The 144,179-nt window shown below is 38.3% G+C and overlaps 1 protein-coding gene and 1 long non-coding RNA gene across 2 annotated transcripts; one reads left to right on the forward strand and one right to left on the reverse strand.

Moving 5' to 3' along the window:
- Positions 1–5,647: 5,647 nt before the first annotated feature.
- Positions 5,648–117,597, reverse strand: LOC121483476. The gene is made up of 3 exons (XR_005985737.1): positions 117,463–117,597; positions 69,158–69,273; positions 5,648–5,854 (listed from the first exon to the last, which is right to left on the reverse strand). It is a non-coding gene; the product is annotated as an uncharacterized LOC121483476 (long non-coding RNA).
- Positions 37,167–37,559, forward strand: LOC121483475 (40S ribosomal protein S15a-like). The gene has a single exon (XM_041742064.1). It carries the CDS (start codon positions 37,167–37,169, stop codon positions 37,557–37,559), a length of 393 nt encoding a protein of 130 aa, XP_041597998.1.
- Positions 117,598–144,179: the final 26,582 nt, after the last annotated feature.

Consider the following 144,179-nt stretch of genomic DNA (forward strand, 5'->3'; position numbering starts at 1 on the left):
AAATGCCCTCTGCTTATTCTCATTTGTGTGGTTTCTGTTATTTCCACAAAGCAACAAGTCTTGACTTGGTCCCCCACATCAAGTAAGACACTTGTAATTTAATGCCTTTTACCCCAAGAGAAAAGAAATCTGTACACCCCAGCCCACTTCAAAACCAGATGCTTGGTTCAGCTTCACTTACAGAGAAATACTTATTACTGAGCACATCTATATAGTTTTAATTTTTCTCTTTTATCTCTTATTTATTCTGTATATGTGTCAGGAATAGAGCACTTCAATGCATAAACATGTGATACCATCATAAATAAAGGTTCCATTCTTTATCTATAATATCTTTTAACATCTGACAGTAACAGATAATAGGCAAAGTTCATGGTTGCCCTGTTTATATAAGAGAACACATGATAATCTCAGACTAATGAAGGTACAAAATGCTGACATTTTGTTAATAACTATTACATCAGTGATAATCACCATGAAATAACAGCTTATAGTATGTGTTCAATGAGCACTTTAATACGGGAGAGGAGGATTTTTGCTAATTGACCAAATGAGGAAAAAAGGTGAAATATAGAGCTGTGAATAAATAACCTACACAAGATAATTATTGTATAAAAGTCAATGTAAAACTTACTTGCAATCAGTTTTGGTCATAAAAGGCTGACAGTTTCAACACAAAGATTTATATAAAGACCTTAAAGATGGCTCAACTACAGGAAAGGAGCAAACAATACCCTGACATTGAAAGATATCAGTGGGAATATTAGTCATTATATGCTTTATATTTTACAGGGCATTTAGCAAATTCCCTGCGAAAATTAAAAGAAAATCTCTCAAAATATTCTAGCCACAGTCTTGTAGACTAATATTAGTTACACATGTAAGAAAAATTGTGTGTGTATATATATGCATGTGTATGTATAATGTATATGGAAGATTGTGTAAGGAGAGAGAGAACAACAGATAAAACTATTAAAAGAGATTCAGTACACATGGATGATTTTTCTTGCAAACTCCTTATTGGTATCTCCTACCACTAAAGAAACCAGCTGTTTAATTTGACAATCACTTTTCCCACCAGTTCACTGAAGCCTGAAAAAATTACAACGAGAAATGAATTCCTACGTCCTAAGGTTTTGTTCACTGTTCAAATGCAAGCCCCAGAAAATCTCACTGCGAAGGCAGGAAGAAAACCTTCGGCAAGTTACTTAACCCCTCTGAGCCTCAGTTTCCTAAACTATAAAACAGAAATTGTGCTACCTGCCTGGCAAGAAGTTGTGAATACTAAATGAGACATTGTATGTATTCATGTTGTGTGTGCGTGTGTGCATGTGTCTAAAACATACGTGCTGTAGACTCCCCAAATTCACATGTTGAAATCTATCCCCAATGTGCTGGTATTTGGAGGTGCCTTTGGGGGGTGATCAGATCGTATAAGTTATTGTTTGGTTATAGAACTAACCTTATAGAAGAGACCCCAGGGAGCTCCCTTGTTCCTTCTGTTGTGTGAAGACAAAGGGAAAAGACAGCCATTTATGAACAAGGAAGTGGGCCATCACCAAATATGTTGGTGCCTTGCTCTTGAACTTCCAGCTTCCACAACGGTGAGATATAAATTTCTGTTGTTTAGCAGCCTAAAAGGACTAAGAGGATATCCTTCCCAGACATCTTCAAATATGTAAATACTCTTGGTGCTTAGCACACAAGTTCTGATCTTGCCCCCACCTTCTCTGCTCTATTATTAACCCATTATTTTGTAGTTCATCAAATCCTTTTTTAAATACCTGTTTTGATGAGGGAGGAAGATTGAGAGAACACTGAAAGTCTTCAGGGATGAAGGAGGGCTATCAAGTGGTAGAAGAGTTACTGGATGAAAGGCTAGGCAATATAAAGGTTATGTGCTCATGACAAGTTTGCCTTGTAATGCAGGAAAAACTCAGGTGTTTTTGTTTTCTCTTCTTTCCATATGACTACTATCTAATTACATGGCTTGCTTTATATTTTCTGTAACAGAAATTTTAATGTATCCAATATAACTGTCATCTACACAATAAAGGTAGTTAGTTAGCTTATGATGTACCCTAATCAGGAATTCACACTCTAGAGGAGGTTATTCAGCACTACCAATATGGATATAAATATCCATACCCTGAGGGCATGCTAATCAGCATAAGGGATGTTAGAGATAATTTTTTCATTGGTGAAATAAATGATGTTCAAGATATGTAGGTGGTTAGGACATTGCTTAGGTCCCACTGTCCTAAATAAGTCCACATTACCACATTCCAAAAAAGTTGAAGAAAAATGGAAAGCAGAAAGCCAGCTTAACATAGAGGACAATTATCATCCTTCTGCTGGAGGTTTTTGACTTGACTTTAAGATTTTGAGGGGTAGGAAGTAAAGGCTTACACCCTGATCAAGTTACTAATCATTAGAAAGAATTTGTCAAAGAGAGGAAAAGGAGTTCTGGCTTGATTACTATAAACTAAAGAAGTAAGCACAATATATTAGTAAAATAAAATTAGAAGTTTGGGAAGTCTCCCTAGTCAGGAAGACTTGGAACATACTTAAAAGAGCCTAGAGTCCCCTTCAAGGATGAAGAAGCCCTGTCCTGCTCCCCATGAAATAAATAGTTATAGCCTGGTAAAGCAGAGGGATCCCAAGTAAAACAAGACATTTAGTGGCAAATGAAAGAAGTTATTATTGAAGCCAAAGATGAAGCTGGCCATGAACAGATGTGTTTATCAAGATGCACCCAGCCCCACTGGAACTAGAGATTCAGTATATGCTAACAACTGTTTATAATGAAGGAAATGGAACTCAAAGCACCTCTCACCCAGAGGACTGCTCGCTCTCTCTCTCTCTAAAAGATTGATTTGATTGATTGATTGATTATTTATTTATTTATTTATTTGTGAGAGAGAGAGAGAGTGCGCACACGCATGCATGCATGCATGATCAGGGGAGGAGAGGCAGAGAGAGGGAGAAGCAGACTTGCCAGTGCAGGGAACCCAATGTGGAAAGCGATCCCAGGACCCTGATATCATGACCTGAGATGAGGACCTGAGCCAGAGGCAAATGCTTAACCAACTGAGCCACCCAGGTGTCCCAACAGTTCTCTGACATATTAGAGAGCTTAGAAAGGACAGTAGATGCTCTACAATTAGTAGGTGAATGTTCATGTGAGAGTAGGTTTACTTTAGTCACTCAACTGTAGGAATTAGTAAGTTAGCTAGAAAAGAACGGGATAATTTTTGTGAAAACAATGGGTCCTGAAGGATAAAATTTATAGGTAGCCAGATCAGGTAGTTAGAGAAGTACCAAGAAAACAACCTTAGGTTCCAGGGGCAATTCATGACAAAACAGTCCTAAAGGGCACTGAGTCTTGGAGATAAGGTCCCTCAAGGCCAAATAAACCAAGCTGAGCTTGACCCTAAATATCTCAGGCTGAAAGAGCAGCAGCCCTCTATAACTACAGAGTTAATAAGGCATCCACAAAACTAGTATAAGGGTGAAGTAGGCCCTGATCATTCTGTAAGATTCAAAAGGTCAGTGGGAGGAATTAGTATGAACTAATAGCTCTAAAGTGAGGACTGCTATGAGAAAGACAGTGTTGTTTAAAAGTGTGGGTAATATAGACACACTGATAATGAAAGCTCAGATTAAAACTGGAAACAGGCAACCAAAGAAATTGAACTGGTAGTAGCCAGAACTTCAAAGGAATATTTGGAATAGATAGATTATCAGAATAAAATACCTTTCACTACCCTAAACAAATTCAGTATTTTATGATTATGGTCATAAAACTAAATGGCAATGTGTAAAACTGCCAATTTCAAAGTATATATTTAATGCAGCTGCTGTGGAAAACAGTATGGCATTTTCTTAACAAAATTAAACAGAATTATTATATGATCCAGAAATCCCACTTCTGGGTATTTCCTCCAAATAATTTAAAGCAGAGCCCAGAGAGATATTTGCACATCCATGCTCACAGAAGCATTATTCACAACAGCCAAATGGTAGAAGTAATCCAATTGACTATCAAAGAATGAATGGATAAACAAAATGTGGTCTATACACCCAATGGAATATTATTAAACCTTAGAAAGGAAGGAAATTTTGACATATGCTACATGTATGAACCTTGAGGATACACTAAGTGAAATTAGCCACTCACAAAAGGACAAATACCATGATTCCCCTTATGAGCTACATAGAGTCAAATTCATAGAAGCAATATGGGGAATGTAGTTGCCAGGGCTTGGGGGGTAGGGGAAAATGGGGGGTTGTTTAACAAGTACAGAGTTTCAGTTATATAAGATAGAATATTTCTGGAGATCTGTTGCACAACAATATGAATATACTTAACACTGTTGAACTGTTGCACTTATAAATGGTTAAGATGGTAAGATTTTTAAAAAATATTTACTTGAGAGAGAGAGAGTGCATGTGAGTGTGCAAGGGTGGGAGGCAGAGAGAGAGGAAGAGAATCCGCAAGCAGACTCCCTGCTGAACATGGTTCTCCTCCACCCCGAGCCCCAACTCAAGGGGCCCTAGGACCCTTAGATCATGACTGGAGTGGAAATCAAGAGTCACCACTTAAGCGACTGAGCCACCCAGGTGCCTCAAATGTTAAGTTTTATATTATGTATATTTTATTACAATTAAAATGAAACTCAAGGGATAATGACAAACTGAACATCTGTATACTTACCATACAAATCTAGAAATAAAATGTCACCAATGGAAAAAAAAGAAAACAGTAGTTAATAATCCACAAAAATGATTTAGAGGAGAAACAAGCCAAAACCTCCCCAAATATAAAACATTTGAAAAAGACGGAGGTGATCTGCAAAACCATATCTCCATTAAATTCTATAGGATAAGTGTTAAAGCCTTATATCAAACATTAAGGCAGTGGGTATACTGACCATCCTGTCCAAATCACTAATAAATTAAAGTCCTTGAAAAATATTTAGATGTAATTGACTCACCTATTGTTTATCAATATACCAAGTGAAAAAGAATGTAAGTTAACCTGCCACCAATTTTCAAGGAGTGCAATATACTTTTGTCTTCCTCAGTAGAATTGTATCAGCTTTAAAAAACAAGTACTTTGAGGCACCTAGGTGGCTCAGTTGGTTAACATCTGACTCTTGATTTCGGTTCATGATTTCAGGGTGGTGAGATCAAGCCCCGCACTGGGCTCCATGTTGGCCATGGAGCCTGCTTATGATTCTCTCTTCCTCTCTCACTGCTCCTCCCCATCCCTCCAAAAATTCAAGTATTTTGTCAGGGAGAGAAGGTAAAGGAAGGAGGAAACAACTGTGTACACTTATTTAAGATAGCTGTCAAGTATACTATTAGTGACAACCCAGGAGACAAGCATTACTTCAGACATATCAATCACCAGGCATCAGGAAGTCTGGAAGTGGTCCCTGCAGAGTCAAGAAAGGACCAGCTGTGTATCAGTCAGAATTAAGTGGCAGATAACAGAAATCTATCTAGCTATGAAAAAACAAAATGGTATTTACTACAGAAAATTAAGTGTTTATGGAACTGTGGGAGGGCCAAAAAAGCAGCCTCTAGACTGAGTCTTTAATGAATTCCCAGTATACCACCACAAAACTAACCTGTCAAGGAAACTGCTATCTCTGGTCAGTCAGGAAGGTGGTGAATCAAGAAGCTGACATAGGAGGCCAACGTATAAGCTGCAAGATCCAAGCACACACCACCTTTGCCATATCCAGGAATAAGCAAGCTGCTGAAGCAATCGTGGTCTTCAGTTGTGCCTTTACTGTGCACTGGAGGATAATGAAGGTCATTATGACCCATGCCACATCTGCTGGATCTGCATAAGCAAAATAGAAACATAATTGGCTGCACCCTCTCTCCCATTTAACAAAATTCCTGATTAAGATCTAATCTGAAAAACCTATATCTCATCAAAAACAAGAGGGTCTAGGAAGTATACTTTTTGACTTTCTAGTCCCTATGGGATAAGGAGGAGGTTAGGATCAATGTTGAACAAACCCATCTGTGGTATCATCCAAAAGTCAGCAAGACTTCGGTGAAAGAAATCCCAAGGGGCAAAGGCAACTTATAACCATACTTGTCACTTCCTTGAGTTTATTTGAAGCTAAGAACTTAATTCTTAATTCTTGTTTTGGGGACAGGTCCTCAAAACCTCAAAACCTTTTTTTTTTTTTTAAAGATTTTTTATTTATTTATTTATTTGTGATAGACAGAGAGAGAGAGGGAGAGAGAGAGGCAGAGACACAGGCAGAGGAAGAAGCAGGCTTCATGTCGGGAGCCTGATGTGGGACTCGATCCTGGGACTCCAGGATTGCGCCCTGGGCCAAAGGCAGGCGCCAAACCGCTGAGCCACCCAGGGATCCCCATCAAAACCTTTTTATTACCATAGAAAGGGTTTCCAGTTATGCCATGAGTCCAATCAAATCAGGGAGAGTTCAGACCATCCAATTAAAATAGCAAGAACAGGGGCCCCTGGGTGACTCAGTTGGTTAAGTGTCCGGCTGTGTCAGCCTACTGAAAAGGTGAAGGAGCAGTCTTAGAGTAGAGATGCTAAAGGTATATCGCCTTTAAAAATTTAAAGAGCACAGTTGGGACAACAGAATTTCCAGTATCTGATCCTTTCATAGATATGCTTAAAAGGTAGGCTCACAAGATATTTGCATCTGTGGCCATTGCCCTTTTAAGTGAGTGGAGCACATCAAAGAGAATTAGGATCACCTGTCCTGCAGGTAAACTCACTCAGATTTAAGAATAACTCTCAAAAAAAAAAAAAATAAGAATAACTCTCAAGGAAGAGTACCCTGAGGACTGGTGTGGTGTCTGGGCAACACTGGCCGGTTGACAACAGGACTTCTAAAAAGGCACCAATATACAGTTTGGGTTTACTACTATTTACTTGCATTTGGAGTTTGGAATTGCATTTGCTCCTTTATGACGATTAGTTGAACCAAAATTAAAGTTTTGGAGAAACCGCACAAAAAATATGAGCCTGAAAAAAAAAAAATATGAGCCTGTAAATCTTTTTATTCAGATCAGAAAATATGACAAAAATACTGTGGGAACATGCAAATAACATGGATGAACAAAAAAAAAAAAACATGGATGAACAAAAGAGTTTTCAAATTCCATTCTATTTGACTTCATCTGGAATAGGAGAAAGATAACATGATCTCTTTAAAAAGATAATTATAAAAGCAACTATCCCAGCACTAACAGAAAATGGGCAAAAAATATTAGTGCACCATGTTAGGGAATCAAATGAGAGACTACATGAAAGTGGGGAGCACTACAGCTCCAAAGAGATACTCAGAAACAACTTAATGCTGCTACAGTAATGATTCCCAGAGCAAGGTCAAGAGAGAGAGATCCCTATCAGAAGTAGCTAAAGAATAGAAAAAATTGGCTTAATCTCCACAAAGTCAAATGACAGTCATCATCTGCAACAATGCAAAATGAAGGTTCTTAGTAATATTAAAGATATCTTGTACTCAGCCAATATGACAGGATGTGACTTTTCTTCAGGATGCTGGGTTACTGAGAGTGGTCCTATGATGTTACAATTAACCCATTCATAGGGATGCAGACTACATACAGTATGATGTATCTCTCTTTAAAGTAGTTCTCAATTTTCACTGCACATTACAAGCCCCTGTAAAAAATTAACCCCCATTCTATACCCTTGCAACAATCAAATCAGAATCTTTGGATGTGGAGCTTGGACATCTTTGGTTTAAAAAGCTTCCTAAAGGGATCCCTGGGTGGCGCAACGGTTTGGCGCCTGCCTTTGGCCCAGGGTGCGATCCTGGAGACCCGGGATCGAATCCCACATCGGGCTCCTGGTGCATGGAGCCTGCTTCTCCCTCTGCCTGTGTCTCTGCCTCTCTCTCTCTGTGTGTGACTATCATAAATATAAATAAATAAATAAATAAATTAAAAAAAAAATAAAAATAAAAAAAATAAATAAATAAAATAAAAAGCTTCCTAAGTGATTCTAATGTGTGGTGGTGGCTGAGGTCCACTGCATGAATGCCTCACCTAAGTAAACTGATGGTTATATGATCTCATGTTCATCAATATTTAGTTTTGTATATTTTCAAAGCAATATTGTTTGCTAAGTCCCCAAAACAGCAGTCACAGGCATTAAAAACAGATTGTTAGGGGATCCCTGGGTGGCGCAGCGGTTTGGCGCCTGCCTTTGGCCCAGGGCGCGATCCTGGAGACCCGGAATCGAATCCCATATCGGGCTCCCGGTGCATGGAGCCTGCTTCTCCCTCAGCCTGTGTCTCTGCCTCTCTCTCTCTCTCTCTCTGTGTGACTATCATAAGTAAATAAATAAAAAAAAATTTAAAAAAAAACCAGATTGTTAGAGGATGCTTCCTTATTCTATAAATTATGCCATTTTTCAAAAATCCTGATTCATTTATATGAGCTAACTAAGTTAGGTATTGGGAAATAATATTTGATCCCTGTCTCAGGGGTTCCCACAAGATCACCTTCAGGATCAACGATTTGCAAGGCCTCACAGAATTCAAAAAAGCTGTCATACTCATGGCTACAGCTATGGTCCTTGAAAACAGGAGCCCAGATGATGATTAAATAAATCAAGTAATATTCAATAGTCTTATTAATTGGGGGTGAGTCTCAAATGTTCTAAGCCAGTGATTCCCAAGATATGTACATAATACAGATGGCCAAACATGTGGCCTTTCCAACATTTGAGAATACTTAATAAAAACATATATCAAAAAATTCACAAAACATATGTCAACATAAGAACTTCTAAAAGAATGTTCATATGATTATTTATAATAGCCAAAAAGTAGAGATATCCTAATGTCTATCACCTGGTGAATGAATAAACAAAATGCAGTATAGTATGTCCATACAATAAAGTATTATTCAGCAACAAAAAGTAATAACTCCTGATACAGGTTACATTATGGAAGAACCTTGAAAACATTATGTTAAGTAAAGAAAGAAGCCAATCACAAAAGTCCACGTGTTATATTGTTCCATTTGTACAAAATGACAAATCCATAGGGACAGAAAATAATTAGTGGTTGCCTAGGGCTGTGGGGAAGAAGAGGGTATGTGGGGCACAGAGTGACTACAAATGGGCACGAGGAATCTTTTAGAGTAATATAAATATTCTAAAACTGGCTTATGGTGACGGTTGTACAGGTCTGTAAAGTTACTGAAAGCCAATGAACTGTATACTTAGATAAATTTTATGGAGTGTAAATTATATCTCAATAAAGCTATTGAAGAATAAAATAAATAATGTGTTCATATATTGCTAATAAACATGAGTCACTGGAAGATTCCAGGGACTAGGGCACTAAATGTATCAGGTGGTGATATTTCATAACTGATACTAGCAAATTAACATAAGGGAAATAGGACCATCTCCCTTACCTTGATTTTATGGTATTTTACTAAAAAGTCTTCCTAGAAAATACAATTATCTGTACCAGTCCATACAAAACCTTGAGTAGACAAGGGCCAGAAAACTGAGGCTTTCCATCCTTAATACATTAAAAAAAAAAAAAGAGGATATGGGACACTTGAGTCCCCAAATTAAACAGTTTTGGTCTTATTCCAATTGTACAGGTCCATTTTATCCCCCATTTTAAGACATGATCACTGCAAAACACGATAATTTGAACCAGGCACATATAATGGAAAAGCTGATCAGTTCCTCTTGAGTTATGGTAAAGATTATGCCCATGAATGGAATAAAAAACAGAGGCCTGCCCATTTATTCATAAACTCGTATGTCAAATTATTTCTGTTTTCAGTACACCACCAATAAATAAGCTGGTAGTGACTAATACATAGTAACATTTAATTCTTGGCTGCAGACCTCTTTAGAAGAAGAATATCTCTCAATTTATATAATGCCATTTGTAGTAAGGATATTTTAAGAGAAGAGTGAGCTACCACCATTTTGTAGCACCCAACGTGGATATGGAAACCAGTCCCCAATGTAGCAAGAAGTATCAAACCTGAAGCCTAACTCTTTATTCACCTGGCAAGAAAAGTTACTAGGTTAGCTCATGGAAAACACCCTTTCTGGGAGGGGGAGACAAGAAGGTCACTTCCTAGTTAGTCAAACTACTTATTAATAAACATACATATATTGTGTCCATAGTTAAGGTACCCAGTTATACAACTTTACTATAAACAAGTATCCTTTCAAGACATGATACTTCTTCTTTACCCAACTCCAATTGATACAATGACCAAGTTGATCTTGACACTAATATCTTATGGATATTTATTGTGATTTTAATAACAAAAATAACAGAGCAATGATGTGTTCAAGCCCGAGTACAGGGATGCCTGGGTGGCTCAGCGGTTGAGCCTTTGGCTCAGGGCATGATCCTGGAGTACCGGGATCGAGTCCCACATCGGGCTTTCTGCATGGAGCCTGCTTCTCCCTCTGCCTATGTCTCTGCCCCTCTCTCTCTGTGTCTCTCATGAATAAATAAACTAAAATATTTTTTAAAAAGGCCCAGTACACATCCAAGTCTCCTGTGAAGTACTATATAATTAATCCAAAACTCCCTCTTTCTTTTTTTTTATAAATTTATTTTTTATTGGTGTTCAATTTGCCAACATATAGAATAACACCCAGGGCTCATCCCGTCAAGTGCCCACCTCAGTGCCTGTCACCCAGTCACCCCCACCCCCTGCCCACCTCCCCTTCCACCACCCCTAGTTCGTTTCCCAGAGTTAGAAGTCTTTCATGCTCTGTCTCCCTTTCTGATATTTCCCACTCATTTTTTCTCCTTAAGACTCCCTCTTTCATACACTGTCTATCCACGTATGCTGACTTTATTAAACAGACTCTGCCTGTCTAAATATGGTATATTTCAAGCTGGTATGTTAAATTAATCCTGTTTCCAGCACAATATAAAATTATAAACTGATGGGAACCTAAACTGACAAATTATTATTATCTGATTTAGGGCAGTTTTACTCAGAGTCCCATAAAGTTCTATAATAAGGATTTCACAGAAGGTGTAGTAAACACTAGGTATTAACTCTGAAATGAACATCAGTCATTGAAATTATTTCTAAGGTCAACATAACTCTCTGAATGGATGGACCCAGTCTCAGTGTTAACGGGTGGACATAGCAAAGGAGTATCAGGATTAGGCTATGGCTAACTGACCACTTAATAAATGATACAACTGAAGTATTCAAAACACAACCTAAGGTATGGAATGTTACAGAAATACCCTGGCAGAAACAGGGATATATGAGAGAAAATAACAGGAGTTATTAAGACATCTTCAGATATTAAAGAGAGCTAATACCAAAGACAACAGGCAAAAAAAGGAAGAAACAAAATAGAACTATTATTCCCAGAGAGCAATGATTTCCTGGCATAGTGGGACTATTTCTTGGGTGTTACAGACTGTAACAATTTTGAAATCAACCCAAGCCCTGTAATTACTAAGGCCTCCCTTACTTACCTAAGACAAAGCCACACACAGATACTGCAAGTTCCCTTCTTTGCCTCATAAGCAATTCATCAAACTGTTCTGTCCAATGATCAAGGGGAACAAAATACGTATTAACCAAACTTTGGTTAAGATTCTCTCCTTTCCCCAGGACCCTAAATGCTGGCCCACCCACAGTCTGAGCCAAATTACAACCTTAACAGCCCCTTCTGAGAACAGGCTCCCCTAAGTGTAAAACATTCTCTAATCTACGGTCTGATCATGCTATTCACATTCATCTGCTTCCTTATACCTGGTTCTTTCTAGATTTATTTATTCCTTCCTATAAGAGAAGAAAAGTCCTTCTCTGCCTGCCCACTTAGACATTTGCAGATCTCATGATCAAAACCTTCTCCTCTTCACCCTCTTGTAATAATCCTTTCAAATATAGTCTCCCCTTATTGAAGTCCAGATTTGTTTTTTATTTGAGAGCTGTTAAAAAAATCCCTGCCCCCAGAGCAAGAGGAATTGGTACCAATTGATCAGCTAGATTTCAGAACTGATATGAGCCAGTAAATGCTCAGTATTTACTGCCTCCCATCTTATCCCTTTTTGGGAAGACAGTGTCTATTGTGATTATCATGATCTGGTCTTGACACTGTGTGTTGGGTCTGTGGAGGGAAGGTTATTTACAGAGTTCACAGTTGTCTCAATTTGAGGAGATACAACCAAGGAACCTCATTTTCACTGGGATGAGATCTAGATAAAAAAGATTCCAGGCTCAAACCTAAGCCCAGATTGCATAAGATGCCTTGCAGGAAGTACATGAATCACAAGGAAAAAGATAGCAATCTGGTAGACTGTTACACTGTTGGTCTATCAACCACACCTCTCGGTACTCCTACCATTTTCTAGCCTTTTCCCACATTGACTCTGGAACTTAGTCATGCAACTTGCTTTGATTAGTTTCCTAGGGTTTCTGTAACAAAGTACCACAACTGGTTGGCCTAAAACTGAAATTTAGTCTCTCACAGAAACAAGGTATCAACAGGGCCATGCTCCCTCTGAAAGCTCTAGGGAAAAATCCTTTCATGCCTCTTTCTTTTTTTAAAGAATCTATTTATTTGAGAGAGAGAGAGAGTGAATGAGTGCATGAGCAGCAGTGGGAGTGGGGTGGGGAGGAGCAGAGGGAGAGGGAGACAGAGAATTTCAAGTAGGCTCCATGATGAGCATGGAGCCCTATGGAGGACTAGATCTCAAGATCCTGAGAACATGACCTGAGTGAAAATCAAGAGTTGGATGCTTAACTGACTGAGCCACCCACATGACCCTTTTTTTTGTCTCTTTTTAGCTTCTTGTAGCTCCCTGCAATCATTGGCATTCCTTGTCTTACAGCTGCACTAGTCCAATTTCTGTCTCTGTCTTCACAAGGCATGTTCCTCTGGGTATCTCTGTGTCTTTTTCTCTTTATAAGGACACCAGTATTTTGATTTAGGGGCCACCCTAATCAAGTATGAGCTCCTCTTAACTTGATTACATCTGCAAAGATCCTATCTCCAAAAAAGGCCATATTCACAGGTTCCAGATGGACATAAATTTTAGGAAAACACTGTTTAATCTTGCTATCAGGAGAGGCATTGGAAAAGCCTGGAAGATGAAATGCCTTATGGAGAGAGAAGCCACATGGAAGAAAAATGAAGGAACTCCAGCTAATTATCAACACCATGATTCCAGATATATGAAAGAAATCTTCTCAGACCTTCTAAGCTCAGCCCAGGCACCAGCTAAAAACAGTTGAAGGAGAGACCAAGAGACCCCAGTTGACACTATGTGGAACAGAAGAACTGCCCAATCAACCTATAGAATCATGAGAAATAATAAATAGCTCTTGATTTATACATTAATAGATAACTGAAATGATAGGTAGCTTAACTGAATTAGCATGCTAGGTATAGTAAAATGACCCAAAGGTATCAAAATTGATTGGAGGTCTAGAGCAGAGAGTTGGTTCCCAGCTGGCCGCCAGCAAGACTTCAGACTTCAAATGGGACTTCAGACTATAACTGCAAGGAATTAGATTCTGTGAACATGAGTGACCCTGACCCTGGAAGCCAATTCTTCTCTAGAGCTCCCATACAAGAGTCCACGTCATTCAACACTGTGACTTCAGCCTTATAAGCGGAGAACTCCGTTGAGGCCACTTGCACTTCGGGCTATAAAAATGTGAGCTAATAAACACATGTTTTAAACCACTCAGTGTGGTAATTTGTCACCCAGCAATACAAAACTAACATACCAAACAACCCGAACTGAGGGAGCAAAGTTTCCCTTTACAGAAGACAACCAGCTAATATTGTAATATCACCATATACAATCCCTAATGAGGTTATGGGCAAGAGTTTTCAACTATGAGGCAAGGGTTTTCAGCTGATACTAAGGGAATAGATATTAGCAAACTGGGCATTTGTATGGTGCCAGGTAACAGCACATGGAGTGCTTTCTAGCCATAACTAAAGAAGCAATGAAGAAATTAGGCTTTTATCATGTAGCTTAAATAATAGCAGCCAGTCAGGTATCATGTTTCCCTATATAACATAATATATAAATACACAGCATCACCTGTGTTCTCATGCTGGTAAGGATATTCAACTTGAGTTTAATTATAAATGATAGGACAATGATTTAAATCACAAGAAAACAGCAAAACAAATTTAAAATATGGGACATCAACAGAACAAATTACATGGAATTTTCAGCAAGTCAAAACATTCTCACAAAAACCATTGTTGAAATTCTCTTTTTTTTGAATGAGGCAAAGCTATGCAACTTGTGATTTGGAATAAGTATTAGTTCACACTGAACCTGTTACAAAGAGCATGTTTGTGAGAACTGAGATTGGATGTTATTTTTATCCTTGCTTTGCAAATACCTAGTTCTAAGAACCCCACTGCCTAATAACTTCAGAGCATTGTCTCAAGTCTAGACATTGATAGTCCTTTGACTCTCCATGTGATAGAGGATGGAGGTCACGGTGACCTCCAAAATCCTATATATGATCCTCATGCCCAACCACAGCAATTCAAAAAGATTTACCTAAAAAAACAAAAAAAAAACGAACAAAACAACAACAAAAAAAACCTTTACCTAGCAGTCCTCATGGGAAAAAGCTGCCTTCCCCATGCCAGACTTGCTGTACAGTCTGGAGGGAGTCACTGTCAAGGATTCAGGCCTTCTGGCAGATCATTCTTTTATGCATATCTGCATTCCCAGCCTAAATGCCTTTGAGGGCCTCCTTATCAATGGCCCCTAGTCGAAGCCTCTCTCAGACACCTTTGCTGAGACCACATTTTTCTTCAGTCTCAGTACTCAGTACTTTTCCTCTGCCAGACTTTTCCTTCTGCCTCTTCTAAGCCTTTAAAAAAAAGATTTATTTGATAGAGCACGCGTGCAGGTGTGCACATGAGGGGGGGGCAGGGGCTGGGGTGGGGCCCCCCACCGCGCTGAGCAGGGAGCCGGATGATGTGGAGCTCAATCCCAGGACCCTGAGATCATGACCTGAGCTCAGGCAGATGCCTGAGCCACCCAGGCGCCCCTCTCCTAAGTCCTGAGTTGATTGAATGGCAGGAGCTTTTTGTTCAGTGCTCCCCCAGTAGTGAGATGATTCCTCCTGTCTGTGCTAATACACCTGATCTTCATTCAGTGCTGTTTCATGGAGAAAACTGAAACACTGGAGAAGCTGGCATGTTACGGATTGAATTGTGTTCCCCAAAACCCCATATATTTAACTCTTATCCCTCGGGACCTGAGAATAGGACCTTATTTGGAGATAGGGTCTTTAAACAGGTAATCGAGTTAAAATGAGGTCAGTAGGGTGGTGATGTCTTTGTAAATAGTGGAAATTTGGACACAGACACAGAGAAAGAATGCCATGTAAAGATGAATGCAGAGATTAGATTGATGGGTGTACAAGCCAAATAATACCAAAGTTTCCCGTGAAACCACAAGAAGAAGAGGCATGAAACAAATCCTCACGGCCCTCAGAAGGAACCAACCGTGCTGACAGCTTGCTCTTGGACTTCTGGCCTCTGGACCTGGGAGACAATAAATTTCTGTTGTCTAGTATGTGGTACTTCATTACAGCAGCCCTAGAAAACGAACACATGGCACTGTCCCTCTGGCCTCTTGCTTACACTATCACAGTAAGTGAATAAAGGCTAATTGTTACTTTCATTCTAGCTTGTTGTTTTAATCGACCCCCTCGATACCTGGCAACTAAGCTTTCTCTAGCCGAGCTACTGATTCTGTATTTCCTGCCTGACTATAAAGATGGCTACTCTTGCCATGTGAGCACCACTGCATCCACCACTCAGTGATATCCACTAGGCAAGGAGAAAGCAGAGTGCCTAAAGGCAGAAATGGGCTTCCTCTGAGCTACATACACAGGTTATATGGCTGTCTCTGGGCCTGCTTGTTTGTAGATGTTTGTATACTTGTCAGAATTTTGTCAAAGATTTCCTTGTAAAATATCACTTGCTAAGGAGGGGAGTATGGTATAAGGAGAAATGTATAACCCTCATCCTCCCAAACTACTAGAGGCTACCTAAATATTTACTAAAAGAACCTGCAAACTGGGGCACCTGAGTGGCTCAGTTGGTTGAGCATCTGACTCTTGGTTTCTGCTCAGGTCATGATCTCAGGGTCATGAGACTGAGCCCCATGTCAGGCTCAGCACTCAGTGCAAAGTCTGCTTGAGATTCTCTATCCCTCTCCCCCTCCACCCCAACCCCTCTCTCAAATAAATAAATAAATATTTTTTAAAAATTACCTGTGAACTGCTGAATAGTCAAATTGGCCTAGGTCATACAAACTTGCATTCAAACATTTTTATTTGAATGATTTACTTATCCTCAAATATCTTACATTCAAAATTAATGACTTTCAGTTGTAATTGGCATAATCTATTCTTCAGAGTTCTATCTCTGAAACTTCTTCCCACCTTCTGTGTGATCCCCCAGAGGGTCACACTTCCACCTCTGATAAGGACCATATATGTAAGGTTCCCACAACAGTTTTAAAAAGACATCACCTATGAGATCTATCTCTTTTCTGGGATTTACTTTAAAAAAGAAACACCAACAATGTGTTACTAACACTGCCACAGTGGGAATCAAGAAACCTGGATTTTAGTTCTTACTCTGCTCCAGGACTACAGTGTGACCTTATGCAAACTAATTAAACATTCCTTACCTTTAAAGTAAATTACACTTAGTTTTCAGCTTTATTGAGGTATATTTGACAAAAATTATACAAAAAGTGTACAATGTGATGATTTGATATACATTGAAATCACACCTAATTATTATTAGTGGTTTTCCTTTTCAAACTGTTTTTATTATGTAGAAACCTACTTACAATGCTGGCGAGTAAACAGAGGTAGTATGATGCTTTGATTTTGTAGATAAGGACACTGAGTTACAGGTTAGGTAACCAGCCCCAAACCATACAAGTGTGTTAGATATAAAGTTCAATCACAGGCCTGAGTATGTTAAAACATGCTCTTGGGTTTCATCCAGCTCTCTAATTCTAGGATTCAAAAAATGAAGGCTTAGTAAACCAAAAAAAAAAAAAAAAGATGGCACTATACTGCCAAAACTTGGATCTCTCCTGGAAATAGAATAAGAGATGTGTAGTGATAAGTCATGTGTAATAGTACCAAGAGTAGAATATTTACACAGCATATTATTTTATTGGACATAGTAATATTTTGTATTTTTACTCACGATATATGAAAAGTGAGAAAAAATTCTAAAAAGCAAATAGAAATAGGCTCTCTCTCTTTTAGTTTCCCCTTTTAAAAGTGATTCCAGGGGCGCCTGGTTGGCTCAGTCAGTGGAGCATGTGACTCTTGGTCTGTAAATGTAAATTTGAGCCCCAGGTTAAGCGAGTATAGAGATTACTTAAAAATAGAGTCTTTTTTAAAAAAGTGACTCGGGCACCTGGGTGGCTCAGTGGTTGAGCATCTCCCTTTGGCTCAGGTCATGATCGCAGGGTTCTGGGATTGAGTCCCACATCGGGCTCCCCACAAGGAGCCTGCTTCTCCCTCAGCCTAGATCTCTGCCTGTGTGTGTGTGTGTGTGTGTGTGTGTGTGTCATGAATAAATTTTTTAAATTTTTTAAAAAGCCACTCTACACACAATCCTAATATAACAAACAGTATTATAATATCACCCTATAACAAAACAAATGCCAAAGCTCCCACTGACATGACACTAATATCAAGCAATTTTGAATATAACAAGCTCCTAGTACACAACAGGAGAGCTGACAATCTCTTGGAGCTATTTCCAACAAAACTTGACCAGTGGATAGATATATTCCCCAGCACGCCACAAATCAAAGCAATAAGGATGATAATTAAATTTCAGTCACCTAGGAGAACCTAAGATTAATGGTAAAACAACTCCTATTAAATCATGTAGCTATCTGCCGTGCAAGATAACCTGTGAATTTCAGAGTCATCTGTAGCCTATTCTAAATGGCAAATCAAATTATAATGCCCAATCCCTATCAATATCACCTGAAAGTTGCAGAGGGAATATACTGAATAAGAGTAAATTGTTTCTGTTCATTACTGTTGAGGAGTCCATATCCAGACCGAAATCCCACGTGTGATATTTCAGGTCTGACCACAGGCAATCACAAAGCTTTACCTGGCAGGCCACAAGGGAGAAACCTGCACTTCCTACCCCACACTGGGTACACAGCCAGTGCTGTTAAAAAGAAAATCACAGGTCTCAAATGGCATCACTTAGGTTAAAGGTCCAAGTAGTCAACCAAGCTTAATACCTAAACTAACTACAGTTTCAACTCCCCCAGAAACGTGACCTTTAACCAGTCAACATGGGAATTTCCTGGTCAGCACTAGGAAATTTACTGATAGCCCCCTTCTGTTCCCCTTAGGAGGGTGACCTTGCCCAAAACAATAGATTCTTTGCTAATCATTTCCTTTTTTCCACTCCCTCTACCTTTAAAAACCTCTCCTTTTCTGTAGCCCTTTGGACCTCCACTCCATTTGCTAGATGGGATGCTGGCTGATTCATGAGTCAATTAATAATGCAAATTAGATCTTTCTAATTAACTCCATTGAGTTTATGTTATTTAACAGTACTCTGCAACTTACTGGAGGGAGCTGCAGTCAAGGACTCAGGCCCTCCTTGCCCAGCCATGCTCATATACATATCTACATTCCCAGGTGCCTCCAGCGAGAAGTCCTTATTGATGGCCTTGAGTGAGGCACTTTGCCCTACTCTGACTTAGCTCTCCTCCATTCCTGCCCTCCCCCCTCTCCTTGCCGCCAGCACCCTACCTCTATCTTTTTAAAGATTTTATTTTTTTTAAAGATTTTATTTATTTATTCATGAGAGAGAGAGAGAGAGAGAGAGAGGCAGAGACACAGGCAGAGGGAGAAACAGGCTCCAATGCAGGAAGCCTGACGCGGGACTTGATCCCCGGTCTCCAGGGTCACACCCTGGGCTGAAGGCAGCGCTAAACTGCTGAGCCACCCGGGCTACCCTAAAGATTTTATTTTTAAGTAATTGCTACACTCAATTTGGGGCTTGAACCCACAGCCCCAAGATCAAGAGTTGCATGCTCCACCAACTGAGCCAGCCAGGTGCCCCAACAACCTGCATCTATTGAAAGGAAGGAACCTTTTGTTCAGGCTCCTAAGCAATGAGATAATCACCCCTGTTTGCACCTAATTCTTGTTCTGAGCCACTCTGCGGAGAAAAATTAAACACTTAGGAGCTGGCACCTTTTTCTTTTCTTTCCTGTTGTTTTCAGTTTGGCGTGTTATCCTGATTGACCAATGACAACCTCAACACTGGGCAGGCTGACAAATTGTTCTAGTAAGCAGGATGGTCAATTGAGCACAATGCTATTCCGAAAAAGAAAAATGCCTTAGGGTCCTATGGGGTACTCATAAGGAGTGCTAAGAATTGTTTGCAAGAGAGTAAAGCTCTGGGTCTTGGGAAGAGCTAGTGGCTTGTTTGCAGAAGCTTTTTGCTTCTGAGGAGTTCCTTCTCTTTAGTCCTTGATGGAGGAGTCAAATTAGCAATTCAACCAGTGGATAGTTCAAATTAGCAATTCAACAAAGGGACTCTAAACAAGCTAGGGAATTAGTTCCCTAGCTACTGCTCAAGATCCTCCTGCCATGGGACAAGAGACCATCAGATGCCCCAGAAGCTGAGTTGTGCCCAATAACTTCTGTTAACTTGAAGTAGGTCTCTGGTGACAATAATGCTGTGTGTCACAGTGAGAAAAAAATTATAGCTTCCTTAACAATCACTTCACCCAGCAGCCTAAAGAGCCCTTAGAGACTTACTTAGTTCACTTCCATGATAAAGAACATAACCTTAGGGGCATTTGGGTGGTCAGTGGTTGAGCACCTGCCTTTGGCTCAGGTCTTGGGTCCTGGGATAGAGGCCCAAGACCCGCATCGGGCTCCCCACAGGGAGCCTGCTTCTCTCTCTGCCTATGTCCTTGCCTCTCTCTCTCTTTGTCCCTCATGAATAAATACATAAAATCTCTGGGAAACATAACCTTACTAAAGTCAGTGAGAAAGAGTGGTGCCCTCTCTTTCAGACAGACCCTCCTCCAGAGTGCCTGGACTGCAGTCACCACCAAGACAGCAGAGCATAAGCATCAGGGACAGTGGTGCTACCTTCGTGTTGTCTGGCTGCCAGAGAAACCCACACTACGCTCACAGTGTTGTGCAACCATCGCCACCATCTATTTCCAAAACTTTTTCACTCCAATTCACTTTTATTAATGTGTATGTCTTTCCAGCTTTATTTAGACATAATTAATATGCAACACTGCATTAGTTTAAGATGTACAACATGATTTGATACACACACACATACACACACACACATATACACACTTACCATAAAGGGTTAGTAAACACCTACATCACCTCACAATTACTATAACTTTTTTGTGATAACATTAAAGATCTATTCTCTGAGAAACTTTCAAGTATATAATATTAACTATAGTTATCATGTGGTACATCAGAGCCTCAGAACTTATTCCTCTTATAACTGGAAGTTTGTATCTCTTGCCTACATCCATCCATTTCCCCTAACACCTCCACCCCCCAGTTCCTAGGAACCACCATTCTACTCTCCATTTAGTAGTTTGACCTTTTCGGATTTCACATATAAATGAGATCATACATTATCTGTCTTTCTCTGACTTATTTCACTTAGCATAATACCCTCAATGTTCATCCATGTTATAGCAAATAGCATGATTTTCTTCCTTCTCGTGGCTGAATACTATTCCACTGTATGTAGGGGTGTGTGTATACACCATATTTCTTTATCCACTGACAGACACTTAGGTTGTTTCTATGTCTTGGCTATTATGAATACTACTGCAATGAACATGGGGACACAGATATCTCTAGGAGATTCTTCTTTCATTTTCTTCAAGATATATACCCAAAAGTGGGATTGCTGGATAATATGGCAGTTATATTTTTAATTTTTGAGGAATTTCAACACTTTTCCATACTGGTTATACCAACTGACATTCCCACTAACAGTGCATAGGGATTCCCTTTTTTCCACATCCTTGCCAAAACATATTATCTTCTTCATTTTTTAAATTAATAAAAGCCATCTTAACAGTATGAGGTGATACCTCACTACAGCTTTGAATTACATTTTCCTGATGATTAATGATGTTGAGCATCTTTTTGTGTACATGTTGGCTATTTGTATGTCTTCTTTGGGGAAATGTCTATTCAGGTCCTCTGATCATTTTTTTAATTGGATTACTTGTTTTTTGCTATTGAGTTGTATGAGTTCTTTATATAATTTGGATATTTACCCATTATCAGATAGATAGATGTCTTTTCATTTTATTGACTGTTTCTTTTGCTGTGCAGAAGCTTTATGAATGTAGTCTCAGTTGTTTTTTTTTTTTTCAGTTGTTGATTTTGCTTTTATTCTTTGTGCTTTGGGTGTCATATCAAAAAAATCAAAAAAAAAAAAAAATCACTGCCATGACCAACATCAAAGAACTTTTCTCCTAATATTTCTTTTAGAAGTTTTATGGTTTCAGGTATTACATTTAAGTTTTTATCAACTTTAAGTTAATATAAGTAGTGTCAGGAGTCTCATTTCATTGTTTTGCATGTGATTATCCAGTCTTCCCAGAACCATCTATTGAAGAAACTGTCCTTTCTCCATTGAGTATTCTTGGCTCCTTGTAAAATATTAGTTAGCCATCTATTTGTGGGTTTATTTATGGGCACTGAATCCTGTTCCATTCAGCCATATGTCTATTTTTATGCCAGTACTGTACTGTTTTGATTACTAAAGCTTTGTACTATAGTTTGAAATCAGCAAATATAATGCTTCCAGGTTTGTTCTTTTTCAAGCTGGCTTTGTCTATTTGGGGTGTTTGTGGTTCCATAAAAATTTTATAATTTTTCTTTTCTATTTCAATGAAAAATGCCACTTGAAATTTTATAGGGAAGGGGAGGGGCAAGATGGCGGAAGAGCAGGGTCTCCAAAACATCTGTCCTCAACAAATTACCTAGAAAACCATCCAATCATCCTGAAAATCTACGAATTCGGCCTGAGATTTAAAGAGAGACCAGCTGGAACGCTACAGTGAGAAGAGTTTGCGCTTCTATCCAGGTAGGAAGACGAGGAAAAAGAAATAAAGACACAAAAGGCCTCCGAGGGGGAGGGGCCCCGCAAGGAGCCGGGCTGAGGCCGGGGCGAGTGTCCCCAGGACAGGAGAGCCCCGTCCCGGAGGAGCAGGAGCTGCACCGACCTTCCCGGGTGGAAAGGGGCCCGCAGGGAGCTGGAGCAGGACCCAGGAGGGCGGGGATGCCCTCGAGCTCCCTGGGACACTAACAGGCACCTGCGCCCGGGGAGAGTGCGCCGAGCTCCCTAAGGGCTGCAGCGCTCGGCGGGACCCGGAGCAGCTCGGAGGGCTCGGGCGGCGGCTCCGCGGAGGGGGCTGCGGGGCTCCGGGAGCAGCTCGGCGGCGGCGGCTCGGGCGGAGGAAGAAGCTCCGCGCGGAGGGGGCTGCGCGGCTCCGGGAACAGCTCGGAGGGGCTCGGGCGGCGGCTCCGCGGAGGGGGCAGCTCGGCGGCGGCGGCTCGGGCGGAGGAAGAAGCTCCGCGCGGAGGGGGCGGCGCGGCTCCGGGAACAGCTCGGGGAGGGCTCGGGCGGCGGCGCGAATCCAACAGCGCAGGCTCCGTAGCACAGGGCGCCGGGACACAGCCCAGGATCTGGCCTCCCCCGGGACAGGCAGAGGCCGGGAGGGCCCAGGAGAGCGAGGACGCTCCTGCCTGGAACTGAGCAGATCAGCGGCCCCGCCCGGGAGCCCCCAGGCCCTGCAGACGGAGAGCCCCGGAGCTACTGCGGGAGCTGACTCCAGGGCCCCAGAGCTGCCCCCGCCACTGTGGCTTCCTCCCGGGGCCTCACGGGGTCAACAACCCCCACCGAGACCTGCACCAGGCAGGGGCAGAGCAGCTCCCCCAAGTGCTAACACCTGAGAATCAGCACAGCAGGCCCCTCCCCCAGAAGACCAGCGAGACGGACCAGTTCCAAGGGAAGTCAAGGGACTTAAAGTATACAGAATCGGAAGATACTCCCCGTGTTTTGTTTTTGTTTTTGTTTTTGTTTTGTTTTGTTTTGTGTTTTTTCTCTCTCTTTCTTCTTGATTTCTGATTGCTTCCCCCACCCCACCCCTTTTTTTTCTTTTTTCTCCTTTCTTTCTTTTTCTTTTTCTTCTCTTTTTCCCCTTTTTTTCTTCTTTCTCTTTTTTCTTTTTCTCTTTTCTTTCCTTCTCTCTCTTTTTCTCCTTTTCCCAATACAACTTGTTTTTGGCCACTCTGCACTGAGCAAAATGACTGGAAGGAAAACCTCACCTCAAAAAAAAGAATCAGAAACAGCCCACTCTCCCACAGAGTTACAAAATATGGATTACAATTCAATGTCAGAAAGCCAATTCAGAAGCACTATTTTACAGCTACTGGTGGCTCTAGAAAAAACCATAAAGGACTCAAGAGACTTCATGACTGCAGAATTTAGATCCAATCAGGCAGAAATTAAAAATCAATTAAATGAGATGCAATCCAAGCTAGAAGTCCTAACGATGAGGGTTAACGAGGTGGAAGAACGAGTGAGTGACATAGAAGACAAGTTGATGGCAAAGAGGGAAACTGAGGAAAAAAGAGACAAGCAATTAAAAGATCATGAGGATAGATTAAGGGAAATAAATGACAGCCTGAGGAAGAAAAACCTACGTTTAATTGGGGTTCCTGAAGGCGCCGAAAGGGCCAGAGGGCCAGAATATGTATTTGAACAAATCCTAGCTGAAAACTTTCCTAACCTGGGAAGGGAAACAGGCATTCACATCCAGGAAATAGAGAGATCCCCCCCTAAAATCAACAAAAACCGTTCGACACCTCGACATTTAATAGTGAAGCTTGCAAATTCCAAAGATAAGGAGAAGATCCTTAAAGCAGCAAGAGAAAAAAAGTCCCTGACTTTTATGGGGAGGAATATTAGGGTAACAGCAGACCTCTCCACAGAGACCTGGCAGGCCAGAAAGGGCTGGCAGGATATATTCAGGGTCCTAAATGAGAAGAACATGCAACCAAGAATACTTTACCCAGCAAGGCTTTCATTCAAAATGGAAGGAGAGATAAAGAGCTTCCAAGACAGGCAGGAACTGAAAGAATATGTAACCTCCAAACCAGCTCTGCAAGAAATTTTAAGGGGGACTCTTAAAATTCCCCTTTAAGAAGAAGTTCAGTGGAACAATCCACAAAAACAAGGACTGAATAGATATGATGACGCTAAACTCATATCTATCAATAGTAACTCTGAACGTGAACGGGCTTATTGACCCCATCAAAAGGCGCAGGGTTTCAGACTGGATAAAAAAGCAGGACCCATCTATTTGCTGTCTACAAGAGACTCATTTTAGACAGAAGGACACCTACAACCTGAAAATAAAAGGTTGGAGAACCATTTACCATTCAAATGGTCCTCAAAAGAAAGCAGGGGTTGCCATCCTTATATCAGATAAATTAAAATTTACCCCAAAGACTATAGTGAGAGATGAAGAGGGACACTATCTCATACTCAAAGGATCTATCCAACAAGAGGACTTAACAATCCTCAATATATATATGCCCCGAATGTGGGAGCTGCCAAATATTTAAACCAATTAATAACCAAACTCAAGAAATACCTTGATAATAATACACTTATACTTGGTGACTTCAATCTAGCTCTTTCTACCCTGGATAGGTCTTCTAAGCACAACATCTCCAAAGAAACGAGAGCTTTAAATGATACACTGGACCAGATGGATTTCACAGATATCTACAGAACTTTACATCCAAACGCAACTGAATACACATTCTTCTCAAGTGCACATGGAACTTTCTCCAGAATAGACCACATACTGGGTCACAAATCGGGTCTGAACCGATACCAAAAGGTCGGGATAGTCCCCTGTATATTCTCAGACCATAATGCCTTGAAATTAGAACTTAATCACAACAAGAAGTATGGAAGGACCACAAACACGTGGAGGTTAAGGACCATCCTGCTAAAAGATGAAAAGGTCAACCAGGAAATTAAGGAAGAATTAAAAAGATTCATGGAAACTAATGAGAATGAAGATACAACCGTTCAAAATCTTTGGGATGCAGCAAAAGCAGTCCTGAGGGGGAAATACATCGCAATACAATCATCCATTCAAAAACTGGAAAGATCTCAAATTCAAAAGCTCACCTTACACATAAAGGAACTAGAGAAAAAGCAACAAATATACCCCACCCCCAGCAGAAGAAGACAGTTAATTAAATTCGAGCAGAACTCAATGATATCGAGACCAAAAGAACTGTGGAACAGATCAACAGAACCAGGAGTTGGTTCTTTGAAAGAATTAATAAGATAGATAAACCATTAGCCAACCTTATTAAAAAGAAGAGAGAGAAGACTCAAATTAATAAAATCATGAATGAGAAAGGAGAGATCACTACCAACACCAAGGAAATACAAACGATTTTAAAAACATATTATGAACAGCTGTACGCCAATAAATTAGGAAATCTAGAAGAAATGGATGCATTCCTGGAAAGCCACAAACTACCAAAACTGGAGCAGGAAGAAATAGAAAACCTGAACAGGCCAATAACCAGGGAGGAAATTGAAGCAGTCATCAAAAACCTCCCAAGACACAAGAGTCCAGGGCCAGATGGCTTCCCAGGGGAATTCTATCAAACGTTTAAAGAAGAAATCATACCTATTCTACTAAAGCTGTTTGGAAAGATAGAAAGAAATGGAGTACTTCCAAATTCGTTCTATGAGGCCAGCATCACCTTAAATCCGAAACCAGACAAAGACCCCACCAAAAAGGAGAATTACAGACCAATATCCCTGATGAACATGGATGCAAAAATTCTCAACAAGATACTAGCCAATAGGATCCAACAACACATTAAGAAAATTATTCACCATGACCAAGTAGGATTTATCCCCGGGACACAAGGCTGGTTCAACACTCGTAAAACCATCAATGTGATTCATCATATCAGCAAGAGAAAAACCAAGAACCATATGATACTCTCATTAGATGCAGAGAAAGCATTTGACAAAATACAGCATCCATTCCTGATCAAAACCCTTCAGAGTGTTGGGATAGAGGGAACTTTCCTCGACATCTTAAAAGCCATCTACGAAAAGCCCACAGCAAATATCATTCTCAATGGGGAAGCACTGGGAGCCTTTCCCCTAAGATCAGGAACAAGACAGGGATGTCCACTCTCACCACTGCTGTTCAACATAGTTCTGGAAGTCCTCGCCTCAGCAATCAGACAACAAAAAGACATTAAAGGCATTCAAATTGGCAAAGAAGAAGTCAAACTCTCCCTCTTCGCCGATGACATGATACTCTACATAGAAAACCCAAAAGCCTCCACCCCCAGATTGCTAGAACTCATACAGCAATTTGGTAGCGTGGCAGGATACAAAATCAATGCCCAGAAATCAATGGCATTTCTATACACTAACAATGAGACTGAAGAAAGAGAAATTAAGGAGTCAATCCCATTTACAATTGCACCCAAAAGCATAAGATACCTAGGAATAAACCTAACCAAAGAGGTAAAAGATCTATACCCTAAAAACTATAGAACACTTCTGAAAGAAATTGAGGAAGACACAAAGAGATGGAAAAATATTCCATGCTCATGGATTGGCAGAATTAATATTGTAAAAATGTCAATGTTACCCAGGGCAATTTATACGTTTAATGCAATCCCTATCAAAATACCATGGACTTTCTTCAGAGAGTTAGAACAAATTATTTTAAGATTTGTGTGGAATCAGAAAAGACCCCGAATAGCCAGGGGAATTTTTAAAAAGAAAACCATATCTGGGGGCATCACAATGCCAGATCTCAGGTTGTACTACAAAGCTGTGGTCATCAAGACAGTGTGGTACTGGCACAAAAACAGACACATAGATCAATGGAACAGAATAGAGAACCCAGAAGTGGACCCTGAAATGTACGGTCATCTAATATTCGATAAAGGAGGGAAGACTATCCACTGGAAGAAAGACGGTCTCTTCAATAAATGGTGCTGGGAAAATTGGACATCCACATGCAGAAGAATGAAACTGGACCACTCTCTTTCACCATAAACAAAGATAAACTCAAAATGGATGAGAGATCTAAATGTGAGACAAGAGTCCATCAAAATCCTAGAGGAGAACACAGGCAACACCCTTTTTGAACTCAGCCACAGTAACTTCTTGCAAGATACATCCACAAAGGCAAAAGAAACAAAAGCAAAAATGAACTATTGGGACTTCATCAAGATAAGAAGCTTTTGCACAGCAAAGGATACAGTCAACAAAACTAAAAGACAACCTACAGAACGGGAGAAGATATTTGCAAATGACATATCAGATAAAGGGCTAGTTTCCAAAATCTATAAAGAACTTATTAAACTCAACACCAAAGAAACAAACAATCCAATCATGAAATGGGCAAAAGACATGAAGAGAAATCTCACAGAGGAAGACATGGACATGGCCAACAAGCACATGAGAAAATGCTCTGCATCACTTGCCATCAGGGAAATACAAATCAAAACCACAATGAGATACCACCTCACACCAGTGAGAATGGGGAAAATTAACAAGGCAGGAAACCACAAATGTTGGAGAGGATGCGGAGAAAAGGGAACCCTCTTACACTGTTGGTGGGAATGTGAACTGGTGCAGCCACTCTGGAAAACTGTGTGGAGGTTCCTCAAAGAGTTAAAAATAGACCTGCCCTACGACCCAGCAATTGCACTGTTGGGGATTTACCCCAAAGATTCAGATGCAGTGAAACGTCGGGACACCTGCACCCCGATGTTTCTATCAGCAATGGCCACAATAGCCAAACTGTGGAAGGAGCCTCGGTGTCCATCGAAAGATGAATGGATAAAGAAGATGTGGTTTATGTATACAATGGAATATTACTCAGCAATTAGAAACGACAAATACCCACCATTTGCTTCAACGTGGATGGAACTGGAGGGTATTATGCTGAGTGAAATAAGTCAATCGGAGAAGGACAAACAGTGTATGTTCTCATTCATTTGGGGAATATGAATAATAGTGAAAGGGAATATAAAGGAAGGGAAAAGAAATGTTGGGAAATATCAGGAAGGGAGACAGAACATAAAGACTCCTAACTCGGGGAAACGAACTAGGGGTGGTGGAAGGGGAGGAGGGCGGGTGTTGGAGGGGAATGGGTGACGGGCACTGAGGTGGACACTTGATGGGATGAGCACTGGGTGTTTTTCTGTATGTTGGTAAATTGAACACCAATAAAAATTAATTAAAAAAAAAAGAAATTTTATAGGGATTGCACTGAATCTATATATGGCTAAAATTAAACCTTCCAATACATGAACATGGGATATCTTTCCATTTATTTATATCTCCTTCAATTACTTTCATCAAAGTCTTACAGTTTTCAGTGTACAGATCTTCCAACTCATTGGTTAAATTTAAATTACTATTTTAGGGACGCCTGGGTTGCTCAGCTGTTAAGCACCTGCCTTTGGCCCAGGGCATGGTCCTGGAGACCCAGGATTGAGTCCCACATCAGGTTCCCTGCATGGAGTCTGCCTCTCTCTCTCTCTGCTTGTGTTTCTGACTCTCTCTCTCTCTCTCTCTCTCTCTCTCTCTCTCTGTCTCTCATGAATAAATAAAATCTTTTAAAAAAATAAAAAATAGGGATCCCTGGGTGGCACAGCGGTTTGGCGCCTGCCTTTGGCCCAGGGCGCGATCCTGGAGACCCGGGATCGAATCCCACATCGGGCTCCCGGTGCATGAAGCCTGCTTCTCCCTCTGCCTATGTCTCTGCCTCTCTCTCTCTCTCTCTCTCTCTGTGACTATCATAAATAAATAAATTTAAAAAAATTAAAAAAAAAAATAAAAAATAGGGCAGCCCGGGTGACTCAGTGGTTTAGCACCACCTTCAGCCCAGGGCGTTATCCTGAAGACCCGGGATTGAGTCCCACATCAGGCTCCCTGTATGGAGCTTGCCTCTCCCTCTGCCTGTGTCTCTGCCTCTCTCTGTGTGTGTCTCTCATGAATAAATAAATAAAATCTTTAAAAAAATAAAAAATAAATTCTTATTTTATTGTTTTGATGTTAATGTAAATGGGATTGTTTCTTAAATCTATTTTCAGACATTTCACTGTTGCTATATTGAAACAACTGATTTCTGTATGCTCTGGGCAGTACTTCCAATACTATACTGAATAGGAGTGGTGAGTGAGCACACTTTCTTGATCTTGATCTTACAGGAAAAGCCTTCAACATTTCACCATTGAGTATGATGTTAGTTGTGGGTTTGTCATATATAACATGTTGAGGTATTTTCCTTCTTTACCCAATTTGTGGAGAGCTTTTACATAAAAGATTGTTGAATTTTGTCAAATGCTTTTTCCACATCTACTGAAATAATTATGTTGCTTTCATCTTTCTATATATTAATGTGATACATCACATTTATTGATGCCCATATATTGAACCAACCTTGAATACCCACACACTTGATCATGGTATATGATTCTTTTAATGTGTTGCTGAATTTGGTTTGTTAGTATTTTGTTGAAAGTTTCTGCATCTATAATCTTCAAGGATATTGGCCTCTGTTTTCTTTTCTTGTAGTATTTTCATCTGGCTTTGGTATCAAAGTAATACTGGATTTATAAAATGAGTTTGGGTATTTTCCTCACCTCAATTTTTTCAAAGTATTTGAGGGAAGGATCAGCATTAATTTTTGTTTAAATGTTTGATAGAATTTGTCAGTAAAACCATTTGGTTCTGGGCTTATATTTTTGGGGAAGTTTTTGACCACTGCTTCAATGTCCTTATTGGTCTGTTCACATTTTCCACATCTTTACAATTCAGTTTTGGTAGGTTGACTGTTTCTAGGAATTTATCTATTTATTCCAGGTTATCCAATTTGTTGCCCTATAATTGTTCTAGAAAGTAGTCTCTTATGATACTTTGTATTTCTATGTTATGAAATGTAATGCCTTCTCTTTCATTTCTGATTTTATTTATTTGAATATCTAAATATTTAAGGGCTCCTTGGAAAAGAACCTATCCTCCTATGCCCCCTGTACAAAAGCCTAACAGGAAAAGATAAATTAATTCAAGAACTCTTGGCCCTAAATAAAATAGTAAAACCTAGGTTCCCTTTCCCAAATCCTAATACTCCTCTCACTTCTATATTATCTGACACTACTTACTTCTCTGTTGCTGACTTGGGTTCTGTCTTCTTCAGTAGACCCCTCCACCTTGATTCCTAGCACCTACTTGCCTTCACCTGGGAAAATCAACAATACACTTGGATATTATGCCTCGGGAATTTACAGGAGACCCTACCTATTTTTTCCAGACTTTAAATGTAAATTTAAAATATTTGGCTTTCCCTTGTAATTCAATCCTCATTTAATATGTAGATGATTTATTTCTTTGCTCCATAACATCCTACAGATTACTGACAGATAACCAATACATAAGATTCAAAAGAGACAAATTTTCCAGAGACTAAATATAACAATGCTGTCTGCAGGTGCATTATCTAAGACATGACATCTGCCTTAAGGAAAAAAACTTTGTCCCCAGAACACATCAAGACTTTCCTTAGTTACTCTTTGCCTAAAGGAAAGACACAATTTCAGGGTTCTCCACAATTAGTGGCTATTGTAAGAGGTGCTTTACACCTCTGCTATAGTATGCACTATACTATATATAGTATGACTACAGAAACAGTGTCTGAATCCCTACCACCGGACTTATCCTCTGCAATACCATCTGATCCCTTAAAATCTCCTTTTCCTCTGCCCCCTACTTGGGGCTCCCAAATTATTCTTGCCATTCTTGCTATTCAAAGTGGCTACTTATTTCTTATATTCCACATATGAGTGAAACCATATGATAATTGTCTTTCTCCAATTGACTTATTTCACTTAGCAAAATACCCTCCAGTTCCATCCATGTCAATATAAATGGTAGGTATTCATACCTCCTGATGCCTGAGTAATATTCCGTGTGTGTGCACCGTGTGTGTGTGTATATATATATATATATATATATATACACACACATATATACATATATATGCATATACACACATATATGTGTGTATGTGTGTATATCACCAAGAAATAGGGCAAGGGACCATAAGGGAAAGTGGGGAAACTGGGAAAAAAGCAGAGAGGAAGACAAACTATGAGACTCTTAACTCCGAGAAACAAACTGAGGGATGCTGGAGGGGAGGTGAGTAGGAGGGATGGGGTAACTGGGTGATGGGCATTAAGGAGGGCATGTAATGTGATGAGCACTGGGTGTTCTATGCAACTGATGAATTACTGAAAGCTACATCTGAAACTAATGATGTACTATATGTTGGCAAATAGAATTTAAATTTTTAAAAAAAGTGTAGCTGGTTAGTGCCAAGGTGGATAGTAAGAAGACTGTCCTACAAAAATTTGTGATTGTGTGTTTTGGTAGGTCTGGTAGTTCCCTGAGGGACTGGTTTCTATGCTTGCCTTTGTATAAGGCACTTGGACTACAGTGGCTACCCATGGACATTTAAAATGTGAACATTCCAGGAATGTTACTCAGCCATTAAAAAAAAGAATGAGGGAAACCTGGGTGGTTCAGTGGTTTAGTGCCTCCCTTCAGCTCAGGTCGTGATCCTGGAGTCCGGGGATTGAGTCCCACATCGGGCTCCCTGCATGGAGCCTGCCTCTTCCTCTGCCTATGTCACTGCCTCTCTCTGTGTGTCTCTCATGAGTAAATAAATAAAATCTTTTAAAAAATAAAATAAATAAAAAATAAAAAAGAATGAGATCTTGTCATTGGGCAACAGCATGGATGAGCCTAGAAGGTATAATGCTAAGTGAAATATATCAATCAGAGAAAGACAGATACCATATGATTTTACTCAGATGTGGAATTAAAAAAAAACAATAAATGAACAAATAAAAAAGAGACCAAAAAACCAGACTCTTAACTATAGAGAGCAAACTGGTGGTTGCCAGAAGGGAAGTGGATGGGGGGATGGGTAAAATAGGTGAAGGGAATTATGAGAACACTTAACTTTTTTAAAAAAAGATTTATTTATTCATGAGAGACACAGAGAGAGGCAGAAACATGGGCAGAGGGAGAAGCACCCTCCATGCAGGGAGCCTGATGCGGGACCTGATTCCAGGACCCTGGAATCATGACCTGAGCCAAAGGCAGATGCTCAACCACTGAGCCAACCAGGAGCCCTGAGAACACTTATCTTAATGAGTACTGAGGAATATATAAAATTACTTAATCATTATACTATATACCTGAAACTAATATAACACTGTATGTTAGTTGTACTTCAATTATAAAAGGAATGTGAGGGATCCCTGGGTGGCTCAGCGGTTTAGAGCCTGCCTTTGGCCCAGGGCGTGATCCTGGAGTCCTGGGATCAAGTCTCACATCATGCTTTCTGCATGGAGCCTGCTTCTCCCTCTGCCTGTGTGTGTGTGCGTGTGTTTCTCATGAATAAATCAATAATCTTAAAAAAAAAAAGAATGTGAATGTTCTAAAAGCCACCGAAGCATGCATATACTTGAAAAATATTTAAAATGGTTAATCTTATACTTATTTTACCACAAAAATTATGCTGTTTTTCAGTGCTCTCTTAAAGCCATGTCGTGATGTGCTTTTTTTATTCAACAAGCTCTCTTAATTTTTAGTACACAATACGTTTTTAAAATTGTTTTAAAGACTTTATTTTTAAGTAGTCTCTACACTCAATGTGGGGGGGGGCTTGAACTTATAACCCCAAGATCAAGAGTTGCATGCTCTACTGACTGAGCCAGCCAGGTGCCCTCTCAACAAGTTTTTAAGAAGGATATATAGCAAAACAATATGGACAGATTACACATTTCATCTGAAAAATTTACTTTTCTTTAATTTCCCAACATATCTTTTCCTAACTGAACCATCCAAGTTAAATCAAATTCAGCAAGTAATTTCCAAATGCTGACTTCATCTACTATTGCATAGCTCTGATCCATGGTACCATATAAAACAGGTAGCATACATAACACATGTACACACTTCATAAGTAATGAAATAGTCAGAAATCAGGATCACTCAAGCTCTATTTGCATAAATAACCATGATAGGTCCATCTACTTGGCAGTCCTTCAAAGAAACCAAATAATATATGCAAATAATATAACACTAGATCCATGAGGAAAATTCCAGCAGGCAGGACTGACCTTTGAAAAATATATATGTGGGAATCAGACATTCAGGAAGCAATAAGAATCAGCAGGACTATAGTACTTTTGAGTACCACAAGAAATTTCTGATTTTAAATTGACATTGAGGGGATCCCTGGGTGGCTCAGCAGTTTAGCGCCTGCCTTTGGCCCAGGGTGCGATCCTGGAGTCCCGGGACTGAGTCCCACATCAGGCTCCCTGCATGGAGCCTGCTTCTCCCTCCTCCTGTGTCTCTGCCTCTCTCTCTCTCTGTGTGTATCATAAATAAGAAAATAAATAAATCTTAAAAACAAAAAAAATAATAAAAAGAATGAATAAAATCTTTAAAAAATAAATTGACATTGAACTTTCACATTGCTTTTTGTTGAGAATGTATCAATTACTCTTCAAATACTACCATCTTTCCATAGAATCATAAACTACAATAATGATTCAGAAGAAGAGGAACTAATTAATTTCCACCACTACATATAAACCTTCAGATGAGTCTTAAATGAAATCCAGAGTTTGTAAGAAAAGCAGGAGAAACAGAAGGGAATTTGGGGACTGCAAATGAACCAATTTCTTGGTGTCTAATCCTCAAACTACCTTTTAGGTTTGTTTCCTCCCTGGGCCCTACATTGAAACTATTTTTCCTACTAAACTGCATTTAGTAAGCCATAATTAATTCATGCCATCTGTATTATTACTATTTTCCAGGTTCACTGTTGATTCAGAAATTAATCAACAATCCATAATTATGAAGGTTTTATAATAATATTATGAAATCACATAAATCACTGTCATGTTTGTGATAAGCTATAAAGTCAAGCAAGCCTGCAGAAACTTATGTACTGCTCACTGATACCAATCGTTTGATGTGGCCATCAATCTGTGCTCAAGTCCAAGTTTAGTTACGCACCGGAAATATTTAAGTATCATGATTCTCACATAGGGCTCTGCTCTCCGTAACTGTTGCACCAACTACCTGCCCAGAAATTCCTATGCTGTCACCAAGAGACAATCAGATGTTCTTTCTCTGCATACTGGGTTTATGTAAACCAAACAAAAAGCAAAGATATTTGAAATTTTGGTTAGCTTGTTCAGCCTCATGATGGGAACATGTACAACCTTCATTAAAATTTTGAAATACTGGAAACAGATGCTTATTCTTTTATCTCTACACACATATAAATATAAGGATGTTAGGGGCGTCTGGGTGGCTCAGTCACTTAGGCATCTGTCTTCAGCACAGGTCATGATTCTGGGATCCTGGGATTGAGCCAAGAGTCTGGCTCCCTGCTCAGCAGGGAGTCTGCTTCTCCCTCTCCCTCTGCAGCCCCCCCTGCTTGTGTCAAATAAATAAAATAAAATATTTTTAAAAAATAAGGATGTTAAATAAGTAAGTTTTTTAGTTAAATGGAAAGCACCAGGATTATATGGCAGTATTGGTTTTTAAAGACAGGAAAGAAATTTTATTAGACTTAAATTTAAATAAGATACATTCAAAGTAATCACTCAGTTGACTGTGATCTTACTGCACTTAGTACATATTATTGTTATTATAGGAATGTCATTATATTCCAATGATCTTCTTATCTTTGTGATCCCAATACATATTGCAGCACCTGGTAGGTATAGGTAGTTAATGTATATCTGTTGAACAGAGGGCTTCATTTTGCCCAGCCTGAAGAATATCAGTCTTTTTTTTAAAGATTTTATTTATTTATTCATGAGACACACAGAGAGATGCAGACACAGGCAGAGGGAGAAGCAGGCTCCCGCCAGGAAGCCCAATGCAAGACTTGATCCCGGGATTCCAGGATCACGCCCTGAGCCAAAGGCAGATGCTCAACCGCTGAGCCACCCAGGCGTGTCCTCCCTACCCCCGAATATCAGTCTTTAAACCTTATTTTGTTCCACAAAAGAAGGGAGGTATATTGTTTCCCAAGGCAAAATGCGTATGTGAAAGACATGAGAATGTCAAGGGAGCAAAAGTAAACCTCAGTTCTACATCTAAATGCTTCAACAAACAATTACATGATAAGCTTATTCCTTCACCTTGGGCCCACCACTACTCAATAATGGCAGAAAGTCTGAAGTTTAAGCTAGTGATTAGAAATGAGGCTTTGAAATCACACAGACCTGGGTCCATAGTCTGGCAATGCTATCTACTATGTGTTTGGGGGCAAGTCACTTATTCTCATCAAACTTGATTTTTCTTGTCCATGAAATGACATGATAATATCAACTTCAAAGGGCATCTAAAGGCCAGACCTACCCTAGAACCATTAAAGTCTTAGTGAAGATATTTATGACCAAATAAAATGCAGGGCACTTTTCCCCCTTTCTTAAATGTAAGTATAGTTGACACACAATATTATATTAGTTTCAAATGTACAATAGTGATTCAACAATTCCTCCCTGTGTGTGTGGCACATATACAGTTAAAAAGAGGCAGAACAAGGGCAGCCCAGGTGGCTCAGCGGTTTAGCGCTGCCTTCAGCCCAGGGTGTGATCCTGGAGACCCAGAATCGAGTCCCACGTTGGGCTTCCTGCTTGGAGCCTGCTTCTCCTTCCTCTTGTGTCTCTGCCTCTCTCTCTTTCTCTGTGTGTCTCTCATGAATAAATAAATAAAATCTTTTAAAAAAGAGGCAGAACAAGTATTACTGTTTGTGTCTTTTGGATGAAAAAGGAGAAGGCAAAATATTGTGGTATAATAAAGCTTAGACCTCAGAGTCAGACCTGGGTTTAAATTCTGGCTCTTAGCAACCTAGAGCACCTAAACTGTCTGAACCTCAGTATTCCTAATATGTAAAATGGGTATGATAATGCCTACCCTCAAACAGCTGTTTGGGGGTATAAAATGATATGACAGGAGGAATTAACCACATGATCACACTTATTATTATCAAGCCTCAGCAAAGTAAAGGGACTTGTCTCAGTTTACATTCTTAATAGCAGGACCCAGTCTAGAATCTATGAGGCCTGACTCTACCATCAGATCTTTCAGAAATAGCTATTGCTGGGCTTTCATATTTTCAAAATGTGTCTCAGGACGCCTGGGTAGCTGCAGCTGAGCTCCTACCTTCGGCCTAGGGCGTGATCCTGGAGTCCTGGGATAGAGTCCCACATTGGGCTCCCTGTGGGGAGCCTGCTTTTCTCTCTGCTTGTGTCTCTGCCTCTCTCTCTGTGTGTGTCTCTCTTGAATGAATTTTAAAAACTTAATAAATAAATGGAAAATAAAAATGTCTCTCTGCTGGTTTCCTATGGCAACTAAACATTTATTAAATTTTCTTTTTTTTTTTTTTGTTCATTTCTTGACATTCTTAGAAATATGCCATGGTAACACAATACCAAACCAATCAGTATAACAGTGATACATTCAACCAATGTATGGCATTGTTCTCATGGCATCATTCTGAATTTTTTGTTATGGAGTTACTGCTACAATATCAAATATGATGTCAACAAAACAGAACTGCCCACATGAAAGATCTGCCCAAAAAGAAATTCTGTGTCACTAAAGGAACTATATTAACAGTGTCTCAGGTAGCACAATATCACAAACTAATGGTAGCACTGAGAATCTGAATATATTGATAAATGCCAAAGTGTTATTAACTGTCCAAATATTCTCTATAAAAGAGAAATAAAATATCAGAAAATCTAAGGAAATGGTTTTCACTACTATTTGAAGAGTAAATTGGTATATTACACACTTGAAAAGAGGAAGTACAGTGTGCAAAACAGTCTGCTTAAGAGTGAAATGAATGCTCTTTCCACCATCTTTCAAGGCCACCATAATGGTGTGCACAAATGTCCTGGCAGATGCTCTCAAGAGCATTAACAATGCTGAAAAGAGTGGCAAACGCCAAGTTCCTATTAGGCCATACTCCAAAGCTATCATCCGGTTTCTAACTGTGATGATGACGAATGGTTACATTGGTGAATTTGAAATCATTGAAGATCATAGAGCTGGGAAAATCATTGTGTACCTCAAAGGCAGGTCAAACGAGTGTGGAGTCATCAACCCCAGATTTGATGTACAACTCAAAGATTTAGATAAAGGGTGGAATAATCTGCTCCTGTCCCACCAGTTTGGTTTCATTGTACTGACAACTTCATCTGGCATTGTGGACCATGAAGAAGCAAGATTTAAAGACACAGGAGGGAAAATCCTGGGATTCTTTTTCTAGGGATGTGATAAAGGCATGCAAAAAATGCCTCAATGGAAAAAAAAAGAAACGAATGATGAATGGATGAATAATGTTACCTACCCTAAAAAGAAGTCATGGCTTTTACCAATGAGTTTAGGATTACTCCTTTTTAGATACATATTAAGCTTCACCAAATTTTAAAAAATTGAAGCTTAAAAAATTTATTTGTAAGATTTAATTAAATCATCCACAAATTTCATTAGATAAAATGTTTTAAATTTCCTAAAATGTTCTCAATAATCTTAGGAAATCAACAGTCATGGGGCACCTGGGTCAGTGGTTGAGCATCTGCCTTTGGCTCAGGTTGTGATTCTGGGGTCCTGGGATTGAGTCCTGCATTGGGCTCCCCGCCAGGAGCCTGCTTCTCCCTCTGCCTATGTCTGCCTCTCTCTGTGTGTCTCTCATGAATAAATAAATAAAATCTTTTAAAAAAAAGAAATCAACAGTTGTAATTACTATTTCCCCATCACAAATATCCCAAATTTATCTATGTGGCTGTCTAGCCAAAGTAAAAGTCTTCAGAAGAAAATTGAAAATTTGCTGAGATAACATAGAAATTTGGGAAAATACTATTCATAATCTTATGGCACCCAAGCCTTCTACTTTACTTACACTGATTTAGAATCAGCTAGAACAATTTTGCTTAAAAATCCTTCAGTTGGAGTAAACAGCAAAAATCCTGTACACAAATGATTCTACCATTCATACTAACTCCCATTAAACATTCTATTCACTTAAATGCCTTTCTCCTCTGGACTGAAATTCAACATCCCAGGGCAGAACCATTTGGTGGTGTCATGGGAGCACATTTTTCATTTGATAAACATTCCGCCAGGTGCTGATGACACATCAAAGAAGCAGATGCTCCCTCCTCTGTAAAGGGCATAGAGTCTAAATGAGAGAAGACCTACACAGAATTGTGCAAATGTTATGTACAGTGGGGTCCTAAATAGAAAGAAAGAATGGAAGAGGCACCTAACATGTGTTGGGGTCCCTGGGAAGTAGATTTAGAGATGGAAATTAGCATGCAACAAATTTGTTGGGAATGTTCTCAGAAGTTGCACCTAGAGAGGAGTAAATGAAGCAGGATTAGGAAAAGGAAGGAGTTGGTATATGATAATACAGTCACAGCAAAAGCCTCAGCTCATCTCATGGGGAGCACTGGGGATGGAATGGCCCTCGAAAGTTTTTTTTCAAATTGTGGTAAGTCTGAGTCTATGCATCCCTGAATCAGCTACTCATTGGATACAGGCTCCCTCTCCCCTCAGCCACTCAGAGAAAATAAATCCTGAACCCCTGGAGAGGAATTCAGCTGAGAACTGCCAGCCACTTATACTCTCAAGAGCTGAGGTGATGAGCATTTCAGTTTTGTAGGCTTCGGGGAGAAAGGGAATTGGGCAATACAACACGGTATCCATTACTACCCACCCTTTGTTTCACTCCGATCCATGTGCCTCATGTTACTTCTGAAGGCAGAACCTTCAGGAATTTCATGGGCTTTTCCTAAGGGAAGCATCTAAGAGAAAAGTTACCAGAATGAGCCACTGCCCTGTGCTGAAGCTGGTCTCCATCTAATTCTAATTCATTTTCCTCTTACACTCTCCATTCTAGATAAACCTTGCCCTCAACTATCAGCTCTCCAGGTTGGTGGATTACCTCGTGGAGTGACCCAGACCACCATCCTTGATCAGCCTGAGACCCCAGTTATAAGGCTCTTCTTGGGGCAATGGGTACTTCAACTGTTCATCTATTGTCAAAACTGGCAGGTAAGTAGCAAGAGAAATGGAAGTGAATCACCTAGGTGCCAAACATGTCCTCTCAGCCCCATTGTGTCCTGATGATCAGGATCAGTGATTCCTGCCATTTAGGAGCTCCTTTCTGTGCTTGCTTACCATTAATGTTTGATGAGAGCCTTGCTATGTGCCCTGGTGGAAGCATTTCCCTCTGGGAACCAAAACTCCTGAACCCACAGGATCCAGACCTCTGGGAACAGGAAGGATAAACTCTGAAAGTGGGTCACTAGGAGTGATGATGATGAGTAGGCCACTCCTACTTATACCCCTTGTTTCCTGGACTCATGCATTCTAACTGCTGAGAACATAGCAGAAGGTACTGGCTGCTGTGATCCAAATGTTTATGCTCCCCCAAAATTGATATGTTGAATTTCTAATGCCCAAAGATGATGGTATTAGGTGAGGCCTTTGGGAGATGCTTAGTTCATAGGCATGAAGCCTCCATGAATGGGATTAGTGCTCTTGTAAAAGAGACTGCAGAGATATCTGAAACCCATTCCATTGTGACACATCTAGAAGGCAATGGCTATGAACCAGGACAGAGCTCTCACCAGAATGTGACCATGCTGGTGCCTTGACCTTGGACTTTCTAACATCCAGAGCTATGAGAAATAAAATTCTGTTGTTTATAAGCTACCCAGTCTGTGTAACAGACCAAGACACTGGTGCTTAATTTAGAGTGCATTCTATATCCTTGAAGATGATGCCCTATCCCAGCAGAAGATCACCTCTGAGCCGATACCTCAGCTCTATTTCCTTACTTTCAGGCTGGCAGCATGTCAGTCAAGTGTTATGTGACAGGACTTGTAGATCTCATGATTATGTATTCACTACTGTACCTCCTTTACTGTAAAATAAGGCCCTTGGTCTGATGTTCCTACATCACAGAGTGAGGAACAAATATGAAGGTTCTGCCAATGAGCAGGTAAGTATGCCAATTACACATTCAGGGACTCGGAAAATAATCGTGCTGGGGGCAGGCAGGAGGATATTTCAGGAAGAAGGGAAAGTATGAAAAATGTATAATGTCCTGAAACACCTGGTGGTTTAAGGTAATTACAAGCATGGCAGAAGGGCTGGAGCACAAGATTTTTGAGGTAGGGGAAAAGTGAAATCAGAGGTAGGAAGGGGGCAGGCAGGTCATGTAGATCACTGAATGGAATGCTAAAGATTTCTGACATAATTTTAAACAACAAGATACTGTGCTGAAATTTATATTTTCTAGTATTTTAAACCACAAAATAATGTGCTAAAATTAACATTTTCTAAAACTTTACTCTGCAACAATGTGAATGTTAGATTGGATAGGGTAAGACTTGTCAGGAAGACTTATAAAAGATAGTATGTGGGGTGTGAGAAAAAAGAGCATATTCAAAAGTCACTATAGGGTTTTTGACCTGAGAAACTAGAAATTAACTGAGATGGAGAAAACTGCAGGAGGAGCTTGCTTGGGGGAGATCAGCAGTTCAGTTGGACATATTAGATATCTAAGTGAAGATGTCAAGGAGGCAGCTGGATATATTAATACGGAGTTCAGGTAAGAGCTCCAGGCTGGCAATATAAATTTGGGAAACACTAGCAAATAGATAAAATCTAAAATTAAGGTATTGAAAGAGATCTGCAGCAAAATGAGTACAAATAACAATAGAGGGTCCAAAACAGCCTGGCAATTTCCAAAAATTTAGAAGACAGAAGTTTGAGGAGGAATCAGGAGAATGAGAAGGAGCAACCAGTAAGGGATTAGGAAAACATGGCCCTGGAAGCCGAGTGAAGCAAATATTTCTGAGACGAAGGAGGAATCAGCTATGTCAAATGCTGCTAAGTCCAGTGAGCTGAGAAATGAAGAATAGCTATTGGACTTAGCAATGCAGAGGTCATTGGTGACCTTCATCTAGAGCATTGTTCCTGGAGAGGCAGAAGCAAAGGCCTGGATTTTAAGAAGAGGAATTTAAGACAAGTTATATAGGCAACTATCCTCAAGAGCACTGCTGGGGAAAGGAGAGAAAAAATGAGTGGGAAATACCAGAAAGGGAGACAGAACATGAGAGACTCCTAACTCTGGGAAACGAACAAGGGGTGGTAGAAAGGGGGGTGAGGGGGTGACTGGGTGACGGGCACTGAGGGGGGCACTTGATGGGATGAGCACTGGGTGTTATACCATATGTTGGCAAATTGAACTCCAATAAAAATAAATAAAATAAATAAATAAAACAGTAAAACAAAAAAAAAAAAAAAGAGCACTGCTGTGAAGCAGGGCAGAGTAATGTGGTAGCAAATGGCTAAGGGAGAAGAGTGATCAAGAGGTCAAGACAGTTAATATCCAGTTTGGGGGATTTTGTTTTGTTTAGTTAGACTTTTTTTGGTGGGGGAGAAGTAACAGCATAGTTGTCTTCTGAAGTGAAATATCTGGTATGAAAAGGCATGTTGTGGGAGGGAGTGCGCAGGATTCCGGGAATAACATCGTCATGTTAGAAAGCAAGGGAGTTCAGGGTCTGATCCAAGAAGTGGGTGGATTGGTCATTAGGCGGGAGCACAGTTCATGGCCAGTCACAGCAGGAGAGACTGATACAGGTAGGTGGGGAGATGCAGTACTGGACGTCTGACCGGGTCTCTTCTAATTGCTTCCACTTCCTCAGTGAAATAGGAAGCACAGTTGTTTGTTTCTTTAAGTGTTTGCTTGCCTATTTTCTGAACTTTTGAGCACACTGCCTTAATCCATTCATCCTGCCAGCCTCTAATTGCCTTTTTACTCTATCTGAAAATTCCCTGGTAACCAGAGGTCTCTGCAGTCAATAACATCTATGAGAGAGAAGACAAGAAGTGGCCAAATATTCCAATTGATATTGTGGAGCCGAGTTCAGTCTGTAATACAGAACCAAGACTCTTCAAGGGGAAATTACCTTCTTGAGTTGGACCTTAACATGGAGTCTATTTGACCCAGTTCTATGATATTTCTCCTTCTACTCTGCTCTGCTAGCTTCACTGTAGCATTCAAGGCTTTGGCCTTGGGCTGTAAGAGTCTTTCTAGTTCTCATGGTCCACATTAAACAAGATCCTACACTGCCAGCTTTCATCTTCAAGATAAGAGAAATAGTCTCTTAAAAAGGCAGTGGATATAAAAGCCTTAGAGAGGTGGTTTTCAAACTTGGCTGATCATTGGACTCATCTGAATCACTCATTAAAAAATACATACCTCAGGGTCTCTCTCTTAAGTATAGATTAAAGCAGGTCCCAGATATGATGTTACCTAAACTCACTCAACCTTGGTGGACTCATCAGGAACAGTGGAGACTGAAATACCTTTTTATTTCTAGTACAGTGCCTGGAATGCTCTACAAATGAAAAGTATGTTTAAAAAGTGGTACCTCCTCTCCCTTTTTATCCCATCCCCTAGCATACCTAGTCCTTTCCCTATTTTTTATTGTGTCAAAATATACATAACGTAAAATTTACCATATTAACCATTTTTAAGTGTACAGTTCAGTTGCATTAAATATATTTATACTGCTGTGCAACCCCTCCCTATTTTTTAAATGTTTCTTTTATTGGAATACTTTTAGATTCACAGAAAAATGCAAAGATAATACAGAGTTCCCACATATTCCTTATCCAGTTTCCCCTATTGTTATCATCTTACAATATGATGTAAAATTTGTCAAAACTAAGACACCAACACTGACTCTAGACTTAATTCACATTTCAATAGTTTTTTTTTTTCTTTTTCATTTAAAGTTCTTCTTCTATTCCTGGATCCAATCCATGACACACATCTATTTTTAAAAAATTATGTGTCAACTTTTTAGCGAGAGCTTTCTAAAATCATTACACTTTAAATACCCAAGATCGTGCTTTATTTTGCTATTAGCAAGTAGAATTTTTCTCCTTTTATCTATGAGGGTAGAAACAACCCATACCAGGGCATGTGGGTGGCTCAGTCAGTTAACCATCTGACTTCAGCTTGGATCATGATCTCCAGGTCCTGGGATAGAGGCCTGCATCAGGCTTCGCACTCAGCAGGGAGTCTGCTTCTCATCCTTTCCCTCTCCCTCTCCCTCTGCCCCTCCCCCTGCTCATGCACTCTCTCTGTCTCAAATAAATAAAATCTTTTTTTTCTTTTTTAAAGAAACAACCCATACCTTCTAGGCACCAAGAAAAAATATTTTTTCTTTATGGACTAGTAGTATATCCCCTAGATGCCACAGATGTTGATACAGCTTTAGAAGTGACTTCCATACCCTGACTTCAGCTTATAGAGAAGGAGTAAGGAACAGTATATATGAAGCTACACTATATAAAAGACACTAAGCATTATGAGTAAGGTGTATTCCCTCCTTGGCAGGGAGATATCAAAATCAGGCTCATAAAGTGATCATTCATTCATCCAACATTTACTGTGATCCTACTATATGTTCACATAATGGTAGACACTTGAAATACAAAGACAAGGAGGCAAAATCTGTGTTCTCAATTTGTTCAGTTTAATGGAAGAGACAGACATGTAAGGGATTAATTGTAATACACCATAACAAAGGCTGGCATTGAGGCAAATGTAGGTTACAATGACTGTGATGAGGCCAAGTAAGCCTTTTCCTTGAAAAGAAGTTGAGAGAAGTCTCATCAAGGATCGGGAGAGAAGAGTGTCTTACAAGTAGAGTGAACTTGAATAAAAGAACAGGGGAGATTGTGGCAAATCTGGTCCTTTTAGTAGTTTGATATGGCTCAAGTGTTGGTGTGCATACATGGGAATAGATGGTATATGACTGAAAAAGGATGAGACCGGTTATGTGGGAAAGACTGAACATAATATGAGATGTTCATGATTTTAGGCTTAATTCTGAATGGGATGTAGGTTCATTAAAGAAGCGATCAACTTCTTATTTCTACCAAATTATACTTTCATGGATGCAATACTAAACTAATGCCAAGAACTGCCTGTCTCCAGGCTTCTTGTTTTATGAGAAAAGCTAACCGCTATTTGTTTAAACTGCTGTAAGTAGTTTCTACTAATTGTAGCCTTATGAATTCTTTGCTTATAACCCACATCTTCCACTATTTCCTTACATTTCAGTCTCATTGAGGTTATGGCTTCATGACACCTGGGAGAACTATCCCATCCCCATACTTACTCCCAATGAAGCCAATGTTGCCTGATAAAGACAAAGTAGGCACACATAGAGAATATACTTGAGTGCTACAAGAAAGTACACAGCATTAACATCCTGGAAGAAGAAAAATAAATGAAAATAAGGGATGCAAAATAATCAACTGACATTTCCACAGTTGCCTTACTTTGTAAGCCATACTCAATGACTTTCTGGCAGGTCTGCCTCTGAAACAATACTTGCTTGCAGAAGTTAGAATCAGAGGTGCCAATGGCTCTCTGCATTGGGTAAACTGATCACAGTTTTCAGCCAATGAGTCCGATGTGACTGACTGAGATGAGAGGAAGTGCATGAGAGCTATGAGCAGGGGTCTAACCTTCTGTGTTATTTAGGTGGGACGGTGGGTCAGTGTGAACACTTTAAGCATATTCATTTAACAATTCAGTTCTATTAACTCTATAGCATAAGAGGGAGAGGAGTTAAACCACAAAAAACTCATCTCACTGTAATGAAGTGCTGTGTTTTCAATTATCTGAACTGCTATATTTCACCAAAATGTTTAAAAGTGGAATAACAAGCACGTCTTGTGTTTTTTACTGCTCAACTAAAATTTTTTTAAAAAGATAATCAAGGTTATATTCAATGCCACCATTTTAAATGAAATAGTATCAATAAATTTCAAATTATTGAGTGCATTTTCTTCATTCCATTAATTACACTCTTCAATGCAATTCTGGGCTATTAGAAAGGAAGTGTGCTTAGTAATACCAAAGAGACAAATAAAAATCTTTTTAGAGGATTATCAGTATAGGTGTTTAGACCACAAAAATTAATTAATTTTAGTGAATACTTGTTCCAAAACATAGTATTAATAATCAATTACTGAAGTGTTGAAAGAGCATACTTTTTATTTTTTTAAGATTTACTTGAGAAAGAAAGAGAGAGAGAGAAAAGAGGGTCATCAGAGGGAGAGAGAGATAGAATCCCAAGCATACTTCACCCTCAGCACAGAGCCCAACACGGGGCTCGATCCCAGGACCTTGAGCTTATGCATGACCTGAGCCAAAACCGAGAAGTGGACACTCAATCGACTGAGCCACCCAGGCACCCCAAGAGCATACTTTTAAAAGGTGGTTTATCTGCTTCTTTTGCTTATTACAATGACTTCTCTTGCTAACATGACAATAATAGTATCACATCTGAGTCTTACTTTTTCTAGCTGTTAAATGGTTAGAATTCTTGCTAGGTTAGGTGTTATGAGGACTAATGGGAAATTTCTCATAAAGTGGTTATAGCTCTGGGAATACTGATTTTCTCTATATAAATTGTTTTCCTGTCTTTAGGGAGCCATCTCACTGCAGTGGAAAGCCATGGGTTTTGAAAGTAAAAAGACTTTGGTACAAAATATTAACTCTCTTTGGACAAGTCATTAAATCTGAGACTGTTTTCTCACTTTCAAAATGGAGACAAATACTCATTCTGTTGGAATGATTTTTACATAAAATAAGCTTATTTTGAGATGATTTAAGTGTTAGGCATCATGTTGCAAAATAGGTGTGCGCAGAATTTGGTGATTTATATCTGCAAAAGGAAAAATCAGAAATCTATCAAAATGAGCAAGAGAGAAGCTGAGTAAGACATTACCAGGAAATACCGGACCAAGATCAGTTTAGGATCACAGCAGGCCAAGGAGCTTTAGAGTATAGAAGCAGCAAATAGTATGAACCCAATACAATCTACTATCTAGAAGCAGGGAGGTAAAATGAAGAGGTTCATACCGGAAATACCGGACCAAGATCAGCTTAGGATCACAGCAGGCCAAGGAGCTTTAGAGTATAGAAGCAGCAAATAGTATGAACCCAATACAATCTACTATCTAGAAGCAGGGAGGTAAAATGAAGAGGTTCATATGTGGTCTTAAAAACTATGTACCCCACATTAAGCATCATTATTCTACCTTTAGCAGCTTTGGTAACTTCTTTGTAATAGGGATTAAAAATTTACAAAGTGAGGCAGCCCTGGTGGCTCAGCGGTTTAGTGCTGCCTTCAGCCCAGGACCTGAGCCTGGAGACCCGGGATCGAGTCCCACGTCAGGCTCCCTGCATGGAGCCTGCTTCTCCCTCTACCTATGTCTCTGCCTCTATCTCAGGAATAAATAAATAAAATATTTTTTAAAAAAACTTATAAAGTGAAAAAAAATTTACAAAGTGGTCGGTAGTGGCTTTTTCCTATTACTGTTATTAAAAAAAAATACCCTCAGATTTCTTTAGTTTCAAAAATGCTCCCATATTGCAGATGTATATTTTTGTTTAATTAAAGTCATTTTGGGGGCACCTGGGTAGCTCAGTGGGTTAACTGTCCAACTCTTGATTTCAGCTCAGGTCGTGATCTCAGGGTTGTGAGTTCAAGCCTTCATTGGGTTCTGTGCTGGGCTGGGGGTGGAGCCTGCTTGAGCTTCTCTGTCTCCCAGGGTGCCTGGGTGGCTCAGTCAGTGAAGCATCTGACTCTTGATTTCCATTCAGGTCATGATCTCAGGATTGTGAGATCCAGCCCCATGTCCAGCTCTGTGCTCAGCACATTGTCTGCTTGTCTGTCTCTCTCTCTCTACTTTCTCTCTCAAATAAATAAAATCTTAAAAATATAAATAAAGTCATTTTCATTTTCCAATCCAAGGTGACTGAGGAGCCTGGAAGCGAGCATTTTAACTGTTAATAGTGACTATAGTAAAGAAATCACCATATATTTTCTAAAGAAAAAAAAACAACTTGAAAATACTGGAAAACTGATTTCTGGCTCTATACAACCTTATCTAGCCCATATGACTCTCCCAAAGGAAAATTATTCCCTAAGTCCTCCTAGTAGTAATGTTTGAGATCTCCAAAAATAAATCTTGAGAAAAACTGGGCTTTAAATTATGAGAATTTAAAAGGCTGTACTCAACATATTTTTTAAGATTTTTATTTATTCATGAGAGAGACAGAGAGAGAGATAGAGACATAGGCAGAAGGAGAAGCAGGCTTCCTGCAGGGAGCCTGATGTAGGACTTGATTCCAGGACCCCAGGATCACAACCTAAGCCAAAGGCAGGCGCTCAACCACTGAGCCACCCAGACGTCCCTCTTAATATATTTTCTAGTCTACCTTTCTTATCTTAATAACACAAAACTGGTTTATGAAAGATGCTCACTGCAGCATGATTTATAGTAGCCAAGATATGGAAATAACCTGTGTCCATCAAAAGATGAATGGATAAAGAAGATGTGGTGTGTGTACACACACATACACACACACACTGGAATACTACTCAGCCATTAAAAGGAATGAGATCTTACCATATGTGACAACACAGATAGACCTACAGGATATTATGCTAAGTGAAATAAGTCAGAAAGACAAAGAAAAATACCATATGATTGCACTTATGTGTGTATTCTAAAAAACAAAATGAACAAACAAAACAAAATAGAAGTACACTTATATAACAAACTGATGACTGCCAGCAGGAAGGAGGTTTGGCAGATGGATGAAATAGGTGAAGGGGATTAAGAGGTACAATTTTCCAGTAATAAACAATTCATGGGGATATAATGTACAGCATAGTCAATAATATTGTAATAACTTTGTATAGCAACAGATGGTAACTAGGCTTATTGTGGTGAGCACTTCATAATGTATCAAAATATCAAATCACTATGTTGTACATCTGAAACTAACATCTGAAACTAATATGATACTGAATGTCAATTATTCTTTAACTTTTTTAAAAAAGTGTTCACTCATTTCCATATCTGAGCATGGTACTATTTTAAATGTTTATTTTTTAATATTACTAATGTGATTTACAAATATAAATTAAGTAAATATTTAATGCTGCAATAAAGCTTAAAGCTAATGCAATAAATAAAATAGAATTAAATTCATCTTGAATCAAATCATCTTTCAAACACACAAATTCTGATTTATAAAGACTAGAAATGTGTTCCAATTAATCTCTCCTTACCCTTTATTTCACTCAACCTTCCCACCCTCAAATATTTGGTCATTACCAGAGCTCCTGGAATATCATTAAAAAATATTCGTAGGATATCTGAAAACCAGGTCTTCTTCATTCCCTTCTACATTAAGTACCATCTGACAAAACGTGAGAGACTCCTAATTCTGGGAAATGAAGAAGGGGTAGTGGAAGGGGAAGTGGGTGGGGGATGGGGTGACTGGATGACGGGCACTGAGGGCGGCACTTGATGGGATGAGCACTGGGTGTTAGACTATATGTTGGCAAACCGAACTCCAATAAAAATATACATATAAAAATAAAAATAAATATTGATAGGATATCTGAAAACTAGGTCTTCTTCATTCCCTTCTACATTAAGTACCATTTGTATTAAAAATATTCTCTAATACATATTTAATTCAGAAAATCATACACACACACACACACACACACACACACACACAAATCCTAGTAAGAACCTGAAGAATGTTAAGCACAAACAAATACTACAATAATATGTCAGGCTGGATACTCAAATTTAAGGCCCTAGTCATAGGTAAAGAATTTTAATACTGAGAGTAATGATACAGATATAATGCAACTTTTTAAGTATATGATTTCAGAGAATGTGTATGAGTGTATAAACTAGCCATTGCAAGAATAAGATCTTGTTTGGGTTTAGATTAGATGGACTTTCGAAGGTCCATGTGGTGAGTTTTAGTTCTTCAAAAGATTACGGCAATCTGTGCATAGGATAATTGCACTTCTCCACCCATTAGAAGTTAGATGTAGCCGGGGCACCTGAGTAGTGCAACTGGTTAAGCCTATGACTCTTGGTTTCGGCTCAGGTGCTGATCTGAGGGTAGTGAGACTGATCCCCACGTCAGGCCGGAGCTTAGCACAGAATCTGCTTAAGATTCTCTCTCTCTCTCCCTGCCCCTCCCTGTGTGCTCTCTCTCTCTTTCTCTCTCTCTCAAATAAATAAATAAATCTTAAAAAAATAAGTTAGGCATGGCCATGTTATATGCTTTGGCCTGTGCTGTGGAGCAAAAGTGACACACTTCACTGCTGGGCAAAATGGAAGTTTCAAGAGCTTTATTACTGTCACTTTTCCCCTTTGCTACAGCATTTGGCAACATTCCACATGGTGGCTCTTTCAACAGCCTAGGATCTAGAGGGAGGACAATGTAGGAGCAGAATCCTGAGCCAACTCATAGAAGGTTTGTAGTGTGAGTGAGGCATTTGCTGCTTTAAGTCTATGAGATCTGGGGGCAATTTGTTACTGCAACATACTCTAGCTCGTCCTGTTTCTCATTTCTTGAGATTCTATGATTCCACATTACTTGCAGCTTTGCAGAGTCTGAAATACTGTAAAAATGAAATCATTGCTCACAAGAATTGTCACTACTAGCTAGCTTGTAAAACTATGTCAATCAATGCCTATTAAGTGTACAATCTCTCAATCCTATCTTCTGAGTCCTTGAAAACATCTAAGTCAGTTATCAAAATACTTGTGCACCTTTCCTAACCTGACAGTATTCAGCAAAAGACTGGAAATACTTATAGTTCAACATTTCCTTTTTCAATTCCGTCTTTTGACTGAGATGATAGAAAACGTGTATTTCTTTCTTCCAACAGTGTCCAAGCTTTGAATTCAAAGGATTACGCAGTATCTGGATTAAACTGTCAGTTTGTACAAGCTCGAGTTGAGAAAAGGAAAAGAATCATTCAGTGTCTGAAAAAGTATAGTCTATTTAATGTAGAGTCATGGTGACCCTTGAAAATTGAAGGAGGTGGTGGTATGAAGGAAGGAAAAGATAAACCTACACCTCAAAAACCTACTAGCACCAAGAATGTATAAGGAATATTTGACAAAAATGTTATCAAAAATGGCAATATCCAGCATTCACCAAATCAACAGAATACACATGAGAAGAAAGTGAAATGCCTAAATAATCACTTCCAAACAATCTGGGGGTGCTAAATAATGGTAAGTAATATGCCATGGTACTTTAATTATGTATTTAATAAACACATAGAACCAGAAAGTTATAATAATATATCTACCAGAGGACAATATCAATATATTCACATTAAAAATGGCTAAAGCAGTCATTTCCCAAAATGTTCTGCAAAATACTTTTTTTAGGGTGTGTCACAAGAATGCATTACATAATGTATCCATCTCTTAAAAATCTACAGTGTATATTTAACATATCGGGGTTTCTGCAAAGACCTGCAATAAAGAGGCCTATTTAATTTAGTACAATCTAGCATTTCCCATACTTTCTTGTGAATGGAATACCATTTTAAGAGAAAGGGAGCATCCCTGTCATTTCTTTTTTTACTTGACTCTAACGTTTCCCTCTCTTCCTCCCTTACAATATTCAAAACACCCCAGTTGGCCTGTGTTAACAATTTTATATGTATGTATCACTCCATATTCTGGGGGCTCATATAACTCCACACATATAACAAACATATATAGGGGAGGTTTAGCCCCTTGATCACTTGTTTTATAACAGTGAGATAATTTCTTATATACCTTATTGCACTGGCCTTTTTCCAAACATGTACTCATAGATATCCCCTCCAAGTCAACTGGTATAAATCTAATTGGTTCTTTTTAAATAACTCCATATTTTATCATGTGAATGTATTCATGGTTGTTGAAGCCACTGCCATATTTCCCATACCAAACAGCACTATACCCTCTGCCAAGATGCTCTACATCCTCCCCAATTCTTCCTTTTCAACACCTGAGGTCTTTAGAATATTTGTAACTTCTTTTTTTTCTAGCTATTGCTACAGCAGTACCACCACTACAACTACAAAAAGACATTTGTCTTTCCTCATTTCCAGGTTAAAATAGTTTAGCAGTTAAATGGGTGGCAGGCATTAAGGAGTGCACTTGTGATGAGCAATGAGTGTTACATGTAAGTGATGAATCACTAAATTCTCCATCAGAAACCAATACTACACTATACATTAACCAACTTGAATTTAAAGAAAAATTTGGAAAAAAATAGTTCAACAGTTATTCAAATTTTCCTTGCATTATATCCTATTTCTAGAGCCCTTATTCTGCCCTATAAGGCACATAATCCAACTTTTCTAACTTATTCCCTTTGTTTTTCTAAAACCTTGCTCACCATGGTTTTTACTCTTCTTCTTTTCTATCTTGAGGTTTCTTTTTTGGTTCCTTTAGTGTTTGGTTATTACTAATTTTTTTCAAGTGTTTTACTCATATGAGGTTCACAGATGATATAATCTCTAAATTCTCACATATTTCCACATATCTTTGTGTTAGTAATATCTTTGACATATCACTGAGTATGATTCTTGGGTTATGGTGAAGCCTTCTTCTAACACTTATGGGGCTCAGAGCAAGAACAGAAATATACTTAAATATTTAAAAGCTATAAACCAAGCTAATACACCATTATACATGTTTTACTCTCCTACCTTGATAAGCATACCTTTATAATGGCCTGAAAGGATAAGTTCCCAAGAAATCTCTTGATTCCAGTTCTGTACCAGGAAGTGGTGGCACAGGGAAGGCCAGTTGCTGACTCCTAGAATACTGGCTCCAGGTGGGCATGACCCCTTTACTCACTGTACTCATTGGCCTATGAGGAGAGTCATACCCAGAGGAAGGTCATCATGTTCCTTTTAAAGATCAAGGTATGTGGCAAAAGGTCCTTTTGCTTTAATCTAAGGATGTTACTTGCTGTGGTACTTTCTGATCAGTAGTCTGTAGATGCATTTTAAGAGCTTTCTAGTTTGGGTATTGCAAATGAGAAATCCAATTCCAATTTGATTATTTTTTCCTTTCTAGGTAATTTATTCTTTCTGCATTAATGTTTCTAAGAGTTTCTCCTTATTCTTGCAGAGTTCAGCAAACTACAGCCCACACATCCTATTTTTGTAGTCTGTATCTATGAGTGGCTTTCAGTATTTTAAAGGTTATCAAAAATAAAGAATAGATGACTAACAACTTTTGTGGACTACCAAGCCTTTACAGAAAATGTAAATGTTTACTTTATATGCAACTGATGAATCACTGAACTCTACCTCTGAAACTAATTATGCCATATGTTAATTAGTTGAACTTAATTAAAAGAGAATATAAAATAAAACCACTACTTTGCACCCTCCAAAAAAGGAAAACAAAATGTTTACTGACCCTGGAGTAGAGGAATATTAGTAGAAAATGCTAAGGTATATTTTTCATCAATCCAATCTTAAACTTGGTGAACTGGCAACCAACAGATTGAGCTCATTCCCTAGCTCAAATACATTTCCTTGTATTATTTAATTCTCCACAACCAAACATTTTAACTACCATGCTATGGCATCCAGAAGCAAATTCTTTTTTTTTTTAAGATTTACTTATTTATTTGAGAGAGAGCATGAGAGAGAGAGAGAGAGTGGAGGGAGGCGCAGACTGAGAGGGAGAGAGAGAATCCTCAAGTAGACTATCCACTGTGTGCAAGCTCGATGCAGGGCTCAATCCCAGGACTCTGGGATCATGACCTGAGCCAAAAACCAAGAGTTGGATGTTCAACCTACTGGACCACCCAGGCACTCCTTTCATAGGCAAATTTTTATAGAAGATACCCATAATAAAGAAAACCACTGGACTTGAATGGGTGTTTAAGTATTCTGATGTTTTACTTCTTTGTGATTTTCTAGAGAGTTATCATCAGGATTATCACTTATTGTCACACAGGCTGTGCATTGCACAACTCCAGTAGGTGCCATCACATAGACCAAGCTGGGAATTATGCTCCTTGGAGTTGTGCAACATGGTAACCTAATCATAAAGACTCTCTCTATCGCAAAGAACACAATATTACAAATGGGTTCATCTAATCTAGTGGGCTTATAAATTTGGCTGCACACTGGAAACAAAGCATAGGTCAAATCTCTAGATATACTGACTTCATTGTTTTGGAGTGAGCCCCTGGCATGAGCATGTTTTTTAAAAGAGACAGCATGTGTACACATGAGAGGAAAAGGGCACAGGAAGAGGGAGAGAGAGAATCTTCAGCACACTGAGCATGGAGGCTGATGTGGGGCTCAATCTCATGACCCTGAAATCATGACCTGAGCCAAAATCAAGAACTGGATGCTTAACCTACTCAGCTACCCAGGAGCCCCATGAGAATTTTTTTTTAACTTCCTAGATGACTTTAATGTGCTGCCATGGTTGAGAACCACTAATGTTATATGTTAACATATTAGTGATTACATTCTGTATTAGTCTATTTTGGCTGCTATCACAGAAAACCATAGATTGGGTAGTTTATAAACAGTACAAATTTATTTCTCACAGATCTGAAGGCTGGAAAGTCAAGATCACAGTGCCTACAGATTCAGTATCTGATGAGAGTTCTTGCTGTGTCCTCAATTGCCAGAAGGGGCAAGGGAGCTATCTAGGGCCTCTTTTATAAAGGCACTAATCTCATTCATGAGGGTCCAATCCTCATGACCTAATCCTTTCTCAAAGGCCCCACCTTCAAATATCATCATAATGGGGATTAGGCTTCAGCATATGAATTCTGGGAGAACACATGGAGTCTATAGCACATTCTATGGCCTCTGTTGCTAATTAAAATGCTTATGAGGAAATGGGCCTTAAAAAAATCTGCCAAAATTTATTCTAAATGTAAACTCGGTGCTAATATTCCTAGGTTGACACATGCATCTAAGTCTTTTGAACCCCAGAACCCAAACTCTGACCCATTACACTATGGCTTCCATATGTACAGATGCATAAATAAACTAATGATACTTCATTCATTTTTCAGTTATTTAATCACACTAGATCTATCATTATTTCTCCAAATCCTAGAAACCCTAGATCTATTCCAATTATCAGACATGCTAGTTAGGTTTCCCTTATCAAAAAGTGGATATGAATTCTTTCTACTAGTCCAAATAATCCTTTAACAGAATGTTAGTGACTAAAACCCAAAGCTGAGGAAACCTTCAATGATAGAAGGGGCCAGGATGAAGTTGAACAGTACCTCAAGAAAGCCACACACTTCACATATGAGAAGACCACACAGCAGCAGAAGCTACCACACTGGACGAACTAGGATCCCCAGCCACAGAAAGTGAACAATAAATTACGTAAGAAGAGCTCTGTGTCCACTATCCCCCCATCCCTTTCCCCAACACCAAATGAATTGGTTTGGGAAAAGGAATGAGTTAAATGCATCTCAGAACCAGTTGACACTGAGCTCTCACACCACTCCCTACCACCTAGCCAGGGTCATGATTTCTGTCTGCACTTGCTGCAGAAGGTGGGAACAGCTTTTGGCCTTTAAACACTAAATTGAACAAAATTTGAAATATAAATGGCCGCTAATTAATAGAATCTATTAAAGACGCTAAGGGACAGAATTGGGGGACTGAGAGAGCATGGCTAAAAGCAGCGCTTGGAAAAAAAAAAAGCTGTTTCGTGTTTATATTTCTTAGAATCTTCACACCATTGGCAAAAAAGATAGTAATGGTTCTATCTTAAAACCTTTGTCATGGCAAATAAAATGTTTTGTCTTGAATTATCATTATTTGAGTACTTATCATTTATGAATTTGTAAGCCCTTGTCAATATCTATATTTGATCATATTTCTATTTTTTAAAGTGATTAACAGAGCTTTGTGATAATAGCTGTTCTCATATAAGGGTATGGTATACAGGTTTTGGATTCATGACTATCTAGGTTCAAACCCTATTTTTGCCATTTACTAGACATGCCCAACTTATATAACACAGCCAGCCCATATATATTATCAGTCTCATAGTTGTGTGAGGGTTAAATAAGACACTATGTGTAAAGTGCCTAGCATAATGCCAGGCACACAGTAGGTACTTAGACAATATTAGCTTCCTTTCATCTCTTCCCTTCCCTGTGCAATGAAAAACATTGATTCACCCAGCTAATTTATTAGTTCTGGCATTCACAGGTGGGTTACAGTAAAGTTAATGAAGCTTAAGCTTCAGGGCCTCTCACTTATATTGGCCCTATAAAATATTCTTTCTCACCCTTCATTTTGTATTTTGATGCCCAAATTGTATTAACTTCAGTCCCACAAAACCTGGATCTGCCTCTGATGGTACTTAAAGCTTTTTTCTTTGGTCAAGCCTTGATAACACAGGAACATCGAAAAAAGCTTCAGTAGGAACAAACCAAAAGAATATTCAAACTAAATAGACACTCAATGTCCATTAAATTAGTAATGTCTATTACTAATTGAACCCTAAGTACTCATATCATCTAAAATACTATAAATGCAATTTAAAAAATATAGAACTGACAGGTTGCAATTGAAGTCCAATCAGACAATGAACAAAATGTCAAAACTAAAAGAACCAGGGGTACCTGGGTAGCTCAGTGGTTGAGCGTCTGCCTTTGGCTCAGGTCATGATCCTGGGGTCCTGGAATCAAGTCCCACATCAGGTTCTCCACAGGGAGCCTGCTTCTTCCTCTGCCTCTATCTCTCTGCCTCTCTCTCTGTGTCTCTCATGAATAAATAAATAAAATATTTTTAAAAAGAACTAGAAGAACCTAAGTGATCACATAGGCCAAGATAATGAAATCTTTATGGCCTTCTTCAGAGAATGAAGGCGGCTTCTAGACATATTGGCTTCATGTTTCACTTACGCATGACTCAGGAAAATGTGACCTTAAAGAAGCTGCTTTCTCTTCACAAGGTTTCAGTTTTCCCATCAGTAAAATGATATTGTACTAAGTGATCTGTAAGGAACCTTTTGGTTCCAACATTCCATATATGAGTCTATTAATCAGTATCCTATGATCCTATGAATTTCTTCATTAGCATTGAAATTTTTCATAGTCTCATTACATGGCTTGAATCAATTTGGATACTCTCATTTATACCCCTGCCTCTTTGCTAACCACTAACACAAGTGTAAATGAGCAGTGAAATAGACAAAATAAAGGAAAGAGACAATGGACATTAGAGTCCACCAAGAAAAGAATGAAGTTAACTGTGGTTATTTTCCTAACAGCTTTTATTAATTTAAATGCTTAGTTTTCCCATTGCTTCTAGTTGAAACTAAACATCCTCTGTTACATGTTAGAATTCATTTTAACCCAGTTCCTTCCTCACTCATCATGACAATATCTGTCACTGTATATGAGCACCAGCTTCAAAGCACAAATTAGATTGTTGGCTTCTGTAAATGTTGAGTCAACTATACAGTGGTTTAACATACCAGAGTGTTCATTCTAATCATTTGGAAGACAAAGTAAATAGTAACCTGCTTCATTTTTTTAAAGATTTTATTTATTTACTTTGGAAAGAAAGAGAGCGTGAACAGGGGGAGAAGCAGAGGGAGAGAGAATCTGAAGCAGATTCTACATTGAGTGTGAAGTCCAATGTGGGGCTCAATCCCACAACCCTGAGGTCATGGCCTCAGCCAAACCCAAGAATCAGACACTCAATCACCTGAGCCACTCAGGTACCTCTGCTTCATTTCTCACTGAAATTAAAGACCCTAGGAAATATTTACTATCTTAAATAAATTAAAATAGTCTTTTAAAACACTATCTCTCTGGAAAGAAGGATGGGTACATGATAGGTTTATGACAAAAATCAAGCCTAGTAAAATGTTACAATCTAGGTGGTGGGTATATAGATATTGACTGTAAAATATTTTCAACTTTCCTATATATTTGAAGATTTCAATAATGAAAGGGCAGAACTTTTAAAAATCTGAATTAACAAATATAGCTAGTTCTTAATAGCATGTGCGTGCACACATGTGTGTGCATAGTCATAGAGCAACCTGTGTTCTTCAAACAAAATATAAAGCAATCAAACAATATGAACAATTTCTATATCAGTTTGAAATTAGTTCAAAAAATATAAACCATCTGCAAAGCACTAAAAATAGTACTTTTGAGAAGATAAAATGAACACATGTACATCAAATTTTGGAATATATTTCAATATGTAGCATCAAATTTACATCAAATGGTTAAATATCTGGAATCCAGTAATACCTTTTCATTAAAAAAGGAAAAATTCAGATAGCTTGAAAATCATGCAAAATGAAATCATCTAACAGTTACTGTGCACCTACTTTAAGCTAGACACTGTTCGAGATCAAGGCATCTAGTAATGTGGTCTTCTCATGGAGCTTAGTCGGTTCTAAGAGAATTTTAGAAAATATACAAATAGCTGAGATAACTTCAGCGATATATGCTAGGAGGATTGTTGTTGAAGTAATAGCATAATATGATACAGAGTAACAGGTAAGGGAGATGCAAAACCTCACAAAGTGCTGAGGCTAATTTGATAAGAGGGAAGGAGCAACCCTACTAATATCTTAAGAAAAATATTTTGCAGAACAGAATACAGGAAGTACAAAAATGTGAGATAGAAAGTAGTTTGGTATGGTGAACAAAAAGAAGGAAGGCCAGCGTGGCAAAGCAAGTAATAGGGAATATTTAAGAGAGACAGACAAAACCTAGATTATATGGGGTTTTACAGGCCATGATAAGGAGATTGGATTTTTATCCTAAGAGTTATGTCCTGATCTGCTTTATATTCTAAGATCACTTTGGCTATGAAAAGAAACAAGAGGACTAGTTAAGCTCAGGATATAAATGATGGTGGTTTGGACTAAAGTAACAACAGTAGAAATGAAGGGAAAGAGACAAGTTTGAATGATTGTATACATACACAGAGAGAGAGAGAGAGAGAGAGAGAGAGAGAGAGAGAGAGAGAAACCGAGAACCTATAAGACTTGCTATGGCTTGGGTATAAGGAATAAGGGAAAGAGAGGAACGAAGGATGACACCTAATACTTTGGTTTGAACAAGTGCATGAGTGGTGGCGCTAATCACTGAGATGGGTAAGAGGAGAAGAGGAGGACTTGTGGGGTGAAAGTGCAAGGGCAGAGATCCAAACTTCTCTTTTGGCCATGGTAAATTTAAGAAGGTTCTCCAAGTGAAGACGGCATGTAGGCAGCTGAAAATATAAGTCTGGAACTTAGGAAGTATTTAAGTTAAATATATGAACCAGCAAATCATAGCATTATACATAGAATGCAGTCATAAGACTGAAAAGTGAGTGCAGTGAAGGGGAGAAAAGGGTCAAGGATAAAGCCTAAGACCCTGCACACTGTAAAACTTAGAAAGAGGAAGAAGAGCACATAAAGGAGGCCAAGAAACAGTGGTCAGTGAGGATAATGTGATGTCATAGAAGGCAAGAGGAGATGAGTCTTACAGTGGGCTTGGCCACGTCTGTGGAATAACTGAGCATTAATCACTGCACGTGGCACCTTGGAAGTTACTGATGATCTGGACCAGAGTATTTTTAGTGGAGTGGAAGGGACACAAACCTAAACATGTGGAAGCTAAGAGATAATGGTGAATATGGAGGTGAATATAAACATGCAAAGTTTGATGTGACAGAAAGACAGAATTTAGAAGAGATGAAGAGTTTAATTTTAAAATGGGAGATGTGAGAGCATATTTATTTGCTGCTGTGAACAATCCAGCAGAGAATGAGAAACTGATACGGCAGGACAGAGAGGAGTCCACTGAGGGTCTACCATTCTTGAATATGCAAAAAGGGGTGGGATACAGAGTGTAGTGGAAAAGATGACCTTTAATAGGAATGATGCTGTTTCTATTGTACTTAAAAGGTGGAGACGATGTGTATACAAACAAGTTGTCTGGGTGACTAAGTGGTGAGAAGACAAAGGAGTTCCCTTCTAAATGCTTTAATTTATTCAGCTGATACTAAAAATAAACGTCATAGTTATGAATGGCCAAAATCCTAATGTTTATTAGGCAAACTAGAAATGAAATGGTTACAAGAGTAAATTTCAGCCCTGCTATAGCTAGAGGACATGGAATTGTATTTGTATAAAATACTATAGCATATATGCCTCTTTCCACTGGAGGATACTTTTGTAAATCAGATACCAATCTAGATGTTAGGCTACCCACAAAAATGAAAGGAATATAACCATCCCCCCACTCGCACATCAACTGTCTCAGCAGGGAAATCACTAGCAGTAGAAGGAGAGGTTCAGAGAAGCAGAAATCTGCAGACCCATACAAATAGAGAAATAAGCCATTTCCTGGGTAATGAGAAGTCATCTTGCAGATCCAATTTAGAGGAAAACAGCCTTCTTTAGAATCAATTGAGGAAGAGTTGTTATTTAAAAATCTGAACTTTAAACAATTCCAGATGCAAAGAGACCTAGTCTCCTCTGCAATTAGTAATTAAGATCCTGCTACAAGAAAGAGATCATTCCAGGATAGCCAGTGAGATCCCGAAGCAGGGATCTAAAAGAACACTACATGGAGGAAGACTCTGAGAAAAATTTCAAGAGGAAAGAAGGGAGCCATATCTTCTTCAGGGTTTCAGCACTTCTTGTTGAATGGGAATGATAAACTAATGGCTGAACACTGCTTTATTGTCAATCATTTTATTTTATTATCATTATAAACTGTAAATGAAAGAGCCTCTTCAAAAAATCTGGACTAGTTATATGTAACTAGCAACAATCCAGATTTGGGGACTGGACTGTCACAGTCATGTAAGAAGTGACTCTTATGGAATGATAGCATAATGATGGTTGCTCTTTTATGGGTTTGCTACACAATGCACACATATCAGAGATTAAAAGTTTGTTCCTGGGACAATTTCCACATCTGGAAAAGGAGAGAGTTGGAGTAAGTGAACTTTATGGTCTGTATCACATGTAATGATCTAGATCATTCTAGGCACTAACAAGTATTTAAGAATATTTATCAACACTGGTTACCTTACAGCTTAATCCACATGTTCTTCAGGAATTTACAATCACCATTTATGAATGTTCACTCCTAATTTAATCCATTCTGTTCATATTATCATTATATGTGATCTTTGGTAATGTGAAGATTAAAATGAAGGTAGATCTCAGTTTGTTTGCTATTTTTTTAATAAAAAGAACTTCAAGCACTTAACCTCGTAGATGTCCTTAGCACTGCTTGATGAAGTAGACAGGGCAGGATGTAGAATGAACTAATCACAGTATAGTAATAGCCAAACATCAATTCCTTGGTCTTGAGCCAAAAATGCTCTTTACATATTTTTCTAATATGATGACTCAACCAAGTCTAGCCTGTGCAACCAGAACCAATGTACTACTGAACACAAGATCCTCTGCTATGGAGCTATAATTGCTTTAGGAGTTGGGCAAGGTAGCCCTTTAAAATTCGCTAGTCTGAGGATGTGATTTTTAGCAAGTGCAGACTAAATATTGAAGTGGTAAAATTGTTCTTCCCAAACAAAAATTGAGAGTCTTTTAAAATAACTGCTGTGGCACTAAAACAGACACACAGAATGGGATCATAAAATCTGTTTCCAAATGGTACTTATTTCTTCTTGCAAAAAAAAATACATGCTAGGGTATAGGCATATAGGTTACCATAATAAAAAGAACATATGTTTTGAATCCTCATTAGCCATTTGCTAGCTGGCAGTATTTGGGTAAATTACGAAGATTCAATTTCCTTATCTGTAAAAATGAGATTTTGTTATAAGGTTATGACAGTTAATATATAAAGGTCCTAGAACAGAGCCTGCCGTTAAATAATGAATTGCTTTTGTCACCACCATTTTAGTATGTCACCTGCTTAAGTGTATCGCCATAATGGTATGCTAACAGCTTCCTATCTCTGGCTATGTGATATGCATATGTGGGAACCTGTCTATTCACGTGTGCATGTGTACACATAAGGAAAGGTCCATTTGAAATATAGGGAATTTTTAACAAGTCTTTTACAGGAACCATATTGTCTGTGTTAAAATCATAGAAGGACTGCAGATGAGAACACTAAAACACGGCAAGAAAGCAGTTATTAGCCTTCCCATGAGAATTCAAATGGACACTCTGGCTCCCACATTTAAAGAGCCATCTCAGAAGGATATAACTTACACAGTGAAATTCTGGTTGGCTTCATAAAATCCATCATTTCCCTCTGGCTTTGATAATTACATTAAGTACAAACTATGAGTAGGTAAGGCCTTATTATTTCTTATTTTATACTGCCCCCTGGAGTCAAACTGACAACAGTAGTAATTTGGCCTTTTTATCTGAAATAATCTTACGGAGATTATTTGGGGGTTAAAATGCACACTGAATATTCTGTTTTTTACCCTTTGGTCAGAGATACATACAGACCACATGCATAACTTATGTGTTGGCTTCGATAAATACAGGCCAGCCTCAACAGAAATTACAAAATAAGGAGAAATCCTAAACTCCAGAATGGTAACAATTTAAAACTGGTAAAATGGTCTCCTAAAATTTTGCACTCTCCAACTTGTAATCACATTGATGTAAAATAATGGTGCAGATATAACTTAAAATATATAGTAAGAGATAAAGGGAAAGAAAGAGTGATATATCTTTAAAGAGAAATTATGCTGTGAAAATCACTTAAAATAGGCAAGGTATGCTATATAATGTTGGCATTAAGAAAGAATAAAAAGCAAATTGACAATCAACTGCATATAAGCAAGCCTTCAATGATTTTTTTATGTCAGAAAACAAAATTAACTACTATATAATAACACGCTGATTTGAAAGACATTTCTAGGGAGGTGGGTGAGGGGTTGGGGTGACTGGGTGGTGGGCACTGAGCAGGCATTTGACCGGATGAGCACTGGGTGATATGCTTTATGTTGGCAAATTGAACTCAGATAAAAAAAAAAGAAAAGAAAAAAAAGAAAGACATTTCTTTGAAATAATACCTTCAACAGCCTCTCAATTATGTCCTCAGTGTTAATCACTTCATTTGAAACTCTTCTGAGACTTCTAACTTTTCATTCACCTTAATGTTTTTTTTCCTGTGTACAAGAGTTCTCAAGTAAATGGAATCAAATTACGTTCAAATAAAATGGATGTATAATTAACTACAATCATTGTTATACCAAAGGAGGATTCTTGTCTGTTTTAACCTTCTTTAAATCAGTTGTCGGAATACTCACTATAGTAAGAACTCATTCCAGGTCAATTCTTATTAATCAGGTAGTAAGAAAGTAAGAGTCTATAAATGTCGTTGCAGCTTCTCTACTTCACAGTTAGCAGTGTATTATATTGGAAGATAAGAAACTTTTTCAAATCAAATCCTTTAATTCAATTTGATTGTTTTCTTTAAATCTATATTCCTCTAAAACTCTAATGAAAATGTTCCAAGAAATTCAGCAAATACTTTTCTAGTTACTAGGCATCAGAAACAATACATAGACCCTGTTCCCAAGAATGAAAAACATACTAGAGAAAATGTGTTTACCTCCTTCCCCGACCTTCCTCCCCTGCCAGAAACACAGTATGACATATTCAAAGGCACAATGAATAATACAAATAAATACTCTATAGGAAAGAAGTATCACCTTTTTTGTCAGAGTGAGATTTCACAGAAATTACGTAACTTTGGACTGAAATGGAGGACTCTGTGACTGGGTGGAGGCAATTGTTTAAAAAAAAAAAAAAGCTCCCCTTAAAGAAAACCCCAAATCTAAAATGCACACAGATCTATATTACTAAGAATAATCAACAAAATCAATCATGAACTGGAATTGACTCCAGATGAAATTAGTTGTAGACCACAGTCAGTTCCATGGTCCTCATGCTAAATGAAGCTCAATGCCTGTTTTTGTAAATCAAGTTTTATTGGAACATAGTGATGCCCATTTGTATATGTATGATCTCAAGCTGCCTTCATACTACTTAGGCAGAGTTCAGCAGTTGTCACAGAGTCTGGCCCACAAATCCTACAATATTTAATGTCTGGCCTTTTACAAAAAAGGTCTACTGATCCTTGAATTAGAGAAAGATTTTAAAATAAGTACTTTAGGGTGTTCAAAGAGATAAATAAAGCAATTATCTGCTTTAAAAAAGAAATTACTGAAATGGAGCAAGAGCAGATAGATATGAAAAAATGAAACATTAAAAATCTTATAAAATGAATAGAAAATGGGCAAAGGATAGGAACAGAAAACACATACATAATGAAACCCACATACACCATAAATATGAAAAATATGTTAAACCTCATTAGTGATCATAGAAATGTAAAATAAAATGAGATATTATTCAATACCTGTCAGAATGGCAAACAGATGAAATTCTGAAAATAGGAATTGTTAGTGAGGAGGTGAAGAAACAAACAAAACATAGTTCATGGGATGCCCAGGTGGCTCTGCGGTTGAGTGTCTGCCTTTGGCTCAAGGTGTGATCCCAGTCCGGGGAGCAAGTCTCACATCAGGCTCCCTGCATGGAGCCTACCTTCTCCCTCTGCCTGTGTCTCTGACTCTCTCTCTGTGTCTCTCATGGATAAATAAATATAATCTTTAAAAAAAAACACCGTTCATTAGTTATAATTACACTTTGCAGGGAAAACTATCACTGTGCCTCAGAAAGCTGAAAATGTGCATACTCTATAATGCAGCAATTCAACTTTTAGATGTGTACCTCAGAGAAACCCATACACATTCAAGGAAACTGTACATTACTTACAGCAGAATTGTTTTTAGTAGTAAAATATTGGAAACAAACATAAAATCTGTCTCAGCTGTATCTACCCCCAAATTCAGGGGCTCAAAACAATTCTCATTTATTCTTGCTCACTTGTATTCAGGCTGCGTAAGGAGGATCTAATGATCTCAGCTGGGCTGACCTGGTTTTGGTTCCAAGCCACGAATTCAGTACAGATTTGTTCTATGTGCTGCTTTTTTTCTTGGACAAGTGGGCTAGCTGGGGCTTTTTTTCTGCCATGATGTTAGCAGAAGTGCAAGAGGGCAGGCTCAAATGTAGAAACACATTTCAAGCCCCTTCTTGTGTCATGTCTGCTAGCATTCCTTGGGTTAATGCAAGTCATATGGCCAAGAGTAACATTAATTGGGCAGGAAAATACATTCTGCTTCTAACGGACAAAATTTAAAAAGCACATTGACAATGTGTGGATATAGAGAGGGATAAAGAACTGGGAACAAGAATGCTATCTACCACAGGGTCATAAATAAGAGAATAGGTGCAATATATGCTCACTGGAATACTAACATCATAAAAATGAACGAATTCCAGCTGTATATATCAACAAGACTACATATCAAAAACTGTTAAGTAAAAAAAAACAAATTATAAAAAGTTAGCAAAAAACTTCTATGTATTATCTATGTATAAATATGCAGAGAGAAAAATTATAGAAACATACATGCAATTGATAAACGTTGAATTCAGGATAGCTGTTACCTTTGGGAAGACAGAAGAGGAGAAATTAGGAGTATCTGATGAGGAGATTTAACTCTATTCTGTAATTTTTCTTTTTTTAAATATTTTATTTATTTATTCATGAGAGACAGAGAGAGAGGCAGAGACAGGCAGAGGGAGAAGCAGGCTCCATGCAGGGAGCCTGACGTGGGACTCGATCCCAGGTCTCCAGGATCACACCCTGGGCTGCAGGCGGCGCTAAACCACTGCGCCACCAGGGCTACCCCTATTCTGTAATTTTTTTTTTTTCTGTAATTTTTTTTTTTTCTGTAATTTTTCTTATAAAAATATCTGAAGTAAATATGCAAGTGTTAACAATGACACATGAAAAGCAGTATATAGTATAAGTGATTAAGAGAAAGACTGCCTACTAGTTGGGTGATTCTGAATAAATTACATAAATTCTTAGATACTGTTTTTATCTGCAAAATAAGAATAATAATAATAGCCTATCTCATAGCATTGTATATGGATTAAATGAGTTGATACATGTAAAGTGCACAGAACAGCACCTGGTACAAAGTAAACATGTAGAGGAATATAAAGTATTAGCTATATTATCCTCCACACCTTTCTGTATCTTTGATATATTTCATAATTTTTAAACTATGTATAAGACAGAGGAGGGAGATGGTAAATAAGGCTGAGAATTTAGGAGTTTAAGTCACACAGTTCAAACCTTACACTGGAGAGAGATTTTTCTATCCTATTTGATCTAATTCTAAGCTGAGAGGATCTTTTAAAATTAGTAGATTTGATGCTTCCTATTCTCCATTGGACACTGTAGCTCAATCATAAGATTTCTGCAAGAACCCAGGGTTTTTGGGGAATGATACAAAAGTAAGATATACTTCCTGATAACCCTAGGATCTAGCAGGGCTACCAAATACACAGAGATTATTCAACAAATATTCTTGGAATTGAAGACTCCACTTCCCAAGACTGATGGACCTAGATGCTTGCACTACTTCACTGAAATGGAAGCAACACATGACAGCTCTCAGAAGTTCTTCCCTTGTGGGGCTTAGACCCACAGTGACTTCTTGAGAGGAAAACAACTCTACATAAGCACAGAATAACAGAATATATTTTAAGTGGTAATTAATTGTGGTTTTGATTTGTATTTCCCTGATGGCAAGTGATGTGGAGCATTTTCTCATGTGCTTGTTGGTCATGTCTAAGTCTTCTTTGGAGAAATTTCTGTTCATGTCTTTTGCACATTTCATGATTGGATTGTTTGCTTCTTTGCTGTGGAGTTTAATAAGTTCTTTATACATCTTGGATACTAGCCTTTTATCTGATAGGTCATTTGCAAATATCTTCTCCCATTCTGTAGGCTGTCTTTTAGTTTTGTGGACTGTTTCTTTTGCTGTGCAGGAGCTTTTTATCTTGATGAAGTCCCAATAGTTCATTTTTGCTTTTGTTTCTCTTGCCTTCATAGGTGTATCTTGCAAGAAGTTGCTATAGCCAGGGTCAAAAAGGGTGTTGCCTGTGTTCTCCTCTAGGATTTGGATGGATTCTTGCCTCACATTTAGATCTTTCATCCATTTTGAGTTTATCTTTGTGTATAGTGTAAGAGAATGGTCCAGGTTCATTCTTCTGCACGTGCCTTTCCAATTTTCCCAGCACCATTTATTGAAGAGACTGTCCTTTTTCCAGTGGATAGTCTTTCCTGCATGGTCAAATATTAGTTGACCAAATATTGGTCAAATATTAGTAGAGTTCAGGGCCCATTTCTGGATTCTCTATTCTGTTCCATTGATCTGTGTGCCTGTTTTTGTGCCAGTACCACACTGTCTTGATGACCACAGCTTTGTAGTACAACCTGAAATCTGGCATTGTGATGCCCCCAGCTATGGTTTTCTATTTTTAATATTCCCCTGGCTATTCAGGGTCTTTTCTGATTCCACACAAATCTTAAGATGATTTGTTCCAATTTTCTGAAGAAAGTCCATGGTATTTTTGATAGAGATTGTACTGAACGTGTAAATTGCCCTGGATAGCATTGACATTTTCACAATATTAATTCTTCCAATCCATGAGCATGGAATGTTTTTCCATCTCTTTGTGTCTTCCTCAATTTCTTTCAGAAGTGTTCTGTAGTTTTTAGGATATAGATCCTTTACCTCTTTGGTTAGGTTTATTCCTAGGTATCTTATGCTTTTGGGTACAATTGTAAATGGAACTGACTCCTTAATTTCTCTTTCTTCAGTCTCATTGTTAGCGTATAGAAATGTCACTGACTTCTGGGCATTGATTTTGTATCCTGCCACATTGCCACCTCACACCAGTGACAATGGTGAAAACTAACAAGACAGGAGACAACAAATGTTGGAGAGGATGTGGAGAAAGGGGAACCCTCTTGCACTGTTGGTGGGAATGTGAACTGGTGCAGCCACTCTGGAAAACTGTGTGGAGGCTCCTCAAAGAGTTAAAAAAATAGAGCTACCCTACGACCCAGCAATTGCACTTCTGGGGATTAACCTCAAAGATACAGATGCAGTTAAACTGCAGGACACCTGCACCCCAATGTTTATAGCAGCAATGTCCACAATAGCCAAACTGTGGAAGGAGCCACGATGTCCATCGAAAGATGAATGGAAAAAGAAGATGTGGTCTAGGTATACAATGGAATATTCCTCAGCCATTAGAAATGACGAATACCCACCATTTGCTTCAATGTGGATAGAACTGGAGGGTATTATGCTGAGTGAAGTAAGTCAGTAGGAGAAGGACAAACATTATATGGTTTCATTCATATGGGGAATGTAAGAAATAGTGAAAGGAGTTATAGGGGAAAGGAGAGAAAATGAGTGGGAAAAATCAGAGAGGGTGACAAGACATGAGAGACTCTTAACTCTGGGAAATGAACAAGGCGTAGTGGAAGGGGAGGTGGGCGGGGGATGGGGTGACTGGGTGACAGGCACTGGGGGGGGGTACTTCACGGATGAACACTGGGTGATATGCTATATGTTGGCAAATCAAACTCAAATTAAAAAAATAAACAAAAAAATGAAGATGGAACCAGTAAGATGTCCAAAGTTTGGGGAAAGAGTCTCCTTTTGATAAGGCTATGGTTCCTATGACAAGACAGACCTTTTTGTTAATAAAATCTCAGATTCTGCCAAAAAAAGTGGTAATTAATTCATCTTCCTTCATAGTCTCTCACTCTTCATCTCAACAGGACTTTTCTCTCTGTAGCAAAGTTGAAGGGAGTGGGTAGAAGAACCACCCTAATTTTGCCCATTACCTTCCCAATACCAGGAGAAAAGCCAATGAACCAGACGGACAGCTCTGGCATGCTCACTGATGCCCTATTTCCATGTTCCAACATGTTGGTCTCAAAATCCCATACTCTACTACAGATGGGAACACCCCCAGGTTTCTACAATTTAAAGTCAGTTAATGGTGAAGGCCTCATGGACTATTATCCTCTAATGGACTAATGGACTAGGCCTCATGTCTCTATTATCTTTGCTCATCTCCTCACCATAATTGATCATCATCATCATAATAACGTTTATTTAGCACTTACTATGTGCTAAGCACAAAAATGCATCAATTCACTACTCTTCATAATAATCCATGACCTGCATATAACTCCATTTTATAAGCAAGGAACTCAAGCTAATAACTTGTTCACAATTACAGGGCTTTTAACTTATAGAATTAGAATTTAAGCCAAGTCAATATGATATCAGAGCCCACACGTGTCCCTATTACTCTTTTCTCCATACTACTGTGTACTCTCGATAATACAAGAACACTCCTCACTCTCCGTCGAAAAAGAAAAAAAAAAAACAATCTTTTCACTGGGCCCTTCATGAACCTAATTCAATGATATGCTCCTATATCCCCTTCAAGACAAATTTGTCACCAAAGCCAAACGAAACCTGACTTCCTTCAGAAGACACTAGTTCTCTGAAGCTTTCTGAAACAGAGCCCGTTTATTATCCAACACTCCACATCGCCACATATTTTAAAACTCATGTTAAAAAAAAGTAAAGTTTGGGGATCCCTGGGTGGCTCAGCTGTTTAGCGCCTGCCTTTGGCCCAGGGTGTGATCCTGGAGTCTCAGGATCCAGTCCCACATCAGGCTCCCTGAAGGGAGCCTGATTCTCCCTCTGCCTGTGTCTCTGCCTCTCTCTCTCTCTGTGTCTCTCATGACCACATAAATAAAATCTTTTAAAAAAGTAAAGTTTTGCTCCTTTCAAACTCATGCCGCCTCACTAAACCATGCTCTAACCCCCCTGATTACCATTTTCTATAGGCCTGCTCCTGAGGCACTTACTAACAAGCAGTGGGCATTTGGGAATATTTGTAATCCAATTGCACCCACCATCCTGGGGCAATTCACTGTTTGTGTGGACTTACCATACTTCCACGGAGCCTCTTAGTTCCTTCATCTTTTAAATTTCACTGACACTGCTACACGTCCACAGCCATCTGCTTCTAGGGCCTCGCTCAGAAACACTCTAGAATAAATTCATCTGCCAAAAGAATGGGAATAAATCACTGGTATTCTTCCCAGTTCTCACATACCAACCTGACTCTGACCATCTGTCTTCTTTAGCCTCACCGAGACCATTACTGTCTCCCTTGATTTTACCATTATCACCCTACATGTGTACCGTGCATCTCTATACAGTGCCTGGTTCCCACGGTTTATCACCTGGACTCCGCCCTCACTTGCACTGCTTATTCCTACCCACTGTCATACTGAGCTTAGCAAACCCCTCCTCTGGGCTGGTGCTATGTCATGCCTCTGCCACGTATCAACCCAGGCAGCTGCACACAAGTGGGAAGGTCCATCTTCACAAGGTCCTCAGTACTGCTTGTGAGGACCCCTCCTCCTTTGTCAGCACACTCTCAAGATTCACAACTCTCAAACTCCATGCGCATTTTAAGCTGTTAACTTTGTTTCTAGTTCATCATCAAGAAGCATGACACCATCCAATAGGTTCTCCCTTGTCTTCCTGTACACTATTCCATTTTTTGCATACATCTCCATTCCCCCATCATTCCTTCAGTCTCCCTGCTCTTCCTCATGGCCAGTTCCTCCCCTGTGCTTTCAATTCCATGCCCTTCAGCAGGACCAGGACTAGGGTAAAGCAGGATAGGTACCCAGGACACAATACTTAAGGAGTGCTTACTTTCATGGGGCCAACCTTGTACTTGCAGAATCCTGAGGAGTGCCTCCTTAAACTCTGTGCCCTGGACTCATCACATGTCTACTGAAGTCTAGTCTCTGCCTGCCTACCTCTTCCAGAACCTTCATTCATCATTCATCCCCACTTTGATCTTCAACCTCTCCCTTCTACATAGTCTTTCTACTCACCGTACACAATATTCAAATCATGTTCTGTTTCTTTATGTGGTAAATCTCACAAAAGGCTTCTTCCCTTAGTGGAGAATATAAGTAGTCTGCAATATTTTGTAACTAGGCAGGTAAATATGACTAATTCTGGTATTCAATAATAGAAAGTGAATTTGGCTTTCATACCCAAGCAACATTCTCCAATAGCAACTTTGTCATAAATAAAGATGATAGATGAATCATCTTTATGATCTTCATGTATCATCTTTATGTCCTACTCCTCTTTTTTTTTCCCCCTGAACTTACTCAAAACCTAAACAGTTAAAAGGGCTGCTATTCAATGGGTGCTTCTCAAAGACTCCAAGGGCTACATTCCCTCTTAAACATGCTATTCTATTCATTCTGCCTAGAATTAGTCTATGGCCCAACCCGAATGCATCAATTCCTATTCATCTTTCAGCTCTCAGTTACAGTCTGAGGGAAGCCTGCTCCTAACCTAACCAGAAACTAAAACAAATATGCCTATTATGAGCTCTCCTACTACTAGGTACTTCTCTTCTACATCAATTACCATGGTTGTAATTTTGTATTTACTGGAGCAATTGTCTCTTTTAATACAATATAAGTACTAAGAGAAGAATTAGCCCCAATTTTGCTCACCATATACTGCAAGCACCTAGAACAAAGCTTGGCACATTTATAGTAGGTTATCAATGCACACCTGCTAAGTGAATAATGAACTTCAGATCTTTTTTTTTTCTTTCTTTTTTTCCATTTTTAACTTTTATTGGTGTTTAATTTACCAACATACAGAAAAACACCCAGTGCTCATCCCGTCAAGTGTCCACCTCAGTGCCCGTCACCCATTCCCCTCCAACACCCGCCCTCCTCCCCTTCCACCACCCCTAGTTCGTTTCCCCGAGTTAGGAGTCTTTATGTTCTGTCTCCCTTCCTGATATTTCCCAACATTTCTTTTCCCTTCCTTTATATTCCCTTTCACTATTATTCATATTCCCCAAATGAATGAGAACATACACTGTTTGTCCTTCTCCGATTGACTTATTTCACTCAGCATAATACCCTCCAGTTCCATCCACGTTGAAGCAAATGGTGGGTATTTGTCGTTTCTAATTGCTGAGTAATATTCCATTGTATACATAAACCACCTCTTCTTTATCCATTCATCTTTCGATGGACACCGAGGCTCCTTCCACAGTTTGGCTACTGTGGCCATTGCTGATAGAAACATCGGGGTGCAGGTGTCCCGACGTTTCATTGCAATGAACTTCAGATCTTATCTCACCTAGGAAGCCTTCCCTAATAGGCCTAGGGTGAGTCTTAGGCCTTCACTTCCCCATAGCAGTTGTGGGTTTCACTCTCCTCTCCTTAAACACAATGCACTATGATTGTTTATGACTTCAACTCCATGACTATATCCTGACCTTTCTGAAGTCAATTATGTCAATATATTCACCTTGGAATCTATCACAGCCCCTTCCCAGCATAGGGGAGCAAGAAATGTTTACTGAATGAATGAAATGATGTAGGCTTTACTCCATAACAAAAGTGGTAATCTTCAAAAGTTATATAGTAGTGAGAGTTGGTGAATATAGGTCAGGAGGTCTGGGTGCATAGCTGTGGAAAGTTAACAAAGCTAACCCTAGGAAAAGTCTCTAATGTTCAGAGTTGATGACATGGCAGATGAAAGTATATTATGGGAAAACAAGTCTTCTCTCTTGCTTAAATAACCAGTTTATGGTGTCTTCTTTCACCAAAGTAGATACAGAGCTTTAACACACTTTCCAAGTGTCTAAGTCAACCTCAGGTACCCAAAGAATGAAACCGCTGCCAAAAATAGTACAAATAAAATTTAAGCTATTAAAAAAACAGAACCAAGTTAAAAAATGGAACATATCAATGTGACCATAATTTCTCCTAAAAAAATATGATTTCCAAATGCCTTCATCAGAAGCATGGGAACAAATAACTTCTTTCCCAAATCTGCAAGTGTTATAACCATATCCAGAGAAAGGCTCAATATTAATAATACAACACTGAAAACCTATAGATGTATAAAGCACTTTATAAAATGTTACATATATATCCTATCATTTATGTTACAAAAAACCCAGAGAAGAATCATTATTGTTCCCATTTTATAGCAAAGAAAACTAAGGTATATGATGCTGAAGTGATTTAAGATAACATGGTTACTAAGTTTGAGACTCAAGGATTTGTTATACTCTATAGTGCTGCCTCCCTAGCAAGGAGAGTAACTCGATGTATCTCTATATCTGTCCTGAAACTCGAAGGTCACCATGTAAACTCCAATACCTAAAACATGTTACTACTAAATTTCTATTAATATGATTAAATATTTCAGAGAAAATGGCTAGAAATGGCCTTCACATGTTTGGGGACACTCTTGAAAAGTTGGTACTATGATAAACAGCAGGGATTTTGTTGTTTTTTTTTTATGGCCAAATAACTTTCTTTCAGTCTTGGATGTCTTGATCCTTGTTATTAGAGTTGCCTAAGAAAATCTATTCTGCAATGACACGTTCTCTCTTCAATTCCAAATACAGATTTTGCTTATTTTTAAGACCTTAAAGAATCTGATATCTGAATTCTCCTTGGGAAACAATCCTTCAAAATACCTGTTGGGATACTGTTTCATAGCTTATCATTTTGACTTTCAGATAAAATAAGATGGTGCTAACTGATCTCTTCTTTATATGAATGCCTATTTAGGGGGCACCTGGGTGGCTCAGTTAGTTGAGCATCTGACTCTTGGTTTGTGCTCAGGTCATGATCTCAGGGTGCTGAGATCAGCCCTACATCTGGCTCTGCACTCAGCCAGGAGTCGGCTAGAGACCCTCTCCCTCTACCTCTCCCCTCTTCACACTTGCATCCTCTTTCTCTCTAAAAATAAAGAAATCTTTTTAAAGATGAATGCCTATTTGTTAATGCTTTAAAATGGCTTACCTCAAAGTCTTCACCAAAAGAAAACAAAAGGCTTACCTCAAAACATAAAATGTTCTATCAACTCTAGTCATTTATGAATTAAGATAGATGGTAGAACAAGTAATGAAAGAGAAACCCTGCTCTAATCAGTAAATGAAATAGTCACATGAAATGCCATCCAGCTTATTTGAAAGGAAAAAACATGTCCATCCCAAATATCTCCAGGTTGGTTTGTTACGCTACTTTTTGATAGGTATATGTCTTTGTATATATTATATATAATATGTACACATATTCTAAAACTGTAGATAGCACACCCAAACTGTGATTTCGTGGTATTACTGCCTAGAACAAAACAAAGGTAAGAGGAGATGTTAGTCATGAGTTGATTCAAAGGAAAATATTAAATAAATGATATTATAGGAGATAAGACAGGTATGGGTAAAACCATGAAGATGGTAAGCAAATGCCTGGCATTAGGGGAAATTCTGGTTTAGAAACTAGGTAGTGTGGTAGTCCCTTTTGTAAATCTAAGTTTTTAAGCAATGAGGATGAAGACTAGCAGAAAGCTTTTAGAATCTGCTGTCACTTCTTTATGACCAAAGCCCTAGAGGAAGCTGGCCTAGGGCAGGAACTGCTGGGCTGACAGAAAGGAAGGGGCAGGGGTGGGAAGAGAAAGAGACCTGAAGCATAGAGCTCTGCTCAAGGTTTAGAATGAAGGATGAGCACAGCTTGGAGAAAGAAGTGAGCTGTTAGAGGTGGTAGAGGCTCTATATGACAGGATTTTCCAGCCCCAGTTGGAAAGGATGAAGGCTGTGTACAGTGTATTTTTTTTTATCACTCAGATTGTCCGCTGACCCAAGGTCCTGAAATGATTTGTGTATCTGAAATCCATCTTGCCTTAGGATGAATTCCTTCCAAGAAGACTCCACAATCCCTTATGAAAAATGGATCCCCGGAGGTGGTTTTGCCTGATAGGGCCTCCAAATGTGCTCGGATTTGTCTAAGTCCTAGGCTAAACACAATGTACTCTACCAAACAGAAGTGCTACACAGAATGCACAAATAATACAACTTAATGTAGCAACAACCATGCATACCTGTTCTAAGTAATGGAATTAATGGAGCGGGGAGGGCTTAAAAGAGATAGAAATGAAATAAAAACCAGAGTGCTTATTTATGTGTAAACCTTCTCTTAGCAGTGTATTTTTGGAACACTTGTGGGGGCCAAAAAGTTAAAGGTGAAGAAAGGTAAAATGACACTATAACAGTATGAACAGATGGAGATTGCAAAAATACCCATATACAATTGCAGGGTTATTCTAATGAGCAATGATTTTCACTGACATTGTGACTGAAACAAAAACAAATATGTTAAATCTCATTTCTAATAAAGGTGCCATATATATGATGTTTTGATAAATTTCTTGAGTGTTTTCAGTATTATACAATGCTATATGCTTTGACAGGTGATGGGAAAAACATCACTGACCCAGCCTCCACTTGCAAATTATTTGCATACAAAGCTACCTTTCCTCTTTTTCTTCTAAGCACAAGGATTATTCCTCCTGTGGTCTAAATCCTACCCCCATGACCTCTTCACAGACCTTTTGTCATTAATTGCTCAACCTTCTACTTTCACTTGAACATCTCTATTTTTACTGATGTCTTCCTATCAACATTTAAGCAGGTTCAATTAAAAATAAACAGCAATGGGGCATCTAGGTGGCACAGTAAGGTAAGTGCCCAACTCCTGATTTTAGCTCAGGTCACGATCTCAGCATTGTGATATGGAGCCCCACATGGGGCTCTGAGGTCAGCAAGGAGTCTGCTTCTCTCTCCCTCTCCCCCTCTGCCTCCACCCACTGCTGTATGCTCGTGCACTCTCTAAAACAAATAAGTAAAATATTTTTTAAATAAAATAAATAGCATTATTTGATTCCACATTGCCCTACATCTACCATTCTCTTATTCCTCCCTTAACAGAAGGTTATTTTGAAAATTGCACTTGAATTCTCCAATGTAGAAGGCTTTCCAGTTTCCTAGTTAATAGATGGCCTCATTTCCCTAGGAGAGTCCATTTATGCCTGATGCTCAGTGTGATAAGCAATAGTGCCCTCTCTCACTCACAGAAATGAAATGGTTTGGGACACCTGGGTGGCTCAGTAGGTTAAGCATCTGACTTGTGATTTTGGCCCAGGTCGTGATCTCAGGGTCCTGGGATCCAGCCCCATGTCAGGATCTGCACTCAGTGGGGAGTCTGCTTATGATTCTCTCCCTCTGCTCCTCCCCCCACTCATGCTCTCTCTCTCAAATAAATAAATAAATATTTAAAAAATAAGTGAAATGGTTTGGACGGTAAAATTATATAGTTACCCTATAAATTCAATAACATATTAAAATAACTTGCAAAAAAATAAAATATCAATTACCATAATAGCAAATGCATACAGTCCCTAGAAGTAACATAAACCATTTTTCTAGTCATTTTCAAAATTCTACCAAGAGACAAAGATGACAAAAATTACACAATGAGAATTAGAAGACTATCTAAAGATTGCAAAAGAAAAAGATGTAAATTGAATGAAACTACAATTATAGTCTAAATGGGATTTTTCGGGAAACTTTACAAAATGATACATATATTTATATAGAAAGAAATATTAAATAAATGTTTGGAAAAAAGAATAATCCTGAGGGGAAAATGAGATATAAGGGAAATTAAAGCATGTTACTAAACAAAAACAGAAATCATGTGATAAGCAGTGTATAATATGCAAAAAAACTTATCAGGGGTGGGATAAAATATTTTAAAAAGTATATTTTGACTCGATGTCAAGATATTAATATTAACATATGAATCAAAAGTAGTATAAGTATGTAATAAAATGAATCTACATATACCACTGGAACATGCTAAATACTTTGTATTGGAAGGCATGTGATAAAACAGTTTGGAGATCTCCCTACTACATAATTCAGAAAAAGATCTTACCATATATAAAATGTAATACATGATGAACAACATCATAAAGCACTGGGGAAAGGACAAATGATGCTGCTATTATTTTTTAGTTTGGGGAAATGAATTTATATATTAATCTTATTTCATGGATCAAAATAAATTCCAGCTGGATTAGAAAAATAAAATTAAAATCAATTGGCAACATTCTAGAAGAACACAGAGATTAATATTTTTTTCAAGTATGGGCAAGGGGACTTCCTCAGTTTCATAATAGAAAAAAGTCACAAATCAGTGTTGATACAAATGAATGAAATAAACCTCAAAGTCTCCAAATTTCAAATTATAACTAGAAAAGCTAAAAGGACTACAATAAATTAGAAATATAATAAATATGGAAACATATTCTAAAAGCTCAATATAAATGTTTAATAAAGATGTTAAAACCCTTTATATACAATTAAGCAATTTATGTAACACAAAGAATTCACAAATGATGAAAAACATTGTTAATAAGTTTGGAGGAAAAAAGGTTCAACATTAGTAGAAATCAAAGAAATAAAAATGTAAAAGAAAAAGTCATATTTTTGTCATCAAAGTAATAATATATGGTTCTACTTTATACTTACAAAGATAGTCAATTTTTAAAATGAAATATTGAATAATATACTTTTCAGCCAGTATGCATATAACTCTGGTTCAAGAAAATAATCCTAACTTTAGGAAAATCTTGATATGGGTAGACATTTTATTATATCATAATTTACACAGTGGAAAACAGACACACAATATTTCATTATTGTACACAGTGGAAAACAGACACACAATATTTCATTATTGGGTGATAATTATGTGTCAATGTGGGGTCATCAGCTGTAGCAAATGTACCACTCAGATGAATGATGTTTATAATGGGGGAGGCTATGCATGTGTAGGGGCAGGGTATTATGTGACATCTCTCTACCTTTCCTCTCAATTTGGCTGTGAACATAAAACTGCTATAAAGGATATAATGATTGGGACAGTTGGGCATCTGCCTTCAGCTCAGGGCATGATCCCAGGATCTAGGATTGAGTCCTAGATCGGGCTCCTTGCACAGAGCCTGCTTCTTCCTCTGCCTGTGTCTCTGCCTATCTCTCTCTGTGTCTCTCATGAGTAAATAAAATCTTTAAAAAATGATAATGATTAAAAAGATGATTCAAAATTATTTGATAATCCAATGGGGGAAGTAATTATATATTGTTAAAATAAAAACAATCGGGGGTGCCTGGGTGGCTCAGTTGGTTAAGTGGCCTACTCTTGTGATCTCAGGCAATTCCCGCAGCAGGGAATCTGCTTGAGATTCTCTCTCCCTCTCCTCTCCTCCCTGTCAGCCCCTTCCCCCACTCCCACAAGCTCCCACCATGAGCATGTGCACATACTCTTTCTCTCTCTCTCTAAAATAAATAGACAAATAAATAAAATCTTTAAAGTAAAAACAATCAAGAATATAAAATTATGTATTCCCTGTGATTTCAACCAAATAAATAATTCTCCACACAGCCACAACCCCAGGCTAAGGAAACATTAGGCTTTGAATGTGTCATGCTATACTAAAAAAAGTTCATATTTCTTTTTTTTTAAAAGATTTTATTTATTTTTTCATGAGAGACACATAGAGAGAGAGAGAGAGAGAGAGAGAGGCAGAGACACAGGCGGAGGGAGAAGCAAGCTCCATGCAGGAAGCCCTATGTGGGACTCGATCCGGAAACTCCAGGATCACACCCTGAGCCAAAGGCAGACACTCAACCACTGAGCCACCCAGGCGCCCCAAAAGTTCATATTTCTTTTTTTAAGATTTTATTTATTTATTCATGAGAGACACAGAAACAGAGAGAGAGGCAGAGACACAGGCAGGGGGAGAAGCAGGCTCCACACAGGGAGCTCGGTGTGGGAATCGATCCCAGGTCTCCAGGATCAGGCCCTGGGCTGAAGGCAGCGCTAAACCGCTGAGCCACCCGGGCACCCCAAAAGTTTGTATTTCTATCTTCACTACCCAAATAACTAGTTTGGGTGATGTTTTTCTCAGAATACACCAGTATATTTGGTAATAAGAACATTAAATCTAAATCTCCATTAGCAAAGCAAAGCAGAAAACAGACTGTGGTATGCAGATAATCGTGGACAGTATCTTATGTTCAATTGATTTTCTTGGTAGCTGAGAAAGTACCTCTGGTATTTGTCTCAAATTTCTATCTACTTGTTTCAGTTGAACAACAGATATTAGTTTATTACACTGTTTAATATAATACCTTGCCCACAGTAAATGTTCAAAATATACCTATTAATGGAGGTTAATTGAGGCACTAGAGCTATCAGTGGTAAAAGCTATAAAACCAACCCAAATTTTTCGGATGCCACTTGCAAAGTATTATACTTTTGAAACAACTTTTAAATTATTCAAAACATTCTTGAAAATGAGAACACTGTTTTATAAAAGTAAAGAACAAGGTAAATGGTAGTCAAATTTATTAGCCATTTAAAGGGGAAAGGATTAAGTAGTGGGGAAAGGACCCTCCTGAAATATGTCTTATTATTTATGGACTGCAGCAGAAAGGAAACTGTAGGCAAAAAGAAGCAATAAACATGCAAAAAGCATTAGTTTATGTCTCTAAGTTTAATGTGGCAATGGTCATGTGCCCAAATTCCATTAGCACTTGGCACAAAAGCCAGATAAGTAAGTGAAAAGTCATCTGGCAGAGACAAAAATGACAGACTCCTTAGTGAAGAAAGATTCCCTTGTATACCATGTACTTTAACGGGAATAGAAATACATAGACCGGAAGAAGGGTGACAGCTGCAGATAAAATTATTATGAGGATGAGCTATAGGAGACAAGGACTTGCTGTTCTGCATTCGGATCATAGAGCATCACACTAGTAAACAGAGTCCTGCAAAAAGCAGTGAGTGTGGCCTCTAATTTATAAATCCCAGGCTTCACTTCTAATTTCTTTTCAAATCTATTTTATTTTATTTTCTTGCTTGATCTCAACCCACTAAAGATTAAGAATAGGAAAAGGAGACATCACGGATGCTTTACATTCCATCCTCATTCATTGTTTTCTAACCTGCCTGTTTCTGTAAATAAAGATTTATTGGAACACAGCTACACCTATTCATTTGCTTATTGTCTATGGCTGCAATAGACAGACTGTATAGCCCACTAATCCTAAAATATCTATGTGCCCTCTTATAGAAAAAGTTTGTGAAACCTTTAATTAGATAAATATATATATGATTCTAATAATTACATAGCAACCAGGGAAAATATGAAAATATTCTCAGGCAAAATTAAACACAGAAGCCAGGAATCTCACAAACCAAGCATTTACCTCCTCTGATGGTATATAGGACATGGTGCCAGGTGGGATTCCCAGGACCTTTCAAAAGGCAGGGGGCAAAGGGGTCCTCCCCACAAAAGAGAAGGACTTCCTTCCATTGGCTGGAATTTTTCACAGTTATTTTGTAGGCAACATGAGGACAGAAACACCAGCAGCCTCAGTATCAAACATGTCATAAATACATGGTTGGGATCCCAGAATAAGAAAGTATATGCTTTAGGATATCAAACCCTAAAGTTTACACGACAATTCACAGAAGTCTGTGGTTTACATTGGTATTTACTGAATCTGCATAAGTGTATTGCATCTAATGATGTCAGAGTGAACATATGGAGAACCCACTGTATGATTTCTTAGCATCTATTCCTTTTTGCAAAATAGAACAGTAAAAAATAAAGGAGTCCATGGACTTGTCAAGTTGCATTCTTAAAAACTTCCTTCAAAGGATTATGATGCTGTAACTGCCTGAACTCGTCATAACTTTGGAAAACTTTCTCCTTTTCTTTGTAATTAAATCCTATTTTTAGTAAAAAAAAAATTTAACTGGACTACTTAAAATATTTCATTTTCTCCACAGACCTAAGGAAATTCAATATATATAAAGACATTTTTAAAACTTTGCTCAAAAAATTACATTCAAATGTTTGTTGCTTTAATGTCTAAGCAATAAAAATAATATCTCAATGTTATGGAGAAGAGAATGGACACATTTGCCTTTGGCTAAACTAGTAAATTCTGTATGCATAAGGGTTAAGGAGTCACTTGTCCTAAGATTCTCTTACATAATCACTTATTAGTACTGTGATGTCCCTAAGCACATTGTTTTTATAATTCCTCACTTCTTTTCTTAAAAAGATTAATTTATTTTTTTATTTTAAAGACAAAGAGAGAGAGAACTCTTGTGCCTGAGTGGGGAAAGTGTCAGAGGAAGAGGGAGAGAATCCCAAGCAGACTCCCCCCACCCCCCATCGAGCACAGAGCCTCACACAGGGCTAGAGCTCACAACCCTAAGATCATGACCTGAGCCAAAAACCAAAAGTTGGATGATCAACTGAATGAGCCACCCAGGTGCCCCAATTCCTCACTTCTCTATCCTAAAAACTGGAAGTGTTAATCTTGCTTTACTTGTACTTCTCACTGGGCACATAATGGTTAAACACACAGCAATTTTTATCATGCTGTTTCCTAGAGAAAATCAGAGGATTAGAACCCAGCCTAATTAATGTCTACTGCAAAATGCTTTGAGACCTTTGTTTTCGTCATGAAAAATTATTGTTGGATTTTTCTATAACCTAGTCACTGAAAATAATAAAGCTTCTTTCAAATAGGCTATGTATAACCATGTGTATTCTCATTACAAAATTTTTAAGTTTCATAGTATGTTATAATTATTAAAAAATGTCATACAAAAGAGATAACATATTTCTTGACTTCCTTATCCCCAATTTACCAGTAGGGTGTAGATTCTTATGAATTTTTTTAATAATTAATTTTCCTACTTAGGAACTCTTTAGAAATTGTAAATTATTCTGATTTTACATTTGAAAAATATTTGAGGTGATAATTTTTGCCATTTTATATATGTAAAATAATTTTTCACATATTTAAAATCTATTCCCTCCAATAAATTAACTACTATTGCATTGATTTGGATTTTATTAAAAAAAGTTAAGACAATTTCTGAAAAAGATCTATTGCTTTAGGTTTCCATACACTTAAATCTTCTAAGTTTTGTTGCTCTCAGCTTACCTTAAAAATTATTGTTGTTTGGGCAGTCTCTCCATTGCAGTCCTGCCCACTGCTCCCTTGCAGGGTATTCAGTAAAATAAACTACCTTTTTTGTTCTGTCTTGGGTGAATTCTTTCACCACCAGTGCCGTGGGCCTCCACCCAATCAGGTCACCCCACATTTGGTGGCCCTCAGGGGAAAACTCTGCCAGGACAGGACCTTCCCCAGATTCTCCAGAATTTTCTCAGGACTTTCCCTCTGTGGACCAACTCTAGTACCCCTTGGAGAACTCACAGAGGTTACTCCTTGGTGAAGATCCAAAGCCCCGTGGGAACCAGCCAGACCTCCTTGCCTGAAAGGGTGAAGGGTTTCTCCTCTTGCCCTTTGGAGGGATCCTTCTCTCCCTCTTCTTTCTCTTTCCAGCCCTTCAGCAGTCTAACCCTAGTATTTCTCAGACAACTGAAGATCTCTGGCCTGGTGTAGTCTGAGGGTGAACAGGTTAGACTCCCCACTTCCTTTCCTACTCCATCCTCGGTGAGGTCTCCGTTCCCAGTGTGTGGCACAATTGGCCATGGAAGCTAGTCCAGGGCGAATCTGCACACTTAAGAGACTAAGTTGGGACCCTTCCCTGACTCTGGCTGACTCTCTGCTGCCTTGCTTCTTTCACCGCTAGCCCCTTTTCCTTTGTTCCCGTTGATCCAGTCATCATCTTGATCTACAGGCAAAATACATTCCGACATATGTGAGTGACTTCCTCCCTCTGGGACAGTGCAACACAAGGACAGTTTTTATTTTTTGTTTTATTTTATTTTATTTTATTTTATTTTATTTTATTTATTTTATTTTATTTTATTTTATTTATTTTATTTTATTTTATTTTATTTTATTTTATTTTATTTTATTTTTTTATTGGAGTTCAATTTGCCAACATATAGCATAACACCCAGTGCTCATCCTTCCCATCAAGTGCCTCCCTCAGTGCCCGTCACCCAGTCATCCCCACCCCCCACCCACCTCCCTTTCTACCACCCCTACCACCCCTTGTAAGTCAATCGGAGAAGGACAAACATTATATGGTCTCATTCATTTGGGGAATATAAAAAATAGTGAAAGGGAATAAAGGGGAAAGGAGAAAAAATGAGTGGGAAATATCAGAAAGGGAGACAGAACATGAGAGACTCCTAACTCTGGGAAACGAACAAGGACAGTTTTTCTGGTAACAAACCTGGTCGTGGTTATCCTGGCTCCTTCCTTTCTTAGGACCCCAGGCCTCAGTACTCATACTCCTAATTATTGGCCCCCCTCTCTTTAATCTCTTTGTTAAGTTTGTCTCTTCCAGAGTCCAACAATTTCATATACAAATGATTCAACAAGAATTCTAGTGCATACCATCAGAGGATCCCCTCTCCCTAAATCTCATGGGCCAGGCCGCTAAGAATTTCACTCAAATCACCTATCAACATGTTAATCTAATACATGCTCTGGTCTATAACTGCACAGAACCCCTGGTGGACCAATAAGTTTAGGTAGGGACAGAGCACCCCCACCCTGCCTAGCATGAAGCAGCTATTGAAGATGAAATTTCCACCCAAATGCCAAGGATTTGTCACTGTCAGTCTATCAGTGGAGAAGGTAGAGGCTGCTTTTAGGCAACAGGCTTGAGCAAGGAAACCTGAGTAAGGTAAAAGGGCCCCCAGTAACCACCAGGCTGAATGCAAGCAGGCTCCATAGCAACCCACCTTAAAATAACCATAGGCCCTAGTTGGCTACTTACAACCAGGCATAGGTACCAAAAAAAAGGAAAATTCTACATGTTCCCATAACTCCTCACTCCTCCCCTTAACTACAGCACCCCACCACTGCTTCCTGGCAGACAGGCTCTCCTTTGCTGTCCTACCTATTGTTCCCTTGCAGTATATTCAATAAACTATCTTCTTTAAAACAAATTATTCTTGTTTAATTGTATGATGATCTTTACTGGATTATTGGTTATTTATTAGTGAAAGAAGACGACCTTGCAGAAAAGAGGAAGAGAAAACAATTAGGAAAATAAAAGGACTCAGAATAGAAAAGAAATAGTAAGAAACATTAAAATTAGCAAGCTTAAAACAAGAAAACAGAAGCAAGGGATGCCTGGTGGCTCAGCGGTTGGGCATCTGCCTTCGGCCCAGGGCATGATCCTGGAGTCCCAGGATCGAGTCCCACATTGGGTTCCCTTCACAGGGCCTGCTTCTCCCTCTGCCTGTGTCTCTGCCTCTCTCTCTCTGTGTGTCTCTCATGAATAAATAAAATCATTAAAAAAGTTGAATCACTATGTTGTACACCTAAAACTAATACTGTATGTCAACTATGCTTCAGTACAAAAAGAAATGAAAAAAATTGCCAATCACCTCACCTTTCTCTATATATACATATTATGTATATACATGTTACATCCACGTGTGTATGTATATATAAACACATACGGATGAATACAAGTATGGGAATTAAAGTGAGATACATTTTAATCCTTCAATTTAATAAAAACATAAACAATAATATTCTATTTTGGTGAGGGTTCAGTGAGATGGACAACTTTATATCCTAGTGGTAGGGATATAAAATAGTACAAACCTTCTGGAAAATATCTTCTGAGGATGTATCATGTATCATAAAAATATAATGAGATGTGATTACACATAAACTTGAGTGAATATTTTAAGTAGTTAAAACGATGTTTACAAAGGACATTGTATTTAAAAAAATATATTCAGCAACTGTTTACTAACTCCTTACAATGTAAAACAATGATAAATGTATTTAGGAAAATAACCTGGAATAAAATAATGCAAAGAATCAGTAGTGGTTACTGAAAATACTGCTGGCTTTCTTCTTTGTCCTTTTCTATATTTTTCTCTAATGAACATGTATATTAGAATCAAAATGTACTGACTTCCTCAAAAACATGACAGTCAACAAGTTTTTCGACTAGTGATTTTTAAGCTATACACAGTCTAAATAAGTCTATGTAGGGTGGAGGAGTATAAACATTTTGGATATGTAGTAGCCAATCTATCAGACTGGATCTCTCTTAGAAAAAAGATTTTAAAAATCTCTAAAGAATTCTCAAAGTTGTGAAGAAAAACATTTGCTTCAAACAGAGTAATAAAATAAAAAATTATAAAATATTCTGCAAACATACAGAAAGGACTTTGCAGGCCCTGGGAGGCATGAGGATGAGCTTTGGGCTCTTACAGAAAAAAATCAAACCTCTTCAGAACCTGTTTCACAAGGGATGCATGACCTGGATTCCTGTAGTACACCAAACTTTCCACAAGGGAGCAGAAGAACAAAAGTTTGTTTTTTTGTTTTTCCTTTTTTAATCTCATCCTAGAATTCTTTCTCTGAAGCTTAATTTTAACAGTCACAGCATTATTATCAGTACTCGTAAGCTGTAATGTCACAACGTGTTAATCCAACTTTTTAATATTTCATTCTAAAATGTTTATCCTATTGGTAAGAAAGGAGAAACAATAGATGACACAGTAGAGAGCTGTTAGGATCAGCTATACATCCATAGTATATGCTTTTTCTTAGACTTTTGAAAGCCACAGCTTTGATATACCTGTGAGGTTTTTTTTTTTAATCCATTTATTTAGTAGGCTTCTGGATGGGCGCTTCATGAACATATCTCAGAAAGGTGCCATGAGGGTAGATGAAATCAGCTGGAATCACACAAACCTAGCATGTCTGACCTCCAAGGAGCCTTCAGAGATCACCTGATCGAAATCTTCCACGCTGATGGAGAAACTGAGGTTCTAAAATAACATGCCCAAAGGCACATGTTATAAGTCAGAAATAAGACTAGAAGTCATATCACCTAACAACCAGATCACTGTGGTGATCAGAAAATTCTTAAGGTTTGACAGTTTGAAGACATCCTCTAGAAGGGGTAACAATTATGACCTCTCTGGGCCAGATCTCAGAGGCCCAACTCTGGCTGCAGTGCCAGTGTCATGTCGCAGCTATGGTCTAGGATGACATACATGTCTTTTTGTCACATCAGAGCCCAGAATCTCCAGGTGACCTACAGAAATCAAATGTATCCTTCCTGAACCAATCTCAGAAGCAGCACCTCTCCCATGCAAAGAGTGGGGTCAAAGTGACCATTTCCTACTAAGTACTGTTAAGTAGAGAGCTATAGAGGCTCAGAATGATAAAGGACCTTAGGAATATTCCAGATCAAGATTTCATTAACTCACCTATAAAATGGTGAAGAGGCTGTTAACCAGTCTCTTCTTATCGGATTTGGGGCAGCAAGCTTAGCGTGAATGCTAGCAGTCAGTAACAATATCCATTTAGTCAAAGTTGTTTTACTCCTCAGCTAAAAATAAATATGCGCTGAGAAAGTTGGTCATGAACACATAATGTGATTTACAGCATCACAAAAGCATTGCAAAGTATAACAATGAAATAGTCACTTAATATTCCACCTTTGTCCTGGTTCCCCATCACCACCCCAATTTGCTCTTTGCTAATGCAGAAATACACTCCTTTGACATTTGTGTGAGGGACAGATTTTTATGCTGAAAAGTGAGCTCATAATTAAAATATTGCTTTCGTAAGTCTTAAGCTCTCTTAGCATTAGCTTGCAGAGCTCCATCCTTATTTTCCCTTCACCGTCAGCCCGTCTGCACAACCAACCCTGGATTTTCTCAGATATGCAGGCCACCAATTCCCCTTACTCTCTGAGGAGTCTAAGAAAAATCATCCCATTCTGGCATCCCCTAGTGCTGATGCTGATGCACACCTTTGAGTGCGGTTGTTTTGGTTTGGTGGCATTGTTGTTAGTTCTTGGTCTGTTTGGTTGAGACTCGTTTGTTTGTGTTTGTTGCTTATTTTTCCTAAATCATGAGTAGATACAAAGGAATATGTGTAGAATATGAGACATAATAATCTAATAAATATTAATGTATGCTTCTTGTGATTTCCTAGCTCATCTCGTTCCCACCTCTTAGCCATCCAAATAATAGGAATCTTGCATTTCTCAGCCACTTACTTTTCTTCATATAGTTTTATTATTTATATTTGTATCCCTAAACATTATATTGTTTACTTTTGCCTGTTTTTGAATGTTTTATGAATGGAAACACGCTGAATGTGTTTTCCCCCCTTAACTCAGTGTTATTTTCTTACAGTTTCTTGTAGTAGAAACTGTATAGTTTCATGGCTGCAATCTACTAATTTTTCATTATCATTTATCATTTAATTTTGTGACTATATAAGAATATATTTATTCTACTACTGGCAGATACTTGGGTTGTTCCAGGTTTCTGCAATCAAAAGCAATGAAATTAAGAAAATCTTTACATACAGGGATGCCTGGATGGCTCAGCAGTTAAGCCTCTGCCTTCAGCTCAGGTTGTGATCCTGGAGTCCTAGGATCAAGTCCTGCATCCGGCTCCCTGCATGGAGCCTGCTTCTCCCTCCGCCTGTGTCTCTGCCTCTCTCTGTGTCTCTCATGAATAAATAAATAGAATCTTTAAAAAAAAAAAAAAGAAAATTCCTACATACATCTCCTTGGTGATTGGCACAAGAAACTAGGAAGAGAATCTGAAAGACTTGCTAGGTCATGGGGGATAAGCACCTTCAATTTTTTGAGATAATGCCAAGCTGCCTTTCAGACTTCTTGAACCTAATTACTGTCCTTTGTGTAGTAATGACAAGTTTGGGTTGCTCCACATCCTAAAATTTGGTATTATTAGATTTTTATATTGTTAGGTTCAAGGGTACAAAATGATGTTCAATTATTGTAATGGGCATTTTCCTAATTAGTAATAAGTATCTTTTCAGATACTTATTTGCCATTTGGGCCTCTTATGTAAAGCTCCTGTGAATTATTTGGCATTATTTGGTTGTTTGTGCATTTTGGGGTGCATTTTTTAAAGATTTTATTTATTCATGAGAGACCGACAGAGAGAGAGAGAGAGACAGAGAGGGAGAGGCAGAAGCAGAGACACAGGCAGAGGGAGAAGCAGGCTCCATGCCGGGAGCCCGACGTGGGACTCGATCCCAGGTCTCCATGATCACGCCCTGGCCTGAAGACGGCGCTAAACCGCTGCGCCACCGGGGCTGCCCTAAATGTGTTCTCCACATAACTGTGGCTACTAATTTGTTGTCAGGTACATGTGTTACAGTGCTTTTCTCCTAGCTTGTGTCTTGTCTTTTAGTTGTATTTATGAGGCTTTCTAAGAATAGGGTTCTTAATCTTAATATGGTTGAATCTATAACGTTTTCTTTGTAGTCTGTGCTTTCTATGTACTACGAGTTTCCTATCCCATTCTAATAATCTGTTTTTCTAGTCACACTTAAAACTTTAATCTACCAGGAACTGATTTTTTTAAGATTTTATTTATTTATTCATGAAAGAGAGGGAGAGAGAGAGGCAGAGACACAGGCAGAGGGAGAAGCAGGCTCCATGCAGGGAGCCGGATGCGAGACTCGATCCCAGAACCCCGGTATCAAGACCTGAGCCAAAGGCAGATGCTCAACCACTGAGCCACCCAGGTGCCTCCCTACCATTTTATTAATGATGATTACAGCTATGTTCATGAGACTGTCCTATCATTTTCCTTTTTATACTCTCCTTTTGGTTTTAAAGTTTTGCTAGTTTCATTAAATGAGCTTTCTCCCATAACAAAGGAGTCTGTGCGAGATTGGAACTTATCCCTTGTGTCTTTGGAGAAATGTTGATAAAACAAAGGCTGACACACATCTGAAAAGTTTCTCCTTGATATTTTCCCAGGAGACCAACTGAGATTTAATTGTAATAATTATATTTTTCATTTCTAAAAATTCTGTTGATCCATTTTTTATAATATCTCATTCTTTTTTTAAGTTTATATTTATTTAATGTAATCTGTGTACCCTATGTGGGGCTCAAACTCACAACACCAAGATCAATAGTTGAACTGACAGAGCCAGCCAGGTGCTCTCATTCTTCCATATTTTAGATATCTTTATTTTTAAGCATTCCCAGTTTATGGACTTTTAAGTATTTTATCGTATGAAGCTCTTGGAAGTATAATCCTGCTGTTTTTCATGTCATTTGAATCTCATGTTGGATTATATCTCTGTGGTTTTGGAAATTTGGATTGCAAATTCATCCTCGGCTTTATGCTTGACAGTTGTGATGTTCAGGAGTTCATAGCTGGTCTCTCCAAAGAGATCTTGTGATTGCTTCTGCACATACTAGCTGGTAACAGTTTTTACATTAATATCTCATCCTGAGAGTTTCTATGCTTTGCATATAGTGTCAGTTTAACCTGAAAAGCCACTGAGGGTAAGCCCCTCATTACATATATTCAGGGAAAGTTCCCTCCTCCCACAAAACTCAGGAGACTGACACACTTCTTTGTCATCTCCCGGTACTTTTACCAGTGGATTTTTGCTGTTCCTCTATTTAACTTCTGCAGAGGCCAAAATTCCAGGTCAAAGACTCATGTGGGCCAATATGAGACCATTAAAACCCAAGCTTTTTGTTTAAGGATACCAGCCATCATCTCTTTTTGCCTTTAGCCTCTTGGGATGTCCCTTACTTTTTTCCAAGATCATTATACCTTTAAAAGGATGTTTTCTCTGTTTCTGTGTGTTTTTCAGCATAAGAGTTAGCAGATTCCCTAATGCATATCTTTAGGAGACAATCAGTGGAACTTCCTCAAAGTTATCCCTCAGAAATGACAAATTCAATAAGATCAGTTTGTGCTATACATCAGGCAAAACAAACATAAAAAAGAAAAAAGCACACTCCAAACTGCTTTTTACCTTCTACTCTCCTTCCCCACAAAATGATATAGGGTCTGTTATAATCACTAAGAATTCAAGAAAGTGAGTCTGCACAATGTCTAAAGTTTTCAGAAGTTAATTGTGACATATAGATGTAGAGATAGAAGCAAAGAAAGTAGAGTGAGTCTATTTTATTTTTACTCCTGTTGGGATAAGTTCATACGTTCCTCAAAGTCCTCTGTGTCAATCATTTACCTTTTATATATGCCAAGTGGGGAATGGTTGTGGGAAATCACAATGAGAGAAGGGAATAACCTAAGGTAGGCACATTTCTAAAAATGGGATTTAAACTTCTATAATGAAAAGTACACCAAATATTTCTAAGAAATCTTCTGTGTTATATTTAAAAGATCAGTGGACTACAGTGCTTACATTGCCTTATAATGTTCTTTAATTACTTCTTTCAGTTATCTACTCAATAGAGATTCATGGCTCATTTTCTGATTTTGAAACCAATCCATTTTTGCCTCAAGTCATACATAGTATTTTTCAGACATCTAGTAAACATGTTAGATAGTGTAAATTAATATTATTAGAATCCATTCTGGGAGCACATTTCCTACAATATGGTGGCTGGGGGTGGGGAGCAGCTGTCTTTTATGAAATCTCGCTAGCATATACTTGAAATTAAAAATATTTCACAAATGATGGCCCTTTGGATGCTATACTTATTTTACTGCTTTTTAACAAAACTTAGATCCCCATAATTGTCACTGAGTGAATTAATACTGCATCTTTTAAAAATTCTGTGTTCAGGGGGCACCTGGCTGGCTCAGCTGGTAGAACATGAAGTTGTGAGTTCAAGCCCCATGTTGGGCATAAAGTTTACTTTAAAAAAAAATTCTGTGTAGCATTCCCATTGTGAAAGACTGGGGTGTGTGTAAAGGAAGACAGAAGAGGAGGAAAGGAGAGGCCTACTGGGAGTAAGGGGAAGATTTACTAACTGTGCACAGGGCCAGGAATTGTGCTCTGTGCTTTCACATTTTATCCATAGTCATCTTATAAATCGAAAATTACTCTTGTTTTATAAATGATGAAAACATGGCCAAAATAATACATGACATACCTCAGTTCATATTTCTAACAGGCATCATGTTCTGTTTCTGACATATAATAAATACAGTGCTGGTTTTTATTTCTAGGACACCATAGTTGCCCCCCATTCTACCATAAGGGCCCAGGGCAGGCCACCTAAAAATACGCCACAATAGCATATTTGTTATTTTGAATTAAAGTTACTGAAAAAAATAGCGGGTGCCAAAAGGACATTCTGACCCTCTTTTGTCCCACTGAAAGCAGGAATAAAATCTCCCATGTAAAAAGTACCTTCCTTGGGCCAGGAGATAAAGAGATACCCTTATCACCAGAGATAGGGAACTCAGAGCCAAGAAGGCTGTGTAAGCCAACTTTGTTACTTTTACCGATTTACATTCCCAAATTCTGTTGAGAATTCCTTACTAATTGAACCTTCCAAAGAAGTTTTCTCTGCTGTGTCAGTTCCTCACAGATTTATGTTTCTTTGTCTAAAATGTATAAAAGCTGTCTGCCTTGGTCATTTTTCCAGGTCCCAGGTTTATTACTGGGCCTTTGTGCACACATAATTAACCTTTGCTTTTTCCCCCCATTAACCTCTCACATCAAAATTAATTCTTAGACCAGCTAGAAGTATCTTAAAGGGTAGAGGACATTTTTCCTCCCCAGCACTACCTAATGCTGGACTCAGTGCAGGCATGCAGTGTTGTTTACCGAGTATATATGGTTTAGCAGCCAACCCTATTAGGTGGGAAGTGATTGGGGATGACTGGCAATACTAACAGCACAGTCTTCTCAATTGAAACAGAGCTCAGGCCTGGTCCTCAGATAATTTAACAAGATCCATTAAGTTAGGTATTCCAAGACATTCTTTATCTGCTGAACAATGTATATTTGCCGAAAATAAATAAACCTATGATACCAGTTTCCCAGGATTGTGCTATCAAATTATCACAACTAGATGGTTTACAGCAACAAAAATCTATGGTCTCACAATTCTGGAGGCTAGAAGAGCAAAATTAAGATGCAAGAAAGGCTATACTCTCCCTGAAGACTCGAAAGATTGCCTAAGACCAGGGTACCTGGCTGGCTCAGTTAGTAGAGCATGTGACTCTTGATCTCAGGGTCATGAGTTCAAGCCCCAGGTTGCACATGTTTCTTTTCTTAAACAAAAGAAACAAATAAACACTTAAAGATTGCCTTAGACCAACCTACCCCTCTCTGGGCTAACCATTAGGGTAGCTAGTCATTTGTATAAGCACTAACAAATACATTCTTTTTCTCAAAACTCTTGTAGTACTACTCATTTGTCACTTAACATTCAAAGAGAAGGGAAAAGTATTAAATGCCATTCCAGAACTATTTTTTCTATATCTTATCTTTCCTCTTAGATGATAAGCTGATTGAGGACAGGGGCATATTCTTAAAATTTGTATCTCCCACAATATTTAATCTACTTGTCATTTATTCATTAAGCATACATTTACTGTGTGACCATTAATAAACAGCTTATACGCTTATTTCTTAATTCTATAAGCACATGTAAACTTTATATATATCAGCAGAATATATACATATATCAGAACAGAATTTGTAATATTCATTAATTCAATTTATTCATTTATATTGGTGAGAAGGAATGGGATTTAATACCTTTCCCTTCTTGCTGTAGGTTTCCTCCACACTTGATGGTCATTAAAATGGATTCCTATAGGAAATGCCTCTGAAAATGAAAAATGATTCTACAAATGATGGATGGAAGCCACAATATGGAACTAAAATGATAATATGGATATGCAAACTAAAACATCTCATAGCCTGCAGTAGATTTTGACTGCTTATTTATGAAACCCTGAAATGTGGGGTCTATAATGAAATTGCTGCTAGACCCTTAGTTGTAACATCTATCATGGAGGGTGATGGTACGAGACTAAATGATAAATTGTTAAGGTCAAGCTACAATCAATATGCAAACACTAGATATAGAAATGTGTGACTTATGCACACCAACAGCAATAGATTAAAATATTATGGATTCAATCTTTTTTCCTCCCAATGGAGACCATCTTTAAGATAAATGATGTAAATAACTTTATGATAAGGTCACACTTGATTTTATTTAGCCTCAAAGGTAGCACAAGCAAATAACTTTTTTTAAAAAGGAAAAAACCCTTATTTTTTTTTTGTTTCAGTCATTATCCACACCTCAATTTAGCATATGGAGAAGTCTGATAACTCAGAATTATACATACTTACATTATAATGCTTTTCACATAGTTTTTATCATGTTTCTCCTGTGAATTCTTTCCCTTCCCAACTGCACCAATTTAGATTGTCATCAGTTCTTTTTACAGTAGCATTCTCAATTGTCCTCTCTACATTTAACCCCTTTTGACCCATATTGTACCCACAAATGCAAACATTGTATGCATCATCCCTTCAGGTCCAATGTGAAAACCAGCCAGTCTGATGGTATAGCTTGGTTGATGTGTTTTCCCAGGTAATAGTTACATTACTCAGGGTTCCCCAGAGAAACAGAACATATAGATTGGAGATTATGTGAGTGTTTATGTATCTATACACATATATATGTATATAAACAAGTACACGTGTATACATATGGTCCCTATTACCTGGGAAAACGCATCAGCCAAGCTATACCATCAGACTGGCTAGTTTTCACATTGGACCTGAAGGGATGATACATACAATGATACATACATATATACATATATAAACACACACATAATGTATATATGTATAAAAACTCACATAATCTCCAATCTATATAATTTATGTATCATATATATATGATTATATATCATATAATGTAATTTATTATATGAATTGGCTCCTATACTTATGAGGGTTAAGAGGCCAATCTGCCACTTGCAAACTGGAAAACCAGGAAGCCAGTTGTATAATTCAGAATTCAGTCTAAGTCCAAAGGCCTGAAAACCAGAAGTTCTGATATCTGATGGCAGCAGAAGATGGACATCCCAGCTCAGGATGAAAGAACAATTCATCCTTCCTCTGCCTTTTTGTTCTACTTGGGCCCTGAATGGACAGTATAATGTCCATCTGCATTGCTGAGGGTGATGATCTTTATTTAGTCTACTGATTCAAATGCTAATCTCTTCCGGAAACACCTTTAAAGACATACCTAGAAATGCTGTTTTACCTACCACCTATCTGGGCAAACTTGAGCCCAGTCAAGTTGACACATAAAATTAACCGTTAGGTACTCAAGCATTAACCTGGAGCATTCTATGGATAATGCACCTTCATTCATTTTATAATCAGCTAGAAATTCTGGGAATTTCAGTAAAGTAGAAGAGATGCCCACTGCTATGGAGACTATTGAAAGAGAACTTGGGGAAAGATTGTGGGCATGTAGGCAATAGCATAGTTTACTAAATCATCCTGCAGTTTAAGCATAATCTTTAGCCTCAGAAACATCTGGTTTATATCTCAGATCTCCCACTTGTTATCTGAGTGACTAAGCAAGTTTCTTAATCTCTCTGAGCCTAGTTCCTTCATATATAAAAAGGAGATAATAATCTCAACCTAATGGAGCTGTAAAGTTTAAGACAGATCATTTTTTTACAAGCTACTTGGCCTTGGGCAAGTGCCTTCATCTCTGAAAATCAGTGGGCTAATCTGGAGAATGCTGATAGCAGTATTTTTATCAATATATTGTTATAACTATCAGATATATGCTCCTTCAGGTGGTAAAAATGCTGAAATAGGATACTTATACAATTCAACAAATATTTCCTCAACACCTATCATCAGTTTATACAAAACATTTAACAAAGGACTTCTTGCCCATGGTCAATGCTCAGTGAATGTCAGCTGTGTGACCATGATTATCCCTGGGATACACTGCAGCTCTGCTCCCTTCTACACTGGCATACGGTTAAAGTACCAGCGGGCCCCCTTTTACTATCAGGCATCCGGGAGCTTACCTGTTATAACAACATCCTTTGGGGAGTATTATGCTTCTGGGAAGTTGTTTGCAAAAAGAATGGACTTATTTTTAGAAACTATTTCCTGGTAGGTAGTTAATAGGACATTGAGGAAATGTTATTTTCCCTTTCTTTAATCTAGTATGGATTTACACAAGTTGTTGAGTCTCCAGAAATGTATTCTTTGCACCAAATCCATGCCAGAGAGAAATTGGTATTTTCCTAGTGATGTGAACATTAATACACATGTCTAGTGCTAGTATCTCTTACCTTTCCAATATTTGTTCCTATTATTATTAAGTCCTTAGCTTAAAAGACAGCAAGCTCTTAAAATAAGACTAGGGGTCCCTGGGTGGCTCAGTCAGTTAAGCGTCCAACTCTTGATTTTGGCTCAGGTCATAATCTCAGGGTCATGAGATAGAGCTGAACGTGGAGCCTGTGTAAGATTCTCTCCCTCCTTCTGCCCCTCTCCCCCTACTCCTGCTCACTTTCAATCATTCAATAAATAAATAAATACATATATGAATACATAAATAAATAAGGCCTGCCTTTAAACTGTAAATAAATTTAGACAGAAAGGTAGACAGAATGTTTTTTTTTAAATGATATGTTTAAAACACCAAACTTAATAAAAAAGAGTTGGACCCTTCATCAAACCATGACTGTCATAAGGATGCATTTTGTTACATTCCATGGAAATACAGTTCCACTCTGGGTTTGGTATCTTAGGTGTGCTGTTTTGCCGTTACTCCCATTTTAAAGAAGCACTATGATACTTTGATTTTTTAGAATTCCAGCAATGCAATTCCCACTGCTATTCATTAGGGTCTGTGAGTATTTGCTTTCACTGAGTGAATTTTATGGACTGGAGAGTCAACTAGTTTCCTCTGCTACTGAGTGGCTACCAATGCTGCTTCTCTCTCGTGCTAGAGAATGCAAAAATGTAAATATGAGCTGAAGAAAAACAAGATTAGATAAAGGAAATCATTTAACTGGAAAAATCATTTAATGACTCATATATAAGTAATTTCTGGATGAATCGCTCTTTAGGATTATTCATAACACAAATTTTTAGGACAATCTGCTTGTATGTCTACTGGTTGGCCTACCTATCTATCTGTCTATCTATCAATCATCATCATATACCTGTCTATTCATTTTCACTTAAGTGGTCTAAACAAGACATAGGCAAAGGAGAGCACAAGATCGTTGAAACTCAAACCAGGTTAATTATTAGGACACCATTTTCCTTTAGCAACTTTAGTCTCTAAATGACCTCTTTCGAAAAAAAAATTAAAAAAATAAATGACCTCTTTTGGATGAGCAATATGATTTTGTAAAGATGAGAGTTTCAGAATAAGAAGGAAAACTTAGGGGTGCCTGAGTGGCTCAGTCCATTAAGTGTCTTCCTTCAGCTTAGGTCATGATCCCAGAGTCCTGGGCTAGAGCCTCCCTTGTCTGGCTCTCTGCTCAGCAGGGAGTCTGCTCCTCCCTCTCTGTCTCCCTCTGCTCCTCCCCCACTACTCATGCTCAGTCTCTGTCTCTCAAATAAAAAAAAATAAAATCTTTTAAAAAAGAAGGAAAACTTAGTAAAAATGCTTATAAGGAAATGAATTTGGAGACAGGAAACTCCTCCCAAGTAAATGTGACCTCTAAGGATTTATGACCTCATGTGCCCCCTCCTTTCTCCACAACCATTTTACGTTTTGGATGGCAATCTTTTTGCATAAACAAAGGAAATTTTATCCCAGATCAATATGCAATAAACATGCAGAGAACACCTACTATGTGTTAGGTATTGGTCATTTGAAGGTAGAAAAGGTAGTTTCTCATTCTCATGGTCTGAGTAAACACATAACATGTATTAAGAAAAGAGGTGACATGGTCATAGGTTTAGAAAGATTACTAAAATGACAGTATGGAGAAAGGATTTGAGGGGGAAATATTGGAGGTGGGTTATCTATTAGGCCTCTGTGTTTCCTCCCTTAGAACAGAATTTCCAAAAAAAATAATAAAAAATAAAAAATAAATTAAAAAAGAACAGAATTTCCTGAACTATTTTATGATCACTTTGATAATATACAGAACTCTCAACACAAATTATTTTGTTCGTGTCCCACACACACAGTAAAAGACTTGAACAAATATTAACACAGGATCTAATAGCCTAAGACCACATCCCTAGGATGATACAGCCCTCTTAAAAGTGTCTGCTTGAGAAAAGTCAAGACTACCGAAAGAATGTACTGTTTGTGCCAGCCAACACCTGAAGATAGAGCCCCTTTTTCCCAGCCTCGGTGGGAGGGGAGGAGCCTAACCTTGATAAGCACCGGTTAACAAACCCAGATGTTTAACAAAGACCAACCCCAGTTTCTGGCTTCTTGTAATTTCCCACTCCCTTAGCTCAAACCTCCACCATCTACCGTCACTCTTCCCTCCTTCTCCCTTTAAAACACCCTATCATCTCTATAACAAATTGAGAGTTCTGTTCACGCTGGACTTTCTTATCTACCACAAAAGTAGGTTTCTGCTTAAAATCTGTCATTAACTTTAACTAGTGTCCAGTTTTCTTTTTTATCTTTGACATTAGTTCGAAATACATTTCCAGTAAAAGCCAATCTTGCTAGCACATACATTATTTCTTTATCCTCTTTCAGCTACCTTTACATAGATGCGACACAAATTAAAACTTAATACACCAAAAAAAAAAAAAAAACCTTAATACACCAACAGAAAAATGAGACAAGGGCCATGGTTGAAGATTTTGTAAGATATGGTGGCAAGCAAGAGTGTGATAACAGTATCAGGAAAGTTCATCTTTATAGTGGAAAATTTAAATCGATATTATTCCTTGACCTTATAACAAAAGAGACATGATACGTAACTAAAGTCCCACCTTGTCAATTCACGTTTGGATTGCTGGGAACAGCTCTCCTTAAACAGAATTAGAACAGACCATAGAGATAAGCAATGCAACTTGTGTCTGTGAAAGCAAATGTGAGAATTCCAACAAAGGGAAACTAACCTCTCTTGCTCTGCAACTGTGGCATTGTGGCAATGTGCTATATGGTAACATCAAGCCCAACCCTTGAAATAAGATACCAATTCCTTATCTACAGAAGTTCATTATACACACACACACACACACACACACACACACACACACATGCACGCACATATGTATCTCCCCAAGTTTTGCTTTTGCTGTTATCCACACATTTTTACATGTAGTGTATTTATTACCACTCCCACTTAAGATCATATCCTCTATGATGCTGATTCTTTAGAATTTATTTAGATTTCTTTTGTGCCATGCTCAAACTTTGTGAATGTTTCATTTGTGTTAAAATTAACATATATTCTTGTACACCTAAATTTAATGCAATGTTACGTGACAATTATATCTCAATATAAAAATAATGTTTGGGGGATCCCTGGGTGGCGCAGTGGTTTGGCGCCTGCCTTTGGCCCAGGGCGCGATCCTGGAGACCCGGGATCGAATCCCACATCAGGCTCCCGGTGCATGGAGCCTGCTTCTCCCTCCGCCTGTATCTCTGCCTCTCTCTCTCTCTCTGTGACTATCATAAATAAATAAAAAATTTAAAAAAAATAAATAAATAAAAAATAAAATAATGTTTAACCTCTTTTGGGCATAAAACAATTCACATTTATTGATAATAATAATTAATGTGTATCTGATACTATCTAAACACTTTATTTTTAAAAGATTTATTTATTTATTTACTTGAGAGAGGGAGAGAGAGAGAGAGAGCACAAGCAGGGGGACCAGCAGAGAGAGAGAAAGAGAGAGAGAGAGAAGCAGGCTCCCTGCCAAGCAGGGATCATGACCCAAACCGAAGGCAGATGCCTAACCAACTGAGCCACCCAGGCACCCCTAAACACTTTAAATAGAACTCATTCACTCTTCACCAAAATCATGTGAGGACTGTATTATCATTTCTATTTTAAAAAGAAAAAAAAAACTGAGGCAAAGAAATGTTAAATAATTTTCCCAAAGTCACACAGCTACCAGAGAGTAGAGATGGTATTTGAACCCAGGCTGTCTGTCTTCAGAATCCATGCTTTTACCTACTACTTTATATCACCTCTCTTACTGATTTTTTTAAATCTTCCAATTAAGTAGGGGTTTTTGTATCCTTGTCCATCAATTCCCAATAGGAGTTCGTTACTATTACCAATTAAAATTTTGAAATGTCTTTTATCTGTGGTTCTATCATTTACAGCTTTATAGTTCTATTCTCATGATCTTTACATCTTCTTGATCCATTTTTCCTGTTATCTTTACATAATTACTCATTTTTGTTTTATGATGTTTTTACTTCAAAGTCTATTTTACTTGATATAGAATTGCTATATTTTTCCTTTAGCTTATATGTGTCTCATATATAATTTGCTATCCCTTTATTTTTATTGTATGTTACACTTTTATTTTATGTGTTTCATATATAGGGTGACCATATAATTTACTGTTCAAATGCCTAACCTGTGAAATAGGATAGAGGCAGGATGAAGAGAGAAAGTTCAGGAGAGGAACAGTTTGCCTGCACATGTTATTGGTTCTGCATTTTAGCCAGGTTGCAAAAGCACTCTGGTGGTATCCCATTGCTTCTAGCTGGCACTTCGCTGGTGCTAGGCTAGGTGCAGCTTTCTCTCCTTGCAAGAGCAATGGGGCACAGATGATAATATTTCCATAATGATGTGATAGTGTGGGATTGGGGTATGGGGTTAAGCACTAAGTTAAGAAGCTCTTCCCCAACTCTGCATTCATCTATGAACTATAGACACATTTACTTTCTAAGTGATTCCATCTTTTCTCACTATATTAAATCCATCTATAGTCTCATGAATCCCAACTACGTGGTTCCAGGCCAGATCCAACAACTCCCTTGAGCTACAGAATGAAATATCCAACTACATACTTAACACTGCCACTTGGATATCTAATAAGCATCTTGAATTGCCATTCCATAACATGTCCTTGAGTACCCATCATCACCATCACCCTTAATGGTATCTCCATTCTACCAACTGCTCAGGCAAAAACTTTGGCGTTAACTATGACTCCTCAATTTCATTCACGCAACCAATCTAGTCCATTAGTACTTCAAAAAATTTCTAGAAATAAGTGGACTTTCACCACATCCCAAAAATAACACTATGGTCTAAATATTATCTCTTTTTTTTAAATATTATCTCTTGACTAGATTATTGCAATAGCCTTCAAACTGGTCTCCCTGTTTTTGTACTCTGACTCAGGTGACAATCTGATCATAAAACATTAGCCAGAGATATGATTAAAACAAAAGTCAGACTGTAAGAGATCTCCATCCAAAATTGAGATGGCTTATTTTTTTCTGAATAAAATTCAAAATCCACACTCTACCACACAAGCCCCTCCACAATCAACCTTCTGGTTACTTCTCTAAAGTCATCTTCGAATACTCATCCCTGCACTGATTGCACTCTGGATGAAAGGGCTTCCTGGTTGGTATTCCCAATCCTAACCTAATCCTAACATGTCATGCATGGTATTTTGGTGCACTTGGGTTTTTCCCTGCCTAGAACACTGTTCTGTTTCCAAATATTTGCATGGCTTGTTCCTTCACTTCCTTCAGGTCTCTGGTCAAATATCACCTTGTAAGAAAAAGATCACTGCATACAAAATAGCAACCACTCTCCTCCTAATACTCCCTATGTCCCTTATCATGCATTATATTTCTAGAGCATTTATCAACAGTTGATATAGATTTCCTTATTTTCTGTATCTTACTACTACAATGCAAAGTCTACTAAACTAGAGATTTTGTTTGTTCACTGGTAATTTTCTAGCTCCTACAGCAATGTCTGACATGTGGTAGACATTTAATTAAAACGTATAGGCTGAATGAATGAGATTTATCCCTGCTCCCATAACCAGCTGATTATAAATTCATATTTAGATATAGGATACATCTATGTCTTACCAGGATCCATTTATGATCAAGAACATGGGACTGTTGGCTATGATAGGAATACCATTAATGGTTACTGATTTTTGTAAGATGAATGAAAATTTTAGGCCCATGTTTTAACTAACCAAAGTATGAGACTAACATAGCTGAGAAAAGGAGTTGTTTTATTACCTACAGGCTCCATAGGGGTTTTCTAGAGTCAAGATGACTTTCAAAGCACTTTTCCACTAGGCAGTTTTATTACCTACAGGCTCCATAGGGGTTTTCTAGAGGCAAGATGACTTTCAAAGCACTTTTCCACTAGGCAGTTCTGGCATTGTGGAATATTATACCCATGTGCTGAGTCAAAACTACCTTTAGTTTCAAATCTTCTAGATGAGGCGATGGAGTGTTTCACAGCTTAAGTTACATTGTCACTTCTTCTAAAACATTGCAAAATTTTCTCATTTCACTCAGAGATAAAGCCAAAGTCTTTACAATCTCCTAAAGGCCCCCCATATGGCATGGCTTTACATTACCTGACTTTATCCCCTTTGATTTTCCACTTTGCTCACTCTGCTCCAGCTACCTTGCTTTATCTCTGAAATGACATAAAAGTTTCCACTCCAGGGCCTTTATAATCGCTTTTCTTTTCCTAGGATGTTCTTTCCCATATCTTCTGGGCTCTACTGCTCGTTTCCTTTAGATCTTCATTCAAAAATCACCTATCAGTGCAGATGTACTTGATCTCTTCTTTCAAAAATCACCTTACCAGTGAAGATACACTTGATCACATTAATAAATTTCCAAAATCACATTCCCCAGCACTCCTTAACCCCTTTCCTTGATTTATTTTTTCTCCATAGTGCTTATGATCACCATATGAGGTATAAGACATCTAGGTATCTAAATAGATATACACAACCACACAGATCTACATAGGATATCTATCTAGATACACATGCACACTGTTTTTTTTTTCATGGTCTATCTCAATCCCGTTAGAAATATCTATGAGAGCAGAAAATTTTGTCTGTTTTATTCACATTCAAATCTCTGATATTCAGAATGATGCCAGACAGATATTCAAGAAATATTTGTTGAATGGATAAAAACATAAATGATTAAGCATTTTTTTGGCTTCCTCCTCATTTCAAAACTCACTTTAAAAGGTACTTTCCTGGGGCATCTGGGTGGCTCAGTTGATTAACTGTCTGACTTCAACTCAAGTCATGATCTGAGGGTCCTGAGACAGACTTGCTTCAAACCCACATTGGGCTCTGTGTTCTGCAGGCAGTCTGCTTGTCCCTCTCCCTCTCCCGCTGCTTGTGCTCTCTCTTTAAAATAAGTAAATAAAATATTTTTAAAAATAAAAGGAACTTTCCTATACGACAAAGGAAATGAAGTCAATGCTAGTATAACACTGCCACAGGGTGACAGATGGTAACTACACTTGTGGTGAATAGAGCATAATGTACAGAGTTGTACAATCACTATGCTGTATACCTGAAAATGATGTAATTTTATGTGTCAATTATATTAAAAATAAAAAAGGAATTTTCCTAGTGAGTTTTTGTAATTATCTAAAAACACTCCTTTATTAATTAAGCATATTGGAAAAACTATTCTAATCCATCTTGTTTGATAGATGACCTATTAATATCAAAAGCTGGTATTTGGGGTGTTTTCTATTAGCAGGTACAATGCTAAGCCCCTTAGATGCATATTATTTTACTAAAGACCATGTAAGAGAAGTATCAGTCTTCTCATTTTAATAGATGGAAGAAGTGGGACTTAGAAAATTAATTTAATCAAAGTGATAAGGCTACTATTGTAATATTGTGTGTCAACTATATTCAAATTAAAAAAGTGATAAGGCTACCACTGGTTGCATGGGGACTCAAACTAAGGTGTATATTCCCCAAAACTCCTTTAGGCTCCTTATAAGGTCCACTATAAAAGATGAGAATCAAAAAAAAAAAGAATCAAAAAAAAAAAAAGATGAGAATCATATCAGCTTACCCTGCAGATAATGAAACTAAGAAAGCAATCATCTAGAATCCATTCCTCTACCATTACTGGCTTTCAGTAACTCACATAATATAATAGATTGTTTTTTATGAGCAAGAACCTTTATAGTCAGAATATTAAAAATAGAATCTGAGAAGAATACATTGTAAATAATCACTTAAGTTGCCTTGGTTTATGTATTTAGTGATAAAGCTACATTATTATAGTTCTCTCTTTATTCATAAAGCTTTGTATATGTGAGGTAATGACATCTTTTCTTCCCTTTGGTCTCTATTAAAATGTACATTGCTCATGAACTCAAAGGGCTTTTAATCTCATGTGATATGGAAAATTTCCAGTCAGGGTTAATTAAGCAAGAACTATAATACTTATGGTAATGACTAATGGACTTTAATATCCTGAGTTATTTTTTCCACTAGTTTTGCATATTTGGGACTGAGTGGACTGCCAGACACACAATGCCACTATCCTATCCAGATATTGATTTGAAATGGATATTTATTTTATTTTATAAACTCCTATTTTTAATGGGTTGTTGCACAGTTGCAGCCACAAAAATTAGAATTTTGCATTGAGACCTTGCTAGGGTCTGAATGTTTGTGTCCTCTCAAAATTCAAATGGTGGAATCCTAACCCCCAGAGGTGTTTATATTAGTAGGTGGGGACTTTGGAAGTGATTAGGATGAAGGAGAAGAATATGCCACTTCAAAATATGTCTTTTTGGCATATGGATTATCTTGAGCTAGTTATTTTTAAGAAAAAGCAGACAGAGGAGAGGCTTTGAAAACCACGCTGAAGTATCCTTTTGTAAGGAACATTGATATTTATAAAGAAAATCTCCATTTATTAAGGGTATCTCCCTTTCTATACTAGGAAGAGATGGATGACTCTAATCTCCAGAAACTCTTAGTAATGGAAGAGGCAAAGACTTAAATCTACATAACAACCTTACCCTTGTTTACTGTGCTTTTCCTGGTTACCTCACCATTAACCGGCTCCTTCCACCTCCCAGATCTGTCTTGTGCCTTTTGCTGGAGATGCTATTTAAGGAGGTGGCTTGGGCCATTTTGGGAAGATACTCAATTTTCCCGGGTCTTTCTCATGTATACAGGGAGTATACATGTTATTAAACTTCTGTTTTGGAGATCCCTGGGTGGCTCAGTGGTTTAGCCCCTGCCTTCGGCCCAGGGTGTGATCCTGGAGTCCCAGGATCCAGTCCCAGGTCTGGCTCCCTGCATGGAGCCTGCTTCTCCCTCTGCCTGCCTGCCTGTCTGTCTGTCTCTCTCTCTCATTCTCTGTGTCTCTCATGAATAATTAAAATCTTTTTAAAAAATAAACTTCTGTTTCTCTCCTGTTAATCTTTTATTATAGGGAGGGGGGTTCTCAGCCAATAAGAATGGTAGAAGGAAAATCCTTTTTCTTCTCCTATGTGGACACATGAAAGTAAAGCCTTCATGAATGTAATTAGTGCCTTATGAAACCCCAGAAAAATCTCTAGCCCCTTCTGCCATGTGAGGGCATAGCAAGAAGTCTACAACCCAGAAGAGAGCCCTCACCTGACCATGCTAGCACCCGGATCTCGGACTTCCAGTTTCCAGAACTATAAGAAAGAAATCTATCTTGTTTATAAGGCACACAGTCTGGGATATTTTGTTATAGGAGCCCAAACGGACTAAGACTGACCTGATACTCTATATTATGAAAGAATAATCAGTTGGCATAATGTAGCCATTTGAACTAATAAAAATGATGAAAAGATAATGCAATATAGAAAATATGAAAATCGTGCAACCCGGGTGGCTCAGCGGTTTGGCACTGCCTTCGGTCCAGGGCGTGATCCTGGAGACCCGGGATTGAGTCCCACGTAGGGCTCCCTGCATGGAGCCTTCTTCTCCCTCTGCCTGTGTCTCTGCCTCTCTCTCGATTTCTCAAATAAATAAAAATTTTAAAAAAAAAGAAAGAAAATATGAAAATCATTTAAACTTGCTAAAAAAGGAAAAGCAAAGGCTTGAGGAATACCAAATACATGGAATTATACTTTCCACATGCTTGCAAATATGCTATATCCTTTAACTCTCACACTGGTGTCTATCATTATCATAATAATTCGAAAAAATAAGGAACCAGAAACCCAAGAATATTAAGTGATTTTACCAAGTTCATGGTGCTAGTAAGTACTAGAACCAGACTACATTTCCACAATTCACTGGTCAATTAATCTTCAACAAAGCAGGAGAGCATCTGCAACGGGAAAAACACAGTCCCTTCAACAAATAGTGTTGGAAAAACTAGACAGCAACATGAGAAAGAATGAAACTGGACCACTTCATTATATCATAAACAAAAATAAATTCAAAATGGATTAAAGACCAAAAGATGAGACCTGAAGCCATAAAAATCCTAGAAGGGAACATAAGCAGTAACTTCTTTAACATCAGCCACAATCACTTCCTTCTAGATATGTCTCCTGAGTTAAGGGAAACAAAAGCAAAAATAAACTATTCGGACTACATTAAAATAAAAAGCTTCTGCACAGAAAAGGAAACCATCGACAAAATTAAAAGGCAACCTATGAAATGGGAGAAGATATTTGTGAATGACATATCTCATAAAGGGTTAGCATCCAAAATATATAAAGAACTTATACAACTCAACACCCAAAGAAATAAGTAATCCAATTAAAAAAGGGGCAGAAGACATGAGTATTTTTCTAAGGAAGCCATCCAGATGGCTGACAGACACATAAAAAGATGCTCATCATCACTTATTATCACAGAAATGCAAATCAAAATAATATCACCTCACATCTGTCAGACGGCTACAATCAACAACACAAGAAACAACGGGTATTGATGAGGATGTGGAGAAAGGGGAACCCTCTTACACTTTTGGTGGGAATATAAACTGGTGCAGCCACTGTGGAAAACAGTACGAGGTCCCTCAAAAATAGAACTACCATATGGCCCAATAATTCCACTACTGGGTATTTACCCAAAAAATACAACAAAAAAAACTAATTCAAAAAAATAAATGCACCCCTATGTTTATTGCAGCATTTACAACAGCCAAATTATGGAAGTAGCAAAAGTGTCCATTGGTAGATGAATGTATAAAGAAGACATTACAAGATTATATGTATTATATAATATTATATATATATGATTAACAGGAGAGAAACAGAATTTTAATAACATGTATACTTCCTGTATACATGAGAAAGACCCAGGAAAATTGAGTATCTTCCCAAATGGTCCAAGCCACCTCCTTAAACATATACATATATATATATATATTTAAATAACAAAACATATATATTTACATAACAGATGATTATTGAGCCATAGAAGAGAATAGGGATACCTGGGTGGCTCAGTGTTTGAGCATCTGCATTTGGCTCAGGTCGTGATCCTGGGGTCTTGGGATCAAGTCCCACATCAGGTTCCCATGGGGAGCCTGCTTCTCCCTCAACCTATGTCTATGCCTCTGTCTCTGTGTCTCTCATGAATAAATAAATAAAATCTTTATTAAAAAAAAAAGAATGAGGGACGCCTGGGTGGCTCAGTGGTTGAGCGTGTGGCTTTGGCTCAGGGTGTGATCCTGGGGTCCCGGGATCAAGTCCCACATCAGGCTCCCTGCATGGAGCCTGCTTCTGCCTCTGCCTATGGCTCAGCCTCTCTCTCTCTCTCTCTGTCTCTCATGAATATATAAAATCTTTTTTTTAAAAAAAGAATGAGATCTTGCCATTTGCAATGACATGGATGGAGCTAGAGAGTATAAAGCTGTGTGAAATAAGTCAATCAGAGAAAGATAAATACCATGACTTCACTCATATGTGGAATATAAGCAAAACAAGCATGGTGAGGGAGAGAGAGAAAGGGAAACTAAGACATAGACTTAACTATAGACAATAAACTGATGGTCAGCAGAGGAGAGGTGGGTGGTGGGATGGGTGAAATAGGTGATGGGAATTAAGGAGTGCATTTATCGTGATGAGCACCAGGTGATTAAAATAAAAACTTAAAAAGTCAGACTGAGTGGTGCCTGGCTATCTCAGTCTCTAGAGCATGCGACTCTTGATCTCAGGGTTGTGAGTTCAAGCCCCATGTGTGTAAAGATTACTTTAAAATAAAAACATCTTGGGGATCCCTGGGTGGCTCAGCGGTTTAGCACCTGCCTTCAACCCAGGACGTGATCCTGGAGTCTCAGGATCAAGTCCCATGTCAGACTCCCTGCACAGAACCTGCTTCTCCCTCTGCCTGTGTCTCTGCCTCTCTCTGTGTCTCTCATGAATAGGTAAATAAAATCTTTAAAAAAATAAAAAAACATCTTTTTAAAAAATCAGACTGAATCTTTTGGTTGCAAAGTAACACTTTTCACACTTTATCACTGTCTTCTGCTGTTTCCCCAGCATTTGTTTCATTAATATGGTTCCATTGACCTGATAGTCAATGTGTGAGCCCACATAACATTTGGCCAATTATTCCAACTTTAAAATGCCAGTGAGTGCCTGGTGTGGTAAATATCTTTCATTAGTCTTGCCGTTTTCAAATTTTATCAGAATATGTATGTACCCAAGTGTATTTCTGGATGACTTTAACACCACTTTGTCAAATTCAGGGAAGATTGTGTGATTTTTTTGTACAATTATCATAAAGCATACATTGAATTTAAGGGGAAGAAACCTCATTACAAATATCAAATGTTCCCTTACAGTAAAATGAACATCTGTTCATTCCAGACTTTCATATGACTTAGGAGATACTGTGGCTTCTCTTTATAGCTTTAGAACAATTCTTGATAGATTCATTCATATAAAGTCATTAGATATTTTTCCTTTTATGTGTGACTTTACACACACATACACACACACACGCACACACACACACATAATAGGTTCAGAAGGAGATTCCCCAAAATGTGCCACTTTGGTACATGGATTATTTCAGCTGAAGATAATCAAGACTTAAAAGATTCAGGAAAAGCTTTTACCTCTCCCTTAAATGCCTCTAAGAATTTTGATAGAGGGCCTGGTCCAGGAAAAGAGCTACCACCAGAGAGAAGTACAGAGAGTCTGAGCTAGATGTGGTAAGCTGGAAGGAGCGCCACAGAGCCTAGCGATCAGATTCCTTCCTGTGTCCCACTGTCTGCATGGCAGGACAAACATTTGTTTACCAAACATTTGCTCTTCACGTCTTCCTGTGAACTGTCTTCCTTCCCTTTGAAGCCCCAGATCCGCTACCCCTGTCTGCTCAGCTCAGGATAGCATCCAAGCCTCAATGCCTCTGAGCCCCTCAAGCCTTTGTAGGGCTCCAAAACAAACATTTTTTTTCTCCTGTTAATCTGTCTTACGTCAATTTAATTAATAGACCAGGCAAAAGAATCCAGAAGAGTAGAGAAAAAATGTTCTTCCCCTGCAATAATTATATTATTACATTATATATTGTTACATTAATATATATTATATATAATTAGTTTTTACTTACCTTATTTGACTGTCTTAATAGTTTTCATAGTTTTTACCTTATTATCTTGGGATTTCTAACCAGATAATATATTCTGTGAGTTCGCATTGCATCATGAAAATCAAGTGAAAATTGCACCTCTAATAATAGTAAAGTTGTTTTTTTTTTTAACAGCCACCACATTCTCATTTGTACTAAATGCTACATGTCTCCATACAGGAGAATCAAGCAGCATCCCTGATTTGAGTGCTCCCTCCACAAACAAAACCCCAAATGCTCTGGCAGATATATGGTCATAGTCAATGCCAATACTGCCCTCAATGGGCCTTAAATCACATGTATTAGAGACAGGTTGTTCTCTGTACTCATATACCAAAAGATGACTGGATTTTGGATAGCAAAGCAATATGTTATCCATAAATATGGGCTACAGAATTAGAACCATATTTTGGTTAAAAAAAAAAAAAACCTTAGTGTGTTGGCTGATTTGCAGTTTAGCAAAGTATTTTTAAGTAGCTTCATTCTTGACCTGTGTGACTACTCCACCAGAAATGCAGTATAATGATTACATCTGATTTTTAGGAAAGACAAATGGGTCCTTAGAAGAATAGGTAGGAGGTATGATGGTTTGTGACATTTGTCTGAGTGTACCGTTGACTTCTAGTCTCCGTTCCTATGACAAAAGTCAATCTTCCCTTGATGATGAAACTCTTGGAAGGGATTTATGACACCTGAGTTCTTTTTGAAGGATCTGCCTTTAGGTAGATAAAGGGAGTTCAGAGAAAGTCAAGTTTGTTATTTTTCAAAAGACTACTGTTCAAAGTAATCAAAATACCAAAATGGCATATTTTACAGTGGCATATTCTGCTACCCTTCAAAGATTTCCTTGATCACTTTATTTAATTATACAACCTGTCCCCATACTGGAACTCTAGAACCTTTTTTAACCTGAATGTATATTTTAACCGTTGAACTTTATTTTATTTTTACTTAAATCCACTATAGTCAGCATACAAAGCGATAATAGTTTCAGGTGTACAATATAGCCACTTATTTCTATACATTGCTCAGTGCTTATCAAGATAAGTGTACTCTTAATCCTCTTCATCTATTTCACCCATTTCCCCCCGGTCTGATAACCATAAGTTTGTTCTCTATAGTTAAGAGTCTGGAATTTCTCACATCTTTTTTTGTTCATTTGTTTTGTTTCTTAAACTCCATATGAATGAAATCATATGGTATTTGTCTTTCTCTGCCTTATTTTGCTTAGCATTATTGTCTCTAGATCCATCCACATCATCACAAATGGCAAGATTTCATTATTTTTTATGGCTGAGTAACACTTCATTGTATATATACACTACATCTTTATCCATTCATCTATCAATGGGCGCTTGGGGTGCTTCCGTATTTTGGCTATTGTAAATAATGCTGCAATAAACATAGGGGTGCATTTATCTTTTCAAATTAGTGTTTTTGTATTCTTTGAGTAAATACCCAGTAGTGGAATTACTGGACCATATGGTGATTCTATTTTTAATGTTTTGTGGAATCTCCATACTGTTTTCCACAGTGACTGCACCAGTTTGCATTCACACCAACAGTGCAAGAGGGTCCCCTGACCTTTATTTTTACCACCCTCTAATGGTATATAACTTAAGTCTGTGCCCTTTCCTCCCACCTAGAATGCAAGTTCCATGAGGACAAGTATTCTTGATTCTTTTGTTTAAAAATAGCATGTAACTGTCACTGATAAATATTTGTTGAGCAAATACCAGACAGCAGTGTCTAACTATTATAATTAAAACAACTGACTATCTGGTTCAAGAAGTGACTGAAGGATCAATGTAACAAACTAGAAGCTCAAATGTTATGAGACCCAATTTCATACTGGCAGGAAAAAAAAAGAAACCTGAAAGACCAACTTCCCAGTATTTACCCAAATAAATTCCACATGGGTTAAAGAGGTAGAGTATAAAATATGAACCATAAAATCACAATCCAGAAAGGGACATACACTATCTTTTGTTAAGCAAAGAAGTCAGAAAAGGAAAGAAGACGCAGAAAAACAGAATGAGGTCATACTTGCACAAACAAAACGAGGTGGAAGAAAAAGCTTTATTTGTACACATTTAGGAGTTAGTAGATGATTGTGTCAGCAAAGAAAAAATGTGGACAGATTAGTATGGGGTATTTGGTAATGGTTGAGGCTGGATATGTGGGTTGAATTCTAATTTTTTTCTTTCTATAGTTGTGTCTAAAATATTAGAATCAGAAAGTAGTATCTTTAAATTATAATTACACACAGATTTTTTTTTATTAATTTAGCTCCTACCACATTAAACAAATTAAAGTCTCAAGCTTCCCAATCTGTAAAAAGGAATATTCCTGGCCTTACAACTAGTAACAACAATTATAACAATGACAATTATTAACATTTACCCAGTTCTCACTAACATTTAGGCACTATGCTAAGAGCTATTTTGTGATTCTACTCATTTAATCTGCATAATAAAACTCATGACAGAAAATATTATTACTTCTGCCTCAATGATCTGTCAAGACGGTTAAATGAGCCAATGCACATAAAAATACTGCTATAAACTAAACACAATCTAGAAACGGAAGTAATCACATCATTTTTATATGCAGTCATACACCTAATGAAACAAATTTATTGATAATTTAGTTTGTTTATCCTTGAGAACTTATATCCTTGGATCTCAGCATACAAGCACTCTGAACAATCCAATCCATTAGCTAAGCTTAATCACCACTCCAATATCACCGTGTTGGAGTAGTAATTCTAGTAGTAATTAGCCACATTTATAGACTTCACCAAAAACAAAATATTTAGGGGCACCTGAGTGGCACAGTTGGTTAAGCATCCGACTTCAGGTTTCAGCTCAGGCTATGACCCCATGATCATGTGATCAAGCCCCACACTGGGCCCTGTGCTCAGTGCAGAGTCTGCTTTTTGTTCTCTTTCTCTCTCCCTCTACCCCCCCTCTAGTGCACTCACGCTCTCTCCCTATCTCTCAAATAAATAAAAATCTTTAAATAAAATAAATTAAATAAAATAAAACATTTGGGAGGATCAAGAGATACAAACTTCCAGTTATAAAATAAATAAGTAATGGAATATATGTATAGCACAGTGAATACAGTCAATATTATTAACTTTCTATGATGACAGACAGTAGGTAACTAGACATACTATGATCAGTTTGCAATGTATACAAATGTCAAATTATTGTGTTGTATAAATGAAACTAATATAATATTGTATGTCAATTATACTTCAATAAAAAACATAAAAACATTGGGCTTCAAAGGACACTATTAAAAAGTGAAAAGGTGGGTGCCTGGGTGGCTCAGTGGTTGAGTGTCTGCCTTTGGGTCAGGTTGTTATCCTGGAATCTGGAATCAAGTCCTCCATCAGGTTCCCTGCAGGGAGCCTGCTTCTCCCTCTGCAAATGTCTCTGCCCCCCTCTCTCTCTCTCTCTCATCAACAAATAAAGTCTTTTAAAAAAAAAGTGAAAAGGCAACCCACAGAATGGGAAAAAATACTTGCAAATTTTATATTTGATAAGAACTTATTATCCAGGTTATATCACTAACTCTTACAACTTAATAAGAAGACAATCCAATTTTTAAAAATGATAAAAGGATCTGGTTGCCTGTGTGGCTCAGTCGGTTAAGTGGCTGACTCTTGGTTTCAGCTCAGGTCATGATCTCAGGGTCCTGGGATTGAGCCCAATGAGCCCAATGCTGGGCTCCCTGCTCAGCAAGGAGTCTGCTTCCCCTCTCCCTCTTCCTCTGCCTGCCCCCCTCTGCTTGTGCACTCTCTCTCTCTGAAATACATCTTTTTTAAAAATTGGAAAAGGATCTAGAGACTTTTTCAAAAAAGATAAATGGGCCAATAAGTACATTAAAAGATGCTCAATGTCATTAGTTATTAGGGGGATGCAAATCAAAATCACAATGAGATACAACTTCACATCCTGTAAGATTAAGAAAAAAAGACAGTAGCAATGATTTTTTTTTTAAGATTTTATTTATTTGAGAGAGAGAGTGAGCCAGAGGGAGAGGGAGAGAGAAACTAAAGCAGAGTCCACTCTGAGTGCAGAGCCCAACATGGGGCTCAATCTTGTGACCATGAGATCATGACCTGAGCCAAAACCAAGAGTCAGATGCTCAACCGAGCCACCCAGGCACCCCAACAATAGCAATTCTTTGCAAGGTTGATAAATCATTGCTGGTGAGAATGTAAATATGGCAGCTACTTTGGAACAAAGTCTGGCAGTCCCTCAAAATGTTCAAATATAGAGTCACTGTATGACCCAGCAATTTTACCTAGGTCAATTCCACCCAAAAGAAGTCAACACACATGTCTACACAAAAATGTGCACACAAATATTCATTTAACTGTTATTCATAAGAGCTAAAAAACGTAAATAACACACATGACCATGTACTGATGAATGGACAAACACAGTTTCCATATCCATACAATGGAATAGTGTTGAGTGATAAAAAAAGAATGAAGTAATCATATATTAGTAAGCCTTGAAAATATGCCAGGTATAAGAAAATGGATACAAAGGGCCATATGTCAAATGATTTCATTTATATGCAATGTCCATTATAAGCAAATTCATAAAGGATATAAAGTAGAATAGTGGTTTCCAGGTGCTGGAGAAGGGGGATCTCCAATGACTGCTAATGGATATAGAGTTCCTTTTGAAGTGATGAAAACATCCTGGCATAAGACGTGGTAATGATTGCACAACCCCCTGAATAAACTAAAATATACTGAGTTGTAAATTTTAAAGGGTAGATGTTATGGTAGTTATATCTTAATTTTTAAAAAGTCAGTGTTGGAAAAGGCCATATGTATTCAGTGCATCACAATCTTCATATCACAGATGGACAAGGGACTTGCCCAAGGAAATAGGATGATGTAGGATAGATTAATACTAACAACATAAATGGCGGAAACAAGTCAACACAAAATGTTTACAATGTGCCAAGGATTTTTCGAAGTTTTTCACACACATGCATTTATTGAGTTCTTACTAGAACCTATGAGGTACAAGCTGGTATATATATATCTTTTTTTAGTGATGACAAAAAAAATAAGGAAAAAAATTTAATAACTGTCTTTACATCTCACAGCCATCAAGCTCATCCCTGACCAGTGTCTGTGTCTGATTGCCTCACTGCAGCACCTCAGGTCCTCTCATGACTAATCCTGCACTAGCACATACGAAATATTTGAGGAAATCACTGAAAAAGTTCAATTCCTCTTACGGAGTTTGGCCAATCCCAGATGCCCAAGGGAAGGGTCCTTGGAGAATGGCAAAGCTGGGCACTGTCCTTCCATCCTTGGCTGCTTGACTGGTTAGGCTGGCCTGGGTTAGGGGATAGAGGAGGAAATAAGATTTCTACCCTTTCTATACTCACACCCTTGACCCATCTCCACTTTCATTACTAGGGTTCCAGCCAGGGCTGTGGTCATTGCTTTTCTGTAATGTGAATTGTAGGGGCTTGTGGGGCACAGATAAGTATGGTGGGAGATTGTTCTTGTCTTTTTGGAAAAGCAAACCATTTTCAAAGTTCCATTCCTGACAATGTGAACACCAGAGGTTAGAGAAGGTAAAGATACTTTCTAATAGAAGAAAACACAGGAACAAGACTCTTCTGAGTCCTAATAATCATCCAGGTAAATGTAGAGCAGGTGATGAGATCCCAATTGAGGGAGGTTTGCAAGTTGGAGGGCAGTGGGTCAGCATTCTCTAGGGTTACGGGAAAATTTTGGGTATGCTCATGATGATGTGGTGGAGAGAGAAATGAAAGCTACACTGAGAGTGGGGCGGGGGGGAGCGGGCATTCCTCCATTACAGCCCTGCAGTGTGCTGTGCCCTAACCAGAGAACTTGTCTGGGTAGAGTGATGCTCAACAAGAATAAAGTTTGTAGTGGCTTTTGGACCAGTGGTGGGGGTGGAGCTGCTATCCCTGAACTCAGGAGGGCCCTGGCAGCCATTGGATGTCAGGCATTCTCAAGGTGTTTCTCGGCATTCTATGTATGTTAAGACTCTAAAACCAGTAGGCCAATGGAAGTTAATCACAATTTATAGGATGGGGTTCTCAGAAGAGATGGAGCTTAACCTCTGATGTAAGTACAAAAGTAGGCAAGAAATCCAGCTTTGGTTCTCCTGGAAAGATATGCAGCCTTCTTTATATATGTCTAGAAAGAGTAAGATAAATTTATGTCTAACAGTTTTGCATATTTGGAGTTTTGATATGTATGTTTTCTCATTTCTTACATTCATTGTCTTCGCTGGTTATTAATTGTGACAAGTAACATTCTAATTTTTGTATATTTCATTTTTTGCCCTTCCCACCTTATCTCTGACACAATCTAGCCATGTGGTTTTCTTGAAGCATTAATCTTTAGAGGAATTTGGAAAGGAGGAAAGGAAAATTTCAGCTTGCATCAAGAATTCCTGAAATAACTTATTATGGTAGAAAATATTTGTAGTTCTTGTATCTGATAGGAGTCATATGCATATTATATAAATAATCCCTACAACCTAATAATAAAACAAGTTAATTATTTTTGTTGTTCTTTTTCTTTTTTCTTCAAGTTTTAAGAATTTATTTATTTATTAATCCATTTATTTATTCATGAGAGACAGAGAGAGAGAGGCAGAGACACAGGCAGAGGGAGAAGCAGGCTCCATGCAGGAAGCCTGATGTGGGACTCGATCCCAGGACTCCGGGATCACGCCCTGAGCCAATGGCAGATGCTCAACCGCTGAGCCACCCAGGCATCCCTTCAAGTTTTTGTTTAAATTAGAGTTAACACAGTAACTGTAGTTAGTGTAATATTAGTTTCAGATGTAGAAGTCAATGATTCATCACTTAATACAACACCCAGTGCTCATCACAAGCGCCCACCTTAATCCCTGTAACCCATTCAACCCATCCCTCTGCCCACCTCCCCTCTAGTAACCCTCAATTTGTTCTCAATAATGAAGAGTCCCTTTTCTGGTTGACCTCTCTCTTCCCCCTCCCCCATGTTCATCTGTTTTGTTTCTTAAATGCCACATATGAGTGAAATCATATAGTATTTGTTTTTCTCTGACTTATTTTGCTTAGCCTTATAGTCTCTAGATCCATCCATGTCATTGCAAATGGCAAGATTTTGTTCTTTTTTTATGAATGAGATGGTTGAGTAGTATTCCATTGTGTATGTAGATATCACATCTTCTTTATCCATTCATCAGTCAGTGGACATTTGGGCTCTTTCCATAGTTTGGCTATTATTGATATTGCTGCAATAAACATCAGGATGCTTGTATTCTTTCAAATCAGTATTTTTGTATCTTTTGGAAAAACACATAGTAGTGAAATTGCTGGATCACAGAGTAGTTCCATGTCTAACTTTTTGAGGAACATCCATACTGTTTTCCACGGTGGCTGCAGCAGTTTGCATTCCCACCAACAGTGTAAGAGGATTCCTGTTTCTCCACATCCCCTCCTGTATTGTTACTTTTAGCTATTCTGTTATTGTTTCCTGTGTGGTTAATTTTAGCCATTCTGACCTGTGTGAGATGATATCTCATTGTAGTTTTGATTTGTATTTCTCTGATGATCAGTGATATTAAGCATCTTTTCATGTGTCTGTTGCCATCTATGTGTCTTCTTTGATGAAATGGAAGACAAGCTAATTAAAAAGTAGGAGGAGTTGTAGAGTATACAACTCCTGACCTTGGGGTTGTAAGTTCATGTCCACGTTGGGTTAGACATTATTTAAAAATAAAATTATTTTTTTATAGAAGGCTCCAAACTCAGCATGGGTCTTGAACTCATGACCCTAAGATCAAGAGTCAGATGCTCTAACACCTGAGCTATCCAGGTGCCCTAAAAGTAAAATATTTTTAAAAAGTAGAGGAAATAGTGGACGCCTGGGTGGCTCAGTGGTTGGGCATCTGCCTTCGGCTCAGGGTGTGATCCCGGTCCAGGAATTGGGTCCCGCATCAGGCTCCCTACGAGGAGCCTGCTTTTCCCTTCTCCCTCTGTCTATCTCTCTGCCTCTCTCGGTGTGTCTATTATTCATGAATGAATGAATGAATGAATAAATAAATAAGTAGTAGGGGAAAAGGATTTGAAGATACTTAACCAAAGAATATATGCTAATGGTCAATAAGCACCTAATATGATTACTATGATTAATCATTAGAGAAACATAAATTTAAAATACAGTGAGATACCACTTTATAGTCACTAGGTCACAGTAAAAAAAAAAGACTGTAACAAGTATTGGTGATGATGGGGAGAAACTAGAAAAATCATACAGTGCTATGAAGATTGGAAAGTAATTAAGCCACTTTGGAAAACACCTTAGCTATTCCTCAAAACACAGAGTTCACCTATAATCTAGCACTTGCACACCTAGTTATATACTCAAGGTAAATATAGATGCAGACCAGAAGGTGCTCATGAATGCTCCTAGTAGCATTATTCACAACAGCTGAAAATTAGAAACAACCCAAATGTCCATCAACTGATGAAGAGATACCCAAAATGTGGTCTTTCTATACCACAGAATAGTATTCATCCATAAAAAGGGAATGAGGTACTGGGACATGCTACAACATCTATGTGCCTTGAAAACAATATGATAATCGGAAAAATGAAACAGGCATAAAATACCAGATATTTTATGACTCCATTCACATGGTATGTCCAGAAATTCAAATCCAAAGCGAAGAACATAGAACAGTGGTTGCCTGGAGCTAGGGGAACAGGAAGCCAAACACAAATGAGCAATAAATGTCTTTTAGAGTTGAAGGTACTGCTGTAAATTTAATTATAGTAATGGGTGCACACCTGCAGATTCCCTAAAACTCGTTGAATCGTATAACATGAAACCAATGTATGTTGTGGGATGTAAATTACATCTCTATTTTTTTTTTTTAAAGAAGCGAAAACAGGGATATCATATTCATTGTTCTACTCAGGAAGGCGGCCTTGCCTACGTTATAATAAAATCCGCAGGTGGCAGCCCGGGTGGAGGGATTCAGCGCTTTAGCGCCACCTTCAGCCCGGGGCGTGATCCTGGGGTCCTGGGATCAAGTCCCACGTCGGGCTCCCTGCGGGGAGCCTGCTTCTCCCTCTGCCTGTGTCTCTGCCTCTCTCTCTCTCTCTGTGTCTCTCATGAATAAATAAATAAAATTTTAAAAAAGGGATCCCTGGGTGGCTCAGCGGTTTAGCGCCTGCCTTCGGCTCAGGGTGTGATCCTGGGATCCGGGATCGAGCCCCGAGTTGGGCTCCCTGCATGGAGCCTGCTTCTCCCTCTGTCTGTGTCTCTGCCTCTCTCTGTGTGTCTCTCATGAATAAATAAAATCTTAAATAAAAAAATAAATAAATAATCTTTTAAAAGGGGGATCCCTGGGTGGCTCGGCGGTTTAGCGCCTGCATTAGGCCCAGGGCGTGACCCTGGAGCCCCGGATCCAGTCCCACGTCGGGCTCCCTGCATGGAGCCTGCCTCTCTCTCTGTCTCTCTCTCATGAGTAAATAAATAAAATCTTTTAAAAAATAAAAAAACAAATAAAAATAAATAAATAAAATAAATAAAAACTGCCCCTTTCGGAGTAATGTCTACCAAGGCAAAGCTTGGGAACAGAGTAAGGATAAGGCACAGAAGTGTCCTTCTTCGAGTCCCGGATTAAAAAAAAAAAAACGTGGCAATGCAAAGCGGGTGCTTTGCCTCAGGCTGTGATCTAACTCCACGAACGACCGTCTGGCCCTGATTTTTTTCTTTAATTTCACTCCTATGTAGGCGTTTCCCTCTGTCTGAGGCTGTACCGCGATTTCTCCCCAGAAACGGTCTTGAGTCCATAAAACTGACGCAGGAGGCTCTGAATTCGACCCTCAAGAACACTCAGCGAATAGGCCGCTTTTGCTAGTTAATTCTCGTTAAAATTTCGTAGGAGACCGTAAAGGATAAAGCAGGTGGGAACATTCTAGAAAATGAAAGGGTCTCTACTCACTCTTCAGAAACATGTCCTGGAGAAGTGCAGCCAAGGCCGCTCGTCAGCCGGCCAGGGCCTGGGCAGGAAACTGCGCCCCCCGCTGACGACGCGGCGCAAGTTGTCCCGAAGCGGCAGGAGCGCCTCACTAGGCCTGAGGAAACTTCTGTCCCGTCCCCGAAAAAGGCGCCGACCTCCGCCGGCCGACCACGCATGCGCATCACGCGAGCCAGCCGCGGTGGGTTCGCGCGCCCCCTGCCGGCCGTCAGGACGCAGCGCAGGAGGCTCGAGCCCGCTTGCTTCAGGGTCCGTGGTCCCGTTGGCGGTGCCCCCGCTGAATGGCCGAAATTCAATATTCCGGTCACTCGCTGCCACGACGCGGGAAGTTCCAACAGAACTGGAGCCCATCGCTCTGTGCCCAGATGGAAATTCATAGGCAGAACACGGATAGAGGTTCAAAGTCAATATACAACATTCGGTTGATTTTCTGTATCCCAGTAAGAAATACTTCTTGGAATATGAATGGCCCAATGCCATTTTCAGGACCCTGGAAAACAACAGAAACGGAAATTCTCAAGTACGGATCTAGCAAAATATTAGCAGGCTCTTGTGGAAAATATATGAAACACTCTTGAAAGCAAATGCAAGAAAAGTAAGTCTGTTGGGATAGTCTTTATATACATAATATGTATAAATATATATAAATATAAATATAACTATAAATTATATAAACTGATAATTTATATAATTATATAAATATATAAATTTATATAAATATAAATATATTTATATATATGATTCATATAAATATATATTACATATATTTATATGTGTATTTATATATAAACTTATAATTTATATAATTAAATATTAAATTCATATAAATATAAATATATATTTATATATAGGCAATATATATAATAAATATATATTTATATATAAGTATATAATATATATTATATATTATATGTAATAATATATAGTATAAATACATAATAATATAAATATATTTATATATAAAAATAAATATACATATTTCTATTTAAATATATTATATACATTACATTTATATATTTTATATATGATATTTATATATTTTTATTATATTTATATATTTATATATATTTATATTTTTAAAATATTTTTTTATATTTATATATTTTTAAAAAATATTTACATATATTTTATTGGAGTTCGATTTGCCAACATATAGCATAACACCCAATGCTCATCCCATCAAGTGCCCCCCTCAGTGTTCGTCACCCAGTCACCCCCACCCCCCGCCCTCCTCCCCTTCCCCCACCCCTAGTTCGTTTCCCACAGTTAGGAGTCTCTCATGTTCTGTCACCCTCTCTGATATTTCCCACTCATTTTTTATCCTTTCCCCTTTATTCCCTTTCACTATTTTTGCATATTCCCCAAATGAATGAGAACATATAATGTTTGTCCTTCTCCGATTTATTCATGAAATTTTTTTCCTTTGGTGAGAACATCTAAGTTCTTCTCTCTTAGTGAATTTCCATTATACAATGTGGTGTTATCAGCTACAGTCACTCTGTTTTATACTAGATCTTCAGTCCTTACTTATCTAATAGATGGAAATTTAAACCCTTTTACCAGCATTTCTCTATTTCCTCCGTCCTCTAACCCCTGGGGTTTCCCTATAAGTTCTTAGCACAAGAAAAAAAATTGTAAACATGCTAATGGATGTTAAATAAGCTTATTTCAATATTCATTTTGCAAAATATACATATGTAAAATCATATTGTACATTTAAAACTATTACAACGTTGTATGTCAATTTTATCTCAAGTAAATAAATAGCTTCTTCATCTTATTTGCATAAGTAACTACAGCCAAACAGATAACTTTAAAAGACAGTTGATTAAGGGTTAGTTAGACTCTTGATTTCAGCCTAGGTCATGGTATCAGGGTTGTGAGTTCGAGCCCCAAGCCAGGCTCCATGCTCAGCATGGAGATTCTCTCTCTCTCCCTCCCCCTCTGCTCCAGGTGTTCGCTCTCACTCTCTCTCTTTCTCTCTTTCTCCTTCTCTCTCAAAAAATAAGTAAAAGACATTTTCTCTATTAATGGTAGGCCAAAATTAATTATGTAAACTTAAGTATAAAGACCTCCACCTAAGTTCATAAACTAATATAGACATATAAAATAGGGATAACTGTTTTAAGAGTAGTATAAAAAGGTAGGGATATAAAACAGCTACGCACAGAATAAAGAGTTGAAAATGTAAAATTCATGCTTCCTTTCAAGTCTTTTTATACTTTTATCAATTACTAATTAAATTGACTTTATTTAGTTTATTTTACTTTTATTAACCGTTAATTTACTTTTCCCCATTAGTTTTTTTCCTTTTCAAATATTTTACCTTTTCATCCCTTCATAGATGTTGGAGAATCATTTAAAGGGGATTTGCTAGAATTATATAATACAAGAATTATTTCTGGAAATGTTATTAATATAATCACTTTTTCATATTTCAAAGCAAATGAAATTTATTAAGGATAAGTAAATATTTTCACTTCCTAGATATAACCTATTTCTGTGACAGTTATTTATTTAGAAAATTTTAGGGATGCCTGGGTGGCTCACTGGTTGAGCATCTGACTTTGGCTCAGGTTGTGATCCCAGGGTTCTGGGATTGAGTCCCGCATCATGCTCCCCACAGGGAGCCTTCTTCTCCCTTTGCCTATGTCTCTGCCTCTCTCTTTGTGTCTCTCATGAATAAATCAACAAAATCATTTTAAAAAATCTGAAGATTCAGGTTGTTTTGGAAACTGAGAAGAAATAAAAACAACCTATTAAATTATCATGTTTGTTTCAAAGCCAAAATACACAATTATTTTTTTAAGATTTTATTTATTTCAGAATGTGCACATGCAGAGAGGGGCAGAAGGGCAGAGGGGGCGGAAGAGGGAAAGGGAGAGAAAGCAGACTCCCTGCTGAGCATGACCTCGAGATCATGACCTGAGCCAAAATCAAGAGTAAGATGCTTAACTGATGGAGCCACTCAGTCATCCCTAATTCTGTGTTCTGGATATTTTCTTTAGAGGCCAATTATCTATATATCAGGATGTGATTATTTGAAATAATCCTTCATATTAGCTATGATTAGTCACTACTATTCCATTAATTGTCATTTTATGCCTCAAAGTCTCAGATGGAACTGAAGTTCAAGAGACTGCCTCAGGCAAACTCTATGAACTGGTTGCCATGTGACTCTGAAATGACTACATGAAGACCAGAATTTTAGCATAGAAGTGAAGATCCCAAGTCTTGCCCCATCATGGGGTAAGGAGTGGTTAGGAACCCCAATGAACACTGCCTAAGTTGATCTGTACTATTGTACATGTAATTTGCTGATTATGATAATGTACTATATAGTGTAGATGATATTAATCATTTAGTAAATCAAAGAAAATACGATGCAGAATGATGATCTTTGATAAGATAATTTGGTAGAAGCATTTTTATTTTTTTATTTATGTATGATATAATTTTTTAGTAAGTAAACTCTACATCCAGTGTGGAGATCAAACTCATGACCCTGAGATCAGGAGTCACCTGCTGAGCCAGCCAGGTGCCCCAAAAGCAATTTTATTTAGATACAATTTTCATACTATAAAATTCATCTATGTTAATAGTGTATAATTTAAAGATTTTTTTTTTTTTTTTGCATTTAAAAATTTTTTTTTTATTTTTTATTTTTTATTTTTTTATTTTTTTATTTTTTTTAATTAACTTTTATTGGTGTTCAATTTACCAACATACAGAAAAACACCCAGTGCTCATCCCGTCAAGTGTCCACCTCAGTGCCCGTCACCCATTCCCCTCCACCACCCGCCCTCCTCCCCTTCCACCACCCCTAGTTCGTTTCCCCGAGTTAGGAGTCTTTATGTTCTGTCTCCCTTCCTGATATTTCCCAACATTTCTTTTCCCTTCCTTTATATTCCCTTTCACTATTATTCATATTCCCCAAATGAATGAGAACATACACTGTTTGTCCTTCTCCGATTGACTTATTTCACTCAGCATAATACCCTCCAGTTCCATCCACGTTGAAGCAAATGGTGGGTATTTGTCGTTTCTAATTGCTGAGTAATATTCCATTGTATACATAAACCACATCTTCTTTATCCATTCATCTTTCGATGGACACCGAGGCTCCTTCCACAGTTTGGCTATTGTGGCCATTGCTGATAGAAACATCGGGGTGCAGGTGTCCCGACGTTTCATTGCATCTGAATCTTTGGGGTAAATCCCCAACAGTGCAATTGCTGGGTCGTAGGGCAGGTCTATTTTTAACTCTTTGAGGAACCTCCACACAGTTTTCCAGAGTGGCTGCACCAGTTCACATTCCCACCAGCAGTGTAAGAGGGTTCCCTTTTCTCCGCATCCTCTCCAACATTTGTTGTTTCCTGCCTTGTTAATTTTCCCCATTCTCACTGGTGTGAGGTGGTATCTCATTGTGGTTTTGATTTGTATTTCCCTGATGGCAAGTGATGCAGAGCATTTTCTCATGTGCTTGTTGGCCATGTCCATGTCTTCCTCTGTGAGATTTCTCTTCATGTCTTTTGCCCATTTCATGATTGGATTGTTTGTTTCTTTGGTGTTGAGTTTAATAAGTTCTTTATAGATTTTGGAAAGTAGCCCTTTATCTGATATGTCATTTGCAAATATCTTCTCCCATTCTGTAGGTTGTCTTTTAGTTTTGTTGACTGTATCCTTTGCTGTGCAAAAGCTTCTTATCTTGATGAAGTCCCAATAGTTCATTTTTGCTTTTGTTTCTTTTGCCTTCGTGGATGTATCTTGCAAGAAGTTACTGTGGCCAAGTTCAAAAAGGGTGTTGCCTGTGTTCTCCTCTAGGATTTTGATGGAATCTTGTCTCACATTTAGATCTCTCATCCATTTTGAGTTTATCTTTGTGTATGGTGAAAGAGAGTGGTCCAGTTTCATTCTTCTGCATGTGGATGTCCAATTTTCCCAGCACCATTTATTGAAGAGACTGTCTTTCTTCCAATGGATAGTCTTTCCTCCTTTATCGAATATTAGATGACCGTACATTTCAGGGTCCACTTCTGGGTTCTCTATTCTGTTCCATTGATCTATGTGTCTGTTTTTGTGCCAGTACCACACTGTCTTGATGACCACAGCTTTGTAATACAACCTGAAATCTGGCATTGTGATGACCCCAGCTAAGGTTTTCTTTTTTAAAATTCCCCTGGCTATTCGGGGTCTTTTCTGATTCCACACAAATCTTAAAATAATTTGTTCTAACTCTCTGAAGAAAGTCCATGGTATTTTGATAGGGATTGCATTAAAAGTATAAATTGCCCTGGGTAACATTGACATTTTTACAATATTAATTCTGCCAATCCATGAGCATGGAATATTTTTCCATCTCTTTGTGTCTTCCTCAATTTCTTTCAGAAGTGTTCTATAGTTTTTAGGGTATAGATCTTTTACCTCTTTGGTTAGGTTTATTCCTAGGTATCTTATGCTTTTGGGTGCAATTGTAAATGGGATTGACTCCTTAATTTCTCTTTCTTCAGTCTCATTGTTAGTGTATAGAAATGCCATTGATTTCTGGGCATTGATTTTGTATCCTGCCACGCTACCAAATTGCTGTATGAGTTCTAGCAATCTTGGGGTGGAGGCTTTTGGGTTTTCTATGTAGAGTATCATGTCATCGGCGAAGAGGGAGAGTTTGACTTCTTCTTTGCCAATTTGAATGCCTTTAATGTCTTTTTGTTGTCTGATTGCTGAGGCGAGGACTTCCAGAACTATGTTGAACAGCAGTGGTGAGAGTGGACATCCCTGTCTTGTTCCTGATCTTAGGGGAAAGGCTCCCAGTGCTTCCCCATTGAGAATGATATTTGCTGTGGGCTTTTCGTAGATGGCTTTTAAGATGTCGAGGAAAGGGATCCCTGGGTGGCGCAGCGGTTTGGCGCCTGCCTTTGGCCCAGGGCGCGATCCTGGAGACCCGGGATCGAATCCCACGTCGGGCTCCCGGTGCATGGAGCCCGCTTCTCCCTCTGCCTGTGTCTCTGCCTCTCTCTCTCTCTCTGTGACTATCATAAATAAAAAAAAAAAAAAAAAAAAAAAAAAAAGATGTCGAGGAAAGTTCCCTCTATCCCAACACTCTGAAGGGTTTTGATCAGGAATGGATGCTGTATTTTGTCAAATGCTTTCTCTGCATCTAATGAGAGTATCATATGGTTCTTGGTTTTTCTCTTGCTGATATGATGAATCACATTGATGGTTTTACGAGTGTTGAACCAGCCTTGTGTCCCAGGGATAAATCCTACTTGGTCATGGTGAATAATTTTCTTAATGTGTTGTTGGATCCTATTGGCTAGTATCTTGTTGAGAATTTTTGCATCCATGTTCATCAGGGATATTGGTCTGTAATTCTCCTTTTTGGTGGGGTCTTTGTCTGGTTTCGGAATTAAGGTGATGCTGGCCTCATAGAACGAATTTGGAAGTACTCCATCTCTTTCTATCTTTCCAAACAGCTTTAGTAGAATAGGTATGATTTCTTCTTTAAACGTTTGATAGAATTCCCCTGGGAAGCCATCTGGCCCTGGACTCTTGTGTCTTGGGAGGTTTTTGATGACTGCTTCGATTTCCTCCCTGGTTATTGGCCTGTTCAGGTTTTCTATTTCTTCCTGCTCCAGTTTTGGTAGTTTGTGGCTTTCCAGGAATGCGTCCATTTCTTCTAGATTTCCTAATTTATTGGCGTACAGCTGTTCATAATATGTTTTTAAAATCGTTTGTATTTCCTTGGTGTTGGTAGTGATGTCCCCTTTCTCATTCATGATTTTATTAATTTGAGTCTTCTCTCTCTTCTTTTTAATAAGGTTGGCTAATGGTTTATCTATCTTATTAATTCTTTCAAAGAACCAACTCCTGGTTCTGTTGATCTGTTCCACAGTTCTTTTGGTCTCGATATCATTGAGTTCTGCTCGAATTTTAATTAACTCTCTTCTTCTGCTGGGGGTGGGGTCTATTTGTTGCTTTTTCTCTAGTTCCTTTATGTGTAAGGTGAGCTTTTGAATTTGAGATCTTTCCAGTTTTTGAATGTATGCTTGTATTGCGATGTATTTCCCCCTCAGGACTGCTTTTGCTGCATCCCAAAGATTTTGAACGGTTGTATCTTCATTTTCATTAGTTTCCATGAATCTTTTTAATTCTTCCTTAATTTCCTGGTTGACCTTTTCATCTTTTAGCAGGATGGTCCTTAACCTCCACGTGTTTGTGGTCCTTCCATATTTCTTGTTGTGATTAAGTTCTAATTTCAAGGCATTATGGTCTGAGAATATACAGGGGACTATCCCGATCTTTTGGTATCGGTTCAGACCCGATTTGTGACCCAGTATGTGGTCTATTCTGGAGAAAGTTCCATGTGCACTTGAGAAGAATGTGTATTCAGTTGCGTTTGGATGTAAAGTTCTGTAGATATCTGTGAAATCCATCTGGTCCAGTGTATCATTTAAAGCTCTCGTTTCTTTGGAGATGTTGTGCTTAGAAGACCTATCCAGGGTAGAAAGAGCTAGATTGAAGTCACCAAGTATAAGTGTATTATTATCAAGGTATTTCTTGAGTTTGGTTATTAATTGGTTTAAATATTTGGCAGCTCCCACATTCGGGGCATATATATTGAGGATTGTTAAGTCCTCTTGTTGGATAGATCCTTTGAGTATGAGATAGTGTCCCTCTTCATCTCTCACTATAGTCTTCGGGGTAAATTTTAATTTATCTGATATAAGGATGGCAACCCCTGCTTTCTTTTGAGGACCATTTGAATGGTAAATGGTTCTCCAACCTTTTATTTTCAGGTTGTAGGTGTCCTTCTGTCTAAAATGAGTCTCTTGTAGACAGCAAATAGATGGGTCCTGCTTTTTTATCCAGTCTGAAACCCTGCGCCTTTTGATGGGGTCATTAAGCCCGTTCACATTCAGAGTTACTATTGATAGATATGAGTTTAGTGTCATCATATCTATTCAGTCCTTGTTTTTGTGGATTGTTCCACTGAACTTCTTCTTAAAGGGGAATTTTAAGAGTCCCCCTTAAAATTTCTTGCAGAGCTGGTTTGGAGGTTACATATTCTTTCAGTTCCTGCCTGTCTTGGAAGCTCTTTATCTCTCCTTCCATTTTGAATGAAAGCCTTGCGGGGTAAAGTATTCTTGGTTGCATGTTCTTTTCATTTAGGACCCTGAATATATCCTGCCAGCCCTTTCTGGCCTGCCAGGTCTCTGTGGAGAGGTCTGCTGTTACCCTAATATTCCTCCCCATAAAAGTCAGGGACTTTTTTTCTCTTGCTGCTTTAAGGATCTTCTCCTTATCTTTGGAATTTGCAAGCTTCACTATTAAATGTCGAGGTGTTGAACGGTTTTTGTTGATTTTAGGGGGGGATCTCTCTATTTCCTGGATCTGAATGCCTGTTTCCCTTCCCAGATTCGGAAAGTTTTCAGCTAGGATTTGTTCAAATACATATTCTGGCCCTCTGTCCCTTTCCGCGCCCTCAGGAACCCCAATTAAACGTAGGTTTTTCTTCCTCAGGCTGTCATTTATTTCCCTTAATCTATCCTCATGGTCTTTTAATTGCCTGTCTCTTTTTTCCTCAGTTTCCCTCTTTGCCATCAACTTGTCTTCTATGTCACTCACTCGTTCTTCCACCTCGTCAAGCCTCGTCGTTAGGACTTCTAGCTTGGATTGCATCTCATTTAATTGATTTTTAATTTCTGCCTGATTAGATCTAAATTCTGCAGTCATGAAGTCTCTTGAGTCCTTTATGGTTTTTTCTAGAGCCACCAGTAGCTGTAAAATAGTGCTTCTGAATTGGCTTTCTGACATTGAATTGTAATCCATATTTTGTAACTCTGTGGGAGAGTGGGCTGTTTCTGATTCTTTTTTTTGAGGGGTTTTCCTTCTGGTCATTTTGCTCAGTGCAGAGTGGCCAAAAACAAGTTGTATTGGGAAAAGGAGAAAAAGAGAGAGAAGGAAAGAAAAGAGAAATAGAAAAAAGAGAAAGAAGAAAAAAATAGGGGAAAAAGAGAAGAAAAAGAAAGAAAAAGAAAGAAAGGAGAAAAAAGAAAAAAGGGGGGGTGGGGGAAGCAATCATAAATCAAGAAGAAAGAGAGAAAAAGAAAAGCACAAAACAAAACAAAAACAAAAACTAAAACAAAAACAAAAAAACAAAAAACAAAAAAAAACCACGGGGGAGTATCTTCCGATTCTGTGTAGTTTAAGTCCCTTGACTTCCCTTGGAACTGGTCCGTCTCGCTGGTCTTCTGGGGGAGGGGCCTGCTGTGCTGATTCTCAGGTGTTAGCACTTGGGGGAGCTGCTCTGCCCCTGCCTGGTGCAGGGCTCAGTGGGGGTTGTTCACCCCGTGAGGCCCCGGGAGGAAGCCACAGTGGCGGGGGCAGCTCTGGGACCCTCGAGTCAGCTCCCGCAGTAGCTCCGGGGCTCTCCGTCTGCAGGGCCTGGGGGCTCCGGGGCGGGGCCGCTGATCTGCTCAGTTCCAGGCAGGAGCGTCCTTGCTGTCCTGGGCCCTCCCGGCCTCTGCCTGTCCCGGGGGAGGCCGGATCCTGGGCTGTGTCCCGGCGCCCTGTGCTCCGGGGCCTGCGCTGTTGGATTCGCGCTCCCGGCGGTGCAGCCCCCTCCGCGGAGCCGCCGCCCGAGCCTCTCCGAGCTGTTCCCGGAGCCGCGCAGCCCCCTCCGCGCGGAGCTTCTTCCTCTGCGCGAGCCGCCGCCGCTGAGCTGTTCCCGGAGCCGCGCAGCCCCCTCCGCGGAGCCGCCGCCCGAGCCCCTCCGAGCTGTTCCCGGAGCCGCGCAGCCCCCTCCGCGCGGAGCTTCTTCCTCCGCCCGAGCCGCCGCCGCCGAGCTGTTCCCGGAGCCCCGCAGCCCCCTCTGCGGAGCCGCCGCCCGAGCCCGTCCGAGCTGTTCCCGGAGCCGCGCCGCCCCCACCGCGGAGCTTCTTCCTCCGCCCGAGCCGCCGCCGCCGAGCTGCTCCCGGAGCCGCGCAGCCCCCTCCGTGGAGCCGCCGCCCGAGCCCGTCCGAGCTGCTCCGGGTCCCCGCCTGCGCTGCAGCCCTTAGGGAGCTCGGCGCACTCTCCGGGGCGCAGTTCCTCTGTTACTGTCCCAGGGAGCCCGAGGGCGTCCCCGCCTTTCTGGGGATCCTGCTCCAATTCCCGGGGAGCCCCTTTCCGCGGGGAAGGTCGGTGCAGCTCCTGCTCCTCCGGGACGGGGCTCTCCTGTCCTGGGGACAGTCGCCCCGGCCTCAGCCCGGCTCCTCGCGGGGCCCCTCCCCCTTGGAGGCCTTTTGTGTCTTTATTTCTTTTTTCCCGTCTTCCTACCTTGATAGAAGCGCGAACTCTTCTCACTGTAGCGTTCCAGCTGGTCTCTCTTTAAATCTCAGGCCGAATTCGTAGGTTTTCAGGATGATTGGATGGTTTTCTAGGTAATTTGCTGAGGACAGGTGACCTGGAGACCCTACTCCTCCGCCATCTTGCCCTTCCCCCTCTAATTTAAAGATTTTAAAGAAATTTATCTAGTTGGACAAGTATCAGCACAATCCAATTTTAGAACATTTCTATCACCCCCCAAAATGCCTCATGTCTGTTTGCAATCAACTTCTTTTTTTTTTAGATTTTATTCATTTATTCATGAAAGACACAGAGAGAAAGCGAGAGAGAGAGAGACAGAGACAGAGACACAGGCAGAGGAAGTAGCAGGCTCCGTGCAGGCAACCCCATGCGGGACTAGATCCTGGACCCTAAGATCATGCCCTGAGCCAAAGGGAGACACTCAACCGCTGAGCCACCCAGGCGTTCCTGCAATCAACTTCTGTTCCTACTCCCTACTCCCAGCCCAAGGCAACTAGTAAGTTACTTTTTTTCCTTTATAGATTTGTCATTTCTGGACATTTTATATAATGTTATCAAATGTATAAATCCTATTCCATTGATCCATATATGTCAATCCTTCTGCCAGTACTAATCTGTCTTGATTACTGCAGGTTTGTAGTTAAGTTTTAAAATTGGCTAGTGTAAGTCTTTGGACCTTGTTGTATTCTTTCTTTCTTTCTTTCTTTCTTTCTTTCTTTCTTTCTTTCTTTCTTTCTTTCATCTTTCTTTCTTTCTTTCTTTCTTTCTTTCTTTCTTTCTTTCTCTCTAAAGATTTATTTGAGAGCAAGAAAGAGAGCATGTGCTGGGGGAAGGGGCAGAGGAGAGGGAGAGAGTCTCAAGCAGACTCCATCCTGAGCACAGAGCCCTATGTATGGCTGGACCTCATGACCCTGAGATCATGACCTGTGCCGAAACAAAGAGTAGGTTGCTTAACAAACCACCCAGGTGCCCCGTGTTCTTCTTTTTAAATATTGTTCTGGCTCTTACAGGTCATTTATTTTGCCATGTTAATTTTATTTTCTCTTTAAAGTTGTTTTTTTTATTTTTTATTTTTTTTAGTAATCTCTACACCCAGCATGAGGCTCCCACTCACGACCCTGAGATCAAGAATCACATGCTCTTCTGACTGAACCAGCCATGTACCCCAATGTCGTATGAATTTTATTTTATTTTTTAGATTTTTAAAATAGATTTTATTTACTTATTTAAGACAGAGATTGAGAGAGTGAGCAGAGGGAGGGGCAGAGGCAGAGGGGAAGCACACTCCCCACTGAGCAGGGAGCCCGATACAGAGCTTGATCCCAGAACCCCAGGATCATGACCTGAGCTGAAAGTAGACACTTAAGCTACTGAGCTACCCAGGTGCCCCACTATATGAATTTTAGAATGACCTTGTAAATATCTGTGAAAAAAAGACAACTGACATTTTGATGGGGATTATGTTGCATTTTCAGGTCAACTGAGGAGTATTGCCATCTTAACATTATTGATTCTTCTGAATAATGAGATGTTCCTCCACTTATTTAGATCTCTGTCAATTTCTTTCAGCAATTTTAGTTTTCAGTGTACAAGACATGGATGTTTTTGTTAAACATATTTCTCAGTATTTTAATCTTTTTGATGATACTGTGAATGGAATTGATTTCTCCATTTCCTTCCTGGATTGTTCATTACTAGTATTTATTTATACATACTATTAATGTTTGAATGTTGTTCTTGGTGCTGAGACCTTGCTGAACTTGCTTATTAGTTGTAGTATTTATGTGTGTGTGGATTCTTTAGGATTTTCTACGTATAGGATCATGTTCTCTGAAAATAAAAAGTTTTACTTCCGTCTTTCCAATCTGGGTGTCTTTGATTTCAACTACCTAACTGCACTGGTTAGAACCACTAACATAAAGTTAAATAAAAGTGGTAAGAGTAGATAGTCTTGATTTGTTCCTAATCTTAGATGGAAGGCATTTACCCTTTCACCGTTATCTATACAACATTGTTGCTGTGTGTGTTTTTTTTTGGGGGGGGGGGAATGTCAATCCTTGCTATATACATGATCTTGCCCATCCTCTATCAGTAGACTTCTGTAGCTTGTTACTTACTGCATTCTAGCCTGATGATGGGGGAGTTTTCTCTATTTTCCTGGTACAACCTGTCTTAAATAGGCCCAATATTAGGTTCTAATGGTTGAGACTTTCTCAACAATGTTGCCTTTCCCCCATCCATAGGAAACTCCTAATGATCTGAGCCCAGATCATTGTTCTGTCACCCAGAAGTAGAGAAGATTTTACTTTTAATTTCCCTCAGCTTTAATGAGTCTTATTCTGTGTCCTAGGTACAACAAGATTTCCTGTACTTCCTCCAGAAGCTTAAGACATTTGTTCCATAGTGGAGAAGATTTGGGGCAAAGCTTCATGACTTTCTGCAGCCAAGGCTGCTCACCTCCTCCAACCCTTACCTCAGTCTTTTTCATGCCTTTTGTGGAGATCACGTTGTACATGTTCAAGAGCTGTATCCTAGGGTTTCTATACTCTCAAGTAGTCTACACTCATTCTTTGCATTTCATTTAAAGACTTGCTAAACAGAACTAGCTGAATATTTCTCACCTGCTTATGAACATAGTACTGGAAATTCTATCCAGCACAATAAAATAAGAAAAAAAAACAAATATCATACAAATCAGAAAGGAAGCAATATAATTGCCTTTATTTGCAGAAAGTATGGTTTTCTACATAGATTATCCAAAGAGAATATCCCAAAATAATCTTCTGAAAGTAATAAAGGAATTTAATTAGGTCACAGGATACAAGATCAACATACAATAATCTATTGTATTTTGATATTCTAGCAGTGAACATGTAGAAATTAGCATTTGAAATACAATACCATCATAATCACTTAATATTAAATACTTAGGTGAAAATCTAACAAAACATGTAAGGGACTTGTATGCAGAAAACTACAAAATGCTGATTAAAAAAACTCAAAGAGGATCTAAATAAATGGAGAGACATTTTATATCCTTGAATTGGAAGTCACCATGATAAAAGTGCTAATTCCTCCCAACTTGCTATATGAGTGTTAGGTAATTCTTTTTTGTTTTTGTTTTTTTTTTTTTTTTTTGAGTAGGCTCCACACTCAGCATGGAATCCAAAGTGGGGCTTGAACTTACAACCTTGAAATCAAGACCTGAGCGCCCAGATCAAGAGTCAGATGCTTAACTGACTGAGCCTGCCTGTTTTAGGTAATTCTTATTAAAATACCAGCAAGATATTTTGTAGAGACAGAGAGGATTATTCTAAAATATGCATGAAAAGACAAAGGAACTAGGACAGCTAAAAAAAAAATTCTGGAAAAGAAAAAAATGGGAGGAAACATTCTATCTAATTTCAAGGCATATTGTATAGTCATATTAATCAAGACAATGTGGTACTGGTGGAGGGACAGACACAACAATAAATAGAACAAAATAGAAAACCTAGAAGGACCCCCACACAAGTATGGACAACTGATTTTTGACATAGGCAAAAAGCCAATTCAGTGGAAAAAGCATAGTCTTTCAGTGAATCATGCTAGACAAATTGGATATCCATAGGCAGGAAAAAAAGACCTGAGCCCAAATTTATATAATTAACTCATTTCAACTAAAATAATATAATTCATAACTCCCATTGGCTTTAACTAGCTTACTTGTTTGTGGTGATTAAGTTGTGCAAAATAAATACAAAAGATAAGATTTTTTTAAATCAATCTATTGAGGAAGAAATAAGAATTTTTAGGAGTTTCAGTTAGAATTATAGTCACAATAATATGAAGTAATTTATGAGAATAATGAGTTTAAGGAAAAATATGAACTCAAAATTACTAGATTCAGTTTCATTTAGAAAATGGAAATTATCAATAGTGTTCTCCAAGAAAATTTATATATTTATAGAGGATTTCATAGGAACTAATACAAATGTTTTTGAGTTTACAGATTCATTGATGTAACAGTAGTAAATAGAATACTAATGCTAACAGGTTTTTTCTAATGTTCTTAGAGATCTTCCTCATATTACCAAAAGAATATATTATATCTATTAATGGGATTATTAGGAAATATCTCCATGTGAACATACTCATATAACACTGGGCAATGCTCAGTCCTCTTGAATTCTTTCAGCATCTGATTTCACTGGTATAAAATTAGAAGAAGGGATCCCTGGGTGGTGCAGCAGTTTAGCACCTGCCTTTGGCCCAGGGCACGATCCTGGAGACCCGGGATCGAATCCCACATCGGGCTCCTGGTGCATGGAGCCTGCTTCTCCCTCTGCCTGTGTCTCTGCCTCTCTCTCTCTCTGTGTGTGTGTGTGACTATCATAAATAAATAAAAAAAAATAAAAAAATTAAAAATAAAAAAATAAAATTAGAAGAAAAGTTAAGTGTGCCACTATATATGAAAAATTTAGGTAAGTTGTTTAAGGCAGATATTGGTGTTTAAAATTATATATGCCTATAAATATGTTTATTTGCTTAACTTGAGGTCATTTTAAGACTTTAAAATATAACAAAAATGCTTCAGTTATTACATAAATTATTCCTTTTTACCGCAAACAAGGTTTCAATTGGATTAGTATAGTTGTAATTAAGTTCCATATTCCCAATGTTTTCATATATATTAAAAGCCTGCACTGAATTAGTAAAGACATTGCATCTATTTAGTTAAGCAAAGCATACTTACTTTTGAAAAAAATGTATGTGGAAATGGCAAGAAAATTACCATTGAATAGCACAGTCACATATTTCATAGGATAGTTATGCCAAAATAGTTTCTGTTGTTTATCAAAATTTCAAATGTAACTGGGTATCTGTTATTATTTTTTGCTGTCTATAGCAAAACTACCATGGAATAATACAGATTTAGGAAAACATACATTTATTGTGAAATGTCAGCTACACAAATATTACAATGAACCTGATATTCCCAAATCTCCCTTGCAGTTAGATGGGAGAAACTGTTTCCTACTTGTGTCTCTTTGCTCAGAACATACTAGTTAACATTTAGAGCTATTAACTACTAGGTATTTAGAATGGAAAAAATAGAAATAACATAAATATCTAGTCAACTTAGGTAGAATGTAGACCAGCACAAGTTTTGGGGGCATTGTATGAAGCAGAAAAAATATAGTTTGATTCCTCAGGAAATATTTTTAAATTAGTCAAATGTCTCAAGAACTACATTGAGATAAGAGAACAAATAAAAGACCATAACTAGTGCAAATAGAAAGAGTCATTTCTCATAGGGACTTATATGCAGAAAAACAATTTGTCTTAGGGAATTAGAGAAGAAGTAGGCAATCCGTACTTTCCCCTTGTGTCTTGCTCAGAGTTAAGAGGATTATAAATTTGCTTTCATCATTTTTGGACTTGAAATGAAATTCTGTAATAGAGGATTTCGAGTATGAGCACATTAGTTTAAAGTCACTTATCTTCCTTCTTCTCTTGGAATTCACAAGGAGAATAAAGCAATGGAAATGCACACCTCATATGAAGCCAGGAGCAGCCAAAACCCCAAATAATGAGAAGATGTTAGGGCTGCCAAATGCAGTGCAGATAGGACACTAGTATGACCTGTAGTAAATAGAGAATACACTGCAAAAACAGATCCCAGAGGTAATTGACAATGAACAATTCTTGAATTTAAAGACAGGAGCCTGAATTGAAACGAGTAAATCCCTATGTGCAATAATGGGAATTGTATGCAAATACTGGAGATGTGGTTTTGTTCTGAGAACCATAAAGCAATCACATGGCTAAGAAATTATGGCTGGAGGACAATCTTTTAGAAGGAGAAAGAAGAAATGGAAGAAGAAAGCAGAAGCAAAGATATATGCATTGATATGTTACTCTGGACAAGAAGAGCCCCAGGAAGATAGAGAAATGACAACACAGAGAAGGTAGTATTTGTAAAGCCAATAAAGAGGGATGCCTGTGTGGCTTAGTGGTTGAGTGTCTGCCTTTGGCTCAGGATGTGATCCTGGGGTCGTGGGACTGAGTCCTGCATCAAGCGCCTTGTGGGAGGCCTGCTTCTTCCTCTGTCTATGTCTCTGCCTTTATCTCTGTGTCTCTCATGAATAAATAAATAAAATCGTTTTTAAAAAAGACAATGAAGATAAATTTCTCAAACTTAATGAAAAATAACTAAAGAAAATATAAGAGATTCAAAGTATATTGAAAAAGGAGAAATAAATTAACACCCCCCCACACACAACCACACATTGGGCTATATTTTTTAAATGTCCAAGAAAAGGAGGAAATTCTAGAAATTTACAGAGAGACATAAAGCAAAACCAAATCATCCTAATATCGTATCTTTGAATAGCATCACATGAGGCAAGAAGTTGAAGAAAAAAAATATAAAATTAAACATACATTTATCCAAACTGTCATTGAAATACAAGTACAAAATGAAATTATTCTCAGGCAAGCCCTAAAAGTTTTGTTACAAGATATTTATAGCCAAAAAAGTAAATAGATGAAGCACTTAAATAAGAGAAGAAAAAAATCCCACAAGCACCTGGGCATCTCAGTTGGTTAAGCTCCCACTCTTGATTTTGGCTCAGGTCATGATCTCAGGTTCCTGAGATTGAGCCATGTTGAGTCTGCGCTGGTCATGGAATCTGCTTAAGATTCTCTCTCCCTTGCTCTCTGATGCTCCCTTGTGCATGTTCTCTCTCTCTAAATAAAACAATACTCCAGCAACTGCTTAATGAAAGATGATACATTCTCAGGGTAAAGTTTGTTGTGGTAAAATAGATGAGAGAGAGCAAGGGAGAGAATGAGAGAGAGAGTAAAAATAACCACAATTACACTAAAATAAAAGTCTATGAAACATCAATATGATGGAATGGGGGAAAGAGGGGAATATGAATGATATGATAGTGCAACAGGTTGAAATACCTGTATATCCTAGAATTGAGATATATGCAGTTTATAAGAAACAGATCTTAAACACAAGAACACATAATAGTTGAAAGTAAAAGCATGGAAAAAGACATATTAGGCAAAAGTCAGCCAAAAGAAAGCTTATATAGCTATGTAAACAAGACATAAAATAGTTAATTAAAAAAGAGGACAAGGATAGATTGAATCTTGGAAAATAAAAAAAAAAGACTAGTGGAATAAATGTTGAAATCCAAATAAAACTGGAGCTTTATTAATAGTAATGCGCTAATGTTAATTTCTTAGTTTGGAAATATGTACTATGGCAATGTAAGATGTTCACATTAGTAGAAACTAGGTGAAAATGTACCACATTTGAAACTTTTCTGTAAATCTAAAATCATTCCCAAATAAAAACTGCCTTAAAAAAACACAAAATATATTCAAAATGGATCCTAGATTTAGAAACAAAATGTTTTGTTTCTAAAGGTATAATACAAAAAAAAAAATAACATAGGCAGGGGCACCTGGTTGGCTCAGTCGGTAGAGTTTGCATCTTTTGAGCTCAGGGTCGTGAGTCAAGCCACACATTGAGTGTAGAGACTACTTTAAAAAATAACATAGGAGAAAAACTTCAGGACCTAGGCCTTGGTGAAGAATTCTTAAACATGACACCAAAAGTACAATACATAAAAGAAAAAAAAAAGACAAATTAGACTTTGTCTAAATTACAAACTTTTGTTGTACGACTTTTTTAAGAGGATAAAATAACAGCCTACAGACTTAGAGATTTGAAAACCATGTATGTGAAATAGGATTCATCTCTAGAATATATAAAGAATTCTCAAAACTCAACAATAAAAAGAAAATCCATTGAGAAACTAAGAAAAGACCTGAGACATGTCACTGAAGAGGAGATACAGGCAGCAAAGAAGCTCATGAAAATACAGCCAACATGGATAGACATTAGGGAAATATAAATTAAGGCCACAATTAAATATTACCATATTCCTATTAGAAAAGCTAAAATATAAAATAGTGGGGCACCTGAGTGGCTCAGTGGTTGAGCATCTGCCTTTGACTCAGGTCATGATCCCGGGATCCTGGGATTGAGTCCCTCACTGGGCTCCCCGCAGGGAGCTTGCTTCTTCCTCTGCCTACGTCTCTGCCTCTCTCTCTCTGTGACTCATGATTAGACAAATAAAATCTTTAAAAAATAAAATAAAATCTAAAATAGTGACAACATCAAATGCTGACAAGGATGCAGAGAAATAATCTTTTATATATTGCTGGTGGAAGCATAAAATGGTGCAGCTGCTCTGGACAAGTTTGGTGATTTCTTAAAAATTAAACATACTTCACTTTGTACTTGCACTCCTGGGTACTTATCCCAGAGAGATGAAAACATGGTTACACAAAATTCTGTACATGATTTCCTATAGCAGTTCTAATTGTAATTGCCCAAACTGGGAAACAAGCAATACATCCTTCAATAGGTAAAAAGCTAGATAAGCTGTGAATTATACTCAGCAATTACATACAGACTTGGTTGGCTCTCAAGAACACTACGGGGAGGGAAACAAAGTCAATCTCAAAAGGTAATATTGCATAATTCCATTTGTATGCCATTTTTAAAAATTTAAGTATAATTTATGTACAATATCCTATTTGTTTCAGGTATACATCACAGTGATTCAATATTTTTTTTAAGATTTATTTATTTATTTGGGAGAGAGAAAGTAGAGAGAGAGAATGTGTAGGAAAAGAGACCAAGAGAGAAGGAGATCTCTCTCTTAATCCTTAAGGAATCCTTAAGCAGATTCCTCCCTGAGCTTGGGGCTGGATCCCAGGACCCTGAGACCATGACCTGAGCCGAAATCAAGAGTTGGCTGCTCAACCCACTGAGCCACCCAGGAGCCCTTCAATATTTTTATATATTACAAAATGATCCCCACAATAAGTCAACTTACCACCTGTCAACATACAAAGTTATTATAATATTATTTGTTATACTCGCTATGCTGCACATTATTATATACCATTCCTGAAAAGATAAAACTATAGGGATTGGAAACATATTAGTGATTTCTATGGGTTAAGTATGATAGGGAATATGGGATGGTTATGACTATAAAGCAATAATCTGAGGGAGATTTTTTGGGGTTATGAAACTGTTATTGTATTGATTGTGATAGTAGGTATGCAAATTAACACATGATAAAATGCCATAAAACAATATACACACATTATACCAATGTTGGATCCTTTTCTTTCCCCTGGGGAAGGAAGGGAGGAAAAAGTGGCCAATGTTGAATTCTTAATTTTGATATTGTCCTATAACTATGTAAGATGTAGCCATTGAGGGAAATTGGGTGATGAGTACATGACACCTTTCTGTACTATATTTTCTACTCCCTGTGAATCCATAATTACTTCAAATAATAAGTTAAAAAATTGTTAGGAAAAAACTTATATATTAAGTTCAAAATTATTGAACTTCTTGTACTAGTCATGATAGAAATTTGTCCATTATTTTTTTTTTTTTACCGCAAGGAACCAGAAAGTTAAAGTGATTGATAAATTGGTTTAGAACAAATAACATTTCCATATATTTGTCCAGGCATCCTAATTATGTTGACATAACGGTACACTTATTGTTAAAAATAGAACTACCATATGATTTAAAGATTCTACTTCTGGGTATTTATCTGAAGAAAACAAAAAACACTAATTAAAAAAGATATATGCACCTCCGTGTTTATTGTAGCATAATTTACAATAGCCAAGATATGAAATCAACCTTGTGTCCATCAATGAATGAATAGATAAAGAAAAAGTGGTAAATATACAATGGAATTTCAAGCCATAAAAAAAGAATACAATCTTGCCATTTGCAACAACTTGGATGGACCCTGAGGGCATTATGGGAAGTGGAATAAGTCAAGCAGAGAAAAACAAATATTGTAAGATCTCACTTTCATATAGAATCTAAAAATAAAAGCTGATGGATACTAAAAACTGATTGATGGTTGCCGGAGACAGGGGCCGAGGGATAGGCAAGTAAGTAAAGGTGGTCAAAAGATACAAACTTCCAGTTATAAAATAAGTAAGTCATAAGGATGTAAACGTACAGCATGGTGAATCTAGTTAATAATACTGCACTGTATATTTGATAGTTGCTTAGAGAGTAAATCTTTCTAAATTAATAATTTTTAAATGGATATAATTGACACATAGCATTATTTTACCTTCAAGTATACAACACAGCTTGATATTTCTATACATAGCAACCTGATCACCACAATAAGTCTACTTCACATGTCACCATACATAGTTACAGAAATTGTTTTACTTGTTTTTTTATTTTTTTAAAGATTTATTTATTCGTGAGAGACACAGAGAGAGAGAGAGAGAGAGAGAGAGAGAGAGAGGCAGAGACACAGGCAAAAGGAGAACCGGGCTCCCTGCAAGGAAGTCCCATCGATGTAGGACTCGATCCCGGATCCCGAGATCATGCCCTACGCCGAGGGCAGCTGCTCAACCGCTGAGCCACCCAGGCATCCCTGTTTGTTTGTTTTTTTTTTAAAGCAGGCTCCACAGCCCAACTTGGGACTTGAATTCACAATCCTGAGATCAAGATCTGAGTGGAGGTCAAGATTCAGATGCTTAGCCCACTGAACCACCCAGAAGCACCAAGACCTTTTCTTTTAATTAAGTATAATTAATATAAAGTGTTATATTAATTTCAAGTGTACAATATAATGATTCAGCAATTATTTTTTTAAGATTAATTTATTTGTTAGAGAGAGAGAGAGTGAGCATGCAAGGGGAGGGGCAGAGGGAGAGGGAGACTCCCAAAGCAAACTCCCTGCTGAGTGTGGAGCCTACACCTGCCCAATCCCAGGACCCTGAGATCATGACCTGAGCCAAAATCAAGAGTCAGTTGCTCAACTGCATGAACCACCCAGGCACCCCTGATTAAACAATTCTATACATTACTCAGTGCTCATCACAGTAAGTGTACTCTTAATCCCCTTCACCTATTCCACCCATTCCTCCACCCACCTCCCCTCTGTCAACTACCAATTTGTTTTCTGTATTAAATGATCTGTTTAGAAAAAAATATTTTTGGGTTTGTCTCTTTTTCTTTTGTTTGGTTTCTTAAATTGTACATATACTTGAACTTGTATGTTATTTGTCTTTCTCTGACTTATTTCACATAGCATTATACTTTAAACTTCATGTTACTGCAAATGGCAAGATTTCATTCTTTTTAATGGCTGAGTAATATTCTATAGTGTATACATATGCATAAATATGATACATAACATATATATATATATTATATCTTCTTTATCCACTCATCTATGGATAGACACTTGGGCTGCTTCCATTTCTTGGCTAATGTAAATAATGCTGCAGTAAACATTGTGTGCATCTATCTTTTTGAATTAATTTTTTCATTTTGGGGAGCCAACAGACACATGAAAAGATGATCAACATCACTAATCATCAGTGATGAGGGCTTTTAAGATCTGCAAGAGAATAAATCTTAAAAATCCTCATCACAAGAAAGAAAATTTGTAACTATGTATGATAATGGATGTTAACTAGACTTCTTGTGGTGATCATTTTGAAACCCAAAGGTTTGTTTTAATACAAATTTATGACTGACTCTAATATTTATATGGAAATGCAAAGGACCTGGAATAGCAAAAGAACTTTAAAAAACAACAAAGTTGGAGGGGTCATACTACTTGATTTCAATAAGTTTTACAAAATAAGAATGACCAAGAGAGTGTGGTATTGTTATAATGATAGAAACATATAAATGAAATGTGACAGAAAGTCCAGAAATGGAACCACACATATATGCATATATAGAAAATTGATCATCAACAAAGATTCAAAGGACAACTAGAAGACAACAGATAGTCTTTTTTTCACATTGCTTTAGTTATGTTTATTTACTTTTTTAATTTATTTTTTATTGGTGTTCAATTTGCCAACATATAGAATAACACCCAGTGCTCATCCCATTAAGTGCCCCCCCTCCGTGCCCGTCACCCAGTCACCCCCACCCCCCGCGCACCTCCCTTTCCACCACCCCTTGTTCGTTTCCCAGAGTTAGGAGTCTCTCTTGTTCTGTCTCGCTTTCTGATATTTCCCACTCATTTTTTCTCCTTTCCCCTTTATTCCCTTTCACTATCTTTTATATTCCCCAAATGAATGAGACCATATAATGTTTGTCCTTCTCCGATTGACTTCACTCAGCATAATACCCTCCAGTTCCATCCACGTCAAAGCAAATGGTGGGTATTCGTCGTTTCTAATGGCTGAGGAATATTCCATTGTATACATAGACCACATCTTCTTTATCCATCTTTCGATGGACACCGAGGCTCCTTCCACAGTTTGGCTATTGTGGACATTGCTGCTAGAAACATTGGGGTGCAGGTGTCCCAGCGTTTCACTGCATCTGTATCTTTGGGGTAAACCCCCAGCAGTGCAATTGCTGGGTCATAGGGCAGGTCTATTTTTAACTCTTTGCGGAACCTCCACACAGTTTTCCAGAGTGGCTGCACCATTTCCCATTCCCACCAACAGTGCAGGAGGGTTCCCCTTTCTCCGCATCCTCTCCAACATGTGTTGTTTCCTGCCTTGTTAATTTTCCCCATTCTCACTGGTGTGAGGTGGTATCTCATTGTGGTTTTGATTTGTATTTCCCTGATGGCAAGTGATGCGGAGCATTTTCTCATGTGCTTGTTGGCCATGTCTATGTCTTCCTCTGTGAGATTTCTGAGAACGGATAGTCTTTTCAAAATTTGAGTATGCAGCAATTGCATATTCACATGCAAAAAAATAATTTGATCTACACATCTCACTGTATAAAAACTAACTGGAAATGGATTATAGACCTAAATTAAAAACCTAAAACAATAATGCTTTGATAAGAAAACATAAGGCGAAATATTTGCTACTTCGAAACCATTTCTAAGATTCAAACCACCCCCCACCAACCTGTTGATGAAAAAGAAAAGACAAATTGGACCTCATGCAAATTCTGATCATTGAAAGACACCGTAAAGAGAATGAAAACCTCAGATTGTGAGAAAATGTTTGCTGACCACATATGTGAGAAAGAACTTCTGTAGAGAATACACAGAGAATCCTCAAAACTCAATAATAAGGAATTAAACAGCCCAATAAACACGGACAAAAGATTTGAATAGACACTTTATTAAAGAAGATATAGGAATGGAAAATAAGCACATGAAACATGGTTATTCATTAGTCGTTAGGGAAATGCAATATAACAATAAGATCCTACTGTTTACCTATTAGAAGGTACTCTAAAATTGAAAATAGTGATGACTCCAAGTGTTTGTGAGGCTGTGGGCACTGAAAGTCTACTATACTGATGGTCGGAATGTAAATGACACAATCACTTTGATAATTTCTGGCAGATTCATAAAAAGTTAAACATGTACCTACCATATGATCTATCCATTCCAATCCTAGGTACTTATTCAAGAAATGCGAAAACAGGTGATGCAAATAATTACATACAAATGCTCATAATGGCAAAGTAACTATAAACAACCCGAGTGTATACCAGCAAGTGTATGGATAGACAAATTTTGGTATGTTCATATAATGGAATACTATTCGGCCATAGAGATGAATAAACTGTGGATACCTGCAGCAACATGGATTAATTGCAAAATAATTATGTTGAGTGAAAGAACACAATAAAGAGTGCATATTCTATGATTCCATCTATGTAAATTTGCAGAAAATTCAAACTGACCTATTGTCACAGAAAGCATATCAGTATTTGTCTTGGTTTGAGGTTGGAGAAAGGCAGCAGGAATTAACAGGAGAGAGATGTTACAAAGCTGCTTCAAGAAACTTTGGGGATGATGGGCACGTTTCATGTGTGTATATATGCCAGAAATTATCATAGTGCGCTTTTAGTATGTGCAGTTTCTTGTATATCCATTATGCTTCCCAAATTCTGTGAATATCTTTAAAAGCTCGTTAGCAAAAGCAAAATGAAAAGACCAAAGTTAAAAATTCTGCTTTGTTCCATATATAAATGGATGATAGAAAATATGATTTCTACCAAAACTAAAAATGTATACCACAGGGTCAGGTTTTCCTATTATATTCTATGGTCATAATTATTATTATTATATCAAAAGCACATATTGGCTACTGCTTAATTCACATATAATTATATTTCTGTCATGATGCTGAAAGGATTTCTGCCCACTAGTTTCTCCTTATTTCAAATTTTAATAGTTTCAAATGTGCACAATGGTATTTGCCATCTACACGCAATGCGACGAAAGGAAACTCAAAAGCTCATATGATCCATTTCTCTCCATCGACCGAGGATAACTGATTTTATTTTTTATTTTTTTATTTTTTTTAGGATAACTGATTTTAAAAACATGACCGAACTTTAGAAATTCAACAAACCTATGAAAATCACTGCATTTTAAAATAATAAGATGTCCCAGAACAATCACAGTGAACATCCTTATGTTATTCCCTGGGGTTTATCTTCTTGCTCTAATTAAAACCTGACTCTCCTCTGAGGATACGGTTTCTTTCGAATCCTTCTCAAGGGGTGACTGTTCGCTCTTCCTCACTCCTGGATCTCACTCCTCCTTGCCACTTCCATACCATTCTTTCTCATGCTTTATAACCCCCGTTATAAATCCATTCCTTTAAGACTACCAACTGTGAGACCCAATTCCAATCTTTGTTTTAACTGTTTAGAGGCTCTCCACATATTCCTAGTTCCATTATAAAACTACACTAACACAATTCTTCGTGCACACCCTCTTCTTACCTGTTGTATTTTTCGCCATAGCATGTATCACCACCTAAAATACATGTGGTGTACTTACTTCTTTAATCATTAATTTTCTAGTGTGTTTCTCTACAGTGTAGGCTCTATAAGGACAGGAATTTGGTTTGTCATCCAAGCAACCAAAATAGTGCCTGGTACATAGAAGTACTTAATTAAAATTGTCTTTTTTTTTTTAATTTTAGAGAGAGAACGGGGCGGGGGGTGGAGTGGGGAGGGGACAGAGAGAATTTTAAGCAGGCTCGATGCCCAGCACAGAGCCTAATGAAATGATGACTTGAGCAGAAATCAAGAGTGGGAGTCTTAACCAATCGAGCCACTCAGGTACCTCATGAATTAAAATTAATCCTCAGAATTAATACCATCTGTATTGTATAACTTTATACGGTTCAAGCGAGATTATCCGCAAATACAGTCAGCCTACCATGTAAGTAGTCTTTCAATCTTAATAATTGTAACTACTGCTGTTACTTTTGTCCAATTTTAATATTAAGTATAGTTAATATCTTTGGTTTATAGGAAAATTATGGTTTCTAGAAGTGAAATGACTTAAAATTTCTACATTAAAGGGTTTGCCTATAGATTCTTTCCTTTTCATCTCTTTAAATTTTTTAAGGATTTTGTTTGTAAGTAATCTCTACACACAATGTGGGGCTCAACCCACAACCCCAATATCAAGAGTGGCATGCTCCTCCAATTGAGCCAGCCAGATGCCCCCCCTTTTTATCTCTTTATATCTCTATTGATTATTTTAAATAGCAAAATAGCCCCTTTTCACCATCTCAAATGGAACTAGCTAAGGATATGTAATTAAAAACTAGTAATTGCCCTCTTACCTACACCAACCTTTGGTATCTCACACCTTTTTTTTCCCACACCTTTTTAAATAAGAAATATTGACAATTGTGATAGATTTTTATTGTCTTTTTTTTGTAAACTGAGGATGATAGTATATACATGACCTTGCAAAATTGGAGGTTCATAATGTGATTCATAGAAACAATTTATAAATCAAAAGCCAGCAGTGAAAATGGTTTTTTAAAAGATTTTATTTATTTATTCATGAGAGACACAGAGAGAGAGGCAGAGACATAGGCAGAGGGAGAAGCAGCCTCCCTGCGGGGAGCCTGATATAGGACTCGATCCCAGGACCCCAGGATCACACCCTGAGCAGAAGGCAGGTGCTCAACCACTGAGCCATCAAGGCATCCCAAAAATGATTTTTTAAACATTTATTTATTTATTCTGAGGGGGAGGGGGCAGAGGGAGAAGAAGACTCTCAAGCAGACTCTGTGCTCAGTGGGGAACTCAATGCGGGGCTCAATCTCACGACCCTGAGACCCTGCCTGAGCTGAAACCAAGAGTTGGACTGTGCCACCTGGGTGCCCCATGTAAAATGTTTTTATTTTTATTTGATAGTTATTTTATTTTTAAGGACGGACCTGAGCATTATAAACCTTTTCAGTCATAATTTTCTCATATGTTAATTTCTTTAAGTCACCCTGACAAATCTGTGATG

This window comes from Vulpes lagopus, chromosome X (genome assembly GCF_018345385.1).
Source record: "Vulpes lagopus strain Blue_001 chromosome X, ASM1834538v1, whole genome shotgun sequence".
Taxonomy (NCBI): Eukaryota; Metazoa; Chordata; class Mammalia; order Carnivora; family Canidae; genus Vulpes; species Vulpes lagopus.

Excerpts from the sequence above, each read along its gene's own strand:
- LOC121483475 (XM_041742064.1), top strand. The coding sequence starts at position 37,167 with ATGGTGTGCACAAATGTCCTGGCAGATGCTCTCAAGAGCATTAACAAT.